At 44.2% G+C, this 142,535-nt stretch overlaps 8 protein-coding genes across 9 annotated transcripts; 2 read left to right on the forward strand and 6 right to left on the reverse strand.

Moving 5' to 3' along the window:
* Window positions 1–301: 301 nt before the first annotated feature.
* Window positions 302–2,597, reverse strand: mid1ip1l (MID1 interacting protein 1, like). Its single transcript, XM_036548233.1, has 2 exons — window positions 2,469–2,597; window positions 302–1,760 (listed from the first exon to the last, which is right to left on the reverse strand). The coding sequence occupies exon 2, from the start codon at window positions 1,705–1,707 to the stop codon at window positions 1,207–1,209; it is 501 nt and encodes a 166-aa protein (XP_036404126.1). The 5' UTR covers window positions 1,708–1,760; window positions 2,469–2,597; the 3' UTR covers window positions 302–1,206.
* Window positions 2,598–3,820: 1,223 nt separating this feature from the next.
* On the reverse strand, window positions 3,821–10,203 carry LOC118791524 (tetraspanin-7-like). Its single transcript, XM_036548913.1, has 8 exons — window positions 10,037–10,203; window positions 8,295–8,483; window positions 7,845–7,919; window positions 7,605–7,700; window positions 6,545–6,700; window positions 6,169–6,252; window positions 5,795–5,879; window positions 3,821–5,008 (listed from the first exon to the last, which is right to left on the reverse strand). Exons 1-7 carry the CDS (start codon window positions 10,121–10,123, stop codon window positions 5,811–5,813), a joined length of 756 nt encoding a protein of 251 aa, XP_036404806.1. The 5' UTR covers window positions 10,124–10,203; the 3' UTR covers window positions 3,821–5,008; window positions 5,795–5,810.
* Window positions 10,204–10,208: 5 nt separating this feature from the next.
* LOC118791523 (sushi repeat-containing protein SRPX2-like) lies at window positions 10,209–20,881 on the forward strand. 2 transcript variants are annotated; one of them, XM_036548910.1, is made up of 12 exons: window positions 10,209–10,271; window positions 11,047–11,220; window positions 11,555–11,654; window positions 15,803–15,886; window positions 16,129–16,320; window positions 17,310–17,486; window positions 17,977–18,103; window positions 18,205–18,326; window positions 18,681–18,860; window positions 19,118–19,251; window positions 19,409–19,530; window positions 19,922–20,881. In XM_036548910.1, exons 3-12 carry the CDS (start codon window positions 11,582–11,584, stop codon window positions 20,100–20,102), a joined length of 1,392 nt encoding a protein of 463 aa, XP_036404803.1. In that variant the 5' UTR covers window positions 10,209–10,271; window positions 11,047–11,220; window positions 11,555–11,581; the 3' UTR covers window positions 20,103–20,881. The 2 variants fall into 2 exon arrangements, with proteins under 2 accessions (XP_036404803.1, XP_036404805.1); XM_036548912.1 differs by lacking the exon at window positions 10,209–10,271 and adding an exon at window positions 10,383–10,440.
* A 366-nt stretch (window positions 20,882–21,247) lies between these two features.
* Window positions 21,248–30,581, reverse strand: sytl4 (synaptotagmin-like 4). The gene is made up of 17 exons (XM_036548760.1): window positions 30,518–30,581; window positions 26,799–26,966; window positions 26,506–26,721; window positions 26,259–26,368; window positions 25,462–25,576; window positions 25,204–25,338; window positions 24,991–25,114; window positions 24,777–24,870; window positions 24,565–24,671; window positions 24,347–24,436; window positions 24,012–24,190; window positions 23,132–23,234; window positions 22,535–22,696; window positions 22,283–22,385; window positions 22,066–22,177; window positions 21,752–21,960; window positions 21,248–21,540 (listed from the first exon to the last, which is right to left on the reverse strand). Exons 2-17 carry the CDS (start codon window positions 26,915–26,917, stop codon window positions 21,398–21,400), a joined length of 2,121 nt encoding a protein of 706 aa, XP_036404653.1. The 5' UTR covers window positions 26,918–26,966; window positions 30,518–30,581; the 3' UTR covers window positions 21,248–21,397.
* A 1,273-nt stretch (window positions 30,582–31,854) lies between these two features.
* On the reverse strand, window positions 31,855–35,738 carry trmt12 (tRNA methyltransferase 12 homolog). The gene is made up of 7 exons (XM_036548953.1): window positions 35,644–35,738; window positions 35,076–35,244; window positions 34,681–34,879; window positions 33,813–33,963; window positions 32,773–32,882; window positions 32,499–32,656; window positions 31,855–32,327 (listed from the first exon to the last, which is right to left on the reverse strand). The coding sequence occupies exons 1-7, from the start codon at window positions 35,703–35,705 to the stop codon at window positions 31,902–31,904; spliced, it is 1,275 nt and encodes a 424-aa protein (XP_036404846.1). The 5' UTR covers window positions 35,706–35,738; the 3' UTR covers window positions 31,855–31,901.
* Window positions 35,739–39,518: 3,780 nt separating this feature from the next.
* zdhhc9 (zinc finger DHHC-type palmitoyltransferase 9) lies at window positions 39,519–62,041 on the forward strand. The gene is made up of 9 exons (XM_036547954.1): window positions 39,519–40,592; window positions 52,265–52,425; window positions 55,828–55,986; window positions 57,465–57,602; window positions 58,272–58,320; window positions 58,770–58,872; window positions 60,377–60,480; window positions 60,780–60,888; window positions 61,563–62,041. Exons 1-9 carry the CDS (start codon window positions 40,426–40,428, stop codon window positions 61,740–61,742), a joined length of 1,170 nt encoding a protein of 389 aa, XP_036403847.1. The 5' UTR covers window positions 39,519–40,425; the 3' UTR covers window positions 61,743–62,041.
* A 3,578-nt stretch (window positions 62,042–65,619) lies between these two features.
* Window positions 65,620–76,382, reverse strand: LOC118791178 (SAM and SH3 domain-containing protein 3-like). The gene is made up of 8 exons (XM_036548460.1): window positions 76,219–76,382; window positions 72,747–72,842; window positions 70,818–70,952; window positions 70,021–70,162; window positions 68,319–68,476; window positions 67,906–68,118; window positions 67,499–67,643; window positions 65,620–66,715 (listed from the first exon to the last, which is right to left on the reverse strand). Exons 1-8 carry the CDS (start codon window positions 76,279–76,281, stop codon window positions 66,240–66,242), a joined length of 1,428 nt encoding a protein of 475 aa, XP_036404353.1. The 5' UTR covers window positions 76,282–76,382; the 3' UTR covers window positions 65,620–66,239.
* A 5,295-nt stretch (window positions 76,383–81,677) lies between these two features.
* On the reverse strand, window positions 81,678–92,177 carry xpnpep2 (X-prolyl aminopeptidase (aminopeptidase P) 2, membrane-bound). The gene is made up of 21 exons (XM_036549027.1): window positions 92,058–92,177; window positions 91,324–91,391; window positions 90,972–91,082; window positions 90,791–90,854; window positions 90,241–90,345; window positions 89,768–89,854; window positions 89,447–89,590; window positions 89,024–89,125; window positions 88,490–88,571; window positions 88,179–88,380; window positions 87,710–87,799; window positions 85,708–85,817; window positions 85,330–85,407; window positions 85,029–85,100; window positions 84,779–84,839; window positions 84,619–84,688; window positions 84,109–84,213; window positions 83,828–83,887; window positions 83,597–83,673; window positions 83,254–83,343; window positions 81,678–82,139 (listed from the first exon to the last, which is right to left on the reverse strand). The coding sequence occupies exons 1-21, from the start codon at window positions 92,098–92,100 to the stop codon at window positions 81,939–81,941; spliced, it is 2,022 nt and encodes a 673-aa protein (XP_036404920.1). The 5' UTR covers window positions 92,101–92,177; the 3' UTR covers window positions 81,678–81,938.
* Window positions 92,178–142,535: the final 50,358 nt, after the last annotated feature.

The following is a 142,535-nucleotide window of genomic DNA, read 5'->3' on the forward strand; positions in this document are numbered from 1 at the left end:
TGCATTTTTGTATCACCCATCCTTTAAAGCTAGCTAATCAGACAAGCCTCAAGTGAAAACTGATTATAGGGATATTAAGCCATGTTGTTGCCACCTAGACATTACTGGCAGCATCTTTGCTTTCACAACATCCTCATTTCTGACTACAAAAGTGGGGGGGGGGGGGGGGTCAATCTGAAATCTTTTCAATCTGCAAAGGTAATGGCAACAAATTGGATGTTGTACTAACTACAGGAGCCACATACTGTACATATTGAAAACCATTATTGCAAAGTTCAGCAATAAACTTCAGTGAAACCAGTGAGTTTAAACTTTTTATTGATATTACATATCGATCACAGGTTACAAATATAAAAATTAGAAATTCTAGGACAAAAATGGAGACAATGACACAAATGAACAGTCTCAGGTTGACTAGTGGTTCTTGTGCAATTTTGGAGTATGGCTCAAAGCAACATTTTACAAATTACCCAATTTAACATAAAACCATTTAGAAGGCACAATCTCTTTAGGGACTCAATGTTAATAAAAAAAACCCCAAATAAAACTAAAAATCTAATGTGAAACAACCTTCAGGTAACAGTCTGAATAAAAGAATCCACTTTCAGTTTATGGAGGGTCAGAATTACCCAGCAAACTGCCCTTCAAACAGAGTTATGAGATTTACAGATTCTATCATGAATTGATTTTGCACATACAATTTTGACTGCATCAGGGAAGTGGAGCATGTTCAAGATGAAGTGGATCCTGAAATGAATTTAAAAAAAAAAAAAGAAAAAAAAAAAAGTAGGATAAGCAAACCTCTCCATTTAGGGAACCAAGGGTCAACCATGACTAATTGTCTACATCTGACTGGAGTGCCATCAGCACTTGTTCAACTCCACCGAGTGTCCGCAGACATCGCTGGGATCCTCTTGCCAAGACGAACCAGTTCAAACCAGGCCACATGGCCCAGAGAATCACAACAACCACCTTTCAGAGAAATGCAGAACATGGCCATTTTTTGGCAGCAATGGGGGTTGTGACTTTACAGCGCAAACAGGAATGGCGAGATGTGGCTGACAGGTTAGTCACACTGAAGTTCAGGGCCCACTGCCTACAGCAAGCAAGGAGGGACCACTTGCTCAGCCACCACTTGAGCCTCTCACAACATCTCACCATCGTCTGCAGCACAGTCAAAGAAGTTCTAGTGGCAGAGAGCCATTCTTATCTGATGAAGTTGCCTCCACCGATCTCCCGCTTGTAGCGATTTGTTAGATGGTCCGCTTGCACGGTGAGTTTGGACAGGACCCCAAAAAGCCCCCGGAGGTGGTAGTGAAACTGGCTCTCCAAGTCAGAGGTGTCCTCCATGGGGGCCCCTCCGTTAATCTGCTGCTGCTGCCCCTCCCGCTTCACCGCCATCTCCAGAAAGCTGGCTCCCCCGTTCATGTCCCTCCTCAGCAGGCCCCACTCCATGTCGTTTTTGATGGACTTCAACAGCAGGTAATGCTCGTACATGTCCCTCTGCTTGCCGTGGTATGCCAGCTCCTCGTTGTTATTGTTGTGGTTCACCACCGGGGCGGCGCCGTCCTGGTCCTCCAGGGGCACGTCCCGCAGCAGGCTGGGCACCATGATGGTCTCGTCCATGTTGTTGGCCGCGGCGATGAAGCGGTTCATTACGTTGAGCAGGGAGTGCTTGTTGTGCGATTCGCCGTTGAGCTGCATCATGGTGAGCTGTAGGCTTTGTTCAGCAGCAAACGGGTGGACTGGGAAACAGCAACCTAAAGACCAAGGGATTACCATGCATAAAATTACATGGGGATCGTAAACAGCACCATGCATTCCTGGGGTTCCCCTACCTCCGCCAATGGAAGTCAATGTAGATGGTGTTTAGAGTTTAGCAAACTGAATCCTGCATCTTTTGCTGTAGGATGAGTGCAACCTGCTCTATCCTTTAGAGCAAAGCCTTCAGTTTAACCAATTTATGCACATAGCATTTCATAAATGGCTACCCACAGAAGTAATTTGTCAATCCCATGAGTCTTGGCATTGTGTGCATTTGGATAACAGAGTTATTAAAAATTTATACGCTTACTGGTGGACTAAGGCAGAAGTCATTTCGTTCTCGCAATGAGACATTCTGTCAGCTTTCAATGGACCACTGAAATCTCGTATACTGGTGTCCAGCTTTTCTTCGAAAGTTTACCAGAGTTGTGCGTTTCACCGTTAGAGAAACAACCTTGGGAATGGCCTAACCCAATGTTCGCTTCACACATGCGTTCCTCTGCTAAATTGTCAAACTAAATTTATGGTAGAATTCGACAGATGCCTGATTCGACAAATTCTGACTGAAAACAGAATGGTAATCGATTCATTCTCGCTAATTTTTAAAAAGCATCCCCTCTGTAATGATCTTGACATCGTTAAAAACAATTAGTGCAAGCCAGCAAGTGGGTAAAATGGATGTAACAACAACAAAACGTACGAACCTGTGTCAATCTTGAACCAAAGAAACCTCTACGAAGGTAACCAAACGTAGGAAAGCAAAAGCAGGAACTCCCCGGCTCAGACTTCAGTCTTGCACATCTCACGAACTGGTACGCTCGTTTCCAGCAACACCCTATGCTATTTATACTGTGAACGCCGAGTGGAAAAAAAGGACTCCCCCACCGCAACGACGGAAGGGATTGCATCAGAGATTAAACGCGCTCCGTTTATTGGATTGAATACCACGGCAACCAATGAGAGAAGACCATCGTATTAAAATTTATTATGCCGACTAACATGACAACGCTCTCCGGGTTTGCATGTAAGTACACCGCCCTGTCAGTGTCCAGTAGGCTTTCGCTTTTGTTAACAGTTTCGAAAGCAGAAACGGGCTATTAATTGTTTCGAGGTGTGGGTGCTATTTGCAATTCGAATTAGAGCATTTGCGAGGGAATGGGAGTCGGGGGGCGGTGCCATCAATGACCACAAAACTTCAACAGCTGTTTCAATAATTACCGTTAATTCAGGGCCTGTAGCTATTTCAGTTGAAGGTCTTGGGGAAACTTACCTCTATGGCCTTAGTCCATGTTCGGTCTAATCATAATTATTCGGCAATTGTTAGACAGAGATTACACAATTACACGGCCACAATAAACATGTTTCGTTCAACCACATGAAAATAAATGGTAGGTATTTAATATTTACACACTGTGTGTCGAGTTGTTATTTGTGCAGTTTTTGTGAAGACGACTGAAAACCACCCTGATACTATACTTGGGAGTGTCCCTCTCATGCATTGTCGGGTTTCAAAGCTGGGTAAAATAAGATCCAAACCACAAACGTACTTAATTCGAAACGTTCCTGTTAAATTTAAATAGTCCCAGACTTAATGATTCACATTCTTCTCCGCAAAGATTGGCTTGGAATCAGTCGTACGGATTTATAGACAATGGCAAGCCAACCACTACTTCCCTTTTTATTTCAAACGGAACTTTTTTGATCTTTTCGATTTTATCTAAAATCTCCCTTGGATCTATATTACATACCTGGTTGTAGGTCTCATCGTCAATTTCCATTAATCAAGAAGGCAAAGTGAATTATTGGGTTACACGAGGGTGTGAAAACAGATGATACTCTAGTGCCACCTGGCGTACATGTCTCGACTCTATCTGAGGTTCAACATTTTATACCGCACGGTAAAGACTGGCATCCTACAGTAAAGCCTGACTTCAAAATGAATTTGACATGCTGTCAAATGAACATAAAATCATTTTGAACACTGACAATAAGCAAGCTTTATTTTTCAAATCAAGAAATGTAGATTCAGAAAAGACACATTTAAGAGTTGCTCCAAGTTGTTTCTTTTTGTCCACATAGACGAAAATGGAATGTAACCAGAAATGTTGAAGCCAACAATGAATAAAGTTAGCACGATTAGTTATAAATTACATTTTTACTTTGACAATTCCCTTTATTTCAAATCGGGGTTAACAGGTAGTATGCTCTCTTCACGCCATTTTTGCCATGTTTATGATTTTCTACCAATAACATACACCCTGTTGGTTTTTCATCTAAAGCTATTACACTGAAGAACAATGTCAGAACAATAAAATAAACAACATAAAATGTGTACTGCAACCACTGTACAGTACTCAAATGGCACATGTTGCAAATGAAGTACAAAATAACCAATGTCCACCCCTCTATCTGCACTCTCATCGCCATGGAGACGAGGCTAGGGTCATCCGGTTTCAATTGCTGTTGTAAATCCCACTTTCAATTAAAATGGAACCTGAGAAAATTACATTTTGCATTTATATGAAAAATAAAACAGCCCCTGCAACTACAGTGACAGCAAAACAGGCACATACTGACCACCAGTTTATGGCACATTAATTTGCTTCCCTTAAAAACATTTAACAGCCTCAACACGGCTTTCTTTTCCCTTTATGTCCTTTCATTTCTAATCTTAACATGCAGGGCTGACTTCAGAGAGAGAGAGGTGGTTTGCTGGTGTTTTCACATTGCTGTGTGGGAAAATCATTACTGTGGTGCAAGTGAAATGCATGGCTCCTTAAGCTTATATCATATCACAAGGCAGCCCATTAACAGAAAGGGCATTTTTAAAAAGAAAAATGAGTCAAAAGTCAAACCACCAAACTGTGTGGCACTGAGAACAAAACCATTCTCATGTTTTTTGTGACACTGTTTTTGAGAAAGCTTAGAGAAAAGTGACTTTAAATACAGCTTCAGTCAAAAATTAGTTCAATTTCAAAAGTCCGGCACTAAATAAAAGCGCCTTGCAGAAATGACACATGCACACGTAGTACACAGATGTACTACAGAGAACTCCACAAAAAAATCTGATCTTTATAGTAATTATCTGTTTTTTTTCCCTTCATTATAGAAGTAATTGAGAAATCAGGTATGGTCTTAGAAAGCAGCAAGTTTTCTTAAAATGAAATGCCTAAGGAAAACACATGTAGAAGAAGAGGGGTTCCCGTTAAGGCAGCTTCCAGCCGGAGCTGATTCTGTCGGTACCCTGAAAGTTAAATGACATGAACGTTACAAGATTAGTCCAGCAATGCTTTCGCACCTAGTAAAAAAAAAAAAAAAAGACATTTAAATTCTACTGTAATGAATATTCATACAACACCTTGGATCTGCACCGGTATTATTTATTCTTGCTGAATTTTGACTGACATCGCTGATATTATTGGGGTGGGAGTGTAGCATAGAGGCTAAGGAGCAGGACTCGTAACCGTTCGATTCCCTGCTGGGGTACTGCTGTTGTACCCTTGGGTAAGGTACTTCACCCACAATTGCCTAAGTAAATATCCAGCTGTATAAATGGATAACATTGTAAAAAAAAAAACAAACCAAAAAAAAACTAACTGATGTAAGTCGGTCTGGATAAGAGCATCTGCTAAACACCCAGAAACATAATCATTACCATTCTGTAAATGAATGCAAAAATATCCAATAAGCAGGTGAAGTTCATAGGACATCCCTCCAACTTCATAACTAATTGTGTGAAAAGACTTGCTGAAGGAGTATTTTAAAAATCAACTTCACACATAAAATAAAAGCCACAAATTTATACAATAAATACATTCTTGGTCAACATACTGGAGAACCTCATATTTCAGAAATAAACATTGGTATCTAGCACTACTTATTTGTTAATTAGGCAAATGAACTCTCCACCTCTGGGAATGGCACTAATTATGTTGTGCTGTTTATCTTAGAAAAGTCAATAATGGTAATATGGTTACAGGAATTGGCTAAAATCATTCATGCTTATCACAGCACTGATATGGAGTTATACCTGCGGCCGGGTACTGCTAGACCATCTCATACTGGTTGTTTGTAATGGTCCGGGACAAGCAGCAAGCCAGGAAGATTCCAATGAGCTGAACAGGAAATGAAATACTTTATTTAACCTTTTTATGAGACAAAAACACATGCCTGACATTCCTCCTTTCTCTTTTCTGTCCCCTCTGCATTCCAGTTCACCACAATACATAGCTATTATTATATTGTCTTAATACACTTTGTGTACTCACTGTTAACTATGAATAGCCCCAAATGAATAAACAAAATACATTAATTAAGTTTGTAATTTCTTTACAGACTGAATCTACTTGGTTCACATACTCCTCACACTGTGGAAGGTACTGCCTGGAAGAAAGTGTGATTTACCTGGAAGAAAGCTATGCCAAAGGAGATCCCAGCTATAATTCCCAGGTTGGACTCCATCACATTAGTCAACAGTGAGAAACAGCCCTGAGGTACATTAGGGGAGAGGTTACAACAGCAAATGGAGCAAGCACATATCCCATCAGCACCATTCAACTGAAATATCCCGAAGCACTACAATTATCTGCTACTGACCCCAGTAATCACGAACCACTATTGATTTTTACGTTTTTTTTTTTTTTTTAAATTCAGAGAATAACTTCATTTATTTATTATTTCAGCTAAACCTCGGTACCTTACATCACACAACTCCAATTGTTCACTAGGAGCCAGTTTGGCACCACGTGAGCCTGGCGGCGACAGGCGGCTGGGTGCTCACCGTACTGTAAACCTCTGCGGCAGCCTTGTCCATGTCTTTGAGGACGTCGGGGGTGCAGTTGCTGGTCCTGTTGCAGCAGCTCATGGGAATGCCGTGCTCTCTGAAGTATTCCGTGCTTGCCCAGTCTGTGTAGCTCTTCACCCCACAGCACTGTAGCTGTGTGCACCACGTTCGTGCGTTATCAGTGTGGGAGGGAGGGTTTCGTTAATCACAGATTGCTCCATAAGTGAGCCTCAGCAATCACACTTCTCTACTTGAAGATGTTCACTGGTGGAGCAACCAATCTCTGAAACAACACTGAACAGCCTATATATATATATATATATATATATATATATATATATATATATATATATATATATATATATATATATATATATGGCCTATATAACAGAAATACAGTTTGTGTGAATTTGGAGGGCACTGGCAGGTTAGGCTCAGTGGAAGTATAGTTCTTCACCCTAACAGCTGGGCTACAGCTGTACCCTTCATACATAGAGTGCTGTAGTTAAAATGCTAGAACAAAAATGACAACATTTTATGGTGTCTGGAAACAGACAATTGGCAGTTTTCACTGGGGAAATGTAGAAAGTCATCTCAGTAGGCCAGAAAAAGAATCTACTAAACAGTTCTTTTGGAGTCAATTAAAGAAAAACGCTAGAACAATTTCAGCGGTAATTTCATAAACATACATTATGGTTAAAATGATTTGATCAACAAAATTATGCCAAAATGTAGCTACAGAATGTGCATGATGCAATGCAACCCATCCTCATTAAAATCCATCCTCATGCTGTATAATCAAACTACAAACATTACATTCCACTAACACAAAGTGGGAAATCACCAGATATTCCCCTAAATAGTGAATAGCCCCTAGTTCATCATGTGATGAAATTCTGCTGACCAATTATGCAAAAGGTTTTGGTTGTAACACTAAATTCTAGCTTCTTTGAATTGACACTGGGAAACCTTATAGGTGACTTTGAGAATATACACTATTTGAGTGTATTGCGTAAGGATGGGTAAATAGCACTAAGGGGATGTGAAACACACTTACATTTGTCTGGATGGTGTCGACTGCTTTGCTTTGAGGGCTGGTGCTGTTGTACGTCTGTACAGCATTTTTGTATGTTTTTTCTAATGTACCTTTTATCTGAAAGGAAGAGGACATGCTATAGTTTACAAGCAAAGTAACATGCATCTAGAATGACACATACTTTAGTAGCAGTAATTCAATTATTATGATATACTATTATGACTGAATAAATGTATTTATAATTGCATTTGTATACCATACCTCATGTCTGAAGAGGAAACCAGAGATGCCTGCCACAAGTTCAGCAAAGAATACCAAGGTCAGGAACATGGCATACTGAAGAAACCAGAAAGCATCAAATTAAGTACAGGCATCCATATGTGTGTATGTGTGTGTGTGTGTGTGTGTGTGCGTGCGTGCGTGTGTGTAATTTGATGGTTAGACTTGAACCAAAGCTCAGGGAGAACAGCTTTCACCAATACACAAGAGGATGTGGATTGTGTTTTCTGCACAGTGAGAGGATAAGCCCACTGAGACCACATACTGCATAAAAGTGGCTTTTTAAAATCTGATGGCTTCACTTGAACCAAAGCTCAGGGAAAACAACTTCAACTAATATGAGAGGATGAGGAATGTGTTTTTGTGTATGGTGGGAGGATAAGCAAACTTGTCGGAAAAATGAGCACACAGTATTCATCTTCTATGACTCACCAGCTTGAGCATCCAGGGACTACCACGGCAGGTGGCAAAACAGCCGAACAAGCCGAAGATGACGATGATGGCGCCGGTTCCGATGAGGACATAGGGGGCGTTGGTGCTTTCTTCTGTGGCCAAGGACAAGTAGGCTTCAAGGCTCACCTTCCCCCATACGCCAACTGCCAGCAGGATGACCCCTGTGAACTGGAAAAAAGCAGGACCAGATTTACCACCACAATCCCAAGAGAGGCCATTCAGGAGTCCTACAGTCACCTGAGGTCAGCAGCCTACCTTTAGGTAACACTAATGCAACATACAATCATTTGTTCAACAGTCTGGGGTTAGATGTTAGATGGTTAGATGCACATGTTTGAATAGGCTGAGTGCCTGAGTTAGAGGAGGGGTGTTTATTGGAGATGAAGTCGGCAGACAGTGTAAACATATGTCACCATCTCTGGTTCTGTCACGCTGATCATCCCTCAGTCTTAATGGCTAAATTAATCCCTCCCTCTCCAACTCCAGCTGATGTGTAGCTAGCATTCTAACACAAAATGGCTGCCAAGCATCACCCAGGTAGGTGCTAGAGTTGAGTGACTCTCACTATAAAGCCTTTGAAGTCTATGAGAAAAAATATTAAACATATGGCATGATTGTTTCCGCAGTGCAATCTATTATTATTATCATTACAGACACAAGCTCCTATTTCTACTTTTGAAAAATGTTTTTGGCACTGTGTGGATTGAATCTGTACTTGGGGACATTAGCATAATCGAGGAGTCCATCTGGCACAAGATCACCTAGTTACCATACAGCAATAAATTGCAGGGATAAAGACCATTGTTCTGGACTTTGCTCGCTTAAAAGCCACGTTATCATTTACAGGGATTTTCTGAGACATTGTACTGTTCAACAGACTTTAAGTTAAATAGCTATCGTGTATACATTTCGTCTGCATATTATATATTATATATACACACTTTCTACTCAAAGCTGGATATAGTGCACTGACATTTGTTTTCCAATACGTTGTGAACATGTTTCAATAACTTAAAACAATCCCAATCAAATAATGAAACCCAGATGAAAAACTTTTTATAAACAAACCGACAAGGATCCAGACATCTGTGTATTTGAAAACTATCAACTCTGTATGTATTTTGGATAGTTACGCCTACCTATGTGTAAACAGACAAAACATTAAGCTATAATATCAGAAAACCTACGAATAATCTTCCGATTGTTTCAACACAACCCCGTACACAAACCAGCAGATGTAACTTTCGATTTGGTGATTTTGTTGAAAGACCATGACATGCTGGCAGCTGTCTTGTTATCCCAGCTCGCCGGGCACAGCCACAATTGTAGCTATAAATAACATTTGAAAAGTAAACTTCAGTTGTGAACAAGAGTTGAATTAATAAATTGCCAGTCGTTCTAATGTGCTGTTTACCAGATACAACACATTAAGAGCATAAAGTACACAATTAAAGCTAGCTAGATAACAATGCTTACAAAAGTCTGTATTTATGTCGTAACATCTAGCTAGCTAACCTGTAGCATAAAGCCATGCCATTTATACCGCTGAAAGTATGTGGCATCATTGTAACAAACGGCTACAAACTGAAGAAAGTGATACATTTGAAACACAGCTCAGTTCATAGTCTTTCTCCGCTGGTGGACGACGTTATTGCTGACAGCGCCGCATTCGTATTGTTTACTTGCACGTAGCATGCATCTATTATTTGGACGTAACTTACCCAAAATATGAGGCTATACGAGATGAGGAAGGTCTTCAGACATGTTATAACAGGTTTGGTCTGTAGCCTCCTAGATGGAGAAGTCATGCTGGCAGATTCTGGTGAAGTGTTAATTACAATTTCGCAGTTTCAGGGAAAACTCCCAACTTTACACAGCAACGTCTTTCTTCTAGAAGAAGAAAAAACTCCTCTAAGGAGAAGGGAAATGTCGTCACCGAATCCCTCTCGCTTTCCGGTATGGAAAATTAGACTTTTAAACTGTAGTCTGATCCAAGCATGCATCAGCAGGCTGTGGCCCCATCTCTGAAGTGTACCCTTGGGGCAGATGTTACTATAGAAACAATGAGCCAGGTGACATGTGGCTTATTGTGCTTACAGACGGTATTGTGCTTTGACTCTTACAGGTAAAAGATGAGTGAGTTCTTTGATGGGTTAAAACTAGTTATCATCCAACAAGACAGTTTGTTATTATAATGATATATAATAATTATTATTGGGTTACTCAAGATATTTATGTAAGGAACAACATTAGCACAGGCCTAGCAACAACTTAACAATGTTAGAAACTGTGGTTTAAAAAAGCCATTCATCTGTTTTAACTATGTATGTCAGTGTGTTTGTACTTAATCCACAATATATTTAGTTTAAATATGTAGTCTACATCTACATTACTGCCTTTCTTATAGTTATGCCTCCTAATTGTCTGTATTTTGTTGACCTTATCCGTATTCTCGACAGCATACTGCAAAAGCAATGAAAATCTAGCTAACTGCCACCTGCCTGACATTTTATGCTTAATGTACATAGAAAGGGGTTCCTCGAGATACACTTGTGCCTGAAGCTCGTTAAAGAAATATGCGCTTTTCCGCTTTCTGCATGGCATCAGATTGTAATTGAAATGAAATGAATATGTTCTACAGAATATTAAACCTGCAGTTACATCCTACAGAGTACGCAGTAAGGGTCAGTGTCCCGAAAAACTCCCGCAGTAATTATTTGTATTTTCCCAGCAACCTTTCGGCAGCATGCGTCTTTAAAAGCGAAGGGCTGCACGACTGCCAAGACATCAGCAGTGAACGCGAGACCGCAATAATCGTGCCTGGCGGTGAGATTCTCAACAGCTGGGAGAAGGAAAAGTTTTTGTCGAGACCCGCTGATTTCCTACTCTGAGCGAAAACAAAAGGGTACGCTTTGATTATCCTTGTTTACCGTGAGGCATGTTCTGGATATTGCATCAATAGTTGTGATGGTCAAGCTCGTTAGTGTACTTTTCCTACAAAAGGGGCAAATTTTTTGCACAAGACCACTCAGCCTTTTTTTTTAGGAGTTTACTACCAAGAGCACCGCGGTACTCAACGGTCCACATTCTCAAAAAGAGCGGTTATTTTCTATTTATCAAACATAAATTATTGAGTGATGTGAACTTCAGTGCAATGTTTTCTGTCTCGTTTCTTTTATATGGATGGAATTATTCACACGTCGTCTTTATCTCTGTCTCTGTCTGTCTTGAATGTGCAGTAACGTTGTGAACATCGAGAGAGTGAGATGTCAAATTTGTATTTTCTTTTACTACTTGAAGCCTGTACTTTGACCCTGGTTCTTGGATTAAATAATGAAGGTAAGACGTTTTTAATTACTTTTGCATTTTGTTGTGGCTTGATTAGTACCCTACGCATTGTCCTCAGTGTGTTTTGACCTTCATATAAAGTATTCCCGAATTATCAATTACGTTTCACATTCACGTTACAAATTTATTTGTTCAACAACAAATAGTTACCTCCAGGCTGCATTTGACTCTTTATAATGACATTTAACTCCATTGTCACTACTATTCCTTTTTGTCCTTGACATATATTTTAATGCTGACTTTTCGTATTTAGACATAGAACATCCTCTATATCATCAGACACGTTGTGTGGTTATCCCTGGATTCTTTGCAGTCTCTCACATGGGAAAATACCACCATCACCGCAGTGTATGGTCTTGTATTAGAAGCAGCTGTTGAGGAGCTTGTGTTCTGAATATGCCTGTGGAAGAATTTAAGACACAGGGACCATGGATTGTTTGGCTTTTGTGTCCCAAAGGAATAAGGCATAACTTTGACTCCAGCCCTCCACATGCTGTGAGCCTGTGAGTCATTTAAAATTTGTTACAAAGTGCATTTAGAAATCAGTGTCTAATCGAATGCCTGTCCATTTTTATTTTGTGGATTAAATTTAACTAGTTTTACAAGCTGTTTTACTGGGAAACCCTGTAACTGTTTTACTGGTGAACCCCTCAGTCCCTTAAGGTGAACCAAGGATTGCCTGTAAAATAAGAGTGATTTGGCTGTATTCAAGGTAGAGATTAATTGAATGGCCTGTTGGAATTTCATGGGTCAGTGGATAAAGTGAAGGTTCGTCTTGTAACACTGAGGGTTAATTCCTATTGTGAATGTATAGTTGGTTATAAGAGAATGCGCTGTTGTCTCCAAAAGAAAAAATGGGTTTCATATGTTTATTTGTCATGTGGATTTTAGTCAGACACTGATCAAATTACACTTCTATCTTAAAGTAGTGATCACAAAAATATGTGTTTAACCACAACAGGCCGCTTCTGAATAAAAAATAAGTTAATACAAATATGTCTTTTCATTTTCGTGGTTATTTTTCCAAAATACAAGAAACAAGAGTATTATTTTTATTTTAGAGACACTCTACTGGGATAAGGAGTTCCTACTGGCACTCGAGACCTGAAATGATTTGGGACCTCAAATGAGTCTTGGAGATGAAATGGCAAATGACAGGCCACAGGCAATGAACCATCTATTGAGGGATACTATTGTGAAATTAAAATGTAATGCTTCCTTAGATATTGTCATGGGAATGCAGAGCCCTGTAATTATTCCATATTAGATACAATAATCTAAAATGGATGTATTATGATCTGTGTCAGATGGAAACCACAAATCTGTTACATGTTGTAATCCCATGTCATAATATCTACTTGTTCTCACAGGGCACTTACTCATTGTGTGCTGAATGCTGACAATTGCCAGTGAAAGATTCATGACCTTGAATGCACTCAATCTGAGATACATTGAAGAAATGTAATTGTGTATTAAATTGATACAGTCCTGTAATTATTTTCTCTGAGCTGTTTTCAGTTTATGTCTCAGGTTAATGTAAATTGTAAAATATTGTAATGGACGTCAATACAGAGTGATTTACCGTCTTGTTTAATTTTATGAAAACTTGTGGACATTTGTGTCAATTATCTGGTAAAACCCATTGGTTCTGGCTGTGCGAAAACCATTTATTCCTTGTTACAGTTCATACACTCAAAGCCAAACTGTAACAAATCTAATTATCCCAAGAGGGGATTTTTTTTCTGTCCATGTCTCGGATTTACTTACTGTCTTTAGGTCTCCGTGGCACATGATATGAGTAAGCCTGTAGGAGAAGGTTTGTGATGAGGAGCTTTTACTGATGCACCTGTATTTTTCTTTATGGAGTGACTCTGATGCTCACTTTGTTGTACCTTCTCAAAACAGTGTAATTACAGATCAGCAGTCACTCAAATTACAAGTAAATGACTGAGTGCATAGACGCCAGCTGGGCCATAGCCTACTTTGAACTTTTTAACATGTTGACTCAGCCAAACGTGTGAACAAACAAACATATTAGCACTAAAAGCATAAAATGAAAATCTAGAATAAGGACTTCTTTGGTCTACCCCATTACCAGGAGCCAAAAAAAAAACTGCAAATGAAAACAAAATGAAACACAAAGCAATAAAAATCAACTAATCCTGATCTGGTTTCACAGTCTGATGTTATGAATTTTGGAAAATGTTTGTGCCTAGACAGGCTTTCTACATCGAGTGACTTGGGAATCTGTCCTGTTATAATGGCTTGTGTAACGGGGTATGCACGAGGCCGCAGCAGCACAAATTCAAAGCCTGATATAAGCAGCTGGTTTGTAACAGGAACTTTAACAGTAATGTTTTTAATTTGGCTTAGGAAGGCTACTGTACCTAGTTCTGAAAGCCAATGAGCACTAGTGTGAGGGTTGAGTCACAGAGCGTGAGTCACAGAGCACTCACAGGGCTGTGCATTAGTGCAAAACTTCATTGCCTCCCGTTGTGTCATAGTGTCTACGTTGTAAAACCGTCAGATGGCCACAGCTGTAAACTGCACTCTCAGCATTGGCAGCTGAATAAGGAGGTTGGATGGAAAATGACAGCTATGCAGTTATAAGTGATTTGATGTTGGACAGTTGTCCTTCATTTGTTCAAAGCGACGACACACATGCTTGCTGAAAAGATTAGTTAGAAACAACAGTTCAGTGTGTAGAGGGGTCAGAAGCATAACGTGTTCTTGTGCAGGGAATTTGGTGTCTGTCTACTGTCCTTTCCAAGCTGTCTGAATATACTGCTCCAAGTATGCCTCTGTTTGGATTAACAAGCATGAAGTAAGCTGAGGGAGAATGAAATAGAGTGAAATTATAGAATGTTTCCATTAAGAATAGGGAACGATGTGGGTTTTGCCTCAGTGTGATGCAGTATGCTTTCACAAAACATGAAAGGAGTCAAACACACTTTAGTGCTGTAATACAGTAATGTTTTCCAGGGAGGCAGCTCGGCAGCCCATAGTCAAGGGTCCTGATTTCCAGCAATGAACGCTTTATTGTGTGATCTCACCATTATTGGCTCATTACTCTAATTGTGCTCTAGTTACACATTGTCATGTAATGTTCCAGTGCAGATAAGATAAACAAGCTGTTGGAGCTGTTGCATATGGAGTGGGTCTGGATCAAGGTACACAAGGGAAATCATTCAGTGCTTGTAATGTTAAAGGAGTGGAAAATTTAAAATAAGGTTCCAAATTGTAAAATTGTATCCAAACAGTAGTGAGCAGGGTAACCCTGGTCCTTCCCAGCACTGGAGTAACCCACTACTGGAAAAAGAATGGGGGGGGGGGGTGTTAATGCATTTATCCCTCTGGGATGGGGCTATGGAAACTAGAATATTTAAGTCTCTGAAGTAAACTACAGTGCACTGATGAAGCAAAAAATGGTAATTTAAGCTGTTTGCTGGGATCCTGACAAATCCTTTTCAGAGAATCAAGTGGAAAATTCCGTGTCAAACACAAAATGAAGAAAAAAAGTTACAGTTGGGAACCTACCATTCTATGGCCAGGGGGTGTTAGCAATGGCCAACATTGCTACCACGGCGTATTGGAATGGTATAGCTTGTGGTGAATTCTTACTACATTATTCAAATCCTAGCTCCCCTGTTCAGACTCACTTTTTCCACTGTCTCTTAGAGAGTGGACGGTGCAGTTGTGATGGTCCCGGAGGCATGACTAATCGCAAACACAGGTGTACTTTTGTTAGATATATGCTATGCAGTCAAACCAAAATGGCTGGCTCCTAGACATGAAGTCAAGCCAAGGAAATGAAGTACATGAAAAAAAAAATGAAAAAAAAAAACCTTTTCAGAGCTCCAACTGACCTGTTTTCCATTTGGCTTTTCAAAGTTTTTTTCAGTTTTCATTTTCATTTTCATTTTTCAATCATTTCAAACATTAAAGCTCCTTCCTTCCATTTTAAGCAGTTGAACCACACGTGTGCTACACAAATCACAGGTCATAACATGAGTATACAACGTAAACAAACGGCAGTCTGCTTAAGTTTATCTGGACAGTGATGACCATTCTGGTGATATACTGACTGTAAGACCAGAGTGTTCTGAAGTGATGTAACAGTTGATTCTGTCCCATTTCAGATTCTCCGAGCACACTGCCAAGCGGCTACAATGAGATCACACCAGAGGAGGAGACCCACTATACACCCCGTCTGGACTACAGGAGTAAGTGCAGGGAATTGTGTGTGTTCATTCGTTTTGACCAAGATGAACAAAGTGGTGATGATGACACATTCCCCCTTAATATATAAATATTATGCTGCCTTTAACACTGGTCTTGTAATCTACCCTCAGTGGATGTGTCAAGGTCTTGATTGGGCATAGACCCTACTGTGCCTGGGGGGAAAGTGCTTTTGATTTCTGACGTGGTGTTGTTCTAAGGCTATCCTGTGCATTTCTGGTGGCAGCTCCACGTTGGTGTTACACCCTGAACCTTAAGAATGGGGAGGTCTCCTGTTTCTCACCCCGTGGAGGGAACTACCACAACACCCTGGGGACGCGCTGTGAGATGTCCTGCGATCGCGGGTACCGGCTGCTGGGACGGTCATCGGTGCAGTGCATGCCCAACCGCAAGTGGTCAGGGACTTCGTACTGCCGGCGTGAGTGGTTCTGGAAGCCTGTCTGCTTTGCTTTGGGAACGTCTGTTTGAAGAGGCATTAAAAGTCCCCCCAACATCTGTCATGGATCAAGATCATCACAGATAGTTTAATTAAATGAAATGATGACACCAAGGTGTCACTGGGCGCTCTCGATTGGTTCAGTTGGAAAAGTGCTCATCTCAACTGCAGGCTAAGCCCTGTGGCCTGAGCTCATTCCCAACTGTGTCAGCCAATGACCTGAGGTCCATAGTAGCATAAAAATTGGTTTTGTTCCGCCTTGGTAGGGTTGGATATGTGGGTAGGGTCTCCTTGTCTTACCACTCACAAGCACCCTGTGAATCAGGTGCCTGCGAGTCAGTGAGGTGCTCAGATGACTGTGGATATCTTGATATAATATGATATCTTCACTGTGGTGCACTATGGGAGTTGTAGTGTGGAAAAACAGCCATAGGCTGTGTGTGAGTGTATCTCAGAATTGCCTTTGTCTTGCTTCAGTGCTCCTGTACCACTGCAGAGGTTGTCACAGAAGGTGAGCTTAATGTGTAATTGGACATTCCAAAAGAGTTGCATAAAGGTAAAACAACATTAAAATAAGGCTGCCACAGTGTGGTGTAGTGGTATGAGGTTTGTAACCCATAGGTTTCTGGTTCAATTCCAAAATGCCTTAGTAAAAATTTTTACACAGTATACAACTAAGATGATAGTGGGGCCAAGCTATTAGGTGTCTGTCTTCTTGCATTTCAAGGTTTTAGTCCACCTGCTGCTGGTTTTCATCAATAGAGTTCAGTTATGTCTTAAGCAATTTCCTTTTTGGATTAATAAAGTATTATCTTACCTTAAAATGGATGATTACTGCATAAGGGCATTTGTTGAGTAAAATAAGATTTATTATAATGTCTTAATCATTCCGATAACCATGTGATCATTAGCCTGTAACCTGATGGATCTGTCTGTCCCTGTCTCCTTGCTTTGGCATGTTGATCTCTCAGAGGTGCGCTGCCGTGTCCTGCCCCTGATCTTACACGGCACATACACCTGCACCAATGGCGTGATGGTGGACTCCAGGTGTGACTTCACCTGTAACCCGGGGTACCGGCTGGAGGCAGGCCACAGCCGCACCTGCCTGGAATCGGGGAGGTGGAGCGACACAGAGCCCGTATGTGCAGGTATCCCGTGTTTGAAGCTCCAGCTCAGGTGAATCCAACCAGGATCAAAACACCAGCAAGCCCTCTGAAAGCCAGAGATCCCTTGTTCAGCCTGATGCAACCTCATTGCAGTATTACTACTGGCAAAACAAACAGGGGTGTGGTGATAAAAACAAAGAAAGCTTGAACTAATTTTACTTCCCAGCATGCATTATTTCTGAATCCTGGCTCTCAGCTTTCACAGATTTTCCACTCGCCCTCCCCCTCTGCCTCAGTGTCTTTAGAGCCATTTCCTCTGCCTCTTTGGCTCGGTTCCAGTTCCTCTGTGGGTTGCTTACTAATCTTCAAAGTTCTCCTGCTTAACTGAGCCTGAGATCAGACTCAGAAATTTGTTGCAAGCAAGAGACTTAATACCAGAGAGGACGCTTATACTTTACTGTGCCAGTGTTCATGCTTTTTCGAACAAAAAGAGTACAACTCCAAAATTTTGTTCCAATCCTTGTTGTTACAGATCGTGACCCTCCCAAAATACAGTGCCCACTCTCTCGAGTGAGGCTAGCAGAGCCTGGAAAACTGACCGCCAGGGTGACCTGGAATCCCCCTGTTGTCAAGGATACCGCAGACACGAGGCTGACTGAGTACACAACATCCCACTCTTGCTGTTAAAGGCTTTTTCTTTTTTTTCTTTTTTTTGAGGGGAAGGGGTTAATTGCCCTTGTCTCTTTCTGTCTCTGTGCAGTGTAACACTCATTGGTCAAGCGCCAGGGTCAGAATTTGAAGAAGGGATACATGTCGTCCGATACAAAGTGTATGACCAGGCCAGGAACAAGGCAGCCTGCAAGTTCATTGTCCGTATTGAGGGTAAGGCATCTGGGCAGGTGCAGGTGCAGGGAGGGGGCAGGGTGTGACTACATTTGGGACTAAACTAGCATGGTACACCTCCCTGTATATGTTGCAGTAGTATCTATAGTTAAAAACCGCACCTTTGAATGAATTGAGGGTTCAGGGCTACCCTAGTAACAAGACGTGAATGTCATTGGCACTTCCATTTGTGGTAAGATCTAATGAGAAACGCCTTGTTCAACAGGGAGGAGACTATCAGGGATTCTCCTGGAATATTCTAGAGCCATACCATGACATTGATTAAGTGGAGAATGAAGTAACCTCTTTTTGGTCTAAAATGTGGAGTGACAAATTTTCTCTCGCTGTCTCCAGTGAGGAGATGCCCAGCCCTCAAAGAGCCTCTTCACGGTTATCTCTCCTGCTCCCCGGGGGACAACATCTACGGGTCTATCTGCGAATACCACTGCGAGGAGGGCTACGAGAGGAGGGGTGCGCCCACCAGGGTGTGTCAGTTTGACCGCAACTGGTCTGGGGACGCTCCAAAATGCTTCAGTGAGTATTTTCGCCAAATGCTGACGGATTCCTGCTAGTCTCAAATGCTGTTGCTACAGCAGCAGAGCTGCCAGTTGTTAAGTTGAAACTGGTTTGCTCTCAGGAGGGGCATAGAATTTTGCTTTCAAGTCACTTTTGCAAGTATACACATGCATACAGCATAGGCTATGCACTGTATCTTTTTTTAAAAAAAAAATCGGAAGCAGTGGCTTTGCTGGGCCGAGGGGTTGTGCTGAGATGTGTGCGTGTGTTTGCAGTGATGGAGATCAACACAGACGTTAGGACCTCCACAGCCCTGCTCGCCAAATTCTATCGGAAGAGGAGGCTGCTCGTTGTGTCAACACCCGACACCGCCAACCAGTATTACAAGCTTCAGAAGATCATGCTGGAGGTGTGTCCCCCTTACCTGGCCAGACAGACCGTGACCCTTTGCTGCTTGTAACAAAGAAGGAAGAGGGTGGGGGGCCATTGTGGGCGGGGGGGGGCTGTTCGATAGCCTGACCACTGGGCTTGCCAGGACTGATTGCTGGTGCTGTTGTCTTGTGCAGAGAACAGAGTGTGAACTGAACATGCGACAGGTCACTGTCATTGAGCTTCTGGGATTGCCTCCACGAGAGGTGGGCCGCATCAAGGACCACACCCTCGACTCTCAGGTCATCGAGGGACTCAGGTAACCCGACACCTCCAGTGTGATGGACATCTAATATTGTGTTGTACAGTAAACTTGATGATGCTCTATCATGCCATGACAGCAAAAATGCAACCCTTAAAAAAGTGTGACAAGATCATTTGTTGCAGCAAATGAATCTGCCTTTAATCTGAAGTAACTTAAAAAAATAAAGCATGCTAAATAGACTTGTCTTGAATTTACAGAACCCATCGATATATGACACAATGAGAATTTATTTCATAACATTTAAAACTACCAGGACTTCAGCTCATTGTCATATATTAGGCTTCACAGGAACAAATGACACTGTGTTCAGAGTACACAGCTCTTCACCGTTTGTTCAGATTAAGAAAATGTCCCAGCCTGTGTGTGTTTGCATGTGTATTTACAGGCAGGCCCTGAGGATTTCCAAAGCGTACTTCACCATGGTGCTCCTGGACAAGCATGGCATTGACCGGGAGCGCTTTGTCGAGCCCACCACCTCAGAAGAGCTCTATTCGCTCATCGACGACTACCTGCTGAACGAGGAGGAACGCGAACGGCTGGAGAAGTACAGGGATGTGTGTGACTGAGCTGCCAGTCACTGCCTCCGCTAAGGGCTGATCCACCACAGCGCCCCCCAGTGGCAAGGAATGGAACACGCAGAGGCTCTGTGACAAGGGCTTTCCTTTTTGTAGAACTTTAGCAACTCAGAACGAGCAGATATCTTTTTAACTGTTGAATTTTCTCAATAGCTTAAACTGAAACTGCTTTTACAGCAAGACCATTGTGTCAAGTAGCAAATTTCCTGGTGTGAAACTACAAGGGTTGTGTCAATAGTTGCAGATTTGACAGTAAATAGCTGCCATTTCTGTCTGCAAGCAACAGAAGATAGACATGATGCAGCATTTCCAGAATGTTACTTTTAACAGAACACTTTTGTTAAAGAAACATATACAACCAACCTGTTTAAAATGACAATATATTTATTAAGTCATTAAAATCATTTTATATAGCCATCATAAAAAACTCCTCTGTCCTTTGAACTTAAGGTTTGAGATGCAAATATGATTTCATTTTCTTCTAACACCAAGAAGTCATGCAGAATAGAAAGGCATTTTGTTGGTCTCTTTCTTCATTTAGGTAAAAAAACAGCAGCAATACAATTTAACTACACTACAATGCATGGATGCATCTGAGGTTAATGATCAAGCATTTGTTTGTACTATTACATGGAATTATACATTTAGAAAACTGCAGTTCTTCATAAGGACTAATTCTGACACAACACTTAATTTCACAGATGGATCAATACTGACCCTTATTGTGAATACAAAGCTATTTTTTGTACCTAATATTAACTTCATGTATGTGTACCTCTTATACTTTATTTCATTTCCAAATTAGCAGGCCAACACTGTAGCTGTGATGTCTAAGAAATCTGATGCAGCATAGTTTGGTGTCATGTTTCCATTGTTCAGAATACAAACTAATGCACTCTTTGGAATACTTTTTGAACTCTTTGGTTAGTTCTGTTTATGTTTCTGGAATATATTTTCCTTAAATAAAGCCCTTGAAGGGATAATTTTAGTATACAGATATTCTAAATATTCTAAAATAAAATACTTTGTTTTTGCAATATCAAAACCATATATAATTTGCAATATAATTTTTGAAGCGCAGTTAAAATATACATAAAATACATAAAATGCATAAAATACAAGGTACTCTGGGCCAGCATAAGGATTCAGTCACAGCTCCAATAAAATGAAGAGGTTCACAGAGTACAGAACTGATGGCAGTCAGTACAGTAACTGAAATGAATAAAGGAGCATCTCTGTGTCTGCAATCTGCTCCCCCTCCTCTCTCACACAGTGGGCTGATGATCTCACTTGCCCTTACCCATGGAGGACCGCAGTGGAAGAGTGCCCTCTGCCCACGAGTCAGGGTACTGCATCATCTTCTGCCACAGACACACCTCCTCCCCAGTGGAGTCCCCTGTCCACCCTGTGGCTGCTCCCTGCTCTGCACCTGGAGGAACAGCAGAAAGCACAGTCACCCACAGGATCAGCACCTCCTGCTGTACAGCTGTGAGCTAGCTGGTATAGTGTGCATGTATGTTCAGAGAAACTTCTATATTTGGAAGCAGCCTTTGTAGGTTTTTTGTACACCTGTGTATCTATGAAAATACTTTCGGTGTCATCATGTGGCGGTGCTGTCAGACCCCCGGGTGGTATCTCACCTCCTCCAGAAGTCAGACGGACTCCGCCCAGGAAGTCGTTGCTGGACATGGCCTCGCGGTCCCACACGGTCAGCTCCAGACACATGCCCTTCAGCTGATCCAGGGTCAGGTCCTTGTAAACGAACGTGTGGTCGTAGTGCGGGTTCAGAGTTTTCTTCACCACCGGGGTCTTCCTCTTGGTGGCCTTGGTCTTAGACGGCAGCAAATACCTGAGTGGACACAGTGGGAGGAATAAGCGGTTGGCGCTGACCCCCTGCATTGACCGATTCTTGTGCAGTGAGAGTACAAAAAACTGAGCAGTGACAGCCTCTCACCCCTTGACAAAGGAATCCGACGTGCCTCCAGCTTTCATCGCTGTCAGGTTCTTCGCCTCTTTGATCAGGACATGCAGCTCTCCACCCTCCTCCTCCTTCTTCTTCTTCTTGCCTTGGGAGATGAAAATCCGTGTCATGCCAGCACTTGCAACAATTGGGTTCAAAGGTCAGGCAGCGAGGTGATGCACTCCATTGTGTTATGTCTCCGCGCCCCTACCTTTTGCCTTGTCCGTCGGCGGCTCATTTGCAGAGACGTACTTCAGGGAAATCACCAGCTCTCCTTTGTACTGAGCGAAGGCAGAAGCGAGCGAGGCGGCCACCTTTGGCAAGGATAACAGCTCAGATTAACAACAGGAAAAACCTTAGTCCTGGCACACTGTGGTAATGCAGCCATGTACTCAAAGCCAACAAGGGGGGTGGGGGGGGGGGGGGGGGGGGGGCACTGGGGAGTGAATCTCGAAAAGCATACCTTTCCCCTGAGTGCCACGCGCTCCTCGTGGGCAGAGGTCAGGTTCCTGCTGTCGAGCGGGAGGTCCACCTCCCCCAGGAAAGCGTTTCGGCCGAAGCGGTCATGGTGCCACACGGACAGCTGCAGGGACCGCGTGAGCAGCTGGGAGTGGGTGATGGAGTACTGCAGCACAGCCGGAGGCCACAGGCCAGCGGGGCACAGAACAGGCACAGAACAGGTGGTGCGGTTATTAGAAAAACCGACAGAGACACTGCTGCACCCACACAGAGTAAAACCCGCAATGCCTTCCAGGAGCTGACTGCCTCCACCCACCAACTCTCACGTTTGCCATATCTTCAGTGTGAGGCGTTTACACTCTGGATGAACAAAGGGCGGGGATAAAAATCAATATTTGCCTGTTGCTCATGCTTGTCATGAATTCCCTTCTCCTGAATGTCAGTATCAATGTAACTGTGTGCACCTCTGGCAAACAATGCTTTCTTAATGATCTACCATTATGCAGGACAAGGATTCAGGGATGTACAATTAAGGCTAGAGCCAAAGAGTCAATACATTCCCTATGATTACAATGATTTTTGTCTGTCTTGTACAAGCTACCTTCAGGGTTTCATTGTAGACAGGGTTGATGGTGTTGCGCTTGGTTGTAGTTTTCCTCTTGCTCTGGCGAGACTTGTCTGGGAGCAAGTAGCACTTGACATACCTGCAGCAGACAGCAGATACAGAGGTGCTTAATGCAATTTATCTGTTGTATGTTCATCTGACCACAGGGAATAGTTTTCCTCTCCCACAAATATGTAAGACAAATTTATACATCTGGGAGAGATATATTTATGTATTCCGAAGCTTAAACTGAAACGTGAAGTACTAATGAGTGGTAGAATTAACAGGTGACAGCCAAAACCAAATCACTGCTATGCACTCCTCATATGGACTTGTCTCTGTCTAAAGGCAGGCACCACGTTAATAAAGGGATGCTCCATGTTAATACCAAAATACTCTAAAATGACATCTATTATTTTTCACCTAACATTTATCATAAAGTATCATTTACATGTTGATCTGGTTAATACCTGCTTAGTCATATTCTTATATATACACTTACTATCTCAGCACCCTAATGACCCAATTTTATGTACCGGCTTCATAATTGATACAAGTACATACGAGTATTAGAGATGTTCTGCAGGGTCCACGTTAACTGCTTTTTTTAACATAAAGTAAGTGCAGATTGAATGATGACGAAGAAGTCACTGATCAGAGAGCCCAAGGCGTTTACCATCAGGAGTGTCTCTTTCCTGCTGCCTAATGGAGAAACATGTGCTGTCCATGTGGGCAGCTGAGAGTCATTTACAACATCCTGGAGAGCTTGAAATCCATTATTTGCCATGATACACAGCTGAACACAAATTCCCGGTATTTAAAAATGTTGATTGCTTCTGACATGCCAAGTTGGAAGTAGCTGGACCTCCACACTCACGGGTTGGAGCGCTGTTTGGCTGAGTCTCCGTAGGCCAGGCCGCTGCAGTCCTTGACGAGGACGGAGAGGGTCTGGGTGCGTTCATCGTAGCTCAGGGAGAATGCAATATTTCCACTAACCTCCACGGTGTCGTAATCTCCAGCCTCGCTGTACACACTCATCAGACTGCCCAGTGTGCTCTGGGAAAAACACACAGCCAATCAGGACAGCTCTGGTGAGTCACATGACTCTCGCCCACCACACTGATAAATGAACAGACAGGCTGCTTATGCTGCCTGTAAATACACATTTGGCTGTCATGCAGTTGAAGTGAAATGAGGTTTCCAAGGGATTACCTTGGAGCTGCGAAGGCTTAATGTACTGCTGCCAGTCGTTTTTCTGTGGATCTCCACCAAACTGTCTATGTCCTCTTCCTCCTCTTCCTCCTGCAACCACAGTGCTGTGTGAATTCCCACAATAGTGTGGCTGGTGTCCACATGGGAGAGATTGCAAAATGTGTTCTCCAAAACTGTTTGTATTGCTTCTTGTTTCCTAATCTGCTTTCCCACCTCACCTGCATGTTAAGCCCAGGCACCGACTTGCTTCTGTCCCCCATGGTGGTTCCTGTGGCCTCTGCACCACCCTCACGAAGGTCCAGCACCGAGGTGGGCCGACTGTAGTCTGAGCGTCACGATACAAACAGAGTTCCTCAAATTATACAAGCCTTTCTTTACATGGCACGATTCAAACTTTCAAACGTGAACAGTAAAAAGCCTCGGCCCTTACCCGAAGGTTTCTGGACTCTCTTGATGCTCCTCTTGAACAGCCCACCATCCTCAGCTACCAGCCCTGGTAAGGGAATTCCACGCAGCCGTACGACCTGGAGGAAAACAAGAGGGTCAGGTGTGACAAGATGGTCAGGTGTGACTTACCCAGTCCGTGACAAGTTAGTCTGAGATGAAAGCATTCTAGCTGAGCGGAGGTGTGGGCGGTATCTCACTGTTTCTATGTTTGAAGAATGGCTGGAGGTGTCCTCTGCTTTGATGGGGACGGTCAGAGTGGATACACAGGACCCCGCGGGACTGGATTTGGCTGTCGACTCTCCCTCCGCCTCTCCATCTCTCCTGAGAGACAAATGCAAGCTGAGGCTGCCGTGCCCTCCCTCGAGGGCTGTGCAGAACGCGGCTCACCCCCAGAGCCAGGCTGATCTTACCGTGGCAGGACGGGTGTCCCGCGGGAGGACTCTGTGTCAGTTTTGAGGCTGCTCAGGCTGGCCTTCTCTGCCGACTCGGTGTCACTGCGCTGCTGCTCCCGAGCCTCGGGGGGGTTCGCCAGCTCAGAGGAGACACTGAAACACAGGAGGTGCAGTGGGGACCATTACCCAAGTCTACCCACTACTGAACCACAGTTACAGTTTAAGTTTGCACGTAAATCCCCAGTTTTCCCCAGGAGTGGCATGTAGGTTTCTCACGTCTTCTCATTGGCCACCAGGTCCTTCACTCTTGGGCGGGGCAGCGGGGAGGGATGGCTGGGGTTCATCGCTTTGTTCTGTAGGAGAACCTCCCCAACCGTCTCTCGCTTCTTCACTGAAATGGAACAGCCCGCTGTTAGCCTTGGAGAGGCCAGACAGCAGGCAGAGAAACCTCTACTATATTCCAATGAAAATAACATAGTATGGTTCCGCTTAATTAACGGAACAAATGGAGGCATGCCTGTTTCAAGCTTGCACAGATCACTCCATCACTCCCATCTGTAATGAGGAGTAGTAAGAGACTGGGGGTTTTGGCAATGCTGCAAATCAATCAAAAAAGGCACCCAGTAGCTCAGTGGCTAAGGCACTCACTTTGAGTGCAAGCAGAGTGCTATGGCCTGGGTTTGATCCCCGAAATGCCATCAGCTAATAATGACCGAGAGCCAATCGGCTTTGTTCCACCTGAGACAGGGGTCGGCAAGGGTTCCTCATATCACTGCTCTTGGACACCGACTCACCTGGCACCTGCGAGATGCTCTGTTAGTGAAGTTGCACCCATCCTGAAACTGGTGCTTAGCTCACTGTAGTGCAATGGGCAACTTACAGTGTGAAAAACACTTTAGTTGGTGTGTGAGTATCAGAGGATTGCACTTCTGCACAATTCCATGGATGTCACGAGAGTGACAACAGTGTTCAGTTCAGTGACAGTGATACATGAATGGGAAAAAAGCACTTAAATTGGACCTGATATCCCTCCCTTCCTACAGTAACTGCCTATGTCTATGTCCTGTACTCACATGGAGGCCTCTTCTTCAGGGAGCTTCTCACTATGTCATGTCCAGGTGTATTTGAGAAACGGTTCACTCGCTGGTCATAGAACCAGTCTCCAGTACTCTTCTTCAGATCCCTGAAAAATAAACAAGTTCATCTTTAAAGCACAAAACGTTCGCCCGCATTTCCCAGTGTAACGCTATTCATTGTACCACATCTACGGTACTTTAGGCCATCATTTTCTCACTGTGTACCCATAAGGCAGTCACTCACGCCTCCTTTGCGCACACGCTGCACAACCAGGATTCATTGGGGTGGACAGTGCGGCAGTTTCGGCACACTTGGTGGTTGCAGCCATGGCACTGGCTGGTGCCGGTTGCCAAGCGACCCAGCGGCTCTTGACAGCGCCCGCAGCTGCGTTCGCTGTAGTTCCCGCTGCTGCGCTTGGCTCCCTTTCTCCGGATTTCGAGCAGCTCCACCTTCAGCCGCCTGCCGAGCACAGAGACACGGCCACATCACGGTCACGCACACGCCCTCTCCGGGGGGGGACCGAAAAAGGGTCTCACCGTACACGCTGCTCCTCAGCATGCCTCAGCTCCTCGTCCCGCCGGAGCACCTCCAGGATCACCTCCCGCTCCGAGTCCGTCAGGAACGCCAGGTTGATCATCTCCACGCTCTCCAGCATCTTCACCTTTGACCTCTGACCTCGTCCTCCACGAAAAAGGACAGGTATCCTAGAATCCCAACAGCATATTGGACAATTTCAAAAGATTAATCACAACAAGAAACATCTGCTGTTTATCTGGTGTAACTGAAATATTAATAACAAATCTGTGGTCGGTGATAAAATAACTAGAGTGTCAGGAATTTTTAGTGTAGGTTCCTCTGCGTCAGCTCCCTCTCTCTCCCTCTGGTGTTCCACACAGAGCACCGTGAACACAGCACACGCCCTCCTCAGCCTCACATCTCACTGAGGAGACAGAGTACACGCCCCTCCCAGCACCGTGACAGATTAACACAAATAAATCAATGAGCCTCTTATAAATAACCACTTTAATATCTGCTGCCATGTGGATTGTGTGCCAAAGTGACCACAGGAGGAGGAGGAGGAGGTGGAGGAGAGGAGACTGCGGATGCGGTGACGCACAATGACAACAGACACTCCCTGCACACTTCAGAGTGCACAGTAACACACTGCATCAGGACTGTGACACAGTGGTAAGGAGCAGGACTCGCAACCCCAAATACTGCTAGTTTGACTCCCCAGGGGAGCTCTGCTGTTGTACCCTTAACTAATGTACTTCTCCAAAATTGTCTCATTGTATAAACAGTTGACATGCAAGCTGTATAATCTGCTCTGAATAAGAGTGTCTGCAACACAACTGTAGTATCATGCAGAAAAAAATGTCCAAAAACAATGGACTCAAAATAAAGATAAACCAAAAGACTCAATGTGGTTAATTTACCCAGCCATGGTGTTAATATTTCATCCAGAAGAGGGCAGTTATACAACCCCTGGCACCGGCAAATAAGCGCGGTAACAATGGCACCCAGTGTGATGGCTGACTGCAGTGGGAGACCATGTGTGTACAAACAGCGGGAGCCCCGGTGTGAGGAGGAGGAGGTCCGCGGAGCCGGGGAGACAGAGGCAGGAATGACACACAGACCCTCCGCGGGATTGTGACCTTTCCCTTCCCCTCCCGCCTCTCACAGCTGCCTCGCGCCTCCCCGCTGGAGGTCGCTAATTAAGGCGACGCCGGTGACAGGCGGTGACTTCGGGGGATCGCAGCCGGCCAACTGCCCATCCGCAGAGCCCGGGCTCTGTGAGGGCCTGCAGTCTGGAGCTGTCACCCGCTTCACGTCTCCACTAGAAAATTCCACACAGGCCGGATGCGCCAGCATTACAGGGACAGGCACCGAAAAACAAAACATGCACAGAATCGGAGATCTCACGGTAACTGCAGGCGCTAACTCGCACCCGACATGCTCTCTCTACAGGTGGCAGTCGAAAGGCGAAGTGTCAATCACTCATTAATTCTAACAGTAGGATTCCGTGAGCACAAAGGAATCACGATGCACGCCGTTTCTGAGGGGCACAGGAGAGCTATCTGTGTTAAACTACATAGAAGCAGACACTAACGGGCAGGAAGCCAAGATGCCATTTTTTAAAATGATGACTAACCCCGACCCGGATCCTCGGGTCACAGCTCACAGCAGAAGGAAAAACAAGAAGCTGGTCTGTAACATTTTCTGCCAGGTTAAAAGGTTGGTATGGAACTGGAAAAATAATAGAAGCTCAGCGTATCTCGATGTTCCCACCCTTTAAAGACACAGCTATGGGTGGAGTGCTCCTGTTAACCCATTTATTAACATCAGATAATCGTGCTGTCTACAGCCCTGCAGCAGATACAGTCCAAGCCTGTGACAGACATGAGCACACCTTTTTTCCACACACGGCACACTTCACAGCACAACTTGTGTGGCAACTTAAAAACAGTCCACAAATGTCTCCACAGAACAAAAAAGGGACAGCCTGCAAACACAGAGACACTATGCTTGTGTAATGACATGTCATCCAAGAAGTGTACAAAGAAAGAGACACTGCAGCTTTAAGTGCCCTGTAGACATTGTCACAATAGGGATAACAGCACTGTTTCCATAGGGTGTTAGTACCAATAGCTGTTCATATCGAAGGCAAATATTTGCAAAATGTCAGGCCACATAAAGTGATACTAAGATGATGAAGCGATACCAAGATTTTTTGCAATGATTAGGATATTAAGATCACAGGTCTAATGTTTCCCCAAATTTACTGGTTATAACAGTAGGGTATTAGTAAATGAGGAGACAAACCTCTATAATGCAATGGGTCACATTATTACAACTATAAGATATAGCACTCTGAAATCTATGCGCTCATACAACAACTTGTAGAATATCTTACCAAAAATGGATTAAATCAAGCATGGTATTTTTTGAAGCGAAGCTTCATGTTGGTTAAAATAAATTGCATTAAACAAACAAAAAACAGACAAATTTAAAAGGCCAGTTATAAAGCAGAGAATGTTAAGAGTTGGTGCCAAGATTTTTTTTTCTGGATGTATCCGTGTATGATGTATGGGAGCATGTATAACGTGGGAATGACAGCAAAAGAAAATTCGTGCTAACATGAAAAGGGGTCAATTGAAACATAAAATCGCAGGGGTACATTTGGGGAGCGTTTGGGTGAGTTGGGAGTGTAGTGGTTCGATGGCTATCAAGATATGCACATCATCAAAACAAAACAGGAGAAGCCGAGAGTCAGGAGGATAGAAATGTCATCTTCATAAATAAGATTAATGACGTCAGGAAATGAGAGGATGCAGCCTAGCTCTTCTCGGGTTCCTTTACAAGGCAGGAAACATCAATCATGGAACGAATACACATTTAAATCTGTTCCTCTCCATAAACATATCTAACTTAAGCAAGCATTAGCGGTTACTATGCACCGCCGTAGTCGGACTGGGTTTTTCTTTTTCTCTAGGTTTACTATAATACAAAATGACCTAGCTATATGCTTCCAAATAGGCAATGTAAAAATACTATTTTCATCTATCCGAGAAACTAGAGAACTTAGTATAATCGAGGAAAATGAACGTCTGTTTCTTTCTTAAATAAGCTAAGAACTTTTTTTTCCCAAAATCGTTCACCAATACATTTTGTAAACAATAAGGTCCTCATGCCAGCTACATATAGAATATATAGTTTAAAAAAAAACTATTTTTTCTTCACTTTGATCGTTTGCTGAAAACTTACACTGCACCTTCATCGTGCATCTTTAAATAGTTAGAAGTGTATGTTCAATATGTAGACATTTAACACCATGTGCGTCAAGAAAGGGTGAAATATTGAAATATGAAGAAATATTTTTTTGTGAAGAGGAAAACGTATGTTGCAGTTTGAGCAGAAGAAGCTATAATCATTGTGTAATAATTGTCTAAAAAAGATAATTTCTGTTACAAGAACTCAAGAGGGAGTGAAGTGCTGTATTTGTGTACATTGAACACCAAGACGCGTCAAGAAAGGGTTTAACTGATGAAATAAATGAGACAAAATCTAGCGAATAAATCCCGTGAGCGACATTCCATCTCAAAGAAAATAAACGTATCCTGTTCCTGCCGGATTTCGGGCAACGTTTGGAGTTACAACAGTAACTGAAAAGCTAACGCTATATGAACAGTTCGCTTCTTTTGCGCATAACTAAAGAACGTGTTAGAACTATCAAGAAGCCATGAAAGTCACTTACGTTCGTTATCACTGCAAAAGGCAGTAGCCGTCCTTAGTCCAAAGGTCTTTCTCCCTCTCGCCGCTTCCTGCACAATGAGTCGGTAGACTTTTAGCATTGGCAAGTAACCCCTTCTCCCGGAAGATACGGAAACTTTTTTCGAGACCGCAGGGCGAAGAGCGAGGCATTAAGGTAGTGGAACCGTTCGCCCTGTGATAAACAGGTGCATCACAGTGTACTGGCCCTCCGTTTTACCAGCAAAACTTAAAACATACCCACCCACTTTTCCGTTCGTTCCACTCTTGCCCATCACAACAATCCAGACGGCAGTGATTGAATTCAGAGTGAAATACATTAACCCTTCGTTTGTGATCACACATCTTCTTTTAAGACCATATCAAATCACTTGAATGTAGGTATTATGCCAGTAAAATTGCCTGCGTCTTGAATATTACTATAACGAAATATCAATACATAATATATATCTTGTTTCGTAAGAACAGTCACAGCGTCTCCGACAAAATCTGCAAGGTGGCAAGCACATGGCAGACGTTATATTATGTTTATTATGTTCTATAGTATGTAAAAACAGCCTTTTGTGGGTTGGACTCGACTTTCAGGAAGGTGTTACGCAGATTTGTGCAAAACTACAAACTACTACAGAAGGATGAACATTTACTTCCACAGGGTCTAAAGTGATACTATTGCTTTTATTAGCCATTCTTCTAACTATTTCAGACTGACAGTCAGAGTGTTTCATAAACACTCTACTTTGGTATTTTTCAAATAATAATTTGCTTTAAAGTCTAACAATGGTATTGATCTTTAACCAGCTTCTGTATTAATGCAATCCTTTGCTGTGGCATGGTGTTTGCTCGTTTTTTAAAGTTAACAATGCTCATAGTTTGATATTCATACATACTAAGTACTGTACCTAGTGGAACATAAGGTCCAATAAGGCATGCTGTTTTTGGCAATTCAGCCATGTAGTAATTCAACATGACCACCATCATATGACGATCTAAGCAGTATGTCTCCTGTGTGTATCAAGGTATCTGAATTGAAATGGAATATATTTCTGTGTCAAATCTGTGCCAACAAAAAACTATCTATGCATTGTCATCAGAGACGAGATGTGTAACCCCCAGTCACAAAAGACTTAAGTATCTCAGACACAGGAATATGACATCATCAATATTTAAACTAGAAACAGGAAAGGCTCTCAAACTTCAGTTTCACCTCACCTGTTTTTTTCAGTCATCCTTGATTTATCCATCAGGAATTTTGGGATTGCTACACTGATTATCCTCCAAGAAAAGACAATGACTAGTACAAATGATGTGGTTTTGGTATTGCTTTTATTCTGGAGAAGAAGTGCCTGTACTTCCAGCGGAGCCCCCAGCCCTCAGCAGGGCCTGCACTCCAAGTCCAGCACTAGGTGATGAATGTGAGGTGCGTATGATTTCACATGCTCTATGTGCTGGATGCTGGTCCTCCAGGGCTTGCCCAAAACATCATGAAGCAGGGAGGCAATGCGGCTGGCCGTGTCCTCAGCCCATTCCTTCCACGCCCCTCTCTCTGCGCTGCTCTTCTGAGAGGATCCCACCCTGACCCCCGTCCCCTGTCCCTGAGCCGGGCAGCTTGTGCCGGTCGTGAGCGGGACGGAACCCCCCTCAGGCTCCGTAGGGTTGGTGGGCGAGGTGACGTTCTGATGAATGTGAAGGACACCGCCGGTCCCCTGCTTCAGAACCCGGCACGCCACGGGCCAGCCGTCCTCAGAGCTGGGGATCAGGCCTAAATTCACCCGGTCGGCCAGGTCATGCAGCGGAAGCTGTTGAGAGCACCCAAAACCGGTCAGTCTCTGCCCTTTTCATATAGCTATTCATTGCGCGGCGGCAATAGGCAGTCAGACCATTCCAGAAAGAAAGGTGGCCCGCCTTCAATACCACTTATGCTGGTATGCTCATAAGACATCCTCACTATTAACATGAACAGCCCTCACCTGTCTGTTGTCCCCCTCATGGACAGTGCAGCGCTCGGACACTCTGTTGAGCTCCAGGTTTCTCTTAAGGGCCTTCACAGCATGGGGGTTCCATTCACAAGCATGTACATGGGCTGCCCCTGCGTGCACTAAGTACGGGAGGGTGAAGTAGCCAATACCTGCAAGGGAAAGTAACAGTGCATAATGGTAGCAATGCTGATGCTCTGGTCAAGTTTAACTATATACAGTGAGTAAATGCATATACTCAAAGATGTTATAAGAACTTTTTTATTACCAGCATACAGATCCACCACTGTCTCTCCGCTGCAGTCAAACGAGGCAATCCTGAGCTTCTCTGTGATGTTTCCACAGGAGAACATGCACTTGGTCACATCGAATTCATACCTGTGAAACAGGTATGTTGAGTACAGATGCCCATTCTGTCACAACAGATTTGCCATGGAGCCAGCGGTGTCTTGGATTTCTAATGAATGAGACCATTTTTGCTGAATGATACCTCGTTTAAGTAGTCTTCAGATAACAATGAGGCTTCACAGGCCCTTAGGAGGCTCACATAATGGTTGAAATACTGCACATTTGTTTGCTCACCCTACAATAAAACTTAATGGGAGCCATATATCAATGTTCCGGTAATATCCCTTACTTCGGAAATTTCTAACTTATTCCGCAAAGCTTGTTTAGCAAGCAAACTATACCTCATCTCTACCTGCTTTGTTTGGACATAAAATCCACAAACTGTTTTCCAACTGAATTATTCTGCTTATACTCAAAGGTACTGCAATAACATTACCAGGCTTTATGAACTATTAACTGCATTTCAGACAAAGTTTCAGCCCCTGAAGGATCTGTTGGAAAGAATACATCAATATTACATTGACATTAAATTAACTCAATCAGAATTTTTAAGGGATATTAAAGCATTGGGTTTCTGGGTAATCTGATTAATCTTCATTAGATTACCATTGGCATATATGCTCTGACGTGCATCTCTGTTGATATTGCTTTCAATATCTGATTTTGCTCTCTGATAAACACATTCTGGCATCAAACGGTATGCCTCCTGGAGAAGTACACTATCACTGGTGGTCTCTGAAGTGCCTAGTACACAGATACTCTTAAAAGGCATCTACATAAATTTCAGTTCAATATCTTTCATGAAGAGGAAAACGTATGCTGCAGTTTGAGCAGAAGAAGCTATAATCATTGTGTAATAATTGTCCAAATAAGCAGTAATCATTGTCATAACACTTGCTGAAAAAAGATAATTTCTTTTACAAGAATCCAAGAGGGAGTGAAGTGCTGTATTTGCTTGACCTTATTCTATTGTCCACGTGTGTGACCAAGCTGTCCTCTCCCAACAACATGGTCACCACAGGTGTCCTGAACCCATCGCTGGAAATTCGTCCCATTTGTGCCAGCCTCTTGGCTCCCAGTCCATGGGCCACTGCCTGCCACAGCTCCTTGCCTGAAATGGATCAGTCTGGTTCAACACAGGCTGAGACTTTTTAGCAAAAAACATAGTTCAAAGACATCTGTGGTATATGAACATAAATGCAAAAATACCCTGTTAAGGGTCATTTACTTGTTAAAGGGACCAAACCATTCTCTGTTTATTTTGAAAAAGCCATTTCCTTAAAAGTTTAAATATAACTTAAAGCTCCAAAAGAGATATGTTAAATGCTAATGTTATATAGTCCCTAGGTTAACTACCATAGTTTATTTAGAGAAGAGCCCTAGATTTTTTTCCCTCACAATGTCTTGGCTGCTTCATTGTACATAATTTGAGATTTATAAATCAGACAGGTAACAATTACCCCACTTTCTAAAAAAAGGTTAAAACAAAAAGACACTTTTTGCTAGTTCAACACTGCTGTGAAATATTAAGCTACATAAGACTGAAAGGCCTCTCAGCCTAGCTAGGCTTGTCTTGCTGATTGACTGGAGCTAGTCTAGCACTGTGGTGAGTGGTTTCACAGACAAGGATTAAAACCTAGTTGTAGACTAAGACATTTCTTTTAATGGACATTTCCATTGAGAAGAACCTCTTAGTCTAGGACTAGCTTCAATCCCTATTTGTGAAACTGGCCCTAGGAGACTTGTGTTCCACTTGGAATCTTGGTAGGCTATTCCATTGGTGTTGCAGGTGGAGTCCAGCAATGCTATGCTTTGCCCTGTAGCTTACCCATACTCTTCCAGATGTGCTGAGAGAAGCAGCCCTCCCCAAGCAGAATCAGGTCTCCATGGTGCTGCCAAGAGTGTGGAATGTCCTCTCTTAGGTCCTCACTCCACGTCTCCCCATGTGATGCCAGCAGGTCCTGCAGGGCCTCCACAAGCTTGTTACTGCTAGATGTGACTCTCTCCTTCTTAGACGGGGTAGGCTCCTGTTGTGAAACGAAAAAAAAAAAAAACACTGGTGCCCATTGCATCACCTGAACGACAAGGCACATGTGTGATGAAAGGACAAGCACTTCTTGTAGTGTACTCTAATGGTCAGTCACCAACTGGATTAAGAGATTGTCACATGACTGCAGCTGGTAAAGGGAATTGCTGTGATGCTATATGCAGAGGTGCCTTTACCTGGATATAAACGAGGGAGCAAGTGCTGCCAGGCGCCACAGTGAGGGGGAGAGAAAGCAGATCAAGCTCTGGTAAGCAGGCTGGCAAGATGGGCAGGGCGACTGTACCGTCGGAATTCTTCTGCACAAGGAATCTTGGTTCCCAGACACCTTGCGCTTCCAGGTGCTTTCTGTGAGACGACATTGTCACGTTTAAGCAACGACACCATGTGATTCCTTTTAACGTGTTGTGATGTCTGGGTCCAATTTCGTGGGGAATGAGTACTGTTCACTGTGAAACCATAACGGGTTACAACAAGCCCCATAAAATACTCTGACATGACATACTCCACCCGTATATCCTCAATGTGTTTGAACACGTGAGCATTTATGTGCAGCTAACTAGTGAGTTACTTTTAATCAAAATGACAGGTAACTCGCAAGCGAGATAAGATGCCCACGTGAAGCAAGCTGCAAATGTGTGGATGATTCCCTTTTTACAGAAACTAGTTACGAATGCATTTGAAGTTGCCAGATATAATGATGCTCTGCAATTGAAAGTACCCGTCTAGCTGTAGAAACTTGCTCACCTGTAAGTTTGTGCAAACCGCTGCGGTACCTTCAGAGCGGGAACGCCATTCATTCTTTGCATAAAAAGCTAAGAAAATAGTCAGAAAATAGAAAATAAATCGTAGAAAGTAGAAAATAATCATCTATTTATTTAGGTTCAAGCTTCCAACATTTTAGGACTCAAGTATACTATACTACTCAAATTAATTCGGTTGTTAGCTAGCTACTGAACCATTTCTGCAACATCGTAGGTGGAGTTACAGTATGGTCAATAGGAAATGAGCTTCAACCTACGACTATTACACTTTTGTAATGTGTAACATTACTAGATCACGATTTGTTAATGCAAATTATTTCGCAGTCAGCACAAATCTATAGGTAAAGTGATCTTAAGTCAAGTTGTTTAACAAACAGCTAATGTTTTCTCTCCGGAATATTTTGGATGTCGTACCATTTTGAACTGGACAACTTTATTCGTAGCAAGTGGTGTGCTCTGAAGACAAATACAGGTAAGGAATAAATAGAAAGTCAGAGATTAGAGAATTTCGTGGAAATAAGATTTTTTTTTATGGCCAAGAAACAGTAGCACACACCCTGTCATTTATTATCCAAAGCAACATAACAAGCATCCAGACATGGTGTAATATCGTTTCATACTCGCTGTGTGGAGCCAGATAGCAAGTTAAGCGTCGCTAAAAATGAGAACATTTCCAGCACAGTAATAAAGTAGATTTTGAAATGGTACGTATTTTTGGTGAAATACTATGAATACTGTACCGTTGCGTTCTCTTGAAAATATATTGTTAAAAACGTATGCCATACGCAACGAATTATACTGGTAAGCAAATTACAGAATCCCTTACTTGTTCGACAGCAAGCTAGTAAAACAGCAAAACTTACCAGGAGAAATACAGTAAATCAGTGACAATTTAATATTTCAGTACTCAGACCTACATATCGCCGTTCAATGATATATACATTGCATCACGCTGTATGCATTACAAGGTCTTAATTGATAAGGGTAACAGCTATTTTCTTTCTTTTAAAAGGAAATCTAGCTGTGTAGAATTGTCTACAATTTGATGGAATGTACAAGACACTGGATCAAGTGGCCATTGATGTGGGAGGCTTGAAGGAGAATATTAAATTCCATTCAGAAAAGTGTTAAACATGAGTCCAGAGACCTCAAGTTTGCCAGACAGCACAGCACAGGTCTAACACCGGTCATGAAAATTTACAGAGGATGACACCTCAGACATCAGCCTCTGCAGGACTGGTGATTTAGCAGCAGAAACCTTAGATCCCGCTCAGATGAACAGCAGGTCCAGCTTGGTCACTATATGGGCCCTTCCTATGCAGATAGTCCTTATCATCAGCTGCATGCTTTCAAAATAATTGTTTATATGGACAAAAATAAAAGTACATTTTCATATGTTCATTATACAGAGCTGTATGGCATACACATTAATGTACAGGCAAATAAAATTAGAGCATCATGTCCAAAAATAATGATTCGCAAACAAGCACCACCCAACACCAAATTAAGGCCATTTACCCAAGAATGCTGTAGAGATAGGCTGACTTTATGCCAGTGGCTGTTTACAGATTCATGAACTTGCGTAGTTCCTGCTCTGTATCTCCCAATTGTGTGAGAGAAAAAGGAAATAAGTTACATAAGTGTCATCGTTGTAGACAAGCAAATGCCAGTGTAATGTACGTACATTTGAGTGGTTCATTTGAGTCTTTAAAAATGTAAAGGCTCCAGAGTATGAACTTCTGTAATTTGAGGACAAGATGACATCTAGGCATGATGTGCAACAACAGCTCCATGTGTAGCTCAAAGTGATATTTTTCTTATTTGGATCCCTTCCCGGCATGTTTCTGTTTATATCAGCTGAACAGTTATGATGAGGGGTGTACGGCTCAAAATGGAAGATTTAATCGACCAGTTTCACTACCAATCCAATATTCCAACAGGAGAGAGATGTAAAAAGACTTGTAATTGCATAAAGCCCTAGAGCATCACATGTCTGAAGTTTGTATAAAAACATTTTACTTGATATTTCTCTAGTTTTGCTTTGCCAAAGGTAAATGGCCTTTTTGCATGCAGCCCTGTACAACTGCTAATGAGGCATATCTCAGAAGCAGACAGCTCCCTGGAGAATGAAGACCCCCTCAGGTTATTGTTTTCCCATTTTTCCATGTACAATACAAGATTAATGCTGCATTCTGTTGGTGGTGGTGCTGGGGGGGGGGATCAGGCATAACTTGGATGTGTGATAAGTGATAGGTGATGTCCTTTTTTGCAATCCTCCATTTGTGACAATTCAGGATTAGCATATCTACAAAGAGATAACAGCTCTGTACCATGTGCATACACACACACACACACACTCAATATGATTATATATTTGTATGTCGGCAGATGAGACAGGGACTGCCCCCCACCAGAAGGCAGAAGGCTATCCCAGCAGCAAAATCTGCATGAAGTCTTTTATTTAATCTCCCTGATACCTAACAGGAGATTGTGATTCTGAGTGTGAGCAGAATGATGTAAAAGGGGTACAATAAAGCTGAACCTTTATGGCTTACAGCCTTGGCAGGCTTGGGCAGGTCATAAATTACCCATGGCAAACTGGTGTGGATTTAAATAGAAAGAATCCCTAGTGATGATGCGGAGTGGGTATGGCTCCGCTCGTTTGCTGCATCCTTTGCCAGCCCCTTCCGGGAGGACAGACAAGTCATTTGCTTTTCCAGCCCACCCCCTTTCCGCTATTATCGCCGTACCAGCAGCACGGGCCCTGCGGCTGCCCTTCAGAGCAGGCAATTACCTGCTCAGTGCAGTCTCTTGCATAGATTTAAGTCAGGGTGGGAGGAGGATGCAAAAGGGAATGGAAAAATGGCCTATTTTCACCAGTGGTGTAAGAAGAAGTGGGTAAGCAAAGGTTGAGGAGGCTCATGAACCCTGTTGCCCTGTGTGGAGCAGAAGTGCTATCAGAGCTGTGCACTTGCAATGATATCTCAGAGTTCCTACGTCCTATTTTCCATGCTCTTTGTAATGGAGTCACATTAAGGTTTTGTCAGTGGAAGATGTACCATATCTGTGCCATGACCTTCCTCTTGTTACTGGATTTCCAGACTGTCTTGTAAAGGGGGGAAACAGGGTACATGCGCACACACAATACCACTCTCTTCTACGACAGAGTGACACGTTTGCCTAGATCCCTAATGGTCCCTCATCAATTATGCATTTTCCCAGTAGATACTAATGGCAAAGTGTGTCGTACATACTGTACCATACCGGTGTAATTCACACGGGTTTCCAGGGAAGAGTATTGCTCTTGAAGCATATAGTGTGCAGGAGAGAAGTGATTCGTGGATTTTGTCAGTGTTCAAGTTTAGAATTCAGCACATCATGCTGAAGTCAATATGTGGAACAATGCTGCAGGTTAGAGTGTAAGCACAGCTGATAATATTACCATTTGCTGATAACATTTCATTTGTTTGGACGAACACACACATTGGGGTCATTGTAACTTATATATAGTGTCTTTGTTCAAGTAGTTTTTAATGCAAGCTTGTCGTTAAAATAACTACTGGATTTCCCTCTGTGCTTAAGGCAAAATAGTGATTTGTGGTTCTTATGTGTGGTGTCAGATTATTTCTTTTTTTTTTATATCCGAACAACATCCTGAGGATTCGACACCATTTACTTTATTAGACGCAATATCAATGTATTTCCACTGACGGCGTTTTCCTATTACATTTTCGCTATGGGAGATCTTTTGTTCCTTTTCGTTCCAGCAGGCACTGTCTCTTTAAGACGGGACATTTCAATCCAAGGCGTGTTTCCTGCTCCCATTGATTAGAAATGAGCCAGGCGCGTGCCCTGCGGGAGAAGTCGAGTCGCCCGTAGAAGTATTCTCTGCGCTCTGTCGCTATTTGCAGGACCCTTCAGCAATCGCAGAATCTAAACACGATAGGCTTAAAAACACAATTCCCGTGAATGAATATCAAATTAATTGAAGGTGAAGAAATCTTTTAAAAAAATTATTTATAATTCAGGGTAATAATAGGGATGTCAACCAGCCTGGCTCCGTGCACTCTCGGATGCGCGTATCAGGCGTTATGGATTTTTTTCTAAAGGAAACGAAATGAGCTGCTAAGCATTTGGATGATTATTTCCAACCAGGACACTATCCAGTGGCGTTTTGGAAGCTGACCGTTTGTTTTTCCTGGAATGTAAATGATTTTACAGAAGATGGTAGTGCTGTATTAAAGAGGAAAACTTCGTTTGTTCGGAAAATAGGGGTTTGAAGCATTGTGCTGGGAACCTACAGTCAAGACGGCTGCCCTGCAATATTACTGATGAGTAAGATTAATACTAGTAATAGTGTAGATTTATAAATGACCAAAGACTTACTTTATAAATAATAAAATATAGCAATTATATTGATACAAAGGAGCGTTTTGATGGAAAACAGGCTGTGTAAATCATTATAATCAACAGAGTAGACTGCAAATAAAGAAAAGATTTTTATACATATGTAAACAAAGTATATGCGCTGAAGACTGGATTGTGTTGCCAGTTCCATATCTTTTAAGAAACAATGTTATCTGCACAGATTGTGGCAGAACTGTTTTTACCCGAGTGTTATTCAACACAGAAGAGGAATGGCCACGTTCTCTGACTTGCGACATAAATATTTTGAAAATTTCGAAACCTTGACGTGACTCTCCCTTGTGCTCGGCGCGTTCTCAGTCTTGACGCTCGTGTCGATTTTGATGATAAAAACGTGAACATGTCGGCGGTAATGGTGACCAAGAAGATAACGCGAAAATGGGAAAAGCTGCCGGGGAAGAACACTTTCTGCTGCGACGGACGTGTGATGATGGCACGCCAGAAAGGCGTGTTTTATCTAACCTTATTCCTCATCATTGGGACCTGCTCCTTGTTCTTTGCGTTTGAGTAAGTAGCTTCACGCCCTTTGACAGCGTACAACTGAATTCGTAGGACTCAGCTAGATGGCTTAAATACCGGTGTATCAAGAAATATGTGTTACGATTGGGGGTTTGCTTTAGATATCCTTCAATTTATCTCGTGTTATCAGTTGGAACTCTGTGTAATTGAACGCCCACGCGGCTTCCCTTTTTGTGATTTTCGCGTTATGGAAACCACAAGTAGCCCATATATTCTAGGTTGGCCCCGTACTGTACGTATAAGGTAAACTCAAGAAACTACATAGAAGTCCCCCGCACCAGATGTCAGAAATAAAGTTTTCCCACTCCAAACTGTAACCCATTAGTGGATATCCGTGAAATAATACGCGAAGTACACCTATAAGTGGATATTGAGTTCCCCTATTGTTATCCAGATCAGTACTATTCTGATCTAATTTCCCTCGCTCAAACAGCTCTTCGAATTTAATACGATGATGGGCTGAAGGGAATAGGTGGATGGCTGAGTTTTGATCCTCAGAGGTTGTGATAGTTATTGTCCAATCAGAGAGACATAAAAGCCATGGTCTGTCCAAGCATGCATTTCAGCAGCTTCCCTTAACCTCAGGTGCTTGTAAATCTGCTCATCAGAGTAAGGTGCCGTTGTCAAAAGTAACACACCTTGTATGCTTGCTGGTAGCTCCATTAGTGTTGGTGTTTTAACTGATGTTTCTGCTGACCTGACCAGCAAGTCTTTTTCTGCTGAATAGGAGAGTAGGCCACTGGGACTCTGACTCACTGAGTCCCTGAAAGATTACAATCAATCCTGGTGTCGGTGGCATGCTATGGTGTGGAAGATGCAATGATGTCTGGGAAGAATGGGGGAAGGGTGGGGAGGATGCGCTCAACAGCTGTATTGATAGGTGTCAAGGGCTGTGCTTGTCACATTAACACACAAACACAGCTTTTAACTTCCCCTCTAACATACACGCACACACACTATCTAATAACTCTCTTAACACACCTGCTCACACATTGTCTAATAAATCCCCCAAACACACACATTCACCCCCCCCCCCCCCCCCCCCCCCACACACACACACACACACACACACACACACACACAGATAGTCATAACCACACATGCAATTATATGTTGACTGAGCAAAACCTGATAGTTATGATAGGGTTTGTACTTTGCGATATGATCGTGTATGAGTAATGTTCCATTGTCTGACACACGGAAGGGGGATCTTATTGCCCTTCTGTAATGATAGCTGACTGTAGTTTTACGCCATACTGATTATGAATCCTGACATCACCACTCCAATAAGATCAACTCGCATTACAGAAAGTCACCAGTTCTCATATCAGAGATGAAATAATACTATGCTAATACAGCAGGCTGTAAGACACAAGTATACAGTTCTTTCAGAAGGACTGGGACGTCTTTGATCCACTTTAGAAAAAAAAAAGTTGAAAATTGATGTAAAATGTAGACTCATCTAGAATAACAAAGGAAAACCATTTTCTACTTCCTAACTGTCTCAGTGAAATAGAGCTGTCTGTTTTTTTAACAGTAGTCTTAGGAAAATGTGAGTAGCTGGTATGGTAAATTATATCCATCCTGAGGTAATCCTTGCTGGCTGTGTGCTGAAGACAGTACTGAAAATGTCACAACCATCTTTTAAAAGAGTCATAGGACTGTAGGATTAGCCTTTCGTGCATAACTATCATTTTCAAAAAAAAGTCAGATTCATGTGGGATATTAGGATCGATTTCCACATTTGGTTAATTGAATTTGACATTTTCGAGCCTCCAGATGAACCGTCTCCACTGCCCTGTGAGCTCCACACGTGGCACCAGAGCAGCACCAGAGTAACTGATTGGCTGCGGCTCCCCCAGGCCTCCGTGCTTTGAGAACTGGGGCCCGTAACTCCATGCCCTCTCTTTCTCCCACCGTCCCTCAGCAGCACTGGCAGTGGCGTTCCCCTGCTCCAGGGAAGGAGGCGACGGCCATCCTTTTACGGGTCTGCGGTGAGGCTGAGAGGCCTGGGGCCCGGGAGGTGGCCTGAGGGGAGCGGATAGATTTGGAATGGGGCTGTTAGTGCTACGTTCATGTTACAGCCGCCCATAATCACTCCCCTCGGGGGAGGAATATTAACATGGGGAAGAAGGGGCGTAATTCAAAACTCCCCTTTATGGAGCAATTTGAGCCAGTTCTGATCCATCTCCATGACACTGGAATGTTCATTTTTTTTTTAGACGAATGAGGCACAGTGGTTTTGCATCACAACGGGTCTTATTCTGCGAGCCCTGAGAAGGCCAATTGCTTGTGTAAACTGAGCACCAACAACATTTAGAGACCTCAAGCAAACAGCCAGCTTTTATCATCCAAGCCTTTTATGTGCATTCTGTGCCCCTGTCTGATTTAATTCTCTCCAGAGTAAATGTCCTAAATCGAATAGTAATGCTGGCTGCTGTTGAATTGTAAGTGCATAATCCCAGTGCAGGGAGGAGTCAATCCAACAGCCACAGCTGGGCATGGAAAAGCCGCCATCTGCGTGCTGAAGCGAAGATACGCAGAGGAGGGATCTGTGCTCCTTTGTACTGGGCTGGTATGAGCGTGGCATTCAGGATTGTGCAAAAAAAAAAAAATGCTGCGATCTGAGATCCTCTTCATGCATGAGAAGGGGGAATAATTGGTAAGTTCAGAAAGTTGGAATGTCATTGATCTGACCGGCGGGAGTTTGCTAAATCGCCGGTACGCCCATATAGATGCGGCCCCTCCGAGAATCCATTGGGACGAGGATGGGCGAATAAATCAGAGAGCCCGATTCTGACAACTTGTGGCTAATCGGTTTAGTAGGATCACACAGCATTAAATCGCACAAAGATCCCTCTTTACACCAGCCCTAATTGAGTTGGTTTCCATCATCCGTGAAATTCCAATTGGCAAGTGCTCTTAGAATAAACAGAATGGAGGAGCATGGGATTTATCTGTGTGTCTGTGAGTTTTTTTTTGGTGTATGTGTGTGTGTGTGTGTGTGTGTGTGTGTGTGTGTGGGGGGAGTGGGGGGGGGGTGTGTTATTCTGTGAATAAGTGGATCGGGAGACGTGTAGGACAGAGAGGCAGTGTCCTTTTGAGGAGGCTGGACCCGGTCCAAGAACAAACAGGCAGACATTTTATCATCCTCCATCAGCGGGAGACAGAGGTCAGCACCAGGTTTATTTACCCATACGAAAGAATAATATGTTGAGAATGTATTTTATGGAATTTTATTTAGCTCAATCTGAGTATTGAAAATATGTCAACTATTGCCTTTTGGAATATTGCAATATATTCTTTGGCTGAATAACATATTTCTCAGCATCTCAATATCAATATATTACATTTTCATATGGGTATAGAACTGTGGTATAAACACAGAACCAGCTCAGAAAACATAGAAGAAATCATACAAGCTATCTTTCATATTTCCTTGCTTTTGTCACATTGATGCTTTGGTAGCTTACCAATGGAACAATGTTAACTGTGGCAGATTGTTCACATATGTGACATCTTGCACTGTGCAGTGATGTTTCAGTGTCCCTTTTAGTGCATGAAGGTCACATTGTTCTGATCTTTACATGTAGCACATTTGTGGTTCACCCAGATTTTCTCTTTCATTGTGGAAGCCTGGCTCAGGTCTGGCTGCTCTATCTTCCAGTCGACCATGATCAGTTGCTTGTGGAACCCACCGACACCCCTCTCAGCTTGCATAAATGTGTGGGCTCAGCTATATATTATGAGGGTGAGGGTGAGAGATGTTATTTTTTGGAGAGTCAGTGTGACACCTGGGTGTGTCCTTCAGGGGACAGAACAGTGGGGCGAGGGAGGACAGTGGCAGGGGTTACAATGAGGGAGACGTGAGACATGTGCGTGAGTTTGTGTCTTTGTCTTTTTGTGTATGGAAGTCAGTATGGTCGTGTGTATGAGTATGTTGGGGGTATGCATACGTGTGTGTGTGTATGTGTGTGTGTATGTGTGTGCGTGCGTGCGTGTGTGTGTGTGTGTGTGCGTGCATGTGTGGTGTTGTTAGGAGGAATGCCTGAGGAGTGGTGGCGGCATGTGTGTCTGTCAGCATCATCCCATTAGTTTGCCAGCAGCGGGGCGAAGGTCCAACACAGCACTCTGGCTGTCAGCTCCTTCAAATATTGTCCGCATGTGGCGAAGGCAGGGGAGAGAGGAAGGGTGTGACCTTGCCGTGTGGCTCTGGGCGGATTGGGGGCCCCCGGATTCGTGTCTGCACTGGGCCGAATCGCCCGTCGCAGTCTGTCTCATAGACGACTAGATGAGAACCATTCAGCGCCTCGAGTAGTCTGATGCAGCCTGATTCATTCAGCTGAAAGTATGTCAGACAGTTCACGCTGGGCTCAACCCGCCAAATACATTCCTGCTCAGTTGTTGTCAATAAGGATGAAATGCAACCATGTTGTATACATTTTTTTCCCCTGTGTCACCCCCACACCCACTTCACTCCAAAGCAGCCCTGGCTGCTAAACTGCTTCCCCCAACGTTACAACCGTGATTGAATGGATTGGTGCACTGTGTTCTTCTCGGTCTGCCAGCAGGCAGCAGTATCAAGGGAATTAATCCCCAATGTCATGGTCCCCGCCCTCTGGGGAGAAGATTACAGCCTCGGCGCATCTCTGATAGGCTGCCTCAGACTGGCACCCAGTGCATGGTGCTCATACCCACCCCATCTCTGGGGCTAATGCACCGATCTCCTCTCCGCCTGACAAAAAGCAGTAGTGGATTGGAGTGCAGTCCTGGGGGCCTTAATTGATTTCGAGCTGTGCGATTTCCATTTTTCCTCCTGTCCTTGGGGACGGGAGTGTAGTATTTCATTTGCCTAAAATTGAATCATTGATATAATTAGATTAACCACTGGGGTTACTTCACTGACGCCATGGTCTGTAATTGAGTTGGAGTTGCCCAACGCTGGCTCCTGCATTTATACCTCGAAGGAGATACTGCCAAGAAAGTCAGTGTTCAGGAACAAACTCAAAGCTCAGGAGCTGTATTTTATGACTTCTGGCCTCACCATAAAAAAGGCCACCCAAGTAAACTATTGTTTCCTGCTATAAAGGTCAGAGTAGTCACAAATTACCTTTAACTGAGTTGTGGGTTGTGGATAAAGATGAAATTCATCTGAAAATGTCAGAATTATTCATTTCATGAATTGCCAGTACCATTTTTTGAAGGTACAGCTCTCTGGCTCTTTGTTGCAAATGCAGCTGTAGGTGGAAACCCTACCTTACATTTGCTCCTGTAGAACAATACCCTGCCTGCAGCTGTATGTGTTGTCGGAGATACAGTAGGGAGATTGGCAGAAAGCCTCTCGCGTGTTTGCGTACGCACATGCATCCCCTTGACATAGCCATGTCATTATCAGTTCAGTTTCTCGCCAGTGGACTTGAGCAAGAAGAATCTCGGTTGATTTCTCAACGAAAAGGGAAAGTTGCGTTAACCTCAGTGGAGCTTCTTGGCCTGGCAACTGAAATCTGGCCTCGACATGATGCTATGTAGTGCTGTCATGCATATGATGACTGAGCAAATTTAGCATTGATTTTTTTTTTTGTCTCTTAATTGTAACACAACCACACGTGCAAGCATTGCCGCACGCAGCCCTGACTGTGATCCACCTGTTCACAAAGTGTTAAACCCTGAAATAAGTATTTATTAAGGAGGGGTGTGAAACTGTTTCCAGCGGCGGCAAATGTCAAGGCGAGTTAAAGCGTGACTTTTCCTTTTGAAGTGACAGGGGTGTTGATGTGCACCGAGGCATCGCTTGGCAGTTAATGAGTTTGGTCTGTATCGTTGGGCGCATATCGGCTCCCTTTATTCGGAGTCGGTGCAGTCGGCACGCAGAGTCATCCCTCCTTGCCTGGGTGTTAAAAACAACCCCGCGGATATCGCCACCAGAGCCCAGATTAGAGGCCTGCCATGCAAATCCTGCCCCAGACAGCAAGACAGAAAGTGGACTTCGCCCTCAGCTGCAGTAAACTTCTCTAACACTATCGCAGGGAGGAGTGTTGATTTTGCATTGCAAAGGCAGAGTGTTTGGCTGTTGGCTTGAGCGTATGTTCACTCATTTTACTCATTATTACGTTACATTATTACCATTTAGCAGACACTGTTGTCCAGAACGACTTACATATGTTACAGTTTTCACATGTTATCACTTTATACAACTGGATATTTGCTGAGGCAACCGTAGGTTAAGTAGCTTGCCAATGGGTACAGCAGCAGTGCCCCAGCAGGGAATCGAACCAGCAACCTTGTGGCTACAAGCCCTGCTCCTTATCACTATGCTACACTTCTGCCCCAAACGGGATATAACAATAAAACAAGAGATACTACGCACGTACTTCTTAGTATTTGGCTTGGCGAGGTGTCTGTTTGCATTGTAACACAAGGCAGTATTGTAGATGAAGTCCTCCCATTTTGCATAGGCCTCTGCGGTCAAGTTACTGATTACAACTTTAGTCTAAGGCGGTACTCTGCCCTCTCCCTCTTGTACAGCGAGTCTGGGAGCTTGGTCAAACTCACCATTTGTTGGAAATTGGTGTGAGATTAAGCGTGATGTAGTCAGATGCACAATAAAATGACATGACCAACTCTAGTATGGCTTTTGGAATTGCTCGAGCTTACGTGTGTACTTGCTTTTGTGTGTGTGTGTGTGTGTGTGTGCGTGCGTGTGTGTCACGGTACCTTCCGCAGTTCAGCCTGCTTCCGTGCAGATATGCTGCTGTCCTTGACTGTATGCCCTGTGAGAGGACACATCCTCAGCCTTGTTTAGAGTATGGTGTGACAGGAGAATTGTTGGAGAATTGAGAAAAGAGCTATTGTTCCAAATCAAAATCAAGTGATTGTGACACATGTGGATTGGGAGGCCATGGGGCTGCATTCTAGACAGTGTCCTTTTTTATGGAAGCAATATAGTGTGGGACTTTGCAAGTACTGAAAATGTTTTTTTTTTTTTTTTTGGTTTTTTTTTGCTTGGGAAAATATAAACAGAAATTTGCCTAGACAAATAGTATTTTAGGGGACTAAGAAAGTTTTTTTCAGAGTAACTTGTGGCAGATTTCAGTGTTTTTCAGTACGATGGTACTGTATGGTGTATGCGAAATTAACAGTACAGTACAGTACTTTAAACAGTAATTTAAAATAATTTCAATATTTTCATAAGAATTATTACCTAATGACTTTTCTTGCACATCCTCACAAGCACTTTAGAATATGAACTAGTTGCTTCTCTTCAAGGACTCCCCTTAGAGTCTACATTAAAGTCTGTTCTGTGCATCTACAAATGGCAGACATGGCATGACATTACTATAAGATGGTCGCACGCCGTAGGTCTGGTCTGCTTCAAGCGCGATTAAACGGGAGCTCTGTAAGTTTTCCTGTCTGCAGACTGACATTTATTAAGTGGCAACTGAGAGGTGATAGGTAAACAAATCAACAGTTCTTCTCGGGTTCTTGGCTTAACCTTCAAGGGTCTGATAATGCACTGCCTTAATTTAGTTTTCTAGATTGTAGAAAATTAAATTAAACAAAATTACTGAATGATTAAACAAAAGTAAAAAAAAAAAAAAAAAATGGCAAAATAAAGTGCATATGTAGATGCTGTCCCCTTTCAGGGCACCCCAGGCCGCAGGGTTTTCAGGAATCTGCTGCTTGCTCTCTCTCTCTCCCTTCTGTCCTCTTGCTGTGGTTAAGAGAAGTATTTTATAGCCGACACCCTTGACAGAGTTACGTTACCTTTACCCAGGTGTGCCGACTCCTGTATCTGATAGGGCGTGGTTGTTTTCCTCTCGCCCTTCCCCACAGACACAAGGGACTTTTAAACTAATGTCAAAAGTGAGAAGAAGCCAAGGTTCGGCGTTTTGAAGTGGTTCTGCCGAAAGATAAGAAATAAGCCCTTTCTTACATCGCCTATCTTTCAGACTTGAATATGGATGACTTCACCCAATGCATGAACATTGTTATACCGCTGAGGGTAAAGATATGTCCATCTTAACATCTGAGGTCCCAAATGGGCAAGGTTTGACCACAAAAACCTCCTTTATGGGTTGTCAGTCAGGTCTAAACTTCAATCTGTCATCGTAGTTTCTGTATTCAAGCATATGTGCAAGAATTTTGGAAGTTATAGGGGCAGGATCCAAGATAGAGTGGCCCTAGAGGGGCATTTGTGTTTCACCTACAAAAGTCTTTACCCCTCTGGTGTGGAGGACGCTGTTCAGGGCCTTGAGGAGCTCCACGGTGTGATGCTGAGAGTGAGGGGGGAGGAGCTGTAGGGCTCTCTCTCCCTCTCTCTCTCTCTCTCTCTCCGCCTCTCTCTCTGTCTCTCTCTGGGGTCTGTCTCTGCATCCCACGTTCAGTGCACGTCTGCCTGCCTGCCGCCTGTCCCCAGGGAGAAGGGAAGTGCCGATCGCTGCTTTGGTTTATTGCATAGACGTGCTCGTGGTCCTGCAGGCTGTCTCTCTCTCTCTCTCTCTCTCTCTCTCACACACACACACAATCCCTGCGCTCTCCTTCTAACTTACACTCTCTCTCTCTCCTTTTAACTCTCTTTCTTTCTCCCCATCTCTGTCTCTTCCTCTGTTTGTCATCTTCTGTCTCTCCTGCTCTCTCTCCTCGCTGCATTGATGATATGTCTTTGCGGCTGACGTGTGCTACGGGAGGCCAGCGGGGGTGATGGCTGCTGCTCCCCCCCCCCCCCCCCCCCCGCCCCACTGTCTCCTACCACTCCCACAAACCGCTCTGGCTCCTGCAGCAGTGCTATTGATTGAACACACCCCCGGCCTTATTCAGTCCCTGTGAGCACGGACTGACAGATCAGTCGTCATCTGACAGCAGCAGTCAGAAAAGACGACCTCAAGCAGAAGTTCTGCATAGGACTGCAATGCTTTAGTGGTATGTGGGAGGTGTGGACGTGGGTGTGGGAATGGGCGTAGGTGTGGCTGTGTGTTATGTGTGTGTTTGTGAATGTGTGTGGGAGGGTGTCTGTGCCTGCATGTGTGTGGGAGGGTGTTGTGGTTTTGTGTGTGTGTGTGTGTGTGTGTGTGTGCGTGCGCCCGCACTCAGTGAAGTCGAAATGAAAAATGGCTTCTCCACAGTCTGATGAATAGAAAAGTGCAGAATAACATGTGAATCGCACAGAGAGAATGAGAGAATGATAGATGAATGCATCAGAGGAGGTGCCCTTTTCCCAGGACCAGAGGAAGGCAGGCAGCGATGGGAGGCCACCATGGCGGATTCGTTTCACTGCACATGACAGGGACCGTGGAACACCCAGCAGCTAACTCCATTTTACTAAACCAAGCAGCCAATTTAACTGTTTGCGCTTGCAGTGACAGCTTACTGGCCACGACAGAAATGTAGAAATGAAATCGGAGGTCCTTTAGATTGTACAGTAATCAGCAAAATGGATACTATTGATACCTGTCTGTTCAAAGTCTCACCGAGTCAGTTAAAATATTTTTAAAAATGCGATTATGAATCCGAGTGGAAGACATGTGCCAACAGATGATGTCTGTGAGGGGGAAAAAAAAAATTGAAATCAAGTCGTGGAGAGGCTGGAGAGCCGTAAGAGCCACGAAGGACTCTGAGCCCAGGAATGGAGAGATAAACCCGGCTGTGATCGATTGTGCCGTTGATCAAAACCGCGTTCACAAAATGAAAAAGAAATTACACTTTAATTTTGGACCCGCTGATCGAATCTTCCTTGTGACTGATAGGCACGGAATGAGATTTCCCCTCCCGCAAATGAAAAGGCACTAATCGCCGGGGTCCTGGAAGCATGGCGTTTTGATGGGAAGCGGTGATGGAGCGCGTCCAGAATGTTTACCAGTCATCAGCGTGTGAGCTATGCATCACGGACAGACCAGCGGCATCGGTCAGAGGTCCCACTCTGAGAATTTGCTGTCTCAATTGACTTCCTGTCCTCTGCTTTATCCTAATAAAAGATGGAATGAGCTTAGAGCATTTTTTCTCATGCCAGTGGAATTTTTTTTTTTAACCGATTAGGTTTCTAATTCCTCCCCCCTCCATAACACAATGTCGAAAGAGTAACAAACCAGGCTAACCTGACCTGCATGCAGGTGCTGCCGTTGCACAGGTATGCCGATTTACCTGTTTAAACTGCGAGCTATACCAGTTTCACTATTTGCTGTCTCATTGGAGATTACACAGAGCTGTGATGCAGTCCTCTCCCACGACCCCCCCCCCCCGATGGGTCCTGTATGTTAGATTCTTGGCCTTTCTCCAACGGAGATGACCTGGCACTCAATCAGGGGAAAGGCAACAGAGAAGCAGTGCTGGAATCAGGCCTGAGATAAAAAATGACAATGCCAAAAAAATCCTCCAGTAGCATTCTCTCTCAGGCACGGCGTGGTGGGACCGCTTGAACTGTCGCTCACATTTTATCGCCCGTCCCTGGAGTGCGTCTCTGCCAGAGGGCTGAGAAAAGGATGGATTTGGATTATCATTAGAGGATCGTATTTGCTTTCATGAAAATGTCTTCTCCATATTAAGCTCTTCTTTGTGCTTTGAGATGTTTTTTGTTCGATGCTTGCGAAAGTTTTGCTTTCCTGTTGTAATCCAGCACTATTTGTTCCATTTTTATTTCTTTTAAAAGAGCTTGTGGAGCCCAGTTTTAATATTCTAAATCCAAATATCACAGCATAAAGCAGAATTCTTGACCTAAAGTAGTGCAGCCTACCACTTTTCTATAAAGAATTAATCATCGCCTGTCTATCTCGGGGGCCTAAAAAATTCAGACGCAAACTTTTTGGGTCTCTCCCTTGGCTGTTACTCCAGGACAAAAAAAAAAAAAATAAACACACATGCTGAAAATGTGTAGTAGACATTTTTAAAAATGTTGTATATTCTCCATTTTGCGCTCAGCATGTGTATGTGTAACAGTTCTCATCACCTTGTAGGTCATGTAGGAGTATGGTGTGCATGTGTGATCGGGTTGCTTCTGTGTTCTGTCCCTGTATTATAAATGATGATTCCTCTTTATGGGGTTGGAGGAAGTGTCCCCTCGTTGAGCACAGCGTTTCTTCTATTAATAACTCTACACCGAGGCCTGTGGTGAACGCCAATCTGCCGCAGCACTTTAGAGCCCAGATTGGCCATGCTTCCGGTGGGGTGGGGGGGGGGGGGGGGGGGGGGCTTTTAGAGGGCTGGGGATGCAAATGTCATTCCCAGTTTACAGCATACATGCTAATAGGATTGATCTTAGTGTGTCCTTCTTCTCCTCAGGGTAAGATCTCTCAGTAGAGAGATGAATAATACCTCATCTACTGTAATTTATTTTCTGGCGCATTCAGTGAGTGCCAAGTGGGAGAGGGCAAAAAAGAAAACCCCAGAGCTGCTATTGTCGCTGTTCTGCTTGAGGTGTCGATTTGCTCCACTTCACAAAAAGCCTTAATGAACATTTATTTCAACAACCAATTTGTGGCATCAACACCCAACATTCTCATTGTAGCAGTGTTATTGGTTGGCACTCGTTATTGGTATAGGCATTCTGAATTTTACCTTCATTTGTGGGGGGGTAACCTCAGTATAAGACAGGCCTTCATGTAGCTGGGAATGACTGAAACCAGTGGAAAGTCAGTGCTGTAGCCTAAGTGCTTTTTTGTCCCTTGCAGGTGCCCGTACCTGGCAGTGCACCTGTCTCCTGCCATCCCTGTCTTTGCTGCCTTGCTCTTCCTGTTCGTCATAGCCATGCTGCTGAGGACCAGCTTCAGTGACCCGGGCGTCCTGCCGCGTGCCCTGCCCGAGGAGGCTGCCTTCATCGAGATGGAGATCGGTAAGTTCCCATCGCCCCCCCCCCCCCCCCCCCCCCCCCCGCCGAGTTTTAAAGCCCAGCCAGGCGTGAGACACAGGAAGGTCTGACGGGTCCATGGGAGGCCTGATTATAACCGACCGCCGTCTCCACCTGCAGAAAATTGCGCTCAGCCGAGCGAAAGGCAGTTCGGATGCACGGACACTGCAACAAAGCCTTTATCCAAAAACGGTGTGGCGGTGGCGCCGCGGTATTTACTTATTTATGCACGTTGTGTTCTTATGTTTGTTTAGGCTGCTCAGTCCACTGATCCGTGTGATCCCAGCTCATCCTCACTTCCCCCTGCATTGTTTTGAACTTTTCTTCCCAGCAACACGCTTATTATTTTTACCCGGCCTCGTTTTGTTGGCCTCTCGTCTGTAGCAGTGACAGATTGGCACATGCCTCCGGGTCGGTCCCCTCCCCCCCGCCATTACGGAAGGACAGAAATGAAACATCCTGGGCAGACCAGTAACTCCTGTCAGAGGCAATAGATCCTCAGTATCATCAGTTATACTTTGTTGTGTTTCCATACACATTACAGGGTGTTGTCTTGAGTTAAACAAACCATTTCGCTTAGTTACTCCGATGTGGGTCACTGATCGACTTTAAGCTCCTTCTGCCTGTAATAGGGTTGTTGGTGTACGACATGGTGAGGTAGCTAGGGTGTCGGAAAGGCAAATGAATCCTCTCCCATGTCTGCACCAGGCAAACGTTTATCTGCCACAGATTCGCCCTGCACAACCCCCCCCCCCCACACACCCCACCCCACAAACATTGTGAGCAGCCATTGTCTACAGCAAAGATTCATAGCGCCCTTCAAGCATCCCTCTCCTCTTTCATTAAGGACAGAGAGTGGAGGAGAGTGGGGAGGGGTCAGAGGTCCTCTCCAAATGATGTAGGAGGCCTGAATGTAATGAGTTCTGCCGCAGGTGGTTGGCTGGCGAGTTCCAGGCAGAGCCTGTTTGTCATTGCCGTGACTCAAACCCTCCCATGTCAGACTGTGTGTAAATACGTCAGAGAGGGAGAAAAAGAGGTTGATGGCTCAGATGACCCTTCTGAAGAGCTACAGATGCTGGGGACCCCCGGCCAACAGCTTGATTGTGTTTAGTGGGTTCATGTCAGTGCTGGTATGTGCTCTCCCTCCCCACATGGTTGTTTGCCTTGTGTTATATTGCAATGGTTTAGCTGCGTAGCAGGCACTCTTACACAGAGCAACTTACATGGCCCCCTTTTAGCATGCTGTCCATTTACACAGCTGCATATTTACTGGAGCAATTTATGTACCTTACAGTAGCTTGTTTAACCTTTTAACCTTCTTCTATGGCACAATGCTACCTCAGTGTGTGGGGCATTGCACTCACAAATAGGGGGGTTGAGGAGTCGAATGTAGTCAAGCCACCCACAGAAAGAACTCAATTCACAAGTATACCATATGGATCTTCCATTCTTTTGAACCATTGGATTTGAAAAAATGATTAATCACAGGCATTAAAAATAAACCACCATTTTCCTCAGCTTGTAATGAATGTTTCGTTTCTGTACACTGCACCGTTAACTGCCTGCCTAAGGCTTGCCCTCAGGCATTGAGAAGATTAAATGAGGAGGGGGAGGGGGGGATGGGGCAGGTGTGTCTGTGTGTGATTCTTCTGAGCACAGCGTGGGGGCTGGCACGTCATCCAAGCACCAGCTGTGCCACCCTCACATCAGCCTGTTAAGCGTGCGGGTCTGGGGAGGAATGGTAATCAGATGAGACCTGTTCCTGGAATACAGAGGGGCTCAGGGAGACAAAACCAGGCTGCTGCAGGAAGCGCCCATTTCCTGAGCTTTATCGGACATTCTGATTCCGAATGGTACATTTGTCATTTTTCGAATTAGTCTCCGAGGTCGGTTATATAAAGCCATTTTACCGACTGAAGTGCATTTTTGGATTATTTTTCCTTTCTTTGCTTTACTGCTCTTGCATAATGACTTTGATATTTTGCTTAATGCATGGTCTCTATTTTCACATTAGCTGCTTCCAATGAATCAGGCCTCCGTGTAAATTATTTACTGAGTTATTGGGACCTGGTAATATAGCAAAACATATCCGCTACAATTTTTGGGCTCAGTGCCACACCTTTGTCTTACAAACTACTTGAGCTTGGAGTGCAGAGCCTACACCTCACATTTCATGTTATGAGTAGCTGCAGAATATTCGCTTCTGATCTGTGTATCTGAGACAAAAGAGTGTGAGCCAGGGGTTGATTGGAGATGGAGTGACCCCTTAGGCTGTTGACTGGTAGTGTGTGCCCTGTTGTGATTTGCAAGTTTCTGTATACGATACCTGCAGAGCCCATGGCCCACAGCAGTGTAGCAGTGGATCAGTGTTTCTGTGTTAAACATAAGGTGTCTGTGAGGAGAAGGTAAACTTTGGTCTCACTCTGTCAGTTGCTATAGTGACTTGCTGTTTGGTATGGGGTTGAAAGTCCATGCTTTGATCATAGTTGCAAAACAGCTTGTGTGCGTGCGTGTGTGCGCACGTGTATATGTATGTGTGTTTATTTGATTTGAGTCAGCTAGTATACCTTTTCAGCACGTTCAGATCCAACCATTCCTAGGTTATGTGGTCGACAGTGGTATAGTTAAAGATCGTACGTGAAAGAAAAGCACAAATAAAAACATTCCATTCCAGGAAAAGATGAGTGTTTTTCTAGGTATATGATTCGGTTAAAACATCTAGTGAGGAATCAAAGAATAATTGGATGACTTGCTGTCTCCTGACATAGCAAGAAGCAATATCCAGGGACCTTTGTAATAAATAATAATAGCATACTGCTATGATGATAGGTCATCGTAATCAAATGCTGTGCCAGCATTGGACTGAGGTACTGGAGTGACGTTTTTCTGACGTTCTTAAGGTTCAGTGTGTCTGATTTATGTGTTTTTTCTGAAGCCCTTCATCTTGGCTCATACTCTAAAAATGCCTCACCTCACTGCTAGTAGTATTTTTTATTATTTATTTGCTTAGCAGACACCCTTATCCAAAGCGTATATATCATCCATTTTGTAAAGATGAATATTTACAGAAGCATTTCAGGTTAAGTTCCTTGCTCACAGGTATAACAGCAGTGCCCCACCTGGGAAATTACTAGGCTATAAGACCTGCCCCTGAACACTGTGAAACACTGCCGCCAAGCAAAACTGACAGGGCTAAAAATGTTTTATTTACCCTTCTTGTCACTTGACCCTCTATGATGACATATTTGATGTTGAGTGCTCTGTGTGTGAGTGTGTGTGTGTGTGTCTGTGTCTGTCTGTCTGTTTGGGTGTGGGTGTGGGTGTGTGTGTGTGTGTGTGTGTGTGTGTGTCATTGTCTAAAGTGTCCTGTTTCTTGGATCCCCGCAGAGGCAGCCAATGGGAGCATCCCCTCAGGCCAGCGGCCCCCTCCTCGTATCAGGAACGTCCAGATCAACAACCAAATTGTGAAACTCAAGTACTGCTACACCTGCAAAATCTTCCGTCCGCCGCGCGCATCACACTGCAGCATCTGTGATAACTGTGTGGGTAAGTGTGGCATGGGGTGGTTTCTTCCTCTCTGCCTGTGTGTCTTTGCACATGTACCTTCCTCTGCCTCAAGTCTAACAATTCTACAGTGTAACCATTCTACACATGGAGAATGGTGATTGGCTGAAGCAGTTGTGCATGCACACAAAATCAGTTTTGCCTAATTACGAAGACGGACGCCTCCACTACATGTACCAACCCTCACATGGGTGAATGTCTGTTGTTTTTGGTAGATACACACAGTAAACACATTATACACAAACGTATTCAAAGCTTTTAAGAGGAGTAGAGACAAAAAAAGTAAGAATGAGCTTTCCTTTTAACAAAAGAAATGAGTTCAGTCTGAAACACAATTTATAAATTGCACTTGGGTATTTAAAAAGTGCAGAGCAGAGAAAAAAGCAATCAAATTTATAGCATACAACTGCAGAGTGTAAAGTTATATGACTATAGTCTAGTGTTCTTGGAATAAGAAAATAATGGGATTCCAAAGCCATTGGACTTTTCTGCAATGTGTGAAACATGAGATTTCATTAAATGCAATGCTGGTGAAACGTAGGACATTAGGACTACCTCTGTGTCCACCTAAGTATCTGAACTCTGACTGAAGCACAACTGAAATTTGAAAGGTGCTGACCGCTAATTGCCTGTGATCAACCCGCTCTTGCCCTCCGCTCTCCTTCAGCGTAAGTGAGTGAGTGACACATTATAGAGGCGGCAGTAACAGATGAGATTAGGATACACAGAGCTCTCTCAGTGTCTGCGTCCAGCCCGGTCAGTGCAGACACAGGGCCGTCTGTCTGTGCCTGCCCACCTGCTCTCTGTCGGCATCAACCCGGCTCAGCGTGACTCAGCAGTTGGACAAGGCCTGTTTTTAATGAAAAATGTGTCTGGGCCTCTCCGCTTCTGCATCGACCCAAAAATCTTACTTTTGGATGGAAGACGCGCCATTCAGAACACCATTCTGCATAAGCATTTAAGCACTGATGTTTTTTTTTTTTCTTGCCTAATTTCCCAGAACCCCTCTTGTGATTATTTACCACTCCTGCAAAGGTAATTCTGCCTATTTTGTCCCCTTGATCGTAGCTTTCAGTCCACAAAAACAAAAACCTGCTTGAGAAACGCTGCATCTGTAATCAGTCTGGGCTCCCTTTTTTCCTCATGCAAAAGATGTTGTAAAATTCCATCCCAGGCATGCGACGCAGGGTGTGTGCTTTGAGGAAAAAGGGTGGCATGAGATGGTTTGCTGTCTCCTGCTACCAGGTTGCAGCTCACACTTATTTCTCAGTCTTAGCTCCCCTCCAAGCCGTCTGCTGGGACTATATTTAGCAGTGATAATTAAGGAAAGGCTCCCTCTCACCTGGTCTTGAAAGTGACCCATGAGTCCTTTGGACGTTATGCACAGCTGCGACAGGCAGGAAGTGGGTGAGGCGTTAGCTTGAGGTCTGACACCCTTGCTCTCCCCATCGTCTCCGCAGATCGCTTCGACCATCACTGCCCGTGGGTGGGCAACTGCGTGGGCAAGAGGAACTATCGCTACTTCTACCTGTTCACCCTGTCGCTGTCTCTGCTGACCATCTACATCTTCACCTTTGACATCGTCCATGTGGTGCTGCGTGAGTGGCATGGGAGGGGCGGTGGGTGGATAGAGGGGCGTGGCACAACCATGAGTGGGGTGGGGTGGGGTGGGGGTGGGGGGGTGTAGGGGGTTGGGGGTGATATGGCCATGGCAGAAAGGAGGATGGAAAGTGGGTGTTTGGAAAGTGGATTATATAGTCCCACAGTAGTGCTGGATAGTGAATTCGTTGGTGTGGGGAGATCCAATGTGGGGAAGGTTTTGTAGGTGGGTGGGATTTCCAGGTCTGTAGTCACTCACATTTTGACAGATGCAGGAAACTGAACAAATTGGAATCTGGATGAATTAAATGCCTTCATTCCAATTATCTTGGAGTCCTTCCAGGCCCCATTAAGGAGCCCAGTGGTGTGGTTCTGTAATTGGCTGTATGGCTTTTGCTTGTCTTTCATCTTCCCTGAATTTCATTCTCAGTCCATAGACAGCAGAGTGAAATAAAATAATGGACACTACAGTGCAGGGTAGCCAAATAATGTCAAGTCTGGTTAATTAGCCCTGGGATCTTGATTTAGAGAAGATGCTCGTTGCATTTCAGCTCTAGTTTTAATGCATCATCACATTCGTTGCATGCATGCATACTTGTTGTATACGTATGTGTGGGCCGATATGATTCCTAAGTATCATCTGACTGATGTAGAGTCTCTTTCTGCAGGCTCAGTGGACTCGGGGTTTGTGAGCACCATTAAGGAGACACCTGGGACATATCCTTTCAGCAGAGCATGGTGGCGTTCCGTTTCACACTGTTGAACTCACAGCTGTAGAGACTGAGCTATGGGCATGAGGGATAGAGATTCTGACCGCTTGGAAAACCCATTAAAGAGGCATTGCTACAGTGTATGATCGAAAACGAAAAAGTGGCCTATGGAAGTCTTACTATAGAATAATGATAGACTACATATAATCATGAGTGAAACTTTAACTCGAATGGATGACTTTTTGTGCTAGAAGTCACTCTGGATAAGTGTACCTGCTAAATGAATGTACTGTAATGTAATGAAAAGCGGTCAGAGGAGTATGTGCCAGGGTATGCTCCGGATGTAAGGAGCTGAATGAGGAGGTGCTGCAAATGTTTAGTAGGGCTGCAGCCTGTTTTTACACGCTGTGGCAGTGTTCCGTGACTCTGTTGACATTCCCTTAACCTGGCCCTCACTGTTCTGGAAGTGCTGGTGTGCTTCTTCACCCTGTGGTCCGTGGTGGGGCTGACCGGTTTTCACACCTACCTGATCTCCCTCAACCAGACCACCAACGAGGATGTGAGTAACCACGACCTCTCCCCTGACCCCCACATTCCCGCTGGCATGCATACTTTTACTGCTGTTGACATTACACAGCATAGCCTCTGATCCAGGCAGCGTTTCAAACCCAGGTGTCTCGTGACTGGAAAAATAAATACGCCCGCTCTACTGGCACCTACATTTTTACGCCCGAAACGGAGTGCTGCAGCACTGAATCGGATGTCGATCGGTAAACAGCAGCGCGGTCATTCTCCACCCCGAGGTTTGTATCGATTATGCCATCTCCCTTCGGGTTGCACAGCGCTCCGGTGGCGGAGAGCTGTAAGAGGGGGGAAAAAAAAACACGCAACAGGTATTGGCCAGGGACTGACACTCTGTTTGCCCAGCTTCTCCTTTCCATCTCTGATTGCTCTAATAATAGACACATCAATACCTGCTGGGCTCAGTGTGGCTGCCAAACATAGCCCAGCATGGAGCGTAAAGGCAAACTGAAAGGGCACCTTCAGGCCCCGTGTAGCTATCTGGTTCCTCCAAGGACACCATCGGGGACCGCTGTGGCAAGGTCACCCTCATCGTCACTGCTGGCCAAGCTGACCGCCTCCCTGCCGCCTTTCCCCAAGCTGCTCCACCGTGCTGCCGAATCTTAATATTACCCTTATACTTATTATGACTTATCTGACTTATCTGAAGAGCTAAATTTACTGAAAATCTACAGTTTAATACCTTCTTTCCTGTCCTACAGTTTAATAATTACGTCTGTCTCCAGTGGCCAGAATACACTTTGAAGTTGGTGACTCCGCTTCTGCCTACCACCAGTGCTGCCCTGCTGAAATCAGTATAACCTCGAATTTCACTCAGTAGGACATGAACCAGCTTGGCATCACAAATAGTGAATCATCCACAGGGTGACTAGGTGTTTGTACCCTGCAGAAATGCATTTAAGGGATCAAGAACATTTTTAAAGAATCAGTTACAGTGTGTTTTGCAAATATATTTTCCTATAATCTACAGTGAATGAAAGAGTGATTTGTATAAATATTATTAGATAGAACCATTGAAGAATTTCAAATCAGCTGGCTTTCTTAGTCATGAAAACAGTAAGTAAGAGCTTTTCAGTATGGATACCTGCTATTGTGTAGGGAAAGAAAATGTATTAGATTTTGAATTTATGCTGAAGTGACCTTTTAAGTACCACAGGGCCTCCTCTGACAGTGTGACAATGTTGCTTGTCTAGCCTGTATTTCTGAAACTAGGAAACTTTACATCCCTCACACGATGGATTTTTGTAGGTCAGCTGTAACCTGGAGGGAATAACATCTAAAAAAGAAAGCATCCTTTTGAATAAGGTATAAGCACAGGGAAATACATGTAGCTAGGCTGCAGCTCTCTCTGTGTGTCAGAGCCCAACCACTGCAAGTCAAGCTGAGAAGGGAGTGTGGTAGGCTCTGTGTGGTTTATCATTGGCTGGGTGGATTACTGGCCTCTTTCATGCTAGTTTAACAGGCTTGTTTTTCTCCCTCAGATCAAAGGATCGTGGTCGGGAAAGAATCGGGTCCAGAACCCATACAGCCACAAGAACATCATCAAGAACTGCTGCGAGGTGCTGTGTGGACCTGTCTACCCAAGGTAGGACCATCCACCTTTCTCTCTCTCCCTTCTCTCTTTTTTCTGTCTCATTCTCTTATCTTCCCCTCCCTGGCTTTTCCCCCTCCCTCTCTGTCTTTCTACCCCCTCTCTCTCACACACACACACACACACACACACACACATACACACACACACACACACACGCACGCACACACACACACACATGCATTCCATGTCTTCGTTTCTCCCTTGCGTGTGTTCCTGCTCTGGCTCCCCATGACCGTAAACCAAACAAGTGATGTCAGAGGCGAGGCCTAACGTGTTTCCACCCTTGGCAGTGTCCTGAATAGAAGAGAGCTGATGCAGGAGGATTCGGCCACCTCTGCTGTCCAGGCCACGCCCGAAACAACTGCCAACGGGAGCAGCAACCCTGAGCCGCAGACCACAGTAAGCCAGCTCACACTCCACTCTCACGTACAGCAACTGCTGTCTGTCTGGCACAACGGCCTCGCAAGGCCGCCAAATATAGCTTATACTACAGTAAAGTGCTCATGTGGGAAAGCCAGTAAATCAATTACAAAGCAAGAGGAAGAAAGTAGAGGAGAGAGTGGAAGTGCTCAGCTCTACACAGAACAGTGGAGGAGAACTACACAGTGTAGAACAGATGAGAACAGTGACACAGTCATTTTTATGACAAGGATTAATTATGTATGTATAATTATGTAATAAAATATGTATATAGCTATTTTACTATAGTGGTCATGTGGTGCAACTTCTCTATGGCCATAAGGCCACTGCAGCCATTGTGAGCAAAACATTCCAGACAGTAGACATGTTTGAAGTCGACACTTCCTATTACACTTTCAAGCACACAGTACTTTTCAAAATGGTACTTTATCCTATCTGGCTGCATTTCAGACAAAATGTGCTCAAAAACCTGGGGAGCGGTTGCTGAGGGTTCAGCAATGGAGGAGATAAGCAGAGATGGAGAGAGGAAGTTATTAGTGTGAAAGAATGATAATCATGTACGCTGCCTACACTCTTGTGCATCTCAATGTGTTGCATCAAGTTAAAGTTGATTGGTTGACTGATTGACTGAATGATGATTGGTCACTTGACAGAAAACCACAGCGCCGCTCATTCCCAATGAGCACACTCCAGAGGATTCTAAGCCCAGCATCGCAGCCCCGCCCGAGAAGAGCTCCTCGCCCAGTGAGGAGAAGCCCACTCCCAAGGACACGCCCCCTCTGTCGCCAGGTGACAACACAGACCCTGTACTGGCCAAGGGGAAAGCCCACTAGCTGTAGAGTAGAGGAGAACCCCTCCCCCTCTTTCCCCAGCAGTATTACTTTAAAAACTCTCTCTTTCGAAAGGAAAACTGTATAAGTCCTTAAGAACTAACATTCTGAAATGCACGTGTAATGACGATTAAGACTGTGGCGAACAAACTTCAACCCTGCATTCCAACCGAGCACGCTGAAGCAAAACTGGCCCTTTGTACTGCTGCCCTGGCAGAGGAATGCAGGCCTCTGTCCGAGTGACGCTCTGAGGGGCGCACTGTGAAGCCTCCTGGCTCACCATCGTCAACCCCCCCCCCCCCCCCCCCCCCCCCTGCCTGCGCCCTGCATGGAAATACGTCAAGGGAGACTGGAGAGGGACAGAGAAACCTTACACTGCGAACTGCTCATCCAGGAACCTCTTGCATATTGCTACCTGGTGGTCCGTTTTTGAATATCCATGTTATGGCTTTTGTTTTTATCTCCTTTTTTGTAGCATTTTGATGAAATGTTTGATGGCCAGTGCTAAACTCCCCCTGTTGTCATAATGATTGGTATTGACAGTGCTCCTCTGGACAATTTCTCAAAGCCACGAAATAAGAAGTGCTGTTTTTCCAATATTTATCAGCCGTTATGCAATTTCATTAAATGTTGGCACAAAGGCTATTTGTGTAAGTGAGGGAGGGAGGTGGTTATTAGTGGTGCAGTGGGGCTGAACTTCAGTAAAGCTGTACAGTTGTATCTGAAAGCAGCAAATAGAGAGATGGTCATACCCTTCCTTTTTTTATCGCTATACCCATTTTCTCCTATAGGGGGTGCTCATTTCCCTCACAACAAATGAAATTACCTGCTTACACAGAATCTGTGGTTTTCGAATTGTCATTGCCGTAACCAGACACACTGTATTTTGCCTTTATACTTTGGCCAGTCCCCTGTTCTCTTCTTCGATACATTCTGCCAGTCCGTCTGCCTCCCAAAATCACCTGAGTGCTCCTCCAGAGCCTGGGGGGGAAAGAGCATTCTGGGATGCGGCAGACTTCCCCTTACAGGCCACCAGTCCCAGGGTGCTCTCTGGGCTCGTGACAGTCAGTGTGCCAGGGGTGACGCGTCATGTGACAGAAAGGGAGGGCCAATAGCTGTAGATAGCAGACACTGGAAACCGTGCCTTATCTAAAAGCTGCACTATAACATGCAAACTAAGGCCATCTGCAGTGAAGCCCACTGTGTTTGTTTCTTGTCAAAAACTGTATATGTGGAGTAACTAAATGAAACTTTTTTTTATATACCGACAACACATAAAGAAGCAAAAAAAAAAGAAAAAAGAAATAAAGCCATTATTTAATGTACATATGTAGAGGGAGATATGCTGAAAAGGGAGAAAAGGAGGCTTGGAGGCCTGCAAGATGTGTTTGAGCTTCAGTGTTTGTGTCTTAAGATTTTGCTAAGGAACCCCCCAGGCTCCTGTCTCAAGGTTTCACAGGTTGTGCCAGAATTATCCTCTGGAGTTGTCACACCCTTGGCATGTTTTTTTTTGCCGCAACTGTGGCTATGAACATTTTTCATCATTCACCAGAGGGTTATTTTATTTTTTTTTCCTCCTCCTCCTCTTTCAAGGGAAAAGATTTCGCAGCTCGAGGCCGTGCAGCCGAAAGGGAGCTGCTTTCCATTTGCTGCCTCATTATCAGACAAAAGAAGCGATAGTCGCGGTTACTTTGTTCTTCCTCCCTCTCACACGTCGGTTCATTTCACACGAAATCGAGCGATGGGTTTGCGGAGGCTGCGCTTGTCGGCTGCGCACGGATGACCACGACGGAACTGATCCGGATTCTGTAAAAAACGAAGAAGCGTTTGGCACTAGCGGCATTGTGTGGGAAGGGAGGGGCCTTAAAGAAACCTGGAAGCGACACACTGTTTCACTCTCATGGCCGCAGTCCTTAAACCTGCCAAAATGTGGGATTCTGATCGTAGAATGGTGCAGTCCAGCCATGACAGCCGTTTTCACTATTAAGCTGACAGTTGCCAGACCCCTTAGCCTGTTATCTCTTGTGTGTCTCCCAGTGTTAAGTGTTCTGAATGTGATGTGTGGATTTATGAATGTCAAAGGTGGCAATGCTTTGAATGTGATAATGGTGGTGATATGGCTGTGAAAGATGGCGCAACGTGGTGGAAAGTGCTGTAAATATGGACTCTGAATCTGTCCACATCATTAGCGTGCAGGGCAAAATGCTACTCTGCGTTGTGCTAACAAGATAGCAGATGGGAAGGAATACACCCAGCTGATGCATAACATTACCAGAACCTTTCTGTGGTGTTTCAGCAGCGCGTTTGCCTGGCTGTAACCTTATGGCAACGTTTAGGAAAATGTTATGCAACAGGCGGTGACTCCAGCTGTGACTATTGCCCTGTGTTGGTGACATCATGTTATATGAGAAAACAATCGTTTGTGTCAGTTATGATTTTTAAATCCTGAATAATAGGTTGATTTTTTTTTTTTTTTGAGCCACAGGTCACTGCTTTGAAACAATAAGGTGACGTTACAGCAAGCACAGTGAGTGTGGAGATCAGCATCTGAGCCTTAACATTCAGCAAGGGAAGGGCCTGTGACCGGAATACGTAAACCTGTCCTGAAAATGCATACAAATGGAACATGCAGCAAGGGTCTGGATCAATACATGCAGCCTTTTGAGACAAGGTACGTTCCTGTGCCGTCTGCAGATGTGGATCCTGAAAGCCCCTCTTGTAAAAGGAGGGTCTTTCAAGTGATTGGTATTTTAACTCCACGTCAGGTTCAGCTGCCGTATGCCTTCACCTCTCTGAAGCTACTCGCCCCAGAAATCATGTGCTCTTAAATCAAACAAAACAAATCAATCTACCCGTTAATGAAAGCTATTGAGATTTCCTCCTGAACCGGAGCAGGAGTGGTTATGTAAAGGTGCGGTGATTGATCAGAGACGTCGATTACGGCTGCGCTGCTCTGACTCACCTGATCGCCCTGTTCGTGGACAGTGTTGAAAGGCGAGCAGTCTTTTGCCATGTATTGTGTGATTTAATGGAGGAATAACTGGGGGTTGACAATGCTGACAGTGTAATTAAGAGCTAGTGAGGGCAGATATTCATGTTAACTGGCCAGACTTGCTTGTGGTGTTGCTACTGGACGCTGCAGTTACTGTACAGTTTAGTAACTGCACCAGCTAGTGACCAAGTTAACCATTTACAGCCATAACTGTTCTCATTCAGAGATAATGGGGTGATGTGTAATTGTTTATATTGTTGAAGCAAATGAAGGATGTTAAAATTGGTCAAAAAGGTATGATCTAAAAATACAGCATATAATATATATGTGTGGTCTCACTGATGGAACTAAAGTTAGGTTCACTCTGCTTTGTAATAACACTGTGATTCTGTCATGTTCCTTTTATTTACACTCTACTTCTTTTTACATCAAGGTTTGTTGTGTGTTAATTAAAAAGAAAAACTTGTCTTAACCTTGGATGCTGTGTGATTATTGTGTGGAGTGTAGCACCATAAAGTAGGTTGACTGTAATTGAAAAAAAAAATGCGTGTTTCTGATCTGTCATTTGAGATAATGCCTAGCAGAATACACATGTAAAAAATACACATAGTAATTGAAAAAATATTTTTCATTCAGAATGAAGTTCATAGAGTATTAAATTGATTCCTGTATTATGCATCTTGTTACAATGTATAAAAACAAAAAATACATGAATTTCTCTGTCTTTTGGGTAACTCTAAACCAGAAATAACAGTATATAAAAAACACATTTATATGTACAAATACAATTTTTAGAACAATTGTAAAAATGTAAAAAATGTATCAAAAAGCCTAAAGTCTGAAATTTCTTCAAAGATGAAATGAAGCAGAATGTAAACATGCTTATTCAGTCTGGTGTTACACAATGGGAAAGATTATGAGACCAAAAATATGCTGGTATGCATTTTGCATGCATGCAAGTTGTTAAACCTGTTACCACGAGGAAAAAAAATCTAGCACTTTCTTGTTTCCTGTGTCAGTAAGTCTCATCTCTGTAGCATTAAAGCAGAGCAATTGGTTAGATGTTTCAAATGTAAAACAAAAATTCTACATAGCACTGTACATAATCTAGCCATTAAAATACATGCTGATCACAATTTTTACCTTCACAGACCGTTATCATCAGATTTCACTTCAGCCAATCGTGACAATCACCTCCAGGTCTGTCTGGTGACTGGAAGTGCAACGGAAGCCATTTTGTCATTCGTCCTCATGAAAGCCAGACTAGGGACTGTCAGCTCTAGCTGTCTCCATGTCTGAAAAAGCTGTGCCTGTGCTGCGAATGAATCTCAGAAAGCAGGACAGTCCCCATGCAGAATGAATGACTTGAACATTCAGATGCAGTGAGCTGTGGTGGCGTCACCGTGGCTGTCTCCAGACAGTGGCTCACGTGACCCATTGGTGAGGTTCTGTTCCTGGAGTACAGGGTGTATATAGAGGGTCTGGAGCCGGAGCCCAGCGTGTCTCTCTCAGGACTCTCCCTCTTCCACTGTGAGCTGCTCGAGCTGCTCCTCTATGGCGCTTAGTTCAGGTTCTGGGTCCAGTTGGGGTTCTGGGTCCTGATGTTGTTCTGGATCCTGCTGAAGTGCTGGATCCTCCTGTTGCTCTGCATCCTGCTGGGGTTCTGGGTCATGCTGTGGTTCTGGGTCCTCCTGTTGCTCTGCATCCCGCTGAGGTTCTGGGTCATGCTGTGGTTCTGGGTCCTCCTGTTGTTCTGTATCCTGCTGGGGTTCTGGGTCTTGCTGTGGCTCTGGGTCCTTCTGGGGTTCTGGATCCTTCTTTGGTTCTGGGTCCGGTTCCGGTTCTGGTTCTGGTTCTTGTTCTGGGGCTGGTTCTTCACGTCCGTTCTCCAGGTTCTCTGTACTTTCGAAACAGCCCGAGTCCCGGGGGGTGTCTGTCTTCTGGCTGCCCTCCTCCTTTTCCACTTCCTCTGATTCGCCTTCAGCTGTGAATGTCAAACAGTAATTAATACCCTGTAACAGCATGTCCTAATACAGTGCCCCTCTGTTCTATATCTCTGTCCCAAAATTGTGCTATCAGTTTTATAAGTATAAGAAATTAATTTGTCATAATCATTTTAATGATCGATTTCACAGATGTACCACTATTTCAGTATATTGGCTCTGTCGGGTTGCAGACAGAGCCTGATCTCTTTTCATTAGCGTGAGCGCTAAAATGTAAGTTATCAGTGGCATTTATTGTCAGTGCTGCGTGGTCTGTCACAGCGCTGGTCCAATTAGTGGTACTAAGCAGGTTGCAGTGGCTGCCCTCAGGGCTGAGGCTGTCCATGTGAAGGCTTTGCGCAGAACAGGTGTTTCTATTAGGGTTAATGATTTGGTTGGGGAGTGGTCTAGAATATCAAGTGCTCCTTCTGGGTAAGGGGGGGATTTCTCAAAATGAGTGGGCACCACAAAAATATGCCCAGAGCATCAAACAAATAATAGTACCTAATAACTTGATTATGTGACACCAAAAAAGGAGGAAAGCTAATTTGCTTTTAGCCAAAAAACATGAATACTTAGTCTGTTTTGTAACTGCATGCGCGCCTGATGTTACTGCGCTGGTGCAGTTGTATCATTTAAATTAGTGCTATGATTTTTACAGTGTAAGATGGAGCAGTCTGAGTTATGCAGAGAGAACGATGCTGTTTTTATGGTAAAATGTGGCTGTTCTGAGGCACTGTGGACTGTATCTCTGTGAAGTGTTGCAGTGTGTGAGGTAGGCGTACAATCATGCAGCATCTCCACAGCAGCCAGGATCCTGGAGCGGTGCTCTGGGTCTGTGATGTTGAACTCGTTGAGGTGGGACTCCTTCAGGTCCCTGAAGTCCTCCAAGTCCTCGAAGCCTTGCATAGACAGCAGGGAGCCCAGCTCCTGGGGGCGGAGGGGAAACATAGTCACGCTCAGTGATGCTAATGATACCCAACCAGTTTAACTGTGTCTACCTGTGTTTCATACATATAGTTGCATTTCCTGATGTTTGTCATAGTATTAAATTGTTTGTGTTTGAAACTGTTTTCTGATGTTTGACACAACTATTCTTGCTTGTGTTTGCACAGTATTTAGCTATGCTTCCTGGCTCTGTTCAGTGTGTGAACAGGTACCCCATGACAGATAGGGGGCAGCGTGCACTTACTGTTATGCCGATCCTCTCCAGAACCTCCTCAAGGGTTTTGGGTTTGGGTCTGGACTTGTGGTTCTTCCTGTGGCACCTCTTCCTCCGGGGGGGCGTGGCCTCATTTGGCAGGATGGTGACGTAGATGAACTTGAAGGAGCCCACCTTGTTGTTAAGTTTCCCCGTCCAGGTGCCCACCGGTGGCTTCTCGATGATATCTATGATGTCACCTTTCTGCAGGAGAGGTGTGTGGGAGAGAGAGGTCACACTCAATTTTCGCATTCTTTTGACATCATCATAAGCTGAGTCATGAGACCTGTCCGTAGACTAGTCCTTTCATTCTTGCTGATGTGATGCTTGTCGTTAAATGTACCGATGCACTGGACTGTGTGGCTGCATTTGCAGTGTGTGAAGTGGGGACAGGTAGACCTCACCTGCAGTTTGAGGGAGTCCATGTCGTAGGGGCTGGGGGTGAAGTCGGTGTGGACGCGGGCGCGGCCGCAGAAGGGCCCGGTGTAGGGGACGCTGTTGTCCTCCAGCCTCATGCTGTCTCTCTGGCTGTAGCCGCTGTCCAGACTCTGCCTGTCTCCACCTGCATACGGACAGCAGACAGCAGTCTGAGTCAGGCTTCCCCCACCCCCTCTAATCTCTCGCTCCAGCCTCTCCCCAGTCCCCGCTGTGCCCAAACGATCACCAGCCAGAGGAACGCACATACAGTAAAGAGTGTGGTTTTATGACCAGGAGCACCGGATGAGGAGATTGTCTCCAGGAGCACCGAGAGGCAGACTACCTGGAGGTTATTGGATGAAGCACTAACACAGAATGAGTCGGAGTCTGTATTTATTGCCCTGGGCTGCTGCTCCAAGTACACATTTATTCTTTGTTTTTCAGTATGTTTGTTTTTCCCTGAAGCAGTAACTGTTATTGCCGTACACCTGTGCAGGGCTGCAGTTTTAGCAGTTCTGCTCTGAGTTACTTCACCTGTTGTCAGGGGAGCTGCTGTCCTGAAACCAGATTGTTTAAATGATAATCAACTTTTTTAAGGGATAAAAAATGGAGACAGTTGTGGTTGCTGTGTATCAAACAAGCTTTCACTAAAATTACACTGCATCTATTAAAGTGATTAAAATGTACAAATATTGCACTGGAGTACATAAAAATGACTAGCACAATATAATATATGCTACAAAATCATACAATGCCACGAGCATTGCAATATATCTACTCTTCGCTCTGGTGCTTTGTCATGTTTTCATTACGGCCCAGACGATGACCGATGAGACCAGCCCGTTTATCAGATGGCAAGGACAAACATAGAGAGAACACTCTGCATTTCATAAACTAATGTACACACACCTCTCTCACCCTAACTATGACAGCATTAAGGTTATTTTAGAGCCAAAAACCCTGACTCAATAGCAGAGGCTGTGACACAGGTCCGGCTTTGATGTGGATGTCATTACAGAACACAACTGTCTTGACCTTATCCATGGTTAGGAACGGGAAAGAATTGTAGAAACAGACACGCTGTGTGGAAATGCTCAGAAAGGTTGGACCATGTGTACAAATGAACTTAATTGGATAAAACCAATGAAAAAAAAGTTTGACTGCTCTACAGGTCCTCTACACAATGTGAGCTAATATTCTGTGTCCAGTGCAGGAGGAGGAACTCTCTTGGTTCAAAATACTATAAAAAACATGTTCGGGCACTGAGAAAGCAGTTTACACAGGGCAGTCTATGCTGGCATAAAAGGGCATTTGTCCCTATTCATTTTCATTTCGTTCACTTTTGGAGAGATGCAGTTTCTGAACAAAGCCAAAGCCAAGGTCGGAGAGCTGATCATTGTAACATTCCTGCCTTTCAGAAAAATGTAGCATCTTTATCCTGATGTGTGTTTCACTCCAAAGCGCACAATGTCTGACTATACTGTACACTGAGCAACAGGTGTAGGATCCTTTTTGTGAGGCAACATGCACATACCTTTGTAGTTAATGTAAATTCATTGCATTATTTATTTGCAACAGTACACAGTACTGTGCATCCTCATGCTGGTCTGTAAAGTGTAAAGCATGTGAAGTGGGTAAAGTACTGTCACTGGCATGTGCTGCACGTCTGGGTTAAGAAGGAATGCTTACAGCCGGAGAATTGGCGGGATAGCGGGCTGTGAACGACTTCCTCTGGTTCGTTGGAGCACACTGAAGTCCGCTGCCCAGGACTCAGGTCCGGCGCCCAGTCGATGGACACAGGGGACATGGGTCCATCCTCGCCACTCTCCCCCTGCAACACGCAGCTAAACTCAGGCCCAGATTCCACTAAACAGTGATGTCCATCCATAATGAAATCTAATCAACGTTCATTTTTTTTTGCTGCACACGTGAAAGGTCACGGGCCATCAGTCACACAGTGCTGTATATGGTAAGTAACATACAAAACACCATCTTAACTTCACTATTCTAAGTTGAAGACAGACAGCATTATGCTTCAGCTGGTTCTCTGAGTCCTGCGTAGCATCTGCAGAGATGAGCTATGGAGGATTCCTGTGTGTGCTGTGTGCTTCTGACTGTTTGCCTACAGATTAAAGAGCTCAGTTTACTCCATTAATTTCAGTCACTGTGATCCCCCCTGTGCATGCATGCTTGAAGTTCTCCACAAGAGGGCGCTAGGCTCCCCGGTCACAATCTGTCACTGCAAGTATCCCTCAAAATTAGGGCTCACCTTAAACATTGAGCTAACAATTTTTTTAAACAAAGATTATTTTAGAGGTCTGAGTATATTTGATTGATAAAAAAAACTTGTCAGTCATCCTAATGCCATTTGAAAATTGGCATAATAATGGTGGTAAAAATAATAACAGGAATTTATGTTGTACTCTGCGGTTATTATTCTGTTTGGCAATGAAAAGGTGACGCTGGATTGCCCAGGGGACACTCACCCCCTCTTCTGCAAGGGCTTTCTGTACAATCTTGGAGGTCTTTCGGGTCATGGTGCGCGAGATGACGGCTCTCCACTTCTTCCCGAGTTTACCACTGCTTTTCCCAGGATCCTCCAGAGAAACATCCTCCACCAGCTCAAAAAAAATCACATTCAGTCTCTTTTAATTAATTTTTAATCACTCTGTGACAAATACAAGCGGAAAAGGATTTCAGTCACAGAAAATGTGCCAGATAAATTAATTATCACTTCATTGGGATTGCATCTTATGTCTGTCTATATGACTGTCTGTCTGTCTGTGTATTTCCTTCTTTCTCCCACTCTCTCTCTCACACACACAAAAATACCACTGTGTATTTAAACACTGAGTGCAGAGTCATGCGCGCGCGCACACACACACACACACACACAGATCCTCCAGCCCCTGTAGAGAATCAGAGAAAGGGCTTCCAGTAAAAGCTGTCTCTAATGGCAGGTAGTGTGTGACCGGTAGGCCTCTGAGACCAGGGCACTGTGCAGTCACCATGGTGACTCACAGAGGCCCCTCCCATTGTGGCTATGGCCATGGTCAGTGCCACTCCCTGCTGAGGACTGCCTTACAATCTGCTGCCCTGAGAGGGCCAGGATTGGGGGTGTTGATCGGTGTACAACACACACACACACACACACACACACACACATAGTGAACACAAGCACTGTACACATCCATGTATAGTGCGCACACACACACACACACACACACACACACAGAGCAGACACACACTCCTGCACAAAGCCCTAAAGGGGAAGAATAAATCCAATAAGAATTTTTGTACAGGGTGTGGGTGTATCTATCACACTTTAATTTCATTACAGACACAGGAAGCATTTCTGCGTTAATGTTATAATTACAGCACGTTCCACCGTGAGCACTAATTCACAGTAATTCATTAACTCTCTGCAAATGTGTCTGTGAAGCACTGCAGAGGATCTCTGCTTGGCTTGCTGGCAGAGCTACATCCTGCGGAGTATTTTTGCTCACTGGTATCAGTGTGGTGCACAGAGAGAGAAAGAGAGAGAGAGAGAGAGAGAAAGAAAGAAAGCAAGAGATTTTATCTTTTCCTCTTTGACCACTTCTCTTTCTATTTATGTTTTCAATTCTGTTGTCTAGGAGTCCAGTCGGGCAGCATGCTGTTTATTGTAAAATTTTGGTAGATAACTAGAGAAGAATGGAGTGGTTCTTTCATTTCTGATGAGAGGAGACTATCAGTAAGCATGCTTGAGGTACAGAGGAAGTATAAAAGTGGGGTTTCCGATTTGCACAACTTCTTTTTTTGACATGTTTTGGGGGGAAGTGCCATCTACTTGAGTTTCCTCATATGATTCAACAAAGATCTTGAAAACAAAATCTTGGTTTTACATGTGTTCAATAAAAACATTTATAAGAGTTTATCCTACGAGCCTACATAATGTACTTTTGGCTGAAGTTTTACATCAAGTAGCTTAAGTTCAAAAAGAAATACGTATGGATTCCTTGGGCTGTTTGGTGCAGCCACAGAACGTGTAAGCAGTCTTAGAAGATTTTCCTCTGTAAAGAACTGATGCCGATCATTTGGAGTTCTGTGTCTGTGGCAACAGCTACAGTGTGTGTGTCTGTGTCTGTGTGTGTCTTTGGGACTTAATAAAGATTAAAATGCTTATTAATACTTATTAATTACTTATGAAAATCATCTGTGTGCTTAAAAAGCCTTTAACAAGACTCTTGTTTTGTAACAAGTGTCCCCTGTATTATAAATCTATCAGTTTTGTACACAAGACTAAAAGCACAAAGGACCATCTTCTTTTTTTTTTTTTTTTTTTTTTTTTTTTACAAACGAGCATTTCAGTAATTTCCCGCAGCTGGAACGGATCTGGTGGTTTGATGGCTGCCCTGGTGTCTGGAGGTACTCACAGTCTCATCCAGGTGAAACTCCTTGTCTGTCACCACGGGGGAGGAGGGCTTGGGTTTCATGAAGTCCTTGAAGCTGCTAGACCTCTGAAGAGAGAGCTGTGGAGAGACAGACGATTTATTTACACCAACATGCCAAGGAGATGGGGAGAACAGTAGCTGTACTGAAGCGCGTGTATCTCTGACGACTCTGAAACGGAATTGCAGGGTAATCAATGTCTCTGTGTTGCTCTGTGATGGCATGGAGCAGAACCCGTCAACCAGAAGGTTGCTGGTTTGAACCCCAAATGGGGCACTGCTGTTGAACCCTTAAGCAAGGTACTTAACCAGTTGCTGTATTAGTGACAAATCCAGCCATATACATTTATGCTGCGTAAGATGTTCAAGTTCATCTGAATAAGAGTTTCTACTAAGCAAATGATGTAACATAACATTATTTTCTGAATGCATTATTTGTTGGTTAAAAAACCCAGAATGACTGTTAAAATTTTGGGTAGTTTTTAGAATCTTTAGTTTAGAATGACTCAGTAACTAAAGACAATGCAGTTTTCTACTTCCTAAACAAGATGACCCGTGGTATCAACGACCATATACACACAGATCTACAGACTTCCTGATTCTGGAGGAACCAGCGCACTCATCACAGCCTTTGCTTATTCATTCTCCTCCAAAGGGGAATACTTTACAGTTCAGTTACTTTGCAGTTACTCATGAATCACAGGGCGGCATTGTTTACTGCTTGAATCATTGTTTCATACCCTTGAGAAAGGTTCTTCATGCTCAATTTTCTGAAATGATCCACTGACATACATGCTCCACAGCGTGAGGTTAGGTGAATTTCATTGAAGAACAATTTGTTGCTTCATATCATTACCAGGACAGGAGAAACTTCATGTAATCAACTTGATTGGGCCAGATGAATTCCAGACACACACACACACACACGCACACACACACACACACACACACACACACACACACACACACACACGCATACACACACACACACACACGCACACACACACACACATATGTATGTATATGTGACAGACAGATGAGTAGATAATAGATCTTTAACACAAAATACTGAATCCCTGCCAAATTTTGCAGTAGTTCATGAATCTCTCAGTAGTGTCAGTACAGTGCAGAGCAGGACTACTATAACTACTTGAGGTCGACGTCCTCGTTTCTCCTTTTCCCAGATCAGAAATCAATGTGGCCCAGGGTTAGAGAAAATGGAACAAGTCAGCGAATCACACTGATTACAACAAAGTGTCCCAGCTCCTTCCCAGAAGAGCCGTGAGCTCACGAGCCAAGGAACTGCACCTTATCCATCACGCCAAAGCAGCGTGAAAGATGCGCAGATTGACAATGGCAAGCTTTAAAGGTTAATTAAGGTTAACTCATTAAATGTTAAAGCAGAGCAGACACAGAGTGACTGTAACAGATCGCAGAGAAGGGCACATGAATAAATCAATCTGTTGATACAAACTGCTCGTTAATTTGAAATCTGCCTCAAGGCAGCACCAACGTGGAATAGTGGTGAGGAGCAGGGCTCATAACCGAAAGATTTCTGGTTCGATTTTCTTCTGAAGCACTTCTGTTGTATCTTTGGGCAAGGTACTTAACCCAAAATTGCCTCAGTAAATGTCCAGCTGTATAAATGGACAAAATCACACTGTATAAGAGCCTCTGCCAGATGGCAATAATGTAATGTAATGAAAATTTGGGAAAAACCAAAAGATTCAACACGTGATGTGACTGAGGTGCTTTCAAATAGTGGCACAGCTATGCTCCCTGGTCTATATCATTGTTGTATATAAGGCAGTGACACAGAGCTGTTTGAACAGTTGCTGGCTGTCAGGCTGGAGTTCCTTTTCGAGAACTGCAGAGTGTGTTTTTTTTTTTTTCCAAAGCGCATAGCAGCCTTGCCCATTATCTCCACCCACCCATCCTGTTTCAGGCTTAACCACAGGAAGTGGGAGGGGCCTGGCTGCAGCGAGCAGCCAATCACTGCAGGCACAGAGGTAGGATGCACCTTGCAGTCTGTCTTCGCCTTGCTTCTGTTCATTTATTTTTTCATTATTTTGCTCTATGCAAATCAGACCAACTTCTCTCAAGACACCCCTTCTCTGACAAGATGCACAAATTCTTATCAGGATGTGCAAAGACTATGCAAGAAATAGGGTGGGGGTGGGAGACAAAGGAGAGAACAATGAAACCTTGAAAACCACAGAGGCTTAACACAAATGGAAAAGCATTTTGATTCAGAAGCAATCCAGAAGCACACTGTAAACTATGCCCTCTCCATCAAGATTTGTAAGATTGCATTGATATGTGGTTGCTGACACTAATGCAACTGAAAGCGATCTTATCGTTAAAATTACTGAATCAACACTGTTGATTTTATGGTATTTACAAGACAGCTATGAGTCTTCACATCTCTGATTGACACAACATAGCACCAATATCTACCAATATCTGACTACAAACTGAATAATACACTTGGAAGGAAGCTATTCAGAATTGTCCTTCTGACAATTCAGCAGCTGAGTACACACACTATGAGTTTGTTGACACAGATATTATACCCAGTTGTCCACTGCATAGTGCTAAGCTACACTGTGTATTGTGCGCCTGGTAAAATGGCTGTATGGTGGTTCTGACAGTCTGATGTATGTTGTGCTGCAACGTGGTCAGATGATTATCTTATGGAAACAAGGTCAGGGGTGGCAGAGTAGGCGGCAAATACATCTGTAACGGCCTACTTACAGCGCTGGGATAATATGCAAAAATGCAGCCTTTGAGTCTGCATCAACCCACCCATTATTTAAGGAATAACAGGAGGAGGCTCTCTGCTCTGTCATAACGGTATCCTGTGCTGTTTTCGTTGTTGTGTTTGTCTCAGCCTGACAGGAAACCAACACCACTCTGTGTCTTTAAAGGAGTATCAGCAGACGGTGATCTATATTAGCTTGTTTCGAATGTTCACTGTTTCAGTGGCATTTCTGTACTTTTTTTTCTGCTTTTTCAGAAAACGGTTTCTAACCGTTATGCAAACCTCTGGCACATCCATCCAAGCACCCATTCTGCTCAAAACATGCTCTCGCTTTAGAACCAAGTGGTTAGCCTATTTAATGACCCATATTTTGTTTTATCTCATACAGGGATTTCTAAATGTACATAACAGTTGCATTTGCTGAGCTGTTTTGAGTTGTGTCCTTTCCAGACAATTATTATTAATTTCCCCATTTAATTAAAGAAATATATCTGGGTGGCAGGTTTCTGCCCGTGAGTGCTACCAATGGGGAGTGATGTGACACTGATCATGTCCAGGATCTGCTTGTCTCCTTCTCTGCCTCCGTGGACCTCTTTAACAGCAGCATTTTAGGGGGTCAGTCCCCCCCCCCCCCTTTGCCTCCATGCCGCCCAAAACAAACAAACCTCATCCCATACCTGCACCCCGACTACTCACCTTCCTCTTCTGCACCGGCGCCGCCTCCTTCTCCGAGGCGTTGGAGGGCTTCCGTCTCAGCATGGTGCAGGCAGGGGCGAATTCTCCCCAAGGTCACGGTGGCGAGCTGGTCTCACAAAAACGGTGACTCTCTGTCACTGTACTGTCACGGCACCCACGCAGCAGACAGACAGGATGAGAGAGAGAGAGAGAGAGAGAAAAAAAGTGCACCTCCCTCTGAGTGGTAGAAGGTAGCAGGCTAAAGGAAGTCACATGGCCACCAAACAGACATGTCAGAATCAAGCACATTTCACTGTTTTTTTGGTGAGGCAGGAAGCTAACATCATCATCCGGCAAGGAAGACGATTGTGTAAGAGTTATCTTTCGGGCAGGTGGGGAGGGGGACATGATGACTGACCAACTTAAGAAATTCTTAGAAATCAAATTTGCCATTTTTCCATGAATGTCAAACTATGCGTATTTTCATACTGAGCCTAAAATAACACAAATAACACTGGCATTGATAACAGTAATACATTAAATTACTTTTAATTGAAAAAAGGCTGATGTGGGCTGCTTCAGTAGCAGCACAGAATCATACACACGCATACATTATAAATATGTGTGTCCATCGTGGACACTGGTAGGTGTTTTCCCATTGCTATAGCTGAATCATAACAAAATATATTAAGATATAATAATATACAGTGCATAATCATGTATAAAATAAGCAAGTCTCCTGTAAAAGTACAACGCCTATTGCGTGCCACCAAATGAAGAACCAGAGGCCAGTTTCTCAAGTGCTCCGTATTCACTGGTTGCAAAACAGACCATATGTTTTCAGAAATGAATCATCTTATCCAGTATGACTACAAACTTCCTACAGCATCTCTTCTTCCTCTTAGTTCTCCATACAGTGAAGCTTGAAACACCGCAGGTGTGGAATGGAGCAGTAAATAAATCAATATTGTCTGATGTGTAATTGATGAAGTTTACCATTTTTGAATTTGGGGGTAATGATAAAGAGCTCCTTTCTGAAATCTTTACAGACACATTTCATTCATCTATTAACAGAGCTGCAGTTTCTCCTAAATGCAATGGCTGTTCAGGTTCATCTCCCTTGTATGTGATCCTCTGAAAGTCTCACTATGCTGGGTTCAGAGTATCCTTTGTTCAAGAAACTAAGAATAAAGTGTGAATCTGGAGAAAAAAAGCACAGACAGTGATGGAGACAGTAGCAATGTATGCCTGAGTCCAGCAGTTACCCGGCAGTTAGCCAGTTGCTGAGTAACAACTATGGGAGTAACCAATGTGGCGGAAACTGCGTGAGGACACCCACACCATTTTGAGTGTGGTCTTGACCCTGAAAGTGAAAACCATCTGTAGATGACTCAGTGAGAAACTTTAGATGGAGCTTTGTGGGTAGGGTCCGTTACTAAAGCAGAAGCACCCAGTGCAGCTTCACACACGCAGCCGAGGGACAGTGTGATAAATAGCACCGTGACAGAAACAAATTGATAGGAGTGATGTAGTAACTGTAACACACACAGCTTTGCTTTGCCTTCTACTGTATGGTTTCTAAGTCCAGCATTCTGTCTGTTTCATGTTTAGACAAAACAATAGAATAGACTCTAGAAAAAAATTGAGTATGGGGGTGAGTGCACATGTGTGTGGGTGGTTGTTTGTGTGTGTATGTGTGTACATGTGGGTGTTTGTGTGTGTGTGTGTGTGTGTGTGTGTGTGTATGTGTGTGTGTGTGTATGTCTGTGTGTGTGTGTGTGTATGTGTGTGTGTGCGCGCGCATGTGACTGCAGTGGATAAAAACACAGTGGGTATTTTTGAGTGTTGGCAGACCACATCATGTGATGATGCCCTGGTTTTGTCTTCATGCTGTGTAAATTGATGCCTCTCAACTTCCTGTTTTTGAGGTACAAGGCTCCCTTTCCAGTGGAGGTCAAACAAACCTTGCCAACCATCTTTTTTCATGATCACTTCGTGAGTGAACCTATCTCTGCCCTCTGCCCCTCCAGTCACTATAACATTACAAACAATGTGACTATTCCCTTATTAAGTTTCTACCTGCAGAGTCTTGTCCACTGAGACCAAGTGAATTACTACAGCTACAAAAGGAGAGACAACTCAATCTTACGCAGCAAGAGTATGGCACTTAGGTAGCAGGCTAACATGTTTTGGATTAACCTCTTGTGAGAAAATCATACAGACACTTCTCAATATGGCCAACATCTGCACCCAAACAGCTACACAGAACAGTAATACGAATTAGCTGAGCACCAAGTATGGAACATATTCAACAAGAATGTATTTATTTAAGTTATATTACTGACCCTTCAAGAATTACTGTCATTCCCATGTATCCTAAAGCTCAGCAGCAGCAGCGTCTATATTGTTCAAATTATTTTTAAATGTTTCTTCCCCCTGTAAGTAACCCTGTTTTAGGAATCACCAATTGAACTTGTATCACTACGACAACCTCTGCACTCGCTGATATACTTCTTCATGCACGCAGCCAACGGCTATTTTTCACACCACAAGTCACACAGTGCACTACTGTGGAGTGGGCGTACATTGGAGGCTAGATCTGACTCTTCTTAAGTCAGCTAGCAGGGTTATGATACTTAAGGTGACCAGTTATCAGCTTCCAAGTTATGGAGGATGCAAGGATGTAGGAACTCAGGAAAGAATTCAATTTAGCACTATTGGGATGCAGCCCATGTGTTGAATCTATCTGAACAATGCACAGCCACCATTTTCACACAAGAATGCATACCCCACAGCTTAGGGGAAGATATATTTTTTGCCTAATAAACTACTAGGTGAACAGCTTGGAAGTCTGGCCACCAGTGAAGTCCCTGATATATTTTGGTGAGGACCATTTCATTTGTCAGGGAGGCAGTCTCCTGCAGCACAGTGTCCCCATCACTGCAATGAGGCATAAATTAGCGCAGAGGGTAGACTGCCACCTACTGGATAAGCAACACCACTTCCAGCAGGGACCCTAGCAGGTCTCCCAAGTTCTAAACAGGCCTAGCCCTGCTTAACTTCAGCCATCAGGCAGGAGGAAGTTACAGGGTGGTATGACTGCTGGCTGAGATAAAGAGTGTGCAAACAAAAGGAGAACCTTTAGACTACTATACTGCATGACCTTATTTGCTCAACCCATTAATGCTGGTAGGGAAGTGTACAATAGGGATTCCTCATATATACCAAAAACAGCTGACATTTGCACAGTCTGTCCTGATTCTCTTTGTCCTGTGCAGTCCACACATGGATGATGTAAGCATTCTCCAACACACACCGATGTATGTGTCAGAAAGGAGTGGCTGCTCTATAAACAAATGTTTTTTATCCTGTCTGATGCCTTCAGCAGTGCTGTATTTCCTGTAAGCTGCTTTCATGCATGCTTGCTGTTGCCTAGCTGACTCCAGGTCATTTGGGGTTGGCACATTTAAAACAGTAAGAGCCATGAGTCACCCTGAACACGCATCTGCCGAGACACTGAATGATGGAAAAATCGACAACACGGTTATTTTGTGTGTGTGTGTTTGTGTGTGTGTGTGCGTGCTTGACATTTATGGTCCCGAACAAAAGAAAGACAAAGCAGTTTAGCCTTCACCTGCTGACCACAATAACCACAGTGCCCACACTCACACTGGTACGGGCACTAAGGAAAAATGAAGACATTGTGTCAGTTCTTTTTTGAGCTGTGTTGTGATGAATTCATACGCTGGGGCTCTCTCTGCTCCAACCACAGGAAAGCTTTGTTGGTGAAAATGTTTCATTTGCAGTTATTATGACTGGATTCTTTCTCTCTGGTACTGGGCAGCTAAAATGTATCAATATGGCATAAATAAAGGCATAATAAGAAATATGTTGCATGTTGGTGTGCAGGATGTGTAAGACTGATTTGATCACACATTTCATCATCCCTTTGTCCCCTAGTGAGTTTCTCATTCTGCAACTTCTTCCATGTTGCACGTTTAATGTAATATAATATAGATTTACTTTTGATTGTGCAAATAACATTTTTTTTTCTTTTCACAAATCTTCACTTTGAAGCATAACTCTATGACCCTAGAGTGAAAGGTGTCTTCTTTTATGAAACTTGTTTTCTGCAATCTGAGGGATGAACATCAAAGAAGAATGTGCAGACAGCAGCGCCACGGAAACCGTGCTTACACACCTTCCTGAGGCTCTGACGGAAATGTTGCCTGGCAACAGTACCTTTTCTGGCACGTTTTACATGTGGCACAGGCAGACTTCAAGAGCCGCCTGCCTCAGTGTTTCCTGTGGCGGCGGACAGACACAGAGTTACTGTGTACAGGCGCTGTCTGACAAAGGAGGAAATAAGACAGAAATTTATGAGTAAACTTAATAGGATCTGAGGTCAGGCCAGCTGATTAGTGAGACCACTAACTGATACATATCAAAGCTCTGCTACACTAACAGGGACAAACTCACTTGTTTACATCAGTACAAGGGGGGGGAGGTGGTACAGAGATAGCTGTTCACTTTTATGCTGAAGTATTTTTGTGGTTGAACTGCTTTGCTGTGATAGTCAGACTGAATCCTGGAGCCTTTGCCAGGCTCCCACAGTGGCATAATATGCTACCAAATATTTAATACTTATATGATGCTTAACATGACACTTAATATTGTTTCTCTGATGTTCATCTGGGGTTCTGGGGTATCTGGGTTCTGGTTAGTAATTAATGCATTTCCTGTCATAAAGGCAAAATATGTCTGATGGCAAATGTTCTCTCCACTCTTGACTTGAATACAACATGGTTGTATGCAGTGCTCCTCTTTAAAAACAATGTTGAATCAGATCCACCCTTTACCATGACAAGGGAATAGTCTTATTTGTATGTCCTTAGGTTAACAGAGGTGAGGAAAAATAATTTTATGAGAACAAAACATTTACTATATTTCATACACAGAGACTGAACAAATCATTACATGAGTTTCATTGCCTACCACAAAACTCTGAATGGACCTAAACACCAACATTTCATGTTACAATAAAGAAGCAACACAACTGTAAGATAGCAATAAAGGTAATGAGACCTGGTTATGTAGAAACAGTCTAGAATAACCATGCTCTTAATAAATTACCCCTGAAGACATGTACATCATCAGTGGCTAACAACAGTTCAGATTGCCACTGTACAAAATCAACAATTAGCAAAAAAATATAACAAAACAAAATCCAGGAAAAAAATACACAAAAACACAAAGTTTGGGAATAATCACAAACAAAATCAGCCAAAAATATCAACGCATAGCGCATCTGCAGCGTTCTGCTGATGTTCGGAAATGAAATGGTCCTTGGAATGTGCTGATTATCAACATGTGTGCACACATTGGACACCTTAGTGTTTTTTATATAAAGATACAGACACAGCAGTTTAAAGTGGAAGCAGAGTTCCTGAGACCAAAAAATGGATGTTATCAGACGGGTACTATCAAAGGAGGCTTATTATCAGAGTAGAGCTGTTGTCAGGGGGGAAAGCATTATATCAGGGCAGGGGCAGTATCAGGGGAGGGGCAATACCAGGGAAGGAGCATTACCGGAATAGAGTCATTATCAGAGTAGGGGCATTATCAGGGTAAAGGCAGCATCAGGGTAGGGGCATTACCAGAGTAGAAGAATTACCGGTGTAGGGGCATTACCAGAGCAGAGGCATTACCGGCGTAGGGCCAGTATCAGGGGAGTGACATCATCAGTGCAGGCACTGAAGCAAAGTGCTGGACAGCACTGTCAGGGTCAGCGTCAGGGAGGAGATGAGGGAAGGCGCTCCGGCCGACAGGAAGGGCTCTGTGTTCTTCATCATCCACTCGCGCTCCTCCTTCAGGTGCAGCCTCTCCAGCTCCGGCCCCATCACGCTGCGGATCTTCTGGTAGTACGAATCGAGCCACTGCAGCTGTACAGCACACAGCAACGTGAATGTTCCCAAGGAGTCCCGCCTGAATCAGGCTCATGGGGTTTGCAGGGGTCAAAAATACTGATGACTCACAGATGTTCACAAACATACTTAGCTGGAATTGTGTACTGATTCAGAGGACAGCAGGGACATGTGGAATTGAAATAGGGTAAGGTAGAAATTTGGTCATGAGCTTGTTTTTTTTATTGTTGAGTGTGACTAACAAGTGAGTCAGATTAAATGCACATCACCCATCTGTAGCTGATTCCTTTTTTACTTGTTATAAAATTCACCTTATACAATATTCATTATATGGATGATACTCAATTGATCTTAATTATGCCAATCTTTAAGCTACAATTACGAATTTGCACAAAGGTTGCACCATACATTTAGTTATAACTAAGTAAAAAGTAATAGGCTGCTTATTGGAGATCTTTATTTAAAAGCAATCTAAAACTGGCTCAGGTTAAAGGTTAATGCAGACTAAAGGTGATTTTTAGCATTCCCTTCTTCAGTTTCAAAAGCCTCCACTGACAGATCAAATATCCGGGTGAACAGAGGTTACATCACTCAGAGTGTGTACGTTGTAATTCAACACTGGTATACTGTCAGAGCACTCGTACAACTATGCTGCTTTTAATTATTGGAGATTTTCACTGCTGTGTCCATGTTGTGTCATATGTTGACACTCAAATACTTGGTTTTATATAAAATATAATACAATTAAAGGTTACAAAATGCCCCAAAAATGATATTAGCCATAGACTAAATGCAAAAAAGTGAAGAGCATATTAAATGAATGCAGCTGAACAGAAATATTAACAGGTGAAGCACAGAGTTCCCTGTAACTGGGGAAAATGTAATTTTTTATCATGACAGGAGTCAGTAGAATATTTCTGGTTAAAAAACATCCTTTAGGACATACAAAGAACATGATGTACGTGAGAAAAAACTGCTCCTCAGAGTGGGGCTTTTTGAAGGAAACCCACATTTTTTTTTCTTTACCACAATAAGACTAGCTGATGTCAAAGGACATCTATGTACTTGAGCATGCTGTCACCGTGTTCTGAATGAGAAGGGCTCGGATGATGGTGATTGTCGTTACCCTTACCTGTTGGGGGCTCATGATAGATGTGTCGATCAGCTTTCTGTCGTAAGGCACCAGAGACACCGTCTCGAAGGTCATGTAGTTGTTACCATACTGTGGAATCAAGCACAAGAGCAAGAATGAGACCCAGACCACGGGACAGTGACAGTCATCAGTGGGTCTTTACAGATACGCCACTACCTCAGTATGTTTTCCTTGGCATGTATAATGTTTGTTAAAATCAACACTTAATTGATTTTTTTTTTCTTTTTCAACACAGTGACTGGCTACATTTCAACTATCCATTAAGAATACGAATTGATAGACTGCATACATTTCAATTGGAAAATTCAGTTATATGCTCTACCTTAGTTTCTGCTTTAACTACAACAGCAACATCTTCAATCCTTATTCCAAAGTCATTTTCCTTATAGTATCCTGGCTCTGAAAGAGAGTCATCCACATGAAGCAGTCAAGCAAAAGTTTCGGTTCCAGTCTTTTAAAACTCTGTTGATTATTAAAAAATAAAAATATACATATTCTTGTGCAGAAAGCCAAACGGCACAGTTGCCCTTAAGAAAACCATGTCGTATCTTACCAATGGAGGTGAACATGCCCTCTTTAAATGGGATGTTGTTGGACTGAAAGCCAACAGGCCCTATGAGAGGGAATGAGGAAAGTATCACAGCACTGTTCACCTCTAAAAGATCAGAGTGACAAGGTCATTTCCCACAGCTACATGACAGAAATCCAGTACACCACAGTTAGGAGCAAAGTTTAAAAGCATTCAGAGTTAAAATAGGTATGTAATAGTGTTACTGTAGTAACAGTATCATCATTTACTTTTGTCATTGTTTTGAGGATACAGTGTGACCTTACATTCGTGTACACCAAAGTAGTTCCCCACACCGTGGCCTGTCCCATGGCCGTAGTTCAGCCCCACTTCCCACAATGCCTTGCGGGCCAGCATCTCCATGTATACACCTGCAAAGAGTAGGACATGGACCTCTAGGGTTAAACAGGGACCTAACACTGTGCTGACACAACACCTGTGCTTTCAGTCTCTGCCTCACCTTTGCTAAGCTTAATTATGAACACAGAGGGACATCTTGTGGACAGAATGGGGCTGCACTTAAACCAACCATCTTATCAGCGAATAGTGTGTGTATTTGTGTATACGCATGCTGCATATTCATAACATACCTACATAAACACATTATGTAGGTATGCATGTACCTGTGAGTGTGTGCGTGTGAGAGCGTGTTTGTTTGTGTGTGTGTGTGTGTGTGTGTGTGTGTGTGTGTGTGTGTGTGTGTGTGTGCGTGTGTGTGTGTGTGTGTGCGTGTATGTGTGTGTGTGGGTGTGGGTGTGTGGGTCAAACACCCCTACCTCTGGTCCCTTCTGGAAAGATGGTTCTGGAAAGCTCAATATTCCCCATCAGCACACGGGTGAAAGCCTCCTGTATAACACAGACAGGTCAGGTCAGGGAGCTCAGAACATAACCCACAGTGGCAGTCAACAGTCTGCCTTAACCTGTGTCACAGTGTACCTTCTGGAAGTCAGTGGGCGTCCCCCAGTGCACGGTGCGAGTGATGTCAGTGGTCCCATCACTGAGGGCATAAAGCAAAACCCGTGATTGATTTTTGATTGGTGAGGAACAGCTTTGCTTCCAGCACACAGCACATGCCAGATTTGCATAGCGCAGAAGTACATATCAACAATGAAGCCGCACAAATGTTTATAGTCATTTTCTGCTACGTGCTAGTGCGGGCTAACACATGTCCTCATGCAGTACTCACAGATACTGGCCACCAGAGTCCACTAGGTACATCTCATTCACGCTGAGCTTCCTGTTTGTCTCATTGGTGGGGCTGCAACACAAACCAGCAGGCATCTCTGGTCAGAGTACATAATACAGTGGGAATAGGTGAAAACAGAAACCACAACATTACATGTATAATACAAGGTACAGTGGGTTAAGCAGAGAAAGGGAGGGTAAGACAGAGAGAAGGAGGGAGAGGCAGAAGGAGAGAGAGGGCTGGAAAGAAACAGATGAAGACAAGGAGACAAGGTGTGGTTCAGGACACCTGGCTGCCATACCTGTAATGGGCCAGAGCAGCATTGGGCCCACTGGCAGAAATGGTCTCAAAGCTTGGGCCCTTACTGTATTTCTGCTTCCTGTGAGGTATGAAATGTACAAATATCTGTCATTTAATACTACTGATGTGTGAGTGAGTGGGTTAGGTAGCTAAGGGATGAATCTGAGTAAACAGTTGTGTGGGTGATACCTGCCTCTGATGTATGTGAATGGCTAAGGCAAGGTATGGGTCGAGTGTGTGTGTGGGTTAAGAGTATTTTGGTTAAGAGGGTGTGTATGCATGTGTGTGTCTCTGTGTCTATGTGTGTGTGTGTATGCATGTGTGTGTCTCTGTGTCTATGCGTGTGTGTGTGTGTGTGTGTGTGAGGAACAGCCCCTACATGCGGCACTCATTGACAAAGTGTGCAGCTGTCAGTTCAGTCTCCTCCCCCTTAGGGACACTCTTCTCCAACCTCATCAGGAGCTGCATGACCGCAACAGCATCTCTGACCTGCAGAGAGGCCGAGAGGATGCTCAGAAACACAGACAGCACAGTCTACTGCTGCACTCTGACACACAACACTGTGTACTATTGCACATCAACACACAACACAGTCTACTACAACCAGACACAGATACACAGCACAGGCTATCACACCCAGAAACACACCCAGTCTACACCTATTCCTGGTCCCGATACCATGCTGTGTTTTCGTTCCAGCTGAGCTCTCTGCAAATCAAGTTTATTTGAGATGTTAATTGAGTACTGAACTTTATTTGAAACCTCTACATTTAACAGGTATGCATTCTTTGTGACAGAAACACTGTTGGGGGACTGTTTGTGTTGATCTAACTTTTTTTTTCCATTCTGAGTATTTTGTTAACATTAACCCTTGAACAGATCTCAGTCAGCTGACACAGTGTAGCTTAACTTTTTTAATTAACTAAAATTAATTATTCAGTTAATTGTTCTGGATACAAGGAGGGACACAGGGTGTGAAACAGCTATTCCAAATATCTTTTGTATTTTTACCAGTGTCTCAACAGGATTTTTGAGAACAGGATTTTTTCCAATAGGATCTCGTTAATTTTAATGGTCAAAGCTCCCATTTTAAGGAGTTTTACAGACCTATTAAAATGTCACTTTCACAACAGGGGATTTCAATTTTGAAAAAGTAAGCATGAGAATGTACCACATCCCTGGTTCCTGATTGGTTAGCTAATTAACTTATCTGTGGTTGAGGGCAGGGCTGTTAGCATATTTAAATCCCATGCCTGCCTGCCTTGCTTTCAGTAGGCAGGCTACATGGCAGTGAGGGAGAAACCCAGACAGAAAGGAGACAGTTTAAAAAAAAAAAAAGTAGGAAAGTTGGGAGAAGGGGAAGAAACTCAAAGGTAAATGAGCTGAGTTAAGTAAGATGGGGGGTGGGAATTAGACAAATGGGAGCTACAGATGAAAGTCAGTTGATCTCTTACAGCTGGCTGCTCATCCCCACTGTCCCACTCTTAGAAGGGTCCTGTTGAAAGGGGTTTATCATCAGGGCCACTGATCCTGGGGGCAGCCAGCTGATGAAGTGGTGGATTGTTCAATAGGCAACTACCACACAGCTTCCTTATTTAAAATCACTACCCAGAAAAAAACTGAAAGGTGCAGACCTAACATTCTGCAAGCTTTGCAGCCTATCTGTCCAATAAATGTCTGGACTAATTTTAGGGGCTTAAGTGAACGCAAGAAACTTGTTAGAATACCCTTTACTTGTGTCCTGTTAGAACGCACTTCATTTAATCTATGTAATTGAGTGCTAACAAATGCTGCTTAAATGAAGTTTGATTAACTGTTCAGTTTAGGCCAAGTGCCAATCGAACCTAATCTCTAGAGTTCAGCTGGAAAGAGCCACCATACATGGTGTGCCCCCAGGACCAAGATTTGAAAGCGCTGGCACACAGCAGTGTACTGTCATATGTTTACAATCACACGAGTCTGCCATTACACACCTCATATCTGAGAAGTATTTTCAAGTTATTAGTGTTCAATGGGAAAGGTTTCAGGTCATGTATAATGTTTTGAGCTAATATCTATTTAGAAAGTAGTAAGAGGAACCTCACGGTCTACAAAAAGCAGACTTTCATAAAATGGGAGTTACAGCATTATCTCTAAATTGTATAATGAACCTCACCAGTATTAACTCTTATATTGAGCACACAAGTTTCCATCATGTAAGCTGATAACATCCCATTTATTTCCATAAGGACCATGAGACCTGCTGGCAACTTGGCCCAGTTTATGGTTTTACAAGACTGGTGCTGAAAGAAGCAATGACTCCACTGTAAATCTATAAAGGGACATTTACAGCCAGACTAATTCTTCCCAGAAATGAATAGAAATGAGGGTCATGTTCCTACATGAGCATCCTTTAGGACCTGCTGCTCGGTCTGGTCCTTCACCGCTTTAGTGATGAGGACAGGGGAGTAGGCAGTTGTCAGTATCTTCTCCTGAGAAATGGAGAGAAAGGATGGGGCAGAGAGAGAAAGGGGGATATAGTGAATATGTTCATGTTTCAAATGCATTAGCTACACAAGATAACTGGCTTTCTTAACATGTTTCCTTAAACATGAGTTTCAATCCTTGATAGAGGGGCGGGGCAGGGCTGTGGATGAGAGGATGACACATGAAATCTGTCAAATGTTTATCCTTAACTTGGTTCAATAAAAAGCCATGAATTTATTTCCATCATGTTTCTGCTTCTACACTAAAGACATTCCCCCGGTCTCCCTCCACACGGTGCTGGCCATGTAACTTTAGGAGCATGTAAAAGAGGGGAAAAGTCACTGCAGCTTAAAACAGGCGAGTGATTGCAGCGGTGGAGCTCACCTCTGGCGTGATCAGCTCCGAAAGGGCTCGGGTGGTGTACTCCGTCCCGATCCACACCCTCACGCTGGGTCGCACCAGGTAGTCCTGCAGGTACACCCTCACCTGTGCGTAGTCTAGCAGCTGCACACACTGGGCGGTGTAACAGCTCGCATTCAGGTACGCCTTCAGCTCGTCCGACACTCTTTCAGTGTGCACAAAGAGCCTGTAAGGACAGGACAGTGAGGGATGGGGTTGCCAGGTTGTGAACTTTCAACGTACATGAAGAGCATTAGAGAACAGGGAATGACGGAGCAAGGTGGGACCAGACTTGCCAGATCTCTTCCTGGGTCAGCAGTGTGTAAGAGTAGAAGAAGGGGTTGTAAGGGATGTCGTTGCCGCGCAGATTGAAGAGCCCTTGAAAACGCAGCAGGGGCACAACAATGTTAGTGTTCCCTGTGAGAGGAAGCCTCTCCGCTTGCCAACACTGTCCTCACCGCTAAATCTCTGCTTCCTTCCTGCAGTTCCCTTAACTAAACTTTAACACTGGGCACAAGAGAGCCTCGTTTGGCCAGCCATCGGAGGTGAACTCTGGGACAGAGATTATAAAGTAACCTGTTGTGCTGGTTTTTACTTCCATGTTGGTGTGTTTCCCACTTTGTCTTGACACATAACATGTAAGCCGGAAAAGACTAACTCTGAGCTCTGTGATTTGGTGCAACCATGAAGTGAGGTATCAGTTTTAGAGGTATTAGCAGCTATAGTTATATCTGAATCCATATTTGTGAACAGTTAAGTATTACTGTGGATGTTTATATAAATATCTGCACATGTGACTACGAGTGCATTTGTGCTTGTGCGGCTCTTACATGCGGTCTCATCCAGTGCAGAGAGCAGGACAGCTGTGGGCTTGTATTGGTTGTCCCTGATCTGCTGCCGAATGTCCTCCACCTTCATCTGCCAGGTTCTCTCTGGGTCCCCACATTGATAAATCATGCACAGACAAATGATGACCTTTATGATTATCATCACCATTAGCTTTATGGTTCTTCCATTTACTCGCTTTCCAATCACAGGGATTTATCAGGAAAATAACATACCAATCTCTCTCCCCCCCCTCCCCCCCAAACCCACACACGCACACACATTTATTACCTTCAGTGAGAACCAGCGATAATAAACTTTAATGGAGCCTTTATTGCTGTGTTTGTGATTATCCCATGACTTTCTGCACTGTTTGCAGGTATTTATCTGGACAGAGATAAGGGGACAGACACTGTGGGTAAACTCACCAATGATGTTGTCAGGAAGGCGGAAGATGCTGTCTGTTGGGACCGGGGGCCGGTCGGTCCACACCTTGTCCACCAAATTGTCAGGCAGGGACTTCAGGACCCGTTTGGCAGGTGCCAGCTTGACATTGTAGGCCTCATATGTGTCTGCAGTGATCATGCATAGATGGAGACACGCACAGTGTGTAAAATCACACTGTTGAACTGAGTGCTTTTACAGAGCTGTACATGCAAGATGTGACGACAGCCAAGAAGAGGGATGAGATCTCATGAGAGATGGCCTTCACAACAGAGTTCTCTCACCCCCTGCACCCCCTCACTGACCCATGGAGAAGAGGAAGGGGTCGAAGCCGATCTCCTTTCCCTCTGCGACTTCCCGGATCAGCCAGTCTGTTATGCTGCTGATGGAGGCTGTGGGACAGTGGAATATGACAGGTTTTGAATGAACTCTAACCCCAGGCTCCCATGCTGGCTACTTAGCTTTAGGAAGGACGAACCAACTAAATTTCATTCTAGGGAAATTTATAGGGAAAGCTATCTATATCATTTAGCTCTTGCTGTTACATGTGTACAATCTGAGCTTTTCATACTATATATGCCAGGCACATTAAGACATATATATTTATACAACAGCAGATAGAATAAAAGCAAGGGCAGCCAAGATGTATGTATCACATGTGAACTCTATGGATATGTACAGTGTATTATGTGTGTGATTCATCATGACACTTGTGACTCGTGATGAATGTAGTGTCTGTGCTGGGTGAGTAGGCTCTGATCGGTGGAGTTCCCCTCACAGTCTCTCTCTAGCTCCCAATTGCAGTCCATCTGGCGTTCTGCCTGCACCCAGTACCGGCTGTCGGTCCACAGGACAGCCCTAGTTTGGGTCACCACAGCTGTGCCTTGGGGGTGGAGGAAGAGAAGGAGACCTCTTACACTCTCACACTACTTGGAGTCTGTTTTTTAGCAGGAATCCCCACAGCTGAATATTCACAGGAGGAATTAAGTCGGCACGTGAAAGAGTAAAACAATAAACCAGTGCACCATTCCTGGAACGGTACAATGTCTTGTCGGGGGTAAAAATCCTAGGGCATTTTTTTAAATACCACTTGAGCTCAAAGTAATCAAACAGATTTAATGATGCTATTGACTTGACTAAGTGTCTAAATTCATCTTGCTTTCCCTTGAAGAGAATTTTAATGACATCTGTGCCAATCCTGCAAAACTGATTTTTTTCCAGATTTTCTCGGAGCCAAAGAGATTCAGTACAGCAAGAGTGTGCGACATTGGACCTGCAGCTGTGCGAAAAAAGCGCTGGGGGCAGACGGAGGCGTTTGTGGGACGTACCAGCGGAGCCAGTGAAGCCCGTCATCCAGGCCCTCCGGGCATCTCGCTCGGCGATGTACTCGCTCTGCAGGGGTGAAGAGCGCTCATGAGAGTGGTCGCGTGTCAGCAGTCAGTGTGTTCAAATAGCGGTGTTTAAAATGGCCGCAGGCACAAGCGGGGAAAAGGCGTGGCGGCTCTGTACCAGGTGAGCATCTGTCCCGGGGATGATGTAGGCAGTGATGTTGAGGGGGGCCATGACGCCCCTCAGGGCCTGCAGCCTCAGGGTAGTGTTGATGGCCGTGGGTGGGAGGTACTGCAACACACAACATGGACCGCTCAGAGAGGCGTGTCTCCACCTCAAAAAAGGTTGGGCCGTCATAGGGGCCTAATGCCTAATCACTCTGGGCACAAATTGGCAATACCAGTGCCGGATATGAAAAGCAGGATTACATATGGAGGCTGACTTCACCAATCGCACATTCGCCTGACCCTGTGCTTTTTGTGCTGTCACGCTGCTGGCTGGGTGAGCTGTGAGGAGCAGGGCTTTGACTTACCGGCGGGGTGACGGAGCAGTTCCTTGTGCTGTCCGCACCAGAGGCAGAGGGAGCCCCACTCCAGGACCCTGCAGAAACATGGCAGAGAGAAACGAGGTTGTGGGTTTAGCAGCCCACAGCACTGTTCATTCTGGCCTTCTGCAGTGTAAGCACAACGTGAGGGCAAAGTTTACTCCTTGTGACAGCTGTTGTGGTTGCGTGTGCATGTCCCTCACTTCATCTGAGTGACTGACAGGATGGTACAATAGCAGGTTGTGAAGCTCCTCTGTGGTGTATAGTTCCTCCTCCCACACCAAATGCTGTTTACCCACCGGGAGGCATCCAAGGACAGCCGGACTTGCTGTCCTTGCTGTGCGGCTGGTGGAAGCAGTTTTCTTTCTTTTTGTGTGTAAATCTTTTGTAGTGTGTGTGTGTGTGTGTGTGTGCGCGCGCGTGTGCAACGAATTCAATAAACAAGACTTTCACAGCAATGAATAAATAAAAGCAACAAACATGGTCACGACTGTCAAAGTTCAGTTTTTGGATCTGTTTAGAAGGCTGGCTTGACAGACATGTTCAGTTAAATAAACCATGATGAAATGGAGATGATAACCAAGATATGAGTTCAGTAAAAGTTTGCATTCCAACCCACTGACACAAAAAAACCACAACATATTTGCAGTGCATGCCACATACCAAAATGAATTGGGTTTTTTGTTTTCCAAACAAGAGCAAAGAATAAATCAAGTATTTACCTCCCAGTGCAAAAGCCGCAAATAGTACCCAGCCAGACTGCATGGTCTTGCAGGGCTGTTCGGACAGAGCGTGATGACACAGGGTACTTCTCTGATGCCGACGCGCTGTCTGATGCCGTGCTCACGAATCCCGTCCCATGAAGTGTGCTGATAGCGATCATGTGCACAGGCTTAAGGGGTGGAACTTTGCCTGAGTGTGGGTGTCTGCTCCCTCAATGAAGGACTGCGCCCTGAGTCCAGCTGCACGTTGCGCAACCCCCGTGACACAAAAAGCATCCGCAGGTTGCCAGAGGGCTGCCAGACGCCGCGTCCTGTTACATATTGCGGTTCAAAGGTCAACTGGCAGACGTTCCTGTGGTGTACTGTCTTCGCTCAGAGCTGTTTGATCTCATTTTCATTTCTTTTGCTGTTGAGCTGAGCAGCTTGCATGTCAAACCACAACACCGCCCACCCCTGCCCAAAAGACCCTCTACTGTCATACTGTCCAAAAAATGAGGTCAGATATGTATTCGAACATATAGCTGTTCACACACAGCGATACAGCAGGGCAGCAGTGTAGCATGGTGGTTAAGGAGCAGGACCAAAAGCGGGCTAGTCGATTCCCCACAGGGCCACTGCTGCTGTACCCTTGGGTAAGGGTAACGTAACCCACAGTTGCCTCAGTAAATATCCAGCTGTATAAATGGGTAACATTGTAAAAGCGTCTGCTAAATGCCAATAATGTAATGTAATGATAGTCTGTTGGATGACTTGCATACTACCTCTGATGGTAACACAGGCTCATTACCATCTTTAAGTCAGATTCCGATTTACACAAAACCACAGCTACAACCCCTGACCCCACTCGACACAGGACTGCACATGTAGTATTGTACAAGTTGTTACTTGTTACATTATAAAAGCAGGTGCACTGCTAAAATAATTTAATACAATAGCCCCCTTATGCTGTTTGTATACCATTTTTTTGAGGAACTTGCAGATTTGTGGGGTCGCAGTCGGTCAAAGCAGTTGACCATTACTCAGTCACCGTGTTTTGGACAAGCTTCCTAAAATAGCACCATAAAGTCATAAACTCTCCATCCACTCTGACTGTGTTGTACTTCAGACTTTAAGCAAATTGCCCGTGCTGTAATCCAGCTGGAGCCAGAGGAATGAACTCTGCTGTTACAATTTGGCCACCATCTGCTGCATTGGGTGAGGGGAAAGAAATTAATGGTTCAATAAACGCATAGAGATTACAATTTAGAACCATTCACTGTGCGTTAAATGAACTGTGGTGAATTGTGGCGCAAGACTACCAACTTGCTATGAAGGCTAGGCTAGTTTGTTCTGGATTTGAATGGGGCACTTGGATGCAGTGTCCCTTAAAATATATTACCAGACACATAAAAACCTATAATGGTAAAGAAATGTACATGAAAGGTTGTATAAAGTTTGTGTAACAGGATAAATAGACTTTCACAAGAGTGGAAATGTTCTTACCTCCTCGACTATGTCTTTAAGCCATTAGGGGGCACATTAGTTCCATGTCAGCTTTTCATTCATATATATATATATATATATATATATATATATATATATATATATTATAAATATATAAATTTTTGCTTTCTGCCATGAAAGTCCATGTCTTAAACTGGCAATTAATATTGATTGCTATAATTTAGTGTAAAGACCGAAGTACAAGTATGTGGGATTATGTCCTCTCTTACAGTAATCCAACCTTCTACATCACTAAAGTGTTTGTTTCCAATGATTATCGCCATTGCTTTGTGCAAATTTGTGTGAACAGTGTGATTGAACACATTTAAAATTTAATTTTCAAGGCCCAACTTTAAACAGAACCTCAACTCAGTGACACAACACTGTGCTGTCTAAGGAAAACCAGTAGGGGGAGGTAGTGGACAACATATATTCACACACATTGCACAATAGGTACACACCTTCATTGTTTATAGGTCTGTTACAAATCTAACATCGTCAGGTTTAGAGACACAGACAGAGGGCCACACACGTGCATGTGCGCGCGCACACACAGATGCATCATTAGCCCCCTCTTTGGCACCTTCTCGAACATACAGAATGGTGTTGACATACAAAATTTGTTCAGCCTGAGATTTCCATCTCATATATGCAGTATTTTTTTTTTTTTTTTTTTTCCTTGAATGAAGTTATGGGTAGATATTAATAAATGGTAGCCCTGGCAACAGCTCTAGCTCCTTGTGTTGTGGGGCTGAGCTGGAGCTGCCTGAAAAGCATAGCAGCAAGAGACAAGAGCCCACCAGCCACACCTGGGCTTTGAGGCTGGCCTGGCACTGCCACTCACCAGAGCCATGTCCACATCCAAGCTAAAATAACCCCAACTGGGATGTGAGTCCGGCTGGGAAAAGGAGGAAAACAAAGCAATAAATCAGCATTTACTCATGACAAATGTGCCCTGTTTGCACTCTGTTGCCAGTAGGATCGGAGCACGTTACTTCGCATGCAAGAATGCCGCAAACCCCTCCCAGTCGTTTCCTAAATCTGAGAGGGATGAAGGTGTAGTCTGCTCTGTGCCCAGTCTGCCTGCTGTAGGGTGTGGCTGTGTCGCCAGGGAGGGCAAGGGTCAACGTGTGCAACATGTTTCGTGACGGGTGTGTGTATATATGTGTGTGCGGTGACCCCCCCCCCCCGCCGCAGTGATGGATGTTGGGTGCGCACTGTGCGTGACAGCAAGGGGCACTGGAGCAGTCTGAATCCATCAGCCGTGTGTAAATCGGAAGGTCATGACAGGTGCAGGACATTGCCAAACACTTATGGAGACCAGTGGATCTACTTGGGACTCCATGGACAGTGTCCGGCTCTGGAGTGTGGTACATTTTAACCAGGCAGGGAGGGTGAGGGTTGATAATGGAAGGGGGGGGGGGGGGGGCAGAAAAAGTATTTGTCACAAATCTCAGAACAGCGTGACCGGAGTCACGTAATGTAATGGGCCACAGAGTCAGAGGCCTCCAGTCTCTTACTAGAGTAAACAGCCGCACTGTACAGCAAGTTCGGTTACTTCCACAGCATAATCTGACTTTGTGTTCTCTGCCAGATTCTTGGGCTCTGGGAAGCAGATTGTAAATCAAATAGTTTCCCTCAGATTAGATAAATTCAATTGTGTCTTGGCATCGATGGGTCTCATTCCCTCTCCCTGTGTCTCTCAGTCACTCTGTGTCTCTCCTTCAAATGTTAATGGAAGCTGACTTAATGTGCTTGAGAAATTTAGTTTCATTTCCCTCAAGTTGAGTGTCTGTTCAAAGTTTACACACTGCAGTTCAGTCACGATAGCCCTCAGTACATTCAGATCTGATTGTAATTTGACGTAAATATCAAAGCCAAACCACTCTCCACACATCCTCCAAACCCCAACATATTGCATTCATTAAAATTCCATCTGATTCCACAACATGAAGAAATATCCCATTCTTTTTTTTTTTTTCTCCTCCGCTATAGTAATGTGCGTTGCCTGTTACAGGAGCAAGAGAGGTCGTCATAGTTTCTCTGCTTTGACAGTGCACATTTAAAAATGGAAAGAGGGAGCAGAATTGAAAGCAGATTGTGCTGGGAGACAGAGAGATCCGAAGACAGCATATGAACGAAGAATGTGATAACTGAATTCATGCAGAATGAACAGTTGCCTGAGGTGCCCTACTGCAGGACCTGGTGTAATAGCACATCCCTGCCAATCAGTGCTGAGTAAACCCACTGCCTCTGAAATCCACACACATATCGCAACTTGCCACCTCCCATGGTACTTTTTTTTTTTTCCTTTTTTTTTTTCCAGCAGATACCAAATCATCTCCACAGATATGTATAAAAAGTCACTTAAGCCATTCTGAGACATGCATTTGCTTTGATATAATCACATTACTCATTATTTTTCAGCACTGGCCACACTCAGGTGTTTGAACATGCCATGTCAGCTCAAGATATTTGCTGAGGGCGATTTACATTTTTGTATGTACATAGATATTTAAATCCCTAACTCTACTAAGGGAAATTCATGTTGAGCTTTACTGGAACTCTGAGAAGAACTTTACTTAGTCTTTGCTGGTCTGTTTGAAGATTTTGCTGGGAAAACACTATTTGGTTTTAGCCACAGTATAGCCTGAGTGTATGTAAATACAACACTGCAGTACTATGTGGCTGAATTTGGACAAATAACAATGCCTCCATATTGACTCTAATTGAAGGGTCTTTCACTTGTATTTATTTGTATTGTTTTTGTGTAAGATCGTTTGGGAGGGTAGGATGGGGGGGCTAGGGAGGAATGAAGGAAGGGTATTGAAGATACGAAAGTTGCACCATTTCTACTAGAATGAGATCATTCAGCAGATGATGATAAAAAGCTGAAAAGTAAGACAAACAGGCCAAAATTCCCCTGGTGTCAGCTATGCAAGTGCCCCATTACTTGCTCTAATGGTGTCACTTGAGAGAGGAGATATGGGAGACGGCTATTCCTCGTGGGCTGGCATTAGCCCAGTTGGGAGAGCACCATCTTATCACTCTGACTAAAGGGTCAAATGCAGGAGGAGGGTTGACTCCCACGCTTGGAATGCTTGGAACACAAAATGAACACCACTGCGTTCTGGAACCCTGCGTGATGTCAGCTGTCAGTCCTCCACCTAATCGATGAGCAACCTAGCTTTGATGTTGGTCCTAACCGAGAGATGTGAATTCGTCTGAAAACAGATGGATGGGAGGGTTGGGTGGCTGGATGGATGCTTTCTCATTCACAGGCAGACACATTTTATATAACCAGGCTTGTCTCTGGAGGGCTGTTGGCTTTCTACTTATCTGTATCCCTGTAACCAGGACAGTGTTAGAAACCCAACTGTGCTGCAACCCAATCAACCGACTTGTAATCAGTAACTGCAAGCATATCTGAACTACTTTTGACTGAATGGTCAAACTTTGGGTCCTGATGGCATACAGTGGGTCAGGTTTCTATCATCTTGCTTTCAGCTCGAAATGAAGAGGTGGATGTTGGGACATGGAGGAGCACAGGAGCTCTGCATGGAGTTGAACCAATGGAAAAATGATGTCTACAAATGACTATGATGTCTACAAATTGACTCTTTCTTTGACTTCTGATCAGTGGAAGGCACTGTGCAATCTGTCTCAGACTTCAAAAGCACTCACAGGGAAAGGGGCAGGGGGGCGGAGAGAGAGCAGGGGGGAGTTCAGCTTCAATATGTCAGCTGAAGGTAAATGGTTGTGGTTGCTGTGGTCATTAATCTTATGGGTTGAATCCTTAGTATCCTTAGTATCAATCTGAAGAGAATAGTGTTGGGACAGGTGAGCTGAAACAAACAGGTGGGCATATTCATTACCGAATGGCCAGGGAAGTTTATATGGGGATGCTACGGGTTACAGGGCCAAAGGTGTATCAACGCTGCTAAAATCCAATACAGTCTTACTCTTGTCAATCCTTGTTCCTTGCTTCTTTCACAGTAGACAGTGCTGCCGCAGCAGCAATACAGAGGTGCTAAACAGCTGCTGTTCACCAGCTGCAGCACTATGCTGGGTAATGCTGCTGCTCACTAATGTGAATTGTCTCTGTGGGGAGAAGTGTGACATCGGTGTTAAACTTGCCACTTTTGCAAGCAGCCCCAGGAAAGGACGCTGATTGACAGGAGCCAGTCTCGGTGTTTTGCCAGCTCTGCTGTGGAGGAGGGTGTGCGAACGAAAGAAACCTGCAGTCATTGTCACCTTAAATATCCTTCAACTCCATCCACTTTCCTTATTCCTGTTTTTTTTTTTTTTTTTTTTGGCCATCCCAGCAAAGCCATGAAGAAACATGCTGTAACATCAACTTGGTCATGTAGTGCTTCTAATATTGACTCCTTATATGGCTTTTTGCTTCTGTTGTACTCGTACGTCGCCTTGGCTAAAAACATCTGCCAAATGAATAAATGTAAATGTAATGTAACACCCGCTGAAACATATCATCAAACGAGTGGAGCGTGAGGTGAACAGCCTGCACTCCCGTCCCATTGCAGCTGCCTGTCAAGGTGAGAGGGTGTCATTCGCACATTGCTCTGCTCTGAAGGAGAGACTGCTGGTCGCATCAAACTAACACTGTCGCAAGTAACACAAGTCCCCCCCCCCCCCCACCACCACCACCACCAACCAACTGCTGTTCTAGAATCAGCTGGCTGACGATCAACAGCTGAGACAGGGAGTGTGACTGCGGCCCAGAGGCTGGATTTACAAGTGACACGTCTCCTGAGGTCCCGGCGTGTTGGCGGGGGCTCAGGAGATAATGCTGTTAGCTGACCGACTGGCCAAGGGGGTGACAGACTCCACTCCACCTGCCCACCCCCCCCCCCCCCCCCCCCAAACGCAAGACCCGAGTGCTGTGTACACCAAGAGTGGCACATTCCAACCCTCTGACAGCATTATGTAAACCGTACCGGTTTACTAGAGAACCACTGTGATTGAGCCAATGCAGTCTGCTTTTAATTAGCCCATAAGTAAGAGGAAAAGTAACCTTTGTTGAAAAGAGCCCACATCTGACATATGCTGAATACAAGTTTGGAGAGTTGGAAAAACACCAGTAAATGCATATTTTCATCAATTTACATACAGTGTGATATTTTAGCTCTGTGTGTGTGTATCAATGGCATCTTCCTGCTGTGACAGTACAAACTTTCTCAGACACAGCTGGGGGCATAAATCTGTACTCCTTCCTCTCTGAGCCTCGGGTGTCACTCCTCTTTCTGCATGTCAACTAGGTGAGTTGATCTTGGGTGTAGATGAAAGCACAGTCACGGGGGCTATGAGCAAAGGAGAGGTATGGAGGGATGCAGGGGATCTTGGACGCCTGTTTTATTTGGCTGAGTCCAAGAAGCAAGTGTACCATTCTGGGAGTTCCATTTACAGAGCAATAGAATGCATTGAACTCAGGATCCAATGGAGGAGTGGGCCACTGAGGGCTTAACCTGGCCTTGGATCTGACTGTACTGCATCAGTATCATTCCACAGCCAGAGGTCAGGGGGTCATCACAATTTTGGTTAATGTCAGTGATTGGACAAATTCGAGAAGAGAACTAATTTGTTTAATGTCACAGATGGAGCAAAAAAGATTTCATTCCTTATTTACAGTGATTTTGAGCAGGGAAACTATGTGCAGCACTATGCCTGTTTAATCAAAATTGTATGCCAAGGTTTCAGTACACAGGAAACTGATTCTTCGAAGTCCCTGGAAGTGGCATTGTGTTCTTTCAGAAAGCACATGTGGGTGGAAAATAACTGCTGCTTGCAGTACAGCACATGTGAAGGGGAGGATGGGAATAAGAGCTTCCAAACCAAGCTGATGTCAACATTGAGCCACAGACCCACATCTTCACCAGCCCCCACCCCCGAGGATGATATTCATAGTCCTTTAATGACTTCCGCAATCCAGAAAATAGTTGCGATTGCAGCCAAAAATCCAAGCCGCCATGGGAGGATATTGGCTAAGGGAGTTAAGGCAGGGGGGATACCCAAACATTCAAGGGAAGCAGTAAACAGGAAAATATAGGGAGGGGGGAAAATGGCTCAAGTGGGCACAGGTTTCAGGAACCGGACCACGCTCCTGTCCCCGCTGTCTCGGTTCCCATCGGCCGGCTCAGTTTCCTCTGATTTACTTTGTTTGGTCATCCCTAGTCTACAGTAGCATCCTGTCTCTCGGAGAGAGCGCGTGTGTGTGTTTTTGTCTACATATTTCTATTACTGGAGCTTTTAATTAGCTGTTGGAATTTTTCCCCCTTTTAATTGAATAGGATGTTAATCTTAGCTGAGGAATTGTGCCACAGTCCCTGGACCCCTTTCCACAGCCAACTGAACAAACACACATGCACACGTGTTGCTCTCTGTTGGACATAACAGATCTCTGCTCAGATTATTTAGCAAGACCCCTGGGCTTGATTAGGGTTCAATCTTTTTTTTATTCTCCCCCCCCCCCCCCCCCCCTCTCTGTAAATTCTAATCATGGATATGGGACTTGCCAGAAAACATAGGAAAGGGATAACAAAGAGGGGGGGAAGGCAAACTCATTTTCATGTCCCCCATACTGAGTATATGGAAACGCGCAGATGAGAAACTTTGGATTTCTGGGGGCCTCCGCACCAGAAACATGAGCAGAACCCATCAATCTGCTTGCACTGGGTGTTACACTTGAGCACCACCGAGTTATCCTTGTCTACACATTCAAGAGGCCATAATAAGCTTGACATTTCACTTGCTACTAAATGTGACCCCTTGTAACCTTGGGCCCTGAGCTTATCCTAACAGAAAGCATCTGACGAAAAGGCAACCAGCACTAAACTGAGAAACTGTTTTCTTCTCCCTTTTTCACATTTGAAGCCTTTCAAGAGCTCCGCCAAAGCTGGCTATAACCCCTGCACAATGAGATGGCTGGGTTCCAAGCCTGTCAGTCAAGTTGTCCCATTGTGTGTGGAGGGAGCTGGAGACGGTGGAATAGAAAACGGTTGTGAGCGTGAGAGGTCGAGTAGCCGCAACCTGCCTCCTTACTGAACAATGCTCTTCACCAGGAGCAATGTGCCTTCTGAAGCTTCCCCTCCAAAGGTTGTGGAAGCATGCTTCCCAGGTCACAGTACGAGCTCTGTGAGGTCAACGTGCGTTTTCAAAGAAAGCATCTGATGGCATGCTTGGGTGCAGCCAGCCACTGTTGTTCTGATGGAAGCTAACACACATGCACGCGAACGCATGCACGCACTCACTCACAAGGAGCATTGTTTTCTCATCTACACTGCTGATAATGAAATCCCTGAATAAATACAGATTTGAAAATAAATTCTCATGAAGTCCGCGAACGGAAAAGGGGGTAGAAGAAACGGCGCATGAGGGAACGGCTGGGTGGAGATGAAATCTTGATTGGCCAGAGCTTTGATGAATAACATGTCACGGCATGCCGCACATGATGGACCACGTTCTCTTGCAGTGCCCTCGACCTGACAGAAAATAGACGGCAATATCGTGGTGCAGAATAATGGTTTTATGTAGCCGCTTGGAACCGAAACATGCTTAAGCACGGGGGGCCCTGTAAATGCTATTGTCACAGAATGGTGTTTTTACAGCTTCACTCACTGCACAGTTGTTGGAGGGGGGAAATACAGGGCACCAGCCAGCACGCGCACACTCACACCTCCCTCTGCATATCAAACGCCAGCGCTGCTTGTTCGCCCTGACCCCTGGAAACATTTTCCTTTCACTGCTCTGGTGACACGTCCTATTTTTGGATCATTATATGCCTGCCACCCTTTATTCCTGGGCTATCGGCTTTCACTGTCCCCTCTTATAACATTTACAGAGATACTAAAGTTGCTATCATCCTTGGCTTTCATTTAATCTTGCGTGCGCGCACACACACAGCTACAGTATTAAAAAAAAAAAAAAAAAAAAAAAAAAACTTGCCACTACTGTGCAGAAAAACAAATGTTGACCTTGCTCTGACTGTGATCATTGCATCACCAAACAACTATGGAAGGAATGTTTGATTTTGCAGCAACTTTGAAGAGATGTCAAAGTTGTGTTTTGTCGAATAATATTGACACAACATTTTGAAAGTGGTGTCGCCAGGGGGTTTCAGTGTGTTTTCATCCAAATGCTAAATCAATACTTCCACTGCCCGGATCTCTTTGAGAACTTGCGGGGTTAATGCGAATTGGGACGCAAATGGCGCGTGGAGAGAATATTGCATTTTCCCCGCTGTGTTTCTTGGAGGGCATGAGGTGCACTGATTGAATATGTTTGAAGTCTTCAGAAGGAACAGCTGCCTAGATGTGCGCTTCTTTCCAGCCGTCCTGCCGATTCCAGGACAATTACCCCAAGGTTAGGAATGATAATTGGAAAATGTAGCTCTTAAGTACATTTAGCTGATTACATCATTTGGAGGCCTGTGTACTTCAACTGCAAACATATTGTGTGTCTATGAGAATGGAGGGGGAAAATGACTAAACATTTTTGTGTGAGGGGAAGTTGAAAGGAAGCATTAACTCCTTCATTGATCAATTACCTTACTGTGTAGTAAGTGAAAGGTAACGTGGTATATATCAACCAAACTGAAGCAAAGCATGAGTCATAAACATCACAAGAAACTCTTGAGACAAAGTTCCACCTTGAGACTGTTAGGTGCCAGACCTGTGGAGGAAAGGGAGAAAGAAATGTCTATCAAGGGGATTCTCTGTGTCCACCAGGGGAGCATTGTAATTTGTGAGAATTTCCTGATTGTACATCCACCCCCTCAGCACCGCCTGGAATGTCCTGCAGCTTCACTCTAACTGGTGGGATGACATTCATTCTGATGTGCTGCACTGTGACAGCCCAGAGCGCAACATTGTGCTGGAAGAGGCCTCATGCACACAAACCTGGGTTTCCCCAAACGCAGCGCAGAGTCTTCCAGGAGATGTATGCCAAGTCACAGGGCATGCCTCGAAACGCACCTCAGCGTGATTGAGTGACTAAGTCGAAGTAAGAAATACTCCACGTGACCCTTGAACTCCAGGCTGGTCTTAAGAGGGATAAATGGCAAAGTGACTGACATGAAAAGTGGATTAAGGGGAATGTGTGTAAACCTTATTTATGTTGCTATAGGGAATTTGCCTGAGCATTCACAAACACCACTTTAAGGATCCACACACAAGCCTCCTAAATGGATCCAACCAGTTACAGAGAGCCTGTGTCCTGTTGGTGTGATTCTGGTGAGCTCGGAGGGGTGCCATTTGTCCCGCCCCTGCCTCTGTTTGATGGATCTGACGTATGTGCCTGTCATGCCTGATAATCCGGCTGTGTGATTTACGTGCAGTAATGGACTCCCTCCCCTGGTCCCTGTGTGCCCAGATTTGTCTCAGTGAGTGAAGTATTACAACCCAAGAGCTGCTTACATTACACTGTGTCTTAATGGTGCTTTGACATTCTGTGGTTTTTTTTTTTTTTCTTTCTTTTCTCACTCAACGAGTGGAACAACAACATGATATATCACAATCATTTCACAAATAATGTGTGTGTAGGATTAGGGGGAGAGATCCATTTGACATCAAAGCTCGACACAGAGGGGCGGAGGGTTTCTGAAACACTCTCCAGAGCCCCTGGTCATCAAGCGTGTTGGTGATCTGCATGTCACATGGACTGTGTAATGTCTCTTGGGCATAGATGGCCTTCTGAACATGACATTGGCCGGGGGGTGTTTAGGCTCTTTTTTGCCAGTCAGACCATCAGCTCTGAGGCCCATTCCCCATGTAGCATTCCTCTATGCCTGTCAAGGTGTACTGTGGCGCTGCTCCTAGCCGACAGACGGCCTGCGCGCTGTATCACATCAACACTTGCGGTACGAATCCCGCTGGTCGTGAGACCTGAGATTGCATACTTTTAGGGGTGACCTTTACCCACTGGTTTGCTGTTGAAACTAGGTCTTGTGCCCGCTCACCTGAACTAGGAATGCATTAATACATAAACCAACAGCTGCAGCTCATCACCTCACCGAGCACCTTGAGACCTGTGCGGCCGAGCGCCAGTCAAAACAAGAAAAAACCCCTCAAACGTTGAACAATAGCAGGGCGTATTAACTCTACAGGTGCTTAATATCGGAGACAATCCGCAGAAGGATTTGAACAATGCCAGAATTCTTGGCTGGCAGGACGGATGTGGAAGCGGCAATCGAGCTGACATTCCGAGCGGTTTCCTCGACGTATGCTGTGCTACCTTCAGGGCGTTCTGCGACCACATATTTTCCAGGCTATACATCCTCTCTCGGTCAACGTGCAGGGGACTCTGAGGTCCCGGGCCGCAGGTGCGAGGCTAAGACGGACTTTCCAAGGATGTAAAGTAAACAGGAGCCTCATTAATGTCCTTCCCCCTAGCTCAGAAAACAAAGAGATTGGAATTCAGGAGGAAGGAGTCGGCATGTGTCAGAGGGGGTAAAGGTAGATTTCAGCGGCAGGGGATCTGAGGTGTGGGTCAAGAAGTGCATTTTGTCTGGCATTTTCACTTAAGCTGGTGCATAACACATTTTGTATGATTTATACATTAAAGTTTAGAAATGGTTCTAGAAATGGTTAATAGGAGAGGACACATTAAAAGAAGGCAGATACAATACATAAATGATGAGAAGCTATGAATGGGTTATTTAACTGATTCATAGACGTGTGGAAATGATCAACACCCTCTTAGCAATTTCCAAAATCAAAGATAAATGATCACTTTCTCTGGCAGCATATATATAAACACATAAATTTTATATACAAATGTTTGCAGATCAACAGGGCCGACATTTTGCTCTGTGAAAGCGTTATTAGTAAAAAGATGCCATTTGCACTGTGTGCTTTCTGACTTTAATCACATTTTAAATATCACCATGGTGATTGCTGGAGATGGGCCTAAAAGCAAAAATTGCTCATAATTGTTCTGTCCCAGCTTGAAGGAGCGCTCAGAGGGCTTGGAGGACCACGCTACATAAACAACGATCCTTCAGCCGGCGAACGGAACAACTGCAACAGTGAAAAGGGCCATTTAAAAGACAAACATGCATGTCTCTCCAATAATTATTCTGCATATTGGACACGTGTGTTTTGTCATCTGGGAAAACCGGCACTGATGTTTTTGATTCTAAAACCGTGTCCACCGTGTATCTGTTTAGGTTTAGGACACATTGGAAGGGAAACGACTGGACAGCATGCGGCCGTGCAAAAATTCATTTTTTTCAGAATCTGAATGACTGGTGAAATATAAAAAAAGGGAAATATGGAAAAACTGCATGGATGTAGCTGCATCAAATCGGGATCAGGGCAAAGCTAAATCTTTATTTTATACATTGGTGCTAAAGGGCTACATGTGGACTGTAGACGATACATTACGTTATTGTCATTTAGCAGACGCTCTTATCCAGAGCGACTTGCATATATTGCAGTCTTGCATGTTATCCGTCTATGCAGCTGGATATTTACTGAGGCAATTGTGGGATAGGTATCTTGCACAAGGGTACATCACCAGTGCCCCAAGTGGGGGAATCAAACCGACAACCTTTTGGTTACAAGCCCTGCTCCTTTATGACTATGCTGGACACAGTCCCCAGTTTTAACCAGGGGGATTAAAGAAACTCAGTTTTCTGAACACCCCATTTAAAGGGTTTCATACAGCCCTCCCGCTGTGGCTCAAGCCAGTGTATTTCTTCATGGTTCAGAGCAAAAAACGTCAACCTTCAAGAGTGGTCGCCATGACCACCAGCAGAACCTCAGCTGGCTTGTCAAGGTGTTTTGAAGGGGGGGGAGACGGAGATGTGTGATTGATGACTCAATTAGTGTACCACGGCGCTCCGTGTCATTTGCAGCTGTGGCGGGGCCCGTTCGGCAGGCCCTTGCGCGGAAATCACTCTAATTGTTTACACTGAAGGAAACAAACACATTTGCAAAACAAACAGAAATATCTTCCTTGCGACAACATCCTGATGATAAAAAAACAACCTGATTTACCCAGGGAGGCAAGCGACAAAACCACTGGAGCCAGGCATTCAGGACCCTGATGGAGTATGGGGGCCGCGGTTCCTGTGGAATCGGACGTGGCTGCATTGGGATTTGTCTCAGAATGGGGGAGAGGTACGTGTTTTTTTTTTTTTTTTTTTTTAAACCAAGAGGAAAAACACGGCACAGCTGCTCCTTTCACACGTGATGCTGGGGCAGAGGGAGTGGGGGGGCTGAGGTGAGACCAGCACAAGAGTCAAGGTGTGGACCAGATCAAGGTGTCCCCTCCCCCCCTCCCTGCACGGTCCACAAACTCTATTAGTCCCGCCTGGCTGGAGCTTTGACTGCTTGGGGGTCAGAGATGAGGGTGGGAAGGTGACACTGGCAGGGTTCACAGAGCCAGTGTGGCTCCAGGTGTGTCTGAAATGAAGCCAATTCTCTTCAGTCTGCAGGAGAAAAGTGACCAGGATGAAGGGGAGCGTGCCATGTGCGTCTGCACCCTGGTAACTCCTTCCGCTTTAATAAATTGCAGCTGCCCACATGGCCGAGAGGTGTTAAGCCTCCTGTCTCTGGCTTCCTCCCTGCAGGGGTGCACCTCTGGGGTGACCAGGCCTGCAGGTCAAGCCCTCATTGGCTCAGTCACATTCTACTGAACAATAGAGGGGTGTTACATAATGCTCACTGTACAAGGTAGATAAAAAGGGTGGATCTGACACGGCCTAGAAGATGAGGCCCCTGGTGAGCCCCTGAAGGCCTACCATGGGAGCAATATGGTCCAAAATGTTTACCCCTCCCAAAAGGGGCATCAGTAATTTTGACACCCCATTCAGTAGATCCAGTAAACCCTTTACTGGACTGAAAGGAAGAGGACCAACACTCTCTATAACCTTTTGAGGTGTGTGTATGCAGGGGCGTGCTTGTGCGTGTATTTCTGCGAAGGGGTCAGGGGAAAAGAGTTGTAAGGATGTCAAAGGATATTCACTCCCGGCCTGATACTGTCTACAGTCTACCATTGGGGTCCTCTGCAATGGAGTCATAAAAAATTTACCACCCTGCAATAAATTTTTCACCAACCAAAAAACTTGCACCTCTCAAACTCGAAAGGTCCTGCAGAGGATAAGATTTCGAAAAGAGATTTCCTGAAAACCTCAATAACTAATATAGCACCACTCACTTGTTTAATTATTGAAAAAAAAAAACCCTTCATTTCCTTTTGTGCTTTCAACTGAAAAAACCTGCCAGACATATATTCTAAAATGCATGCTATATTCATTCATTTTAGTGTACCCTTTTTACAAAAAACATGCACTGAATGTGGTATGTATACAACCTATATATACATAGGCTGTGCACACACCGCATGTATCAAGAGGAGAAGAACATGTAAGGACTGGAGGGATCTGGTTTCATTAACTTTCCACATTAACTCTGGTTTGTAAAAGTCAAGAAGCAGCGATGGATGAGGTTAAGAGGAGGTGCCTGATCACAAAATTAAATATTTTTTTTCATGGCTGAGGTTTTCTTTAATACTGCCCCGAAGGGATGAATTAAAAGTATCAGCTACATAAACATGTGAGGCTAATGTCTCTTTGTTAAGTTGTGGTACTTCCATTTCTGTTTGATACCTCTGCCAATGTGCAGCTCTGGCATGCTTCCAGCAATAATCAGGTACAAATAAATCAAATCCTTGGGGCATGGAGACGAAGCTGCCTGCACAGGTCTAGTTCGCAAATTGTGCGCTTCTGACGAGCGCAACAACGTGGTAGCCTTTCCCCGCGGGACTACGGCCGTGTCAAGAAAGGGACGCTCGCCGCTGTCGGCAACGTGAGAGGCGGCGACCTCGCTGAACCCTGTTGAATGCTCGGGCACCTGTTTTCTGTAAACACCCCCGACCATCTGTGCTTCCCCTAATGCCCCCTGCCTTCATATCGCCCCCCCCCCCCCCCCCCCCCCAACTCCCTCCTCCTTCTCCCCACACACCCACCCACCCCGATTCTCCCCACCGGAATCTTCCTCCCTGAGGAATCCTGACTCTTATCACAATTCTGCGGACCTGTTTCCCTGGATTATTCCGGCTCCTCGGCTGCGTCTCCCTGGGGCCAGCGGGCCACGGCTGCAGACACAGATGGGAGCACAGCCCTGTGATGGCTTCCATATGTCACCCCCGCTCTAGCACTCCTGCTTTTTTTTGGGGGGGATTTTTTTTTTTTTTTTTGGTTTTTTTCCATCTTTCATTTTAACCTTCCGCTGTTCTCTAAGGTACTGACCCGGAGAGGGATGGGGGATCTTGCCACAGGATGGAGCAGGTCACCAGTAGGGCATAAAACGTTACAGACGCAACATCAGGTGCGTCCATTGCCTTTTGTAGTTCATCTTGTCCCGCTGAATCTTCTAAGCATAAGAAGGTGAACTGACAGCTTCACAATGGATGGGTTACCCTACTAACTGTCCATGCACCGATGGCAATGAGATATGAAGGTCTCTCCGAGAGATCTTCCACTGTTCTGAGGTAATGCAAAGGAACAGAAGGTCTGTCTTCTCACCCCATTTCCTCACCCCATCATTAAGGGGTGTCAGGTTGTAGTAGGTTGCGCTGACACAAGCCACAGCTTGACATGAATCCATGGTGTAAAACTTCATGCAAAGGAGTGTAAGGAAAAACAAGGCGCAATTCCGATCTTCGCAGAAAAGACTTCTTCTTTATTTACAGGAACGGCAGTTGTCAGAACTACGTGAAAACGCACTCTGGGTTCAGCGGAGTCAATCTGCACTCAGTGAAAGCATTCTTTATACTTTATACTGATACAGAGCTTTGATCAGAATTGACAATAATTAGCATACAGGTGGTGAAATACAGGAGGTCTGGTAATTACATTATCTTCCCTAGCAAGAACAGTTCTCAATCACCCATCACCGCTTTCTTTAGAAGTACCAATTCCTGCAATGGCCAGCCACGGCCAAAGTGACAATTGAAGTCTCTGAGCAGAACTGTGGATACAATAAGGCCATCTAGACAAATGAATACAGGTATTAGCACAGATCCTCTCACTTAAGGTATGCTATCTTATGCTGCACTGAGCGAGCTAGTTTAGGGATCTGGACCAAAATCTTACAGGAGGAAGGAAAGTCCCTTTGACATTGCAGTCTTCAATGTCTTCATGTCTACACTGGCAGATGTGACTAACAATGCCTTCCCGCTCATTATAATCACTGCAGTTGAATTCATTAGCTAGGTGACTGAGCTGTGAAAAGGCCAGAGGCTAAGCTGTCACTTAACACCAATGTACCACATCACATCAAGAAGAATAATCCAAATGGTCATTCACTGGACCTCAATGAGAGGAGTTCCAGGATTTTCTGATGTTCATCAAGGCTGTGTAAGTGGAGGTGTTGAAATATTACGAGATGTCAAAATATGCATATAATCACTTGTACGTGCCTCTGGGAGAATTCTCTTGTCAGCAGACATGTTATTAAAATGTAAGTTAATTATTTTCAAAAGCTGCGGGAGCCCTGGCTGGGTCTTTTGCATGCTGATCCAAACCAAAGCCTTCATCGCTGCCTTTCACAATGCCACCCCTGAGCGTACGCACACAATCGCCTACTGTGTACGTAAGGCACCCAAGCATGCACGCACATGCGTGTTCATACTCATACGCTGGAACTCACGTCATTATTCCTAAGAAATAATCTCTCTTGCTATAATAGCAGAATTAGTTGGGTTTCCCACTGGCCACACCCTCACAGAGGTTGTATGTAGGTCTTCCAGTTTATGAGAGTTTATTATGGTTTCCTACTTCTCACGCAGGTCTGCTTCATGCTCTCAGACTGTGACATCATCATCATCACCTGCTATGGCACAAAGCAAGACCTCAGCGCTCCATTAGAGGCTGCGTGGAGTGAAATAACTTTGTATAAAATAACACTGGCTGTGGTTCAAAACGCCAGCCTGACAAGGTGATTTACACACTGGTCACTTTTGCTGTAGGTGACAGAGCATGGGGCTCAGCTGGACTTTCATGGGATTGTAATAAACCTCACTGCCCTCATAACATTCCTGAAGTATTTGGGTAACACCACATATTCCATAAATGCCACTTCATTTATGTCTCAAATATTGATACTGCTCAATAAAGTCCCTCAGCATCCCAACAGCAGTGAAACTGAGTGTTGACAAGACTTTTCATGGGAAATTCCTGCAAACCGATAACTGAGGTGAAAAAGAGGAAAGCAATTCTACAGAGGCTGGTTATCTTAAAGGACTTATCTCCTTCCATTTCTGTCTGCCTTCTGTAACTTTATAGCCTGGCGGTGTTAAGAAGTCAGATCGTCATGCTGTGATTTTTTTCTTTTTTCCCTCCAGCCCAGACTGAGAAGCTGATACTGCAAGCAGGCATCTGTGAGGTGGAGACAGAGCATGATTTTGGCTGCTCCTTTGGCTGAGGGGCATGCTAATTCACAGTTAATGGGTAGTGAGGGGCTGCTCGGGGTAGGGAATGCGAGACTGATGCAGAACTCTACTGTGGCATCCGCGAATGCCTCGCCTACTGGCCGAGCCAGTAGGTTCGCTGTCGTGCTGCTGGACCACTGCCTGTGAAACAGATGGTATGGAATAACACTGTTACCTACCCCGAGCGCTGCCACCGACATTATCTACGGCCACTGCTTGTCTGTGACACAGTATCCGTCTCTCGGTGCCTCACGTCAAATCCCCCCGTTATCCCTGGAGCGATCACAAGATTAGGAGACATCCATGAGTGAAACCGGCCGGCCAGCTGAGCACCATTAACGAGCATATGGTTTGATTTTTTTACAATAGCTTTACATTTATTTGGATATCGAACTGTCGCCTTGGGCTCTGTAAGGCAAGGCCACAGTTTTGAGAGGGGACGCAGGGAAAGGCACGACTGCAGGAAAAGATTCTGAGCTGATCTCTCAAGGCTGAAATAAGTGGATTGAAGTGGCGCTCACTAACCAAATTTACAGTGATCAGCTTAAAAAAAATATCAACTGTTTAAGAGGGATCAGTGCTTTGCCAAAGCCACTAATGAGGACAAAACACAATCGCAATGTGACTTAAAATGTATTTGAAAATGCGAATATCCGGTACAATTGGAGCAGAGTCTTCAGCCTTCAGATTTATGTCAAGAGGTGATGAATCTGTCATCTGCAACAGCAGAGGGCCAAATGGGTTTAAGATGATAAAGAGGATCCCAAACAGTGACAGACTCCATGTGATGAGTTCACACAGACAGAAGAAAAAGGAAGTATGAAATATTACACATGAGGCACTCTTCCCAGGTTTTCTTGGCCTCTCTGAGAGAGCCCCCAGCCACAGTCCCATTTCTCCTGGGTCCCGTTTCTCTCTTCAAAGACTTCTAATCGGCAGCATGAGGCAGCTTTAATGCATGAGCCTGCAAGCATGCAACCCCCCATCCTCCGCCCATTTTTGTCCTTCTCCAAACTGATGAGGAGGAAGTGGTTTGATCTCTTTCAAGACTAGGGAATAGGAGGATGGAGAACACTAAGGCACAGAGCGACCTTGGGGTGATGCGTGGAGGGGAGCAGCCATCCTACACTTTGGAGGATGGTCCCAGTGGGGCTTCCACACCTGGCTTTGGGGGAACCATTGGTAGAAACTGGGGACTGCTCTTTCACAGCCCCTCTGTGTGTATGGCTTCATACACTACAAGGTTTAATCAACACAACAGGATGAGACCTCGGCCCCAAGTGGATCTATCCTCGTATAAAAATGCATAAGAAAAAAAACTCCACACAGGACTGCATTGTCCCTGGGAACATGCAACATTTGGATGTTAGGTTCTTTGTGGACATTGAATGAATGAGCTTTTTTGCCATACATTTCTGCTGTTCACAATCCCCCTTTTAGGGAAAACATTTGACTCTTTACAGAAACCATATCTGATGAGCTGATCAGCCATTTTGCTTGTATAGGACTTCACTGAGTCCCTCTGACATTTAGGATTCTGTACTATTATTTTACCCTGACCATATTCTGGGACATGAATGGATAGGGAACGAACATTATCTGTTCAATGGGCCTGCATTAAGAGATTAATTTTTGCTAAATTTAGGTTAAGATGAAAGCTTTTCCACTGTATCTTGTGTATTTAAAAGCACATTGAACTGAATTTGGGAAAGAGAAAAGGAGGAATTTTAGCCATTTATACAAGATATTTTTGCTAATACGGTTCTGCAACGAGTGTAGAACAGATGTTAACAACATTTCAGTGATTATATTTACCAGAGTACAATGTGCCTCTATTTCCTTTCAAAAACTCAAAACAGTGGACTTGAAACATTTCCTCTTACTGATGCCACATTCAGTCAAGCAAACTGCTGTCTGGATGATTAATGGTGATTATGGTGGCACTTCCCTTAAATCAGTAAATCAGTTCTGTACTTTAGGCTCAGTTCTGTCACACTACTCTGCCATGGAATGCATTTTAGTTGGATGTAAGTGCTGTGAGTCATGTTAATTTGGATATATAAGCCGATTACCCCTGAAGGACTGTAGCTTCCCAACTCAATCCAGAACAAAGGGAAACATTTATGATTAACTCTGCCTCCACCAATCAGTTGGACACTCCAATATTTTTTTCCAGGTGGGGAGGAAGGGGGGGGGGGTCAATAATCCTTTGACATTTCCAAGGTCATATCACCTCTGTTTGACTCACCCATAACTGTACCACCCACAGAGTCAGACGGTTTCTGGCTCTTGAGGATAATCATGTGGGTGGATCTCATGGATGTATGGAAGTTTTTGTAATTGAACCTAGGAAGTGTGCTCTGGAAATGTAGCCAGTGAGAGGTCATTTCAATAAGCAAGCCAGACTTGTATAGTATCCTGGTAATCAGTGTGTAATGCATATGGGGGTTAGTCTTGAAAACTGTGATAACCTTCCAGCATTATTTCAAGTGCCTTTTCTTCTTCGGGTAACCTTGTTTTGGAACCACCAATCGTACCTTAAGTTAGCCTCGCCGTGATAACCTCTGTACCTACACAGAAGCATCGAGATGAGGTGACTGCATTCCTTCAGTGCACTCCCATGCAGCCAAAGGCAACAAATGTCACTCAGCACACTACAATGAAATGGCCATGCACTGATGTCATGTACATCACATCATGTCATGTCCATTTTGACATTATAGGGCTTAATAAAACCCTAATCCTAACCCTAACCCTGAGCGATATCCCTCTTAAAATATTGAAATTAATGAAACATTGTGTTATTGCATGAGCAGTATTTGCTAGCCTGTAATGGTTGCATTACTGACATATGGACTTCAGGCCTCAAGTGAGACACTGCCACTGAACCAGTGAGCAAGGTAGTTTTAGTATAAACAGTTTGGCAAAGGAATTGAATACATCTGAACTGGTAAAGGGCCCAAATTTAAATGTTTTATCCTGCAAAATAATATTTCAAATACAGCGGGCGTGTTTTTTTTTTTTTTTTTTTTTTTAATCATTCCTTTCAGTGTTTAAAAGTTCTAATGGTAGAGTACAAGTGCTTTAGAGAGAAAAGGACACAAAACAAAGTGGAGCTAGAATAAGAACTGTTCAGCTCATGTGGAAAAATGGAATGTGCTGCAGACCAAGATAAGTCACGATAAACCCGGCACGTGCAAGAGAAACTGTTTACCACCAAATGGCCTGACACATGGTTTCAGTTGAGAGAGCCCAATCAAGTGTTGGTGAGCTACAAACCTACTTGTCTTTGCAACTGCAGCAGACTTCTAACAAAACAGAGGGCTTTACTCTAACGGCATGCTGAACCCACTTCTGATAACCAAACCACCCAGTTGGATAATTTGTGTCAAGTAAAAAAAATCATACTGATTTGTAAATGTGTTTTTTTTTTTTTTTTTTTTTTTTTTTTTTTTTTTTTTTTTTCCCTGGCATACACCCAGTTGGCTCATGTACAATAAAAGTGGATTTTTTTTTTTTGTATTAAATGTGTTAATATTTTACTGACATAGACTGGAATCTAAGGAACATGTGATGACATTCCATCTGTATCCTTTAAGTCTACAGGAGATCCTGCAGCACCAGGATCACTCTGCCACAAGAGAAATGACTCCGGCAGCTGCCCCACACCATGTTTAACTCAAACACGTGTACACATGGTGTAATTTCTCATGTGTTTTGCAGCACTTCCTGTTCCTCTCTGCTTGTTTAAGAGAACATCCCCTGTCATTTTACCAATGTCATGCTGTCTGACAACTCTCCTATGCTTCCCAAGAGCAAGTTTCCCTTTTGAGGAAAAGAGAATTTATGTCATAACAGAAGCAGTCTTTTAAAAAACGCCGGATGAGAGAGAAATCTGACCGCAAAACTAGAACCTTTAAATGTTACCCGAGCCTGGAGACCGTGAACCGTGAGGTAATTGGGAAGTGAACGGGAGGAAGAAATGTGCTTTAATTCACATTCTTTATCATAGCTGCAGTTTAATGGTAACACTCCCTCCTACGTGTCTGGAGAACCGAATGGAACGTTAAAAGGGAAGAGGGCCTTATCTTAACAAACCTTCCCCCCGGCTCTCCATCCTGCAGTGTACAATACTGCACACACCATAGTAGAATACAAATGAGAATATCTGCCGCCATTACAAGTGCGTAACAGTGCAGGTATAGGTAATGCATGGTGTGGCATAGGTGGATGATGTGACCACGGACTGCCAACAGGTTATTCATGGGCACAGTTCACTTTTTTCTCCTTTTTTTTTTTCTCAAGTCTCCCTCTTTCTTGCTGGAAAGAGATTTCGCACAGGAAGTTCAGTCCACACTTTAACGCCAGCTACAAATCAGGCACCCAGAAGATTATCGAACGGAATCCTATGGAACAAGCCTCTGGACCACATCCAGCTTCCGAACAAAGCGCCTTTCTTAAAGGGGCTGCTTCCCCTTACTTTGCCAAAATGGCCACACTCGTTGCACTCCATTTGAAGTTCACCTCCACAGCTTTATATGTTTTGGGCCTGATTTTTCAGAGGAAATTTTTCCCCCTCTCTCTTTTATTCTAATGTGCTGTCCGCGGTCAGATATCTGCCTACTGGGACTTGTCAGTAATTGAAATCTCTGCGGCTCCTGCCTTCAGCACAGCTGACACCAACACATTGGGGAGGGCAGCCTAGGGGGAACTTAATAAGCTGTCTGGAGAAAAGTAGAGTCAACATCAACCTTTTTCTTTATTAGAACACAGAAACATTTGACGACGCCCCTAAAAATGGTCCCAAAATTCATTGTCTCCCAAACCTTGACACAAATGGTCCTGATGGATAACTGCAGAATGATTTGTTTTTATTCAGACTTGACTCGTACAATGAGAAAGTGAATTTGCTGTATTCTTATGAACGATAAGTGTGACACCAACACTTTGTTCATACATGCTAAATTTGCCTGCCGTCACCAATGCTGGAATCCCTGTATCAAAGCCCAGTTCAGATTTTTTGGCACATTTTGTCATGTGCTTGAAAGATGTTGACTAAGCTGCACCACCACCAATAAAAGGCATTAAACTGTGACACTCCTTTCCCTTTGAGGATTATGCAAGTATTTTGAAGCTCATGGGGACCCTGAATTAAAGCCTAAAGTGTTAATTGCAAAAATGGACGTGCTGCCAACTCTGCGGTAAGGCCGTCTCCAGTCTATTGTGTAAAGCTTTGCACCTTATCCATTTGCAAAAGGGCAAGCAGTTAAAAGGTTTAGCTGGAGAAAAAGAAATGGATCAAAAGTGGGTTTTGCTTGAAAAAAGTTTTAAAAATGCACACTAATTCAACATTTTTGAGTTTTGTCCAATTTTGAGAAGCTTAATGCGGGCATTCACAGCAAAACCATAACTGAGCCCAGCATTGTGGGTCCAGTGGATGTTTACTTTGACCTCCAACCCCACCCCCTGATTGGTAGGACTGAATGAATACATCATGACAGCCAGACAGTGCACCATTTCCGCCTTTTGAAGCTTAAGACGTAGATTTTTCAGACACCTAGTCGTGCGTGTGGGGTGCGAGACATGCACTTTGCGATACAAAGTGATGAATGCAGGGATGATGAAACGCAGAGACTCTCCGGCTCTATTTGAAAGAAAAGTCATACCCCCACACGGAGTCTAATTGAGAGCCTCTGGCCTTGGAAAATGTCACTTTGATGAAGCGGGAATGGAGATGAAGAGGCCGATAGCTAATTTAGGCCAGTTATTAAAAAGCAAGATTGTATTCCATCACTGCAGCTGCCAAATTTTGGTATAATTATTTAAAGGATTGCATGAATGATACCCCCTACACCCACACACACACACCCACACCCACACACACACACTCCATCCAGAGAAGCTCTTCGACTATAAGCCTTTGATTTGTACAATGCACTCTCTCTTTGGCATCTGGGAGCTAGGCGTTGACTGGCTCATCTATTTGTCCTGCTCTAATTATCCAGGAGAATGATTGCAAACTGGTGACGTGATTGTTGGATGAAGGGCCGCTCTCTCAAAGTAACATGGGAAGCTTAGTCAGTCTTTTCCTTTTCAGTCAAATCTTTGTCCCCTCCTTGCACCGCATCTGTCTCGAAATAGCGGTTGGCCAGTGCACAGTCTCTCCCAGCAGTAGGCCAGGCATTTGTGATGTCATCCCCACAAATTGTAACACCAAAATCCAAGTCACACCTGTTTGCTGCAAGTTGCACATGGAAAGTTCCAAACAAGTCTCCCTAATGAAAATAAAAGGGTAAAATGATGGCACCGCTGGCAGGTTCTGAAAGTAGCTGTGTTTGGTTATCATTCTGATTATGCATGTCGAAGGAAGAATTGGGTGATGGGTCTTTTGGGTGCCGTGCATTAAGAGGTTCACGCACCCATAATTCACTGGCTATTTAAGGGTTCCCCTTGGCCTACATAATCTTTAATGAGTCGGGCTAGATTTAAACAAGAAGGGTCAACAAAGTCGTACTAATGCAGGCCACTGCTGCTGCAGTGAACCAAGAAACCTGACATTAATCCTGGGGGTAATGTGGGCCTTCCTGTGGTTAATGAAATCTGAAGCTTTTAAATGGCAGCACCTAATGATGCTCCCTGACAGTTTTTGAATTAAGCAGCCGTAGCTGTTGGGAGCAATCTAAATAGCACACAGATGGTGGACACAAGGTTTCTTGCCTGCAAGCAACTGCATGCGGTTTCTATTTGCACAACAAAAGATACCTTTTCTCGGATAAAATGACCAGCCTCACTGGTTTGTAGTCCATTTCCATTAATGTAAATCTTTTCAGATAATAAATTGTGTATTTAGTATATTATTTTTACTAAAATTGCATCAGTTGCTGTTATTCAAGGTCCTTTATTAAACATTAATATCAATTTTATAACCTGAATGCACTTTTGAGGTTGGTAAGTACTTACCAACCAATCCACCACAACAGCATCTTAAACTATGAGTGAATTTTAACTGTAAAAGGAAAAGGCAGACAGCCTCTGCCATGCCTGTTGAAATCTGGCCTTATCCAATATACCCAGTTAGAAATTCTTTATTTGCCTGGTGGTGTTTTTGTCTGATCATATTTAATTCAATCCATTACTGATCAGGGGCAGAGCAGAACATTTTAATGCTCCTAACTCTTTGTTCCATCTGTTTATAAACATGACCTTAAAATGGTTTTGGGGCAATTTTATCTGTAACCCCACTTCCTGCAATGAGGGTTCGGGTTGCATTAGGTTTGGTCAGGGTTAAGGTCCAACTTCCTGTTTATAATTTTGTCCAATTTTGATCAGAGTTTATGGTTTGGAAAGTGGAGACTCGTATTTCAACCTTGATTGTGGCTGGCTAAGACTAATATCATAAAATCTATCATGAGATGGAAATACTGACACTTTCTTATCTGCAGTTATTGCTATTTTCCACATACAATATGCAAGTGGATAACTTTAACAGCTTATCTATTACTCCCTCTCAAGTGTCATTTTCTTCATATGCCTGTAATTATAGCAGCAATTATAACCATATTTGTATGTGAAACTACCAAAATTAATTCAATAAAAATATATGAAAATAGAAAAATGACATTTAGAAAATGACATTTACAGCTGAAACTGTATTACCTTTTCCTGTTTGAAAACTCCCCTGTGCTTTCAATAACATTATTAAAACTGACTTGACACAATAAGAAATATATTTCTGAGAGAAAAATAGAATGACAATATCAAGAACTGTGGTAATGAAGTATTTCACTACACTCTTCCAGAGTGACACAGAAAAATAGTTTTCAGTTGAACGTCAAACTGAAAACTATTTCTCTGTGTCACTCTGGAAGAATGTATTTATTTAAAGTTCAACTGAAAGTGAAATTTGCTCATTACACCAGTAATGAGCAAATTTGTTTGCTGTAAGAATTTTGTTTTCATACATAAATTAAATGGGAAGTTTCTGTGAACAGCAGACTCCAGTTATGTAAAGGCTATACAAAACATGAACTGTATGTCATTTCTAGGAGCCAATTTCATGTGACAAAATGATTATACAACACAAAACTTGGAAATTAGGAGTGAAATAAAAATGTAACACTGCTAATTTGTCTCATATATATTGTTTCATTTTATGAAAACACTACAAATGAAGATAAATTGAGTTCAGAATCCATTTATCTTGATGTATAAACTGCACACACAAATGTCCGATTTTGTTTCCCGGTACAATAACAATGAAAACCAATGATAAAACCATTGAAAACCATAGTTGAAATATTGACTTAAATATCTGCTGGTACTTGGACTCAGTACAGTAGGTGATTGGAATACATCTAAGATAAACACACAGTTATTGAGGCAATTACAGTGCATGCTGTAGCAAGCCACAAATGGTCCCTTCTGAATAATTTTCCCAGAGTCCACCTCATCAACTGCAACAGTAAAAAATATATATTTTCACTCGCAATACACTGGTGATTCATTCTCATTTCTAGGTATGGAAACTTGTACAAATACACTGTGCAGACAAAGAAATATAAAGGAAATTTTTTTTTTTTTTTTAGAATAGTATTGTTTTTAACATTTCTGACTCTGTAAGGATTCTAATTAAGAAAAGTATATTATTTGACAGCTTAGTGAGATAAATGGCATTTCGTATCATTAAATATTAAAGGTAAGGCCTCCCATGTGGATTGGTTGGCTAAGGCACCCGTTACAAGTGCAAGCTGATTCCTATAGACCAGGCCCGGTTTGAGCCGTGTCTTTTGCCAACCATGACTGAGAGTCTGCAGTAACAGAACGCAATTGCTTGGTTCCACTAGGGGAGGGTGGGTTTTGTTGGCCAGGGCAAAAGGAGAAACGGGTACAGAAGAGCACAGATGAAAATTAGCTGCACCACAATACCCATCTGTTTCTCTGGTCTGTCTGCACATTTAGCTTTTTGAAGTTATAGTGAAACTAGCCTGGGCTCCCTTTTGGACAATGGAAACTGACATTGCTGGAAGGTTCAGTGAAATCTGAACCTACAAAATGTCACTCTAATTTAATATATGTAGTATCATTTTTTTTTTTTTTTTTTTTTTGTTCACAGAGAACGGGGAAATCAACATCTGCAGCAAGTGTTCCAAGTGCATTCCTGTCGTGCACAACTAACCGGCCGCTCTACCCAACCACCACATCACACTGCAACTGCAGCTGCAAGATGTATGGATATATTGTGAGAATGGCATGGAATGGCTTGGAAAAACAGATAATGAACTGAAATGACACTTTACTCACTCAGAGAACATTCTCTCACAATGCCCTGTAGGATGTACTACTGTATGGGGAAAAACTCCAAGCTGCTCCATTTGTATGAATAAAACAGCCTTTAACGTTTGGAGATGTTGTCTGACTATGTATTTCAAATGTTTTGCAATTTGCATGCCATGAATGTCTTAATAGTCCTTTGTTTTTCAATAAATTGACAAAGCATACATTACATCTAAATGTTACTATAAAAAGTAACACAATTCACTGAAACTATTCGTGCTTATCTCAGCAAAAGGACCTGTTGAAGAGTGAACCGAGCCAAGTGCCGCAATTGTCACAGTGCACTAAGGGCCGGTACATGTAATCAAAGCCAAATATATCGGTGAAGCCGATACCGTGCTGGGATGACAGTTCAACTATGTTGGCAACACCTACGCTGGAGATCACAGAAGGGAATGTGTTCCCATGCTAGACCCCCTCAACATGCAGATCCTTTTTCCCAGCACCTACAGCTGTTTCTCTGGGCAGGCTGACAACAGCTTGCCAGTTTGCCCGGAGAGGCAGTGACCTCATGTTTCCGCCGCCCCCTCTGTCTCCCCTTCGCATTCACGTCTGGGTCAGGGCCCCCCCGTCAGGGGCTTAGAGTGGCAAAGTGGGGGATCCAGACACCAGAGCCCAAGTGGACTCAAACCCCCCATTCACTGGAACCCTGGGAGCACATGTGCAAAGCAGAACAGCAGCTTCATGTGGGCTCTCTGAAGCAAGAGTAGCCAGGGCCTTGTTCCAACCACCGTGGCTCTTACATTGACCATATAATATGTATACTGAAGTCATTGTTCACATATTTTTGTCATTGCCTTCCTTCCCCTGCACATACTGATCCTTGTAAAGAACCAAAAAGTCTTTCCTCAAGCCGCCTTTTGTGAATGTGCTCCCATTAGCCCAGGTTTGGGCTGCTAGCGCAGGTATAAACTGACCCCCATGGCTCGTGCTGGGCTCCTCCCCTCAGGCCCAGTTTGCTCTTTCAGAGGGAAGGCCCGGCGTGTGGCTAGGCCACATTGGTGGACACGGCAGCGGGTCCGCCAGGTGGTTTAAGAGGACTGTCCCTGCGGGCGGTTTGCGGGGAGGAGGGGAGGTGAGCCCTGCTGGCACAGGCGGAATGTGGCGTGACCCTCGCAGCTGAAACCTGATGCAGGAGGGACTCCGGATGACAGACGTCCTAGATCCACAACATGGCTTACGGGCAGGGCCTCATTGGCCAGCGCTCCTGAACCACTGCATAAACACAGTGTACACAGATATGAGTGAAATGTGGACCGTTTGCTTCACTCTTATACCTGCTATCTATATGTCTTAACTTTATTTAAACTAAGTTGGAATACATCCAGCAAAGATTGAAATCAGATCCTCTGCGGTTTTATTTTTACCTGTGTTAGTTGCCCTCTTTCCTCCAACTGGTGCATATTCATTCCTTTTTTACTGATCGATCTTCCTGCCAGGGAATTTTTTTTTAATATTCTTTTGAAAATGTAGAGGTATGATTGATACAAATGGAGAGTGCCAACCTTTAGGGCTTTTGGTGAATTTGAGAAGGGAGATTTTTAAAGCAATATCTGCCTTCCTCATAGGAAAACCACTACGACACATGTGCCATTTCAGGTGATGCTCAAATGTAAAGGAATTCATGAATTGCTTCAAAAAGTGAGTTATGGATGCATTGACATGTTGTCAGCCTGCAACTCTTGTTGCTTGTAATGTGGATTTTGATTTATCATCTGGTGACATTTCTGCGCTGAAAAACAGATTTTCACAGTTTGCACAGTTCTGTGTGCAATCAGAAGGCATCAGCAGTTCGCACAGGTCAAAGTTGAAGGAGTTCATTACCAAGGGAGATCATTACAGCTGTGGCCACCAGTGCTGGAATGGAGACGGTGGCAGGCTAAGGTGGCGAAGGGGCTCAGTAGCTGCAGAGTGGTGACAGGGACATCGAGGTCAGTCAGTGAGACAAGTTTTGCTGCTTAGGGACAAAACCACAGGAAATGTTAAATGGACATTAAGGACAGTTGCAAGACAGAGCCCCCCCCCCCCCCCAAATTTAAATGCACATGACCTTCAGATTTAAAGATGTATATGTTTTCAGACAAAATGGCCACAACATCCCATTCCTGCCACCAAGAGGCCAGTTGCTACGTTACTGAAGGGGGGGGTCAGACTGACTGTGTGAGGGGAACCGGTTTCACCAGAGAAGTCCATTTATCAAATGCCGCCAACCTGCCAAACTCACAAAGGACAACACATCCTTCGCTGGCTCCATTTCCCTTTAGTCTGCCCTTCTCTTCCCTCTTTTCTTCTTTTTATTCTTTGCTTCGGGGTCTAGACCTTCTTTAACCCCTAACAACCCATTGCCAAAACCGAGATCTACAACAATATGTCTTGAGTTAAACATGGGTATGTCACTACAATTGCATAATGGCTGTTACCACACAGTGAAGAAACTTTCTAGATACCAATGAAATCTGCCTAATTTTTTCAGACTTTCTTGTCTCTTGGTCACCTGGTGGTCCGTCACTAATTTCACTTGTGGATGAGCGATTCTACATCCTTCCAGACGGAGGGAGGGGAAAAAGGAAATTTGAAAAATACTGATATATGTGGAGACAAAATGTTATTTCTTGCATCCTCTTTCCAGGGATGATGCTCTCATTTTGTCATAAAATACCAAAATTTAGGAAGGCTGAGGCCAAGGGGGCTTGCAACAAAAAGAAATGATATATGATTTTAATATTTGCAGTTCAAAAAAGTCATTTGGGGTGCTGGTTATCATAAGGCTTTCCTTACTTTTCTCTTTCAATAATTAATTAATTTCAATAATTAGTAGCATACAGCTGGGGGGTAAGTGTCAACATTGTCAGACCTACAGCATGAACATGATTAAAATGTCAAATACAGTGGTTTAGCATCAATTGCAATGTTTACAGTGAACCAAGAAACCACTAAATGCTGAAGTATGGATTGTTTTATAACCGACCTCTTTTAAAAAAAACAAAGGTAATTCACTGTAGCAAAGGTATACCACATCAAAGGTACATTTCAGAGACAGATAACTGACAAAGTATGCAGGATTCAAATGCTGCTACTCTTCTGAAGTTTTGTTTCACATTAACTCAACGTTAACATTATATAACATTGTCATTTATGAAACATTCTTATCCAGAGTGACTTACACAGGTTAGTTTTTATTCATTTATATACACATTTATACATTTATACATAGGCAGTTTTGGATTAAGTACCTTGCTGAAGGGTACAGCAGCAGTGCCTGAGTAGGTAAATTGAACCAGCAACCTTTCAATAATGGGCCCTGTTCCCTAACACTATGCTACACAGGAAGACCTCTCAATTCCGCCCACTTTGACAACAATGCTGTGCACAACCTACATCAAACATCCCCACAAGATTCCCTGTGCATGACTTTGTGATTCAACAAGAATGCGCAGTCATCCAAAAATTAATTGAGAAAATTGTGTGTAGACTGCATTCACATGAGTACACTGCAATATTTACCTGCGTTCGCTGTCAGCAAGTACAGACACAGCAAATGATCTGGACAGCCCTCTCATTGGAATAACATTTCCACTTCAGTTTCTCTGAACTTGCCCCGATTACATCAGCACAAAATGACCTCGTCCGGAAAACTACAGCACTTTAACAAGAAATCACCTTGTGTCTGCTAAGATCCACAGCAAAGCAGAATAATGGGAAAGCCTCACAATGCAGATAATGCAAAGTTTACCTTGTCCACCCACACTTACTGAGGACCAGAAAAGATAATTACCAATATTAATGAATATGATGGTAATATCTTCTCACAATAATTCATGTTTTAAAAAAACTACTGAATAGGTATACATTATCTGGTTTTGGATTTGACTCGCTCTTCATGATATAATTTGGAACAAGTTCCATAAGAAAACTTTGCTCTAAATGCAAATACTAATGTCATGACCTCCAATCATTTTGAAAACAAGAACAAACTTGATGGATATTTGGTGCTCTGTGCTCCTGTTAATAGATAGGGGTGTGAGATTTGTGTGCATTCCAAGTTCCGTTCTGTGACACCTTATACTGCACCTGTCTGCAGAATCCACCTTCACTATCAGAAAACATCTTATCTCTCATCTGTCAGGTTATATCAGCCTATTGCAAAAGCTGGTGACCAGACCAACCCAGAACATGTTATGTCCCACATATTACACCCCCTCCAACACACACACACATGTATATCCACAGACTCAACTGGACTTGCACAAACCTGTCAGGTCATTTCCAAAATGTGTGATTGTGCAAACTGATTGAAATTGTGATGGGAACAAAAATATATTAAACATTCTGCTCTGGCCACTATATTAAGAATACTCAGACATTTTTGTTTTGGCTTCTTTTGATCTCTTGCTACTATAGAGGAATTCTGAATGAACAACAACATTGTCTTTAAGGGACCCAAAAGGAAAATGAGAACAAAACCAAAGAATGGCAAGCGCTCAGCTGAAGCCAGACCGAGGACACTGACATTTTCAAGCTCAAGGAAGCGTACGAAAAGATGGCTGTGATCCATCTCCATAAATATACATGCACAGTAACCCAGCACAGAATGTGACTGTATATGTTCTCCATTGTGCATTTACCATACCCACTAAGACACAGATGTCAAACATGGAAATCGTATCACGACCACCTGGGGGAGAAACTCCTTAGAGTTCATACTTGATTAGAGGATAGCGTTAAAGGAATTCAAAGGTTTGTTTCGTTTGTTTGAAGACATCCAAAGATAATCCCGGCCTGAATGGCTTGTAAGGGCATGTAACAGTCATTTTATGATGTATCCACCTGAGGTTTGATAATGTCTGTATGGTATGGCACAGTAGGAAAATGCAACAATGAAATGCCTGTATGTTGATTTTAAGATATTCCACTTATGATTCAATGTCCTTTTTTTTTTTATATCCAATTCATACAAAATATTGCTATGAAATATGGACAATGCTTAGACCGATCTTTTCCCAGCATTGTACGACAATTTACCTTTCATTCCACAGGTAAAGGTATGATTTATGGAGGCTCGGTCTCATGGTGATTTCCTTTCTGTCTGAGATATCTGCACCTGGAATGGTGGATACAGTAACCTGTCATCCCCACATCTTCAGACACCAGTAATGCTCTTTATCTGACAGTCCGTATAGCCTGCGCTGCAGAGGCAGCTGCCTGGGAGTCACGCAATCGTAGGGAAAATGGTCATTGGGGATAGCTGGGCCAGGCTTCTTAAAATGCCGGTTGGATGTTGTGCAGCAGGGGGTTCACAAATTGGGGCCAAGTTGTATTTTATACATGATGTGGTGTTCTGTATATCCCCTTTAGAAAAAAAAAGTGAAGACATTTTAGAAATCCATGATTTAAAAAGAGCACGCCGTTCAGAAGTCAGGCTTAGATGTGGTATTCCATTCACAGCGGGCTATCAACTCCAGTGTCAATCTATGTCTTTCAGATGGGTGGCAGAGTGTGGCACAGCGCTCAAAATTTGACTAAGAGTGGACCCACAAGGCTAAAGTTCAACTTATGCGCTAGACACCCTCGAGCTGCACACATACCCAGGATCATGTCAGTAATTATGCAGCAGTGCAAAAGGATAATTACACAGAATTTCAACAGACCAGGAGGCAATTGTTCATTTTGATTGGAAGGTTTTGCATGATCTGCTGTCTAGCTGTCGTACAGCCTATTCTGGACATCTGCCAATATGCACACAAACCTCCCGCTGAAAGTCAATGCTAATCTCGGGCAAATTTTCATGTGCACACTTCTCCATAAAGATATGGCTTGTAAAAGACAAGCTGTCCCTTTCAAGGAACTAACCTACATACCACGAAGTGCTGTGCCATACTCTGAGACTGACCTTGATAAAAGTGGCTGTGATTTTAACAAGCCTTTGATTGGTCCTGCCAGATGCCCAGGTGGTGGGGAGGGAGACCAGAAAATTCACAGCTTAGCTTCGTAGCTCTCTTACTGGTCTGCAGACAGCTCTCGTTTCTCAGCTCAGTTGCTGTGATGATGCGATTAGTGGTAGATAAGGTAATCCTCATAATACTCCTCTGGTTCTTGACATTTGTGATGTCAGGCACAAGCCCCTGGAGGAGGATCTGATTTGCCTCCAGTCTGTCTGCGTGTGAGAGTCCCACCTCTCCTTGTGCCTCCTTTCGAACTGAGAACATCCGAGACGAGGAGCAGGAGATGGCCTAAATGAAGACATGAAGACTCCTTGTCATTTTGCTTACCTGCCCTTCTCAAAAGAACTCCATCTGTCTCCTCAGTCACCACATGCTCCCTATTGGACAAACCTTTAGGGACAGACCCAATGCATTACCCATTACATAATACTCTTTGGTGGTGCCTGCATCTCCAAAACTTATTGCTCTCCATGTTGTTTTTTTTTTTTTCAAATATTTAACCGATTATGGTTTTAACTGAACAAAACATATTTCAGTCTTGGGTTGTTTTAATGTTTTTTTTTGGGTGTTGAGGTTTTGAATGATTTTAAGTGCAAATCTGGAATGGGATAATAAACAGGAAGCAAACAAATCTTCCCTAATGTTTTCTGGGAAATAACAGTGAACACCTGTTGACCTTTATCTGTAATATTGGTAGATTAAATATGGAAATATGAGGAAACAAAGTAGGTTGTTTTTCAGACCCCAAAATTACATTTGCCTGAGTAATGATAGGGCATATCTTATCTTATTAATAAAACATCCATTCAGGAAGCCTTCATTATGTGTGGGAAAAGTACCAGATTTGGTTGTCAATGGTGAAAGGATAGTGGATGCCGTCATCACGGGCCAAAAAGGGGCATAGAATGGAATTCTATTATCTGCCGACCTCCTGTAAACATCAAAGTGCTTCCTGTGTCACGGCAGATGTCGAGGAAACGTAGCCTGTGCCCGCTGTTCCCTTCCTGCGTGACTCACACCAGCTCCTGTGAGGTACCTGTGGTATGCCTCCTCAGGAATTTGGTCACATCAACAGACGATCAAACAGTTGACTGCCCTCTGAGGAAAAACTATGCAGTTATGCAGCCAGCGCTACCATAAATACTTGACACCCCGCAAAGACGATTAAAAATAATAACGTGCAAATGTTTAAACTTTATTACCCACTTAATAATCTCTCACATGCTCTTGTCCTTCCTCTGGCATTTTAATGGCTCATGAATCCCTGGCTGTAAATTAAATGGACACACATGCACCTGGACACCACAAGTGTCAATGACATACCTTGCTAATCACTCAGTGCAGATTCTCTGCCACTTTTGGATGTTTAAGTGACAAGCCCCCATGTGACGCAGGTAAGGAACAGCTCCTTGACATCAGTTTCTAAAATTGCTAAAGCTGTTCTGTGCTGGCTTTTGAAAAACATATTGCCTACTGTGTATTTGGAGCAGGTCAACCCAGAACATTAATGCTCAGCAATGGGAGAAAAGTGGAACACAAACACGGGAAAACCAGAAAAAGGTTTTTTTTTTATATATATTCATATTTATATATTCATACTTTTTTCTGTCATTTTGTAAAGGGTGTCCTTAAAGTGCATTTGGGTTAGACCGTTCTATAAAATGATTGGTTAGTGACCTTGCACTTATGTAACGTATGTGAAGTAAATCTAAGAGCTTGAAGGCAATGCTTTAAGACACAATCATGAAGTATTTGAAATTGAGCAGCAGTGAAAGTGTTTTATTGCAAATATAGGGCCGAGCATACAGCAAATCAATGTCCCTGACCAAGCTAATTTACAAATGCTCTGTAAATCCAGCCAAAACTACTTTCTCATAGAATCACCCTCAGTGCTTTTTAAGTATAACCTCTGAATGCTGGAGGGTGAATGTGGGAGAGGCCACAGGGCCGTGTCATTGACTGAGTCTGTTTAATGAGTTTCAGCAAATATCTCATCTAAAAAAGGACCTGTACCGATAAGCATCTTAAGATTATACCTCAGCCACCCTCAGGCACAAAGATTACTTCATACGCTGTGTGAAGGCTTCAAGTGGACGGTGTAAAAATGGAAGGTGCTGGGGCTGTTGGTTCTCAAGTGGGTGGCATGGACATGTTAGCCCCCCACAACCCCCCCAAGGCATTTAACCAATCGGAGCAATGGCTACCCTGACAGGCAGAGACAATGGGAGGCAAAACGCCTCTAAACTTAAATCAGTGACTGTGCAACTTCAAACAGAGCAAGAGTTAGCCACTGGCCTCTTTGTTGTAACTGAAGGCAACCTGTTAAGGATTCACTTCTCTAAGGATGCTACAACCCCCTACAAGTGGCTTCTGTATAGCATTACATACTGTTAATTTTACATTTCACTTATTAAACTGCAGAGATTAAAATAACTTGTTCCATTCAGGTTTATACCATCAGTACAATGTTTATAATATAGTATAACAATGGGTACCACCCCTCACATTCCTATAAGACTGAGTAATGCAGAAGGATATAAAGAAGTTCATTCATATAATTTCATTTTTCTATCTAGAAGACATTGAAAGCTGAGAGAAGGTGCGTGTTACGCACTTTATTTGCATTGAGTTGCATGGAAAAGATTGTTCTGTGCCTTGTGATTATCACAATTTGTAGGTTTTGTCTGCAAATCTGTCCCGCCTAAAGGAATGGGTTGGGCACAAAAAAAAAAACCTTGATTAAACACAGCAGATGTAAAGAGGTGAGGTAAGAACACGTCTGGCCAAGTTCAAACATGAATTTGTCCAGCAGAGATGTGTTTTTTTGAGTTATATGTATATAATATTCTCAATGAATATGAATGAGCACGAAAGCACTGATTCATTCTGACTAATCAAGAAATATAATTTTGCCACCCAAAGAGAGAGAAATGTCCTCCATAACCCCGTATGACAGATTACTATTTATGGCCACGAGAGATAAGACGTTGTTATAGTTTTGCAGTTTTATGGACATTTTTCTCACAATTCAGTGCAAGAAATGCAACCCTTTCCTGTTTATTGTAGAGTAAACATGTGAAAAATAGCTGGATTAATGGCAGGGCCTTGAATTTCAGAGCGCTTTGTCCATTGAAAGAATAAAAACGACAAAACAAATGCCTATATCAGTAAAATGAACAAAACAGGAGATTCAATCACTTCCAGAGTCTGATAACTTTCATTTCCTCAGCGTTTTAAACATCAGCGGTAGGAGCTAGAATAGTTCCAAAATATGAATTGCATACCATTCATGTCATAAACGGCAGGGTGAGAGGTAGAAAATGGTAAAAGGAACCTAGTTCAACAGAAATGGGGAAGACGAAAGGAAGAAGATGCCTTTCTCAATCATCTCCTTTCTTCTCTACCCCTCCACTTTTACATGCGGTAAGAAGTTATTGTAATGCTTAAATTCTGGTATAATACTTGTGAACTACTGAAAGGTTCTGCTGGCATATTATTAAAAACTTGAACTATTGACTAAAACCCTGGCTCACCCACCCACCCCCTTCTTTCTCTCTCTCTGTCTTCAGTGGGAGGGTCTCTGTGGGGGGACTGCATTGTGGGGGGCAGGCCCCTTTTCCATGACCCAGAGAATCAGCGATACATAAGCCACATGACTGACTGGGTTTAATATCCAAGGCAATCAGCGCACATATCATACAGGACCAAAACTTACAGCCTGCCAGCTCTCAGCACATTCACAGCTCTACTGAATTTGGCACAGACTGCCTTCTCAAAGAAAAAAAAAAAACACACACATACACGCACGCACACACACGCGCACACACACACCCACCTCTCTCCCTGGGAGAGCTCAGATAAAGACGTGCCTTCAGTCTCGGAGTGGCGCTGTCACACACGCTTTCTGATATACAAATGCACATAGATAGTCACGCGCGCACACAAACGCATACTCACGCACACACACACAGAGGAGCACTCCCTCACTCTCTCTCTCCCTCTCGCTTGCCCACTCATTCCCTCCCTCCCTCCCTCTAATACACACACACCACTATAGTATATCAGCTAGCGACTAACGGAGAACCAGAGGGGAGTGCAGAAATGAATGTGAAGATCCTGACGCTGGTGGTTGTGCTGTTGGTGTCTCTGCTGTGTTCTGCTAGTGCCGGTAAGTCAGGGGGCACAAGGGGGCTTACTTTGTAGCCTTCCTGTGATGAATTTTCTCTCTTACCAGCCTTGGGTTGAGGCAGACAGCTGCAGTTGATCAGTTACCTAGCGTGGTTAGCCTGTTGTGTTTCTAAACTGGGAGAGAATCAGCACCTGACCACACACCGTACTGCAGTGCAGTGGTTTCCCTTGTTTGTTGTTGATTTGCATTGAACTTTCAGATGGCATCGATTTTTTTTTGCTTCAGTTCCATAACTTGCCTGGGCTTGTGGAAGCCAGGGACTTTTATGTGATTGATTTGCATGTGGCTGTTGCCCTCTCTGTTATGTACAGTACTTCATTATGACTGAGGCTGGAGCTGTGATTACTTGAATTTGCATATATATGGTATAGTATAAATGTGCTGAGAAGCAGTGGCTGACGGTATTTTTAGTATCACCTGACAAGAAATCCTAATAAATGTCAGATCAATTTCTTAGCTGATCAATTTCATTGCGTTTGTGTAATGTGTACACATTTGGCTTGATGTGATGTGGCACTGATATTGTACTTGACAATGCCAGAATGATCATGCTGTCGTCACGCTTGGAGAATGCTGAATTTGGCACATCTCTTTGCTTATGAAAAACATTCCCTTTTGTCCAAAGTCTCAGTGGGGAATTCAGTTGAATGCTTTTTGTCACAGAGATTTGCAGTACAGTGCCTCTGCAGATCTGATGTAAGTCTTGCAACTGAGCTTGACTCTAGAATGAAATAAATGTCTCTGTTATCAAAATGCACTGAGTAATGGATAAGCAGAGGGAGTAGCGTACCTTCTGGGGTAAAGTGTTCAATGAAACCTTGTGAGGGGTTGAGAGAAAAGCATTTAGTGGACAAAGGTCCAATCTGCAGATGCAGCACAGGCAACAGTTTAGTGTTAAGAACGACAGTGGAGTCTGTGTAAATGCCTACATCCCTGCAAAGACTGACACCCATCTGCAAACGAGCCCCATGCTGCATGTGTCTTTGGGAGTGCAGCCTCTCCAGCGTCTCCCAGGCTCAGCGTCAGGCTGAGATGAACAGGACTTACTGGTACCCATGCTTCAAGAAGAGGGGAAAAAAACGCATTCATTACAGAGATGCTATTTTTGTCTCCCACACACGAGTAAATGGGAAACGATTATCGTCCTGCATTACGGTGTCATTTTTCACGTCCTGCGTTCGGGGCTGTGCCGCGCACGGTCCTCGCTCAAGAACACCCCCCCCCCCCCCCCCCCCCACTTACCCCCCCCAAAGCACTGCGCTCGAGCCTAGGCAGGGTGTGATAAAACGGTGTAGTTTGCGGCGCGTTTCAGGTTTATGCCTGTACAAAGTGTTCCCTGGCCTCCGGGCGCTAGCTCTGCCGACAGGGGCTGGCAGCGTCTGGCCGCGCTCAGCGAGCCCGCGCTTAATGCGCCGTCGTGGGGAGGTGTCAGCGGCGGTGGCGGCAGCGGCTCGGCGTGTAGGCAGCGAGTGTCAAAGCCTTTCATCTCCAGGCAAACGCTCCTTCCAGATTGCTGAGTTTTTTTTTTTTTTTTCTTTTTTCATTGCGAGCGCTCTCGTCGTGCAATGTGCTGTCTGGGCTTCAGTATTCCACAGACATAAGCATCAGCTCTCTCCAAGGCACGGAGGGAGGGTGGGGACGTTGGAACTGGACTAATGGCGCAACAGGCGACAGCAGCCTAATTTAATACATCTTCAGGCAGGGGGATGGCATTTAGAGTGGCGCAGGCGAGGAAGGATTCAGCTGAGGTGGCCCTGTAAATTTGATATTGACACAAGGGTCTGTTCTGTCGATCTGCTGTGGTAGGATTTTTTTTTTTTCAGTATATTACAAAACAGCAGAATTTTTATGACATATACAATAGCAGCATTTTCTCTAACATAAAATTCACAGTGTATGAGTTAAAAGCCACCAGCTTATATGAAGCTGCTACACCCAGGCAGCCTCCAATGTGGTAATGATTTCTTTCTGCAAGTCACAAGAAGATATCTGGGCCCTACTGTTCACATTCACGGAAAAGCGAAGTAAATCCCTTGACACATAGAGATACAGAGCAAGAAAACAACACACACTCATGCACGCACGCACGCACACACACACACACACACAAAGCTCTTGAGACGTCTAATTTTAGCTGCCTGGTTGACTCCTTGCTGCAGCCACCATCACACAGGTGAGGCCTCTGAGGTGCCTGGTTCTCTGCTTGTGATATCTGTGGGGGGGAAAAAAACTTCTCCATGCAGAGGGCCATTTTCACTCAGGCTGTCAGGACGGCTATTATTCGGTATTAAACTTTGATGTATTGTTTGGACTGCTCTCACACCAGCATGGCCGACTCAGCCATGCACTCATGCATTCTGGGTCACCGGCAGCCTCAGAAGAAGCCGGTAAAATAAATACGGCGCTCATTAAGCCAACTACAAGTGCACAAAGTTTCTTTTCAGAAAGTGCCGGGGGTATTTTGTGAAACAACATCAATAGGGCTACGCTAACAGCATGCCGGAAGCATTAAATCATAATTCCAGCTCGCTACGTGCTCACGCTCTCTGTGCTGAGAAGGTGTTTGGGTCTATAGCCCTTATTATAGGGGCTGTAAAGAAAAGAAAAGCTGTCAAACTTTTCCAGATGTCTTGCTGTAACATAATAATGGTGGGCAAACAACGCTGTTGGAAAGGTGCTCTAGAAAGGTTATGAAAGGATTATATGGAATCAGTCAGAAGGTCATTCTGGGGTATAGAGCGTCTTTGGTTGAAGGCAGCTGAGTCTGTCTTTTTCCTCTTTCCTTTTCTCTTCCCTCTCTTTCCCCCTCTGTCTCACTCTCAAGGTGTCTGAAGTTCAGATCTAATGAAAGGCCGAATGTAATGAACATAACTTTGATACCCTTCGGTACACTGTGCAAGCTGTCAGAGTGCCGCAGTGATTACAACAGAAGCTAAAGGGACAGAGACCAGCTATTCTGCAGCCAGACAATGTAAATGAAGTCGTAAGCCGTGGAAATGATGTACCCGTATACCTGTACATGTGACTGACCCCTGCTCAGATGGCTAGTGCTTGGTGGAGATAGTTTAAGTGTAGACATCACAGCTCAGCACACTCTCTGGTTTTATCAGAATGGAAAGAGTGTAGATGGTGTTCCATGAGACCCCGACCCCGCCCCACCACACCTTACAAAAGCCACTTGTTGCAAGTACAGTACATGGTCATAAAATAACTTGGGTATCAAAGTTAGCCTGTGAAATAGGTTCAGAAACTGTTTCTTGTAGAGAACAGGTAAAGTAGGATGGAATGGGTTATCCCTGAATTTAATGACAGGGATGAGAATTTGTAAGGCTGACCTTGTTTTCTGTAAAATCGTTGTCGTACAACCCCATATCGCTCCTTCCAGAAGCGTTCATGAATTCCATCTAAAATTTCTTTGGCATGAAAAATCGTAAGGAGGTGGATGGCAAATTGTTAGATATGCACACAGCACCACCCGTCGCCTAACACTCCGGCAGTTTCAGCTTGGTGAATATTTTGGCGGTATGTGACTGCTGGGGAAGCTTAATCGAATTCAGAACCTTTTGAATAAATAAATTAACTCACCTAGGGCCTTCAATTCTGCACAGCCGCAGAGGGAGGAGAATACGAGGAGAGAGAGGGGGAGAAAGAGCCGGGAGGGGTGAGGGCGTACAGCAGGCGGTCCGAGATTGTGCAGGTCCTGCAGCCTTTCTGTGGCGAGGGGGTACGGGGACACTGAAATATTAAAATGCCTGCAAAACTTCACAGCTGGTGGTCTCACTTGCCCTCTTAAATGTGCAGGTGGATGACAGAGGGGAGAATAAGGAGCAAAGGGTAATAACAACAAAATGGAAGGTTTTCAGATGGTGCCTCTCCACGAAATCCACTCAGAGCAGCTCTCCCACCACTGACCATAGCAGTTTCTCTGTGGCGGACAGGGCTGTGAGATATAGCCAGGGAGCTGAGCTGACACCATGTTAGCGAGCATTCCATTCAACATCAAAAACGTATCTTCAGAGCCAGAAATCTCTGATCTCGCTCCCACCAGGTTAATTGAACCCTGAAATTTTAAAAGGCTTGCCATATCCAACCTTGGCCCAAAATTAAAATGATTTATTGTTCACTTATCAAGCGCTACACGCTCCATATAGAGCTTTTGCCAATCTGACGTGATCCAAGTGGACATTTTTAGTAACTGCAGGGCTAACTGCCAACACTAAATATTTTAACTCACAGAAGGCACGTGCTTTGATGGCTTTGAGTCAATTCAGAAAACGTGGAACAAAAGTGTTTCTGAGTTGAGCAGAATCAAATCAGCCTGTATCTTAGACAATTCAAACCCCCCCCCCCCCCGGCCCCCATTTCAGCCATATCCTTTAGCGAATGAGTGGTAACAGATGATGGGCAGGTCAAATCAGGATGACACAGCAGACATATAATAGGTTAGTGAAGAAGTGGCATCCAAAATTTATATTCAATTGTAAACATGTCCGTATGTAACTTAATAGATGAGTCTAAGAATGATTTCTTAAGAAGCCACAGGTGAGTTGGAATTCAGTTTAATAGTGCATGGAACATGTAGTCCTTTTGGTAACTGCACTGAAGCTCCCACTGATATCCTTCAGAAGTGAAAGACAGCCTAAAATTTCATCCTCAAAGGAAGGAAACACAGCGTGAAAATAGAACAAAAAACAACGAAATCTGACTAGACTCATCAGTGGCAATTCAAATATATATCACAACAAGCATATATAGCAGATGTCCATTTTTTTTTTTGCTTTTCAAATCCCTTTAATGTTTTTTTTTCTATTATTTTGCTGCCTGGCCCACTAACATAGCATTCTAGCTAGTATCCAGCAAGCACACCTGAAACTTTATTTTCAATAGTAGCAATGGTTTGTATATTACCTATAGCAATAATGACTACAAAAGGTTTATAATGGTATATGTTACATCATTTGGCTTCAGTTACATTATTACAACGGAGCCTCTAAGCATCAGTTAAAAGCTGAGGGAAACACATGGAGCGTCTAAACATCTAGTGCAGAGAAACCATTCACAGGAGGGACTGTTCAAAGCCAGAACATCAATCTTATGGGGGTAAAATGCATCATACTTCTCAGAGCCTGCAGGCAGAATTTCTGGAGTGAAAATTGTTTATTCACACCTAGGCCCACAGCAGAATACCTGCAAAACTCGCCGGTAAATCTGGCACAAGCCGGGCTTGGCAGCCTTGCCGCTGATAAGCACACACTCAGCTCACATCAGCATTTAAATGAAGTGGAACGGAAACGAGTGCTGCTCGAGCCCTCCTAACTGGGGGGAAAAGCGCACTTTTACATGGGTGTGATGCTGGTGCCTTTTCAAAAGCCACCTTATTAGAGTGGCACAGTCAGTCTTGCACTTGCATGCTGCCAGGCCCAGCTTGCTTATCAACGTAAAGGAAAGAGAGCGAATCCCCCCCCCGGCAGAGGACAGTTTTGATGCGGAAGGCTTTGGGGACGTGGTTCACAGCTGATTAGCGTGCCCATGGAAACACGCCGCCGGTAGATCCCACGCCCTCGCCGCGCTGTCTTCGGAGACGGGGGGGGGGAATCGCAGTTCCCCCGGTGATTACACGTCATGCAGAGATTGAGCTCGCCGCTCTGAATATCCAGGTCTCAGATGCTACCGCTACTCTCCTCGGAGCCAAATCCTCTTTGAGACAGCAGGATGCCTGCTCGGGAAAACCAGTCCAGGAGAGGTCTCGCTTAAGATGCTTCACATGATCCATCTCTCTGAGTTCTCTCTGTTGGAAGCCAGCTTGCACCGGCAGATTCACACTGGTCATACCAGTACTGTTGGATATTAATATCATGTGGAGGAAAAAGTTTATTATTTTTGTTTGGCCTCCATACATTACCTTGCACCAGTGTCCCTGAAAAAAAAAATCCAGTTGCTTCATAACACTTTGATGTGGGCGATTCACACCTAATATTTAAACACATTCTTAGTTCTGGGCATCCACATACTTATTGCACCTACACCTACAACATAACCTCAGCACTTATGCATGGGGTGATCAAAAATTGAGACAACTATATGGTTACAGCCATGGTTATACTATCTTGAATGAGTTTTCAATGAAATGAGCTCCTGGTTGCAGCAGAATTGCCATAACTGCCAGGGAACGAAGGGTTAAGTCTGAACTGGGACAGTGGGTGCAACTTTTCATGCACTTTCCCTTCCTCTGTGGAGTTGCTGCAGACAAAGCTGGCCTTCATTTCCCCCACAGGCCCTGCATTATCACGGCAGCACAATGCCGCATATCAAACAGGGTGAAGCGGCAATAAAAATACACTCGTCACAATCACAACAAACCGCGCAGGGACAGGGCTAGGGCCAGGGCCTGCGACCTGGGGAAAGGGTTAACCCACGGCGGAGGACCTAATCACAGATTCAGTGCTTGTGCACTGAAATTTGTAAACTGGGAAACCTGATCCATTCCAACTGACAATGTCATTCTTTTCCCTCTAACTGAGAGCCTTTCATGGCCGCTGCCATGGAAACGTGGTCTGAAAGTCGGCAAGAGATTGGTACCAGTTTCTGCCAAGGCCCTGAGTTACTGGTAGGCATGCGATAAGCAGCACTGACTCTGGCTTCAAAAGGAAGAATATTTCCGAAAGGAAGCTGCTGTTGCCGGATGCTGGGCAGGGGCTTCTTCAGCCCTTTGAATGCGCTGATCCAGTGCAGCTGGCTAGCTGACATTGCAGCATGACAGAGGCTTATTCTGCTCCGTCTCCAGCCATTACACTGCACATCAGATGCTTGTTTGAGAAGAAAACCGTGCATACAAATTTCCGTGTAAACACTCTTGATCCTCTTACTCCCTCCTGGAGTGGGCATCCCTGAGTGCGGCCGGCGTCTGGGTCTGTGGGTTAGCGTGTCTGGCTGGGCGTGTCTGGTTTGGGGAGACTGTGAACCCTCGGTCAAAGCTACCTTAGGGAGATTCTAGTGTGCACCCAGTATAAATAAATGTATAGCCATGCATATAGTTATGAATCATTGAGTGCACACATGAGAGCGCGTGCATGCATACTGACTAGCATAAACAGACAAACGCGCTTTCACAGACGCAGTCTCCAACACACATGCATGCACACAGGCAGTAATACATAATGGAAATATGCTAAAAGGCTTTCACATTGAAAAACACACAAATGCACATACGCAGATAAGCGCACACACACACACACACACACACACACACACACACACACACACACACACACACACACACACACACACAGGCAAGTGCGCGCACACACAGGCACATGCACATACGCATGCCACACCCCTGTGAGCCGTACAATGCAGACTTGAGGGGAAGAGAGGAGATGGAGAGAGGGACATGAAATCCAGGCATCCTGATCCATTATTCTCCTACCATTCAGCAGAGGAGCCGCTATGCAGTGGCGCAGTCTTGAGAGCTTTCCCTTTGTGCTCAGATGATGAACTGCATACACCAGCGAAGAGATTCAAAACCTAATGATACACAAACTCTGGGCTGCAGATAAGGGGATTACCCAATGTACAACTATGCATTAGCTGGGCTTTGTCATTTAAAGGAATAATTACCTCCGATAAGGAGCTGCCTCTGGGGTTGAAAAAAAGCCTTGATTTAAAGGGGGCTTCAAGCACTGAAGATGCCTGTTTTTCATTCCGCCACAAAAAAATCAAGCTTAATATCACTTCCCCATACCTTTTGACACCTGGCACTTAACTGATGCCAAAGGCCATTAGGAATCAAACAATGCCCTATGGATGGGGGTGGAAGGCTGGATATTGCACTGTGGGCTCAGAGAACCCGGGTTCCAGCAGGCTGGCTGCCCACAGGACACTGCAGTTCCCGTCCTCTCCTCACAGTAACCACAGCTTCACACTCTCATTTCCACACTGTGGCAGTCATTTCCTTCCCATGGCGAGTTCTCCCACAATGCAGCAGATGAATCTGGCAAGAGTGAGACTGCGAGAGGGAGAGGGGGGAATAGAGCAAAAGAGATGAAGAGGATAGTAAGAGTAAGCAAAGGCGGGGGGGGGGGGGGGATCATTATCGTGATTCAGCAGACATTCTAGAGTGAATTACACAGGTAATTTTATCAGTTTATACAGCTGGATATTTACTGAGGCAATTATGCATCAAGTATGTCGCCCAAGGGTACAACAGCAGTGCCCCATCGAGAGAATCAAACCAGTGACTTTTTGGTTACCAGTCCTGCTCCTTACACTAAACCGCACTGCTGAGTAGTTAAACAATGAACCAATAAGTACAGTAAGAGCTGTGATGTCTCGGATAAAGCTTATCAGGACAGCAACAGAAAAGACCAAAGCTTACAGGTGGAAGAATAAATGGAAATAAAAGGGCGTCAATTTTTGTACCAAATTATACAGATAGTGGCAAAGAGCCAATGCAGGAACTTCTCAGTATGTGCTTTGTCGAAGCTCGGGCTCCTCACCTGTTGTTGGTTTAAGTTCTGCCCTGAATGTAACCTCGGCCTAATGTCTAACATCCTGGTGACTATGCAGTCTGAGACGAGGGGTCACAGATGATTTCTGTTAGACGGGGATGTGCTACTGCTGTTCTTCATCCTCTCAAACCATACACGGTGATGGTGGCCCTGTGTTCAGGGGCGTTTCACGGGTCCCATTCCTGTGCTCCTCCGCACCCCCCTAGCAGTTACCTGCGTTTTGTGCAGTGCCGCTCCACGCAGCTGTGCCAGCCCTGGACACCCGATAAACCTGCAGCCAACCTGCAGGTGCTCCGTCGCTCCAGACCCCTGGCCACCTCACCCGAGGACAACCGCTCACACGTACAATTATCCCACATCTGACGGGGCCGAGGGAAAATTTAACGAGACGGGCTGTCAGGAGCGCTTCAGCGTACGGTAAAGGCCGGGGAAGAGGGGGAGAGAGGGAGGTGTGGGGGTGGGGAGACATAATGGATATCACCTGAGCGGCTTGGGGAAGCAGAAGCTGGGAGTGAGATCGGGAGCGATCGACTATCCATCACTAGCCTGGACCGCATCCAGCTCACGCCTCGTATGTGCTCCCTCTGCCCCCTCTCTCTTTAATGGGACTCGGCGAGCTGGGATGGCAGGAATATCCTGGCATTCCAGAAATTCCCCCTTTATTAAACTTTAATTAGGGAATTATTGACAGTGAGAACAGGAGCTCTTTGCAGTGAGGCTAATATGAAGCCGCACGCCAGGGTCAGATGGCGAGATAGCCACGGGATCGTGAGAAACGCGCCCTCCGACTTCTGCTTGTCGGTCCGTCTCCATCTTATCATTAATCCGAACACCACAGGGTCAAAGGTCAGGGGGGGTGCAATTATGGGCATACTGACACTGGCATCAATTACAATGAAACAAGAGGACAGGAGGTTTTTGGGTTGAGTTGTAGCGGAGTGCAGATGGGTAAACATTAACACATGTTTACATTAAGATGCACTCATGAGTAGAGATTCAATATTTTGCTAACTGGAAAAGGGAAAATTTTCCTGACCTTTTGCTGAAGACAAAAAGATGCAGAAGTTATATGATGAGATCATGACGGCCACTGTTGGGCTGGAAGTGTAAAATAGAGTAACCACAGGTTAGTACACTAATATTCATTTCATTCTCCAACATTTAGAAAAACGTGCACATGACCAACTTCCCTCCAGGCGAGAGAAGTTAATACATCACCGCCAGCTTTATCGCTGCGACAGGCTTATTTTTAGCAGCTTTCATTACACTTTTCTTTCCTGTGGCCAGACAGGCTGAGATTTTTCGGGAGATGTGCTCCTCTGTCTCGGCTGAGCAGGGGCTGACAGCTCGGTGCGGCAGAAAACAAACTGAACCGTCTCATTATAGACCGGCGTTTCACGAGAGTGAGGCGAAGGGGGGAGAGTCTGTGTGGCATGGCCCAGTTGGGTGGGGCATTATCACGGGTGTTGCACAGAACATGTACCTCACTGGAGCACTGCTGCTGCACCCTTGGGCTAGGTACCTACCCCACAGTAAATATCCAGTTATATAAATGGATGAGAGATGAAATTTTTAACCTGTGCAAGTCGCTCTGGATAAGACAATCTGCTAAATAACAACAATAATGTAATGTACAATGTGCTTTGAAGAACAGCAAGTGAGAATTCTATGAGATGCATAAGCCCACACACGTCTCACAGGTAGTGATTTGGCTCAGACAGAGATGACCGTAGCAAAGTCAGGTTGTCCTGCATGTTCCTCAGTTAACACCAACTGCAGAGAGACCTTGGAAATCGCCTGTCAGTCACCAGGCTCACTCGCATGTAGGCATCCTTCATACATGTTAAACCCTACAGATTAGAAAATATGATCTGAATGCATGCATATTGTGTAAACCTTCATTCATTTGGTGTTTGGTATAATAACATGGGGATAATGCCAGGATTAGACTGCCTTCAGGGGAAAGATGGGCTTTTTTTCATCAGATGCTGAAATATGCATTGCAGCCTTTTCTGCTGTATGGATGAATGAATTAGCCCACTGTTCACAGCGAAAATGTAATATGCCCTCACAAGGAGATTAACTCGGAAATGGAATTTGAGATGTCTGGCATTTGGCAAAATACACACACACACACACACACACACACACGCACACACACACAGGAAAAAACATTTAAAGTCACAGGGAGCAAGTCACTGCTCTTTGAAGCAGCCACTAATGTGGATACACTGTTCTGTTGGCATGTTAGGGTTCAACAATTTATTTTATTCCCTTTGGAGACTACAGAGCTGCCCAGGTAGGACCCAGTTCTGGCTTTCACTTCTATGCGTATTTCACATTCCGCTCGGAGATAAACACTTTCCTCCTCTCACACAGATCTACTATCTACCATGCAGGATAAAAGGCTCTGAAATCTGAAGAGGCAGAGTGCTGTGCATCCGAGCTTTTTTGACAGCAGATCGATCACACATTCATGGGCTTCTCTGATGCTGTTGACATACTTTCTTTTTTTTTAGCCTGAATCCTTTCTTTACTGTTTTGTTAGAGTGGGGGGAAAAAACATTCTTAAAATTTCTGGAAATGAAACATTCAGACACTGGCCATAAATTTAGCCATTTGGGGAGGGCAGGGGAGGGCGGAGGAGAGAGGGCGGGGGAGGGCGGAGGGCGGAGGGAGGGCGGAGGGAGGGAGGTGGGAGGAGTGAGGGCGGAGGAGTGAGGGCGGAGGAGGGAGGGAGGGGGGAGGGAGGAGGGAGGAGGGCGGGGGTGGGGGGGAAAGAGACAGACCCCTAATGATATGAAGGTAACCTGTTTGCATCAGATCGGCTGGGCAAGAGGATATTTTCGAATGTTTATTGTTTTAAAGAGTGCCATTGATCTTATTTCACTGATCTTTACGGTTCGTTTGGAAAAAAGAAGTTCAACAAAGCAAAAGCATTCCGTCGGAAAGCCAGAAGCTGCTCCCTAGAGCACCTTAAAGCCATGGTGCCGGGAAAGCCACAATCTGACGTGAGTGACGCTACTCGGGTCCTCAGTTGGAAAACTGTTTTCTTTGAGGGGGAGGTGTTTATTTGGTTGGCCGTGAAAGATGCCCTCTGGAAGCCGCAGACATAAGTGAGTTACGGCTGAGGGCTGAGGGCTGGAGGTTGAGGCGGATGCAGCAACAGATGCATGGAGTTAGCGTGGGGAAGGTGGGGCGAGGGGCGGATTCCCGTAAACTGTCAGCAGGGGATGGAGCAGATGGAGGACGAATCCTCAGACAACCGGAGATCCCCGAGGCAAACTGGCCCACCTATCTGAGCTAACTCATAAAACGGTCTCTAAACATAGATTTAGCGTTACATGCCGCCTGCCTCTGAAACACCGTTGTGCTGAATGAATCTAGGCTAGGTAGCCTTTGATTAGTTCCTCTGCCGGTTCCATACCTTTTGAGGTTGTGAATAATGGAAGACAGTGGTCCTAGTAATTGTATTAATGTCTGAATTTGAATTTCACTCTGCAAGATTCTTCAGCTTTATGATAACAAAATGTCAGCCCAGAGGTCATGAATCGCCACCCGCTCTATAAAATACACAAGAGATGGAGACACTCGAAAAACCCAGTGAAAATTTGTTGTCCCCTGTGGACCTCCCCACATTCTCTCATAAAGGTTATCAAGCAGTCTGTTTAAGAGGAGCTCATGGGATTTGGCCACACTTATTGAGGGATGAGTGGAAACATCTGGGTGCACTCACACGCGCTCACACAGCTCCTCCACATTGCGTCCGACAGCTGGGATTTAGGGAGTCCCGCATGTGTCTCCAGCGCTGGTGTCAAACATCTGTGCTCTTGGGTGGAGGGTGACAGAGGACACAAGACACCGGGGCTTGAGTTTTGTCTGGCGCTGCAAAGAAACCAAACCTCCATCTGCTTCCCTTCGGTTCCACCACATTGACTGATGAACCAGGAAGTTGGAACCTTGGGTGGGCGCTGTCACAGTGGCCCACACACGTCCTCTTCGTTCGGTTAATCCGTCCAGCTAGTTATTACCACCCGCTTGTTTGTGTGTTTATACACAAAACTGCTTTGGTGGAGTATGGTTAACTTTTACCACAACAGAAGACGAAATTCGGAACACACTGATGGTTAGACCCCCCCCTTAAAATGATAACACTTCTCTTCATGCAGGGCCTATGGCCTCCAGGGAGCAGGGCAGGGAGCTGGAGGAGGGGGCCAGCGTGAGGAAGCCGGTCCAGCAGAATCCTGCCAGGGGCAGCCAGACCCACAGACCTGCGGGATGGAAAAGGAGACGCCCCCGACCCCGTCTCTCTCACAAGGGGCCAATGCCTTTCTAGAGAAGGTGAGCCGGATGCAGCAGATCCCGTTTGTTAGGGGTACAAAATCTTCCTTGAGGGAAAAATTCCTTAAATTTCAATTAAGATGGAATCAACAGTCATTGTTAAATTTACACTGTGACAAGTGTCTTCTCTTTGTAATTACATTAGCATATGTTCACAATTCAGTTCTAATCCTTTCAAGCTAAATTCTCCTCAATTAGTACAAGTAGGGCCATATAACATTTTACCATAAGC

The sequence above is a fragment of the Megalops cyprinoides genome, chromosome 16 (genome assembly GCF_013368585.1).
Source record: "Megalops cyprinoides isolate fMegCyp1 chromosome 16, fMegCyp1.pri, whole genome shotgun sequence".
In the NCBI taxonomy this organism is placed as follows: Eukaryota; Metazoa; Chordata; class Actinopteri; order Elopiformes; family Megalopidae; genus Megalops; species Megalops cyprinoides.

Bases quoted from the DNA above. Each gene is read 5' to 3' on its own strand.
- xpnpep2 (XM_036549027.1), bottom strand. From the start codon at position 92,100: ATGCAGTCTGGCTGGGTACTATTTGCGGCTTTTGCACTGGGAG. The intron at 91,392-92,057 runs GTAAATACTTGA...ATGTTTCTGCAG, and splicing joins TGCGGCTTTTGCACTGGGAG to GGTCCTGGAGTGGGGCTCCC. The intron at 85,408-85,707 runs GTAGGGGCTGTT...CATACCTCACAG, and splicing joins TTTGTCAATGAGTGCCGCAT to GAAGCAGAAATACAGTAAGG.
- LOC118791178 (XM_036548460.1), bottom strand. From the start codon at position 76,281: ATGCTGAGACGGAAGCCCTCCAACGCCTCGGAGAAGGAGGCGGCGCCG. The intron at 70,163-70,817 runs GTGAGTGTCCCC...TGCGTGTTGCAG, and splicing joins AAGCCCTTGCAGAAGAGGGG to GGGGAGAGTGGCGAGGATGG. The intron at 66,716-67,498 runs GTACGCCTACCT...TGACATTCACAG, and splicing joins TGTGGAGATGCTGCATGATT to CTGAAGGCGAATCAGAGGAA.
- trmt12 (XM_036548953.1), bottom strand. From the start codon at position 35,705: ATGCAAAGAATGAATGGCGTTCCCGCTCTGAAGGTACCGCAGCGGTTT. The intron at 35,245-35,643 runs GTGAGCAAGTTT...GTCGTCTCACAG, and splicing joins CGGTTTGCACAAACTTACAG to AAAGCACCTGGAAGCGCAAG. The intron at 32,883-33,812 runs GTCAAGCAAATA...CCTGTTTCACAG, and splicing joins CACGTGGACAATAGAATAAG to GTATGAATTCGATGTGACCA.
- LOC118791523 (XM_036548910.1), top strand. From the start codon at position 11,582: ATGTCAAATTTGTATTTTCTTTTACTACTTGAAGCCTGTACTTTGACC. The intron at 11,655-15,802 runs GTAAGACGTTTT...GTCCCATTTCAG, and splicing joins TCTTGGATTAAATAATGAAG to ATTCTCCGAGCACACTGCCA. The intron at 19,252-19,408 runs GTGTGTCCCCCT...TGTCTTGTGCAG, and splicing joins TTCAGAAGATCATGCTGGAG to AGAACAGAGTGTGAACTGAA.
- sytl4 (XM_036548760.1), bottom strand. From the start codon at position 26,917: ATGCTGGAGAGCGTGGAGATGATCAACCTGGCGTTCCTGACGGACTCG. The intron at 22,386-22,534 runs GTATGCTTTTCG...TCCTTGCCAAAG, and splicing joins GCGTGGCACTCAGGGGAAAG to GTGGCCGCCTCGCTCGCTTC. The intron at 22,178-22,282 runs GTAGGGGCGCGG...TCATCTCCCAAG, and splicing joins GCCGACGGACAAGGCAAAAG to GCAAGAAGAAGAAGAAGGAG.
- LOC118791524 (XM_036548913.1), bottom strand. From the start codon at position 10,123: ATGACTTCTCCATCTAGGAGGCTACAGACCAAACCTGTTATAACATGT. The intron at 8,484-10,036 runs GTAAGTTACGTC...GCTTTTTTCCAG, and splicing joins CGTATAGCCTCATATTTTGG to TTCACAGGGGTCATCCTGCT. The intron at 6,701-7,604 runs GTAAGTGTGTTT...TGGTGCACACAG, and splicing joins TCGACACCATCCAGACAAAT to CTACAGTGCTGTGGGGTGAA.
- mid1ip1l (XM_036548233.1), bottom strand. From the start codon at position 1,707: ATGATGCAGCTCAACGGCGAATCGCACAACAAGCACTCCCTGCTCAAC.
- zdhhc9 (XM_036547954.1), top strand. From the start codon at position 40,426: ATGTCGGCGGTAATGGTGACCAAGAAGATAACGCGAAAATGGGAAAAG. The intron at 58,321-58,769 runs ATATCCTTTCAG...CCTGGCCCTCAC, and splicing joins ATTAAGGAGACACCTGGGAC to TGTTCTGGAAGTGCTGGTGT. The intron at 60,481-60,779 runs GTAGGACCATCC...CACCCTTGGCAG, and splicing joins TGTGGACCTGTCTACCCAAG to TGTCCTGAATAGAAGAGAGC.